Here is a 144179-nt window from a genome sequence, read left to right as displayed (position 1 = left end):
GTAATGTTGATTCTCAATTTTTTTTCAAACCAATTAAGTCCCTTGAATTTTCTTTGTTACTCTAAATTTTTGTAATTCAAATAAATTAAATTATCTTTTTCTTCATATCATTAACTAATACATCAAATTTTACTTAAAAATCATCTCAAAATTTTTCTCTTCAACCCTCACCTCTTAAATAATGAGTAATCTCGATACACGATGATGGAAAAAAACCTCCACTTATTTAAATAAGTTTTAAGCAAATAAAAAATAAATAAGTTATACTAAAAAATTTTATATTAAGCATAAAATTATAAATCAACTCAAAATATTATATATATATATAATCAATTATTTAAAATTAAAAATAAAAAGTGTATTTCCACTCTCTCGCTCGCTCCATTTTAGAGATTAGAGAGAACTCTTTTTCAGGCGTTTCCCATCATCACCACTCCTTTCTCTCCCTTCATGCAAACACACAAATCTCCCTTTCTTTATTCTTATTTTCCTTCTTCCAATTAAACAAAACCTTACAACCCTAATCTAAACATATACTAATCAGAAAGAGCCATATGAGTAGTTATAGGATGTTATTTATTAGAATCTTTAAAATATTAATTATAAATAACACATTTTTTTACTACAAGCATGTTAAAAATTACGATAAAAAATTTAATAGTAACATTATTTAATAAAATTATTTTTACATTTTTTAATCAACACTTATAAGATAATAATTAATGTCTATGTTGATCACATAGAAACATGCAACTATTCATATCAGAAGTGTCTGGAAATAATATATGATGAATAATGGACAATGGATGATGCACTTTGGGCAGAGTCTGTCCAATAAAAATTATGCAAAACCAGATAATAATTTGAGCCGTATTCGAAAGGCAACAAAAGATGATGAATTTATCAATAGGGTTTAGAAGCATGCAACAACTCACTCTTTGGACTTTATGAAAAGTTTGAATGAAGTTGCAAAAACACAAATGAAGATTTTCAGAATATTCTCTGCACCCCAAATACATAACTAATAGTTTATTGCTGTGAAGTTGTCTCTTTCAGATTGTTTGCTGAGTGATGCTTATGCAATACCAAAAAGTGGTTGTAGTCCACCATACCCACAATCACTAAATGAATTCAAATCTAGCCTACCAGGTTTTTACACTCAAAATACCATTAAGCCTGTATAATAATAATAATAATAATAATAACATTGGCAGTTTTTCATATGATATTTAAAAATAATATATATCAAAAAATAATTTTTTTTAAAATTTATGGAACTATAAAAACTCAAGAATAGTTATTAACAAATTTTTAATAAAATCAAAAAGTTATCAATAAAATTTTCAAAAGATATATATAAACCTTTTGGTAACAGTGATAGGACAAAACCCTGAGGCCTAAGGCACTTGAATGGGAATCAGAGGCATGTGGGAATATTGTCTTTGTATCACAGAAGATGGCGATGGATCTTTAAATTATAATCGAATTGAGGTTTGTGATTACCCTATAAACATTAATTATTTGCTTCCAACCACATGCTTATTCATATTTCATGCATTCTTTCTTTTTTTTCTTTCACTTTTTTAACCAATTGTCCACCTTATTTTTTGGTTGCTTGGTAAAATAACTAGTCGAAAAATTAAAAGATAACCGAGCTTACAAATTAGTTTAGTTAAAAATCCTTAGCCAAAAGTTAATAATTTAACTTCTTAAATTAAAAGCACTTGATAAAATTAATTATTAAATTAATTGATAAATATAGATGATATAAAAGCACGTTTTTACATGTTTTTATTGATAAAATTTTGTTTTTAATTTTAAGATAAAAATGTATTTTTGAATAATTATGCTCTTAAGTGTTTTAATTAATTTTGAAATACTTTTTCAAGTCAAATGTTTTATTAAACTTTAAAATAATTAGTGTAAAAAATATAATATTTAAAATAAATAGCATGATCAAATGGTGATAAATGAAGAATTTTATTAAAATATTAAAGAATAATAATAATAATATAAATTTTTTTATAAATTTAGATATTACCTTAAGTGAATTTTTAAAAATATGATTTCCATTGTTTTTTTTTCTCTTTGACACTATAGCAATATTTTTATTGTTATTTAATAAAATTAATGAATACTTGATTTTTTTTTATAGTTTTATCTTTAATAATTAATGTGTATTTGATAGATGATGATAAATAAGTGAGATATTATTTAGTATTGTGGATTAAAAAGTATAATAGTAAATTAAATAATAAATTTTAAAATATTAATCTTTAAAATTCATGTACAAGACCTTAAATATGAAAAAAAGAGAGGAAATATTAGTTTGTAAAATAAGTTTATTTATCAGATACCTCTGTTTTAGTCATACAAACTTATATCCTAGCTAGGCAAACAAATTATAAATTAATCAAATTTAATGATTTTCCAAATTCATACAATACCAGTACACAATAATTTAAGCAATATTTGTTCATAGTATTATTTATCATTATCTTATATTTTTCTCTCTTCTTTTCGTATCTCTTTTTTATTCATATAAATTGTTGTATATATTTATTATATGAATATAATTTCTGATATTTTATTGTCATTAATATATATGACCAATAACATTAGCATTCTATCAGCTAGCTAATACAGATTTGATCCTTAGTTCCTCAAGTAAACGTCAATGTCTGTCTCAAGTTGACGTTAGTAATGTATGCAATTGCAAATAGTAACCACAAAAATAATTGAGTCCAATATACTCTAAAAGGGCGTACATTTTGTCCATTCCTGACTAGTCATTTTCGTCTTTATTGTCATTTTTTTTACGTATATAAAAACTTGAATTTAAAATTTTACTTAAGCGATACTGAATTATTTACTACTCTAATTAATCTTTGTTAGTTTTAATATTTAATCTTTACTCTCTTATTTTTTATCATCAAGCATTTTGTTTAAGCAACTACCTATCTAGTTTATGAAATCACTATTTGATATGAGGCATAAGATTTAATTAACTTTAAATATATTGAGGTTTAATATAGTTTTGTATATAAGTAGAAGTCGTTAGATAATATATGTAATTTTGTGTTGAAAAATATTAACAGAAGAATGTATTAAGGGTAACCAAAAGTCCTATTTATTCAGATTGTATAAATTTTATAGAAGTCCTTTTAAGAGAAAAAGAATAATAATGTAAAAATAATTAATTTTAACTCACACAAAATGTTTTATTTATTTTTTTAAGACTTTTTTTTAGGAAAAATCTCTAAAAATTTACTCAAACTATAAAGTATCCTCTACACTTTCAGATAAGCTTAATAATAAACTCTCCTCCAAGTCCGCAATAATTAATTAGTATTTACATACAATAATCAATTAGAAATTAGATTACTTAATAATTCTAATTTTAAATACAATTCCTAGAATACCACTCTCAGAAGAGATTAGATATGAACCATTAAGCTAGAAATATGTTTGTGTGATTCATGTATATTTTTCAGTATATGCATGGGAATGAGACATTTTGCAACTATATAACTTTAGTGGGACCATTTTATTATTATTATTATTATTTATTTGAGATGCTTTTTAGTATTGTACTTAATTAAATGGATTATGGTCAATGATACATCAATGATGCCACCATTTTATGGAATTAGATGGAAACAGGTCACTTCATTAATGTCCTCATTAGCCTGATAAGAACAAATTATCACAAAGACGTTTTGGTTGTTGACTGCACTATTGGTCCCCAACCCTCAACCAGTGATCTTTCTTAACATAGAAAAATTATAAATTACAATTAGCCAAAGAATGAGTTTCGTATGTACTTTCAAAACATTTAATTAATTTAGCTTTGTAGGTAAGTGTCATCATGCACCTTCCTTACATTTGGGCATCATAAATTCTTCATTTTTAATTGCAGAAAGCTTAATTAAATTTTGGGTGAAACATTGAAAATAAAATAACATTCAGTCATAGTTTCTCCATTTCCTGGCCTATCAAATTGGCTCTTAGTTGTTGCTACTGGAGTTTTTTTTTTTATCTTCGTTTGTAATTTTTTTTATTTTCCTTAATTTATAAAAAAATGTAAGATTTTAAAATTAAATTAAGATTATAACAATGTTAAATTCCATTTCATCTAAACAAATCTTTAGTTTAACATAGTATGTCGAAATTTAAATTATAATTAAATTAAAATTAAAATTTAAGAAGTATAATTTAACAGAAATAAAAATTAACCAAAAAATGCTAAGATAAAAGAAAGCATGTAGCTTGATACAAATAAAAAATATTATTCTTAGCATGTGTTTGAAAGCACTCAATAAGAAATTAACAAATAACAAGCTTTTATTAAAAACTGTCATTTTAATATAATCAGTATATATTGAAACTTGCAAAGTTTCATAATTCTTAATAAAAATTACTACACATAAATTTTTATAGTATCTTTTTTCATATACATTAAAGAAACTGGTAATATAGGATTAATGAATTAATTTAGTTAGAATGGTAGTGTTTATTTAGAAATTGTTTATTTAGAGCTTGCAGCTTTGAAATGCAGTGTGCGGTTTCACACACAACCAGATCATTAGTTTCAAATTATGAAACCTAAACCCGTATCCTTATGAATCCATTTTTCTTATTCACAGTGAAATTGTTAATATTACTTAAACTAATTTTAAACATTTAAAAATAATACTTTTTTATTAAAAATAATAATTATACTTTTAATTCAATAAACATCTTTTAAGTTTTAATAAAGATGTAATGCTTTTAAATGTTTAAAACTAATTTTAATAATTGATATTAACAAAATTATTCATTATTAAATTAGTTTCACTAAATAATACCCCTAATTGTTATTCTTAATCACATCTATGTTGGTATGCGGTTTGACGTGATAACGCTAAGGTGGTACCTTTATTTTAATGTATAATAATCAAATTTATACTATAGACTAGATTAAAGATAAGAAACTATTACAGGAGCCAAATATAAAATTTACTTCAGGAATATTTTAAAGGATAAAACGTAAATAAGCATTGTTCTTTAGTCAAAATAAGTTATTCATTTATTTAATAATTACTTTCATCTTAACTATTAAAATTGGTAATAATTATTGAGATAAAATTTTCATTTGATTAAAAAAAGTAACACCCATAATACTTATAGTGCTATGTTTAATTTTATGTTATTTTGTTTTAGTCAAATTTCTTTACTCTCTATTTAATTTTATATTTTATTAGCATTATTTTCTTTCATGCACATAATTTTTCATAAGATAATAAATTCAAAAATTAAGCCATTTTTCAAAATATATTTAAATTTATTATTAAATACGTAAATTTCTTGCTAGAAAATTATTTAAACTTAAATTATGGTCTCAAATTTGAAATTTAATAAATATAATTGTATTAAATGCTTAGAAGGAAAATTTTATTATTTATATTAATTCTACTCAGATCGAATAAAATTGTTTTTTTTTCAGAAGATTCATATAATTTTTTAAAAAAAAATTAAATGTATATATGTAAAAAATATATATATAATAAATTATTGCATAAGAAAGAGAGAGTTATGTGGTTCAAATCCTCAACCTCATTCATATTCTTTCCAAATTTTTATCATTTTTGTAACCAAAATAATTATTTTTTCGGGAAAGATCACGATCATACAACATGAATCAAGTGAGACTAAAGTGAAATCATTTTTTGGTACATGAGAAGAAAAAAGAAAAAGAAGAAGAAAAAGAAAAAAACTGATTAAAATCCTTGAGAGAATGACATTCCCAGCTTATTGGGTAGAAGAAAAACAAGGGCAAACGGAAAAGAGTTTTCAGTCCAGCCAAACAAAACTCACTTTTAGCTGAAGTCACTTCAATCATAATGACTTCATGATAAGAACTACCAAATTAATGGGTAACCATTATTAAGAGTTTCTTTACATTAATAAATAAAATATAATATATCATTTTTTTTATAAATGGAATACAAGTTCTACTCTACCCAGCTGATAGAACATTAATTTACATCCTTTCAATTATTTTGTTGTGGTGCTTCACCACTTGTTGGCAAGTATATATCCAATCTACGTGTCATGAAAGGGAAAGAAATTAAGAAGAATATTCTGTTAAAAGTGTTGTATTTGAGTGTAATACTAATGAGATTAAGTCATCATACATACACCTTGTTTTTACAAAAAAGAATAAATTAATTAGCTATTAATCTAATAAATAAGACTTATAAGTCTGTTGTTAAATAAAATTAAGAAGTGATATGCTAACGAGGGCTTCTTAATTAATGGGATTATCATTATTAAATTGCAAGGATTGCAAATGTCCAAAGTAATTAGTTTCACACTCGAGATGTAGGAATACTTAGTGAATGGCACCACCCACCTGTCCCCGAGAAAAAGACGAATTAGTTTTGTTGAAACAATAAAATTTAATAATGAAAAAACCCACAATTTAATAAATAATTTATCCTCCATTTGGATGAAAAATAACATACAAAAGAAAGAAATTAAAAAAATAGAATAAAAGAGATATATTATTTAAATTTATAAAAATAAGAAAGAAATAAGCAAAACAATCTCTCTACCAATATGAAAGATAAAAAATAATAAAAATAAATAAATAAATAAATAATATAAAATAATTAATTTAACTTCAAAATTCTAAACTTTTTTATTATATAATTTTTTTATTAATATAAAATTATGATAGCCTTTTCATTTCTGTAAGGGTGTTTTCTTTCCTATGGGTTCCAACCTCTAAATTTTCTTGCTTATCTATCTAAGCAATATAAAAACTTGTATTTTCCTCTTCATGAGCAACTTTGTGCGAACTATTTGCCTCACATGAAAATAATGTTGATACATCACGTCCAAAATTAATTTGAATGTAATCACTAGACATGGGCGTCATTATGATCTTTCACTATGTACATAACATAATTAAAAATTCTATATATCGAGAGAAGGGCTAATGAATCTACAACTTGTAAATGAAGCTTCTGCCATGCTATATACAGTGAGTAAGGATTGGCAGTTTTATTATACACAATAATATATGGCTGTATCATGCCAGCCAGCTTAGGCCTGATCATAGATCAAAATCTAAAGTCAAGTAGACTTAATCATCATATTTACACGTAATTTCAAAACTAAGAACATATTCTTCTGGTTATCAAGGGAAAAAAAGTTCAAAGCTGTACATATGTTTTAAGGATTTAAAACATCAGCATGAATGCCATTTGGCAGAAGCATAAGTGTAGTATAATATATGTACTATATCTGTGGCTTACCACCTCGCATAAGCAACAAGTTCTTCATCTCTCTGTAACCTTGGAACTCTTCCAATGCATCAGCTGTTGTTTTCCTAGTGGCTATGATCCCAGAAGACATTAAGCTCACTGGCCTTGATGCCTCTAGGACATGATTTGGTTCTTGATTGTTATTGTTCCAGGTTTCGGGACCTGTTCCTTGTGACAGGTGTTCTGAAGTGGAGAAATCTTGACGGAGAGGTGGTGCTTTCTTCAGCATATGTACAAGTGCACCAACAGCAGCATCATGAGACTTCCTAATAGGAAAGAATCCTCCAGCTTCAAGTGTCTCAGCAATATGACCATGATCTAAAGATTCCGCTCTGGAAGCACAAAAAGCATATTAAACTTCCAAAATTAAAAACACAATCTAGCATATTTTATGTCATCTATAACTTAAGGGGAGAAAAAGTAGCAAAAGTAACAAGATTATGTATTTTATTTGGTCTCTGACTGAACATGGAAAAATTATTATATGTGAATTTGTGATTAGCACAAATAGTTTTTCACTGAGTGTCATACCTGAATGGACACCCTTATCTAGATGGATACCAACTATTCAAAATCAAAATTAATATGAAAATGTCTACCATTGTTCTGTGATTTGCCAGTTGAATTATTTTTTTTTTCTTTTATTCAATCAAAACTCAATTAAATATATTAGCACAAAAGGAAACAGTTGACAGATTTATTGGAGTGGCTAAATTTCATCAAATCAAAATATTCAACCAAAAATGCAACAGTGTCCTTCAGCCAGTAAATTGATTTTATATTCAATAATATAGTATATACCAGATCTACAAACTAATTCCTAGCATAAATAATAATGAAACCACTACACTATAGTCAGCAATCAAATTACTTCATCTATCCTGATGCAAATATACCACTTAATGTCTTTGCATTCAGTCATCTCTCAAATCACATTTAAACTACTTTTATCCGCCAATCTTTTCTCATAACAAAGAGCAAAAAAGTTCCAAATTATTGGATCTCCTAAATGTGTGCTAATCAACTGGTAGTAGCTATCCTGAACCATGATGAAAGTGCTCCTTCTAAATGAAGTCACAATCTGTAAGTACCTCAGAAAAACAGCCAGTACTATCACTAATAGAAAATCATGTATCACCAATATTAACTTTTTTTCCACCAAACTTATATAACAATCAGTTGACCTCATCTAGTGGGGTAAGACTTGATTGTTATTGTTACCTTGTATAACAGTAATGATGATAAGGTGGACCTCTCCTAAAACTACTAAAGGTGACCAGGTAAGATTTCACCATTGATCAGCCAGGGTCCTTCCTCATGAGAGGTCTAACTTCAACTCTGCAATTAGTGGTATCAAGCTTGTGGTTCAATATCAATAGTAAAGACATATATAACATCCTACTTCCAATGATGAGGATGATCCTCAAGTTCATGATCTCCAATCCTGTGCAGAATGCCCCCATCTTTAAGGGTTGTCTCTTTGCCTCTTAATTTGTCATGGTCTATATTTTGTCTGCGACCTCTTTTTGGTATTCCCCTTGGGTCTGTTTCAAAGGAATTTCCATTTCAAATATGCAAAGAGATTGGGCAGCATAGCAGCACTCTTCAATTTTTTTATTTTTTTCATATTCTATGATGTATTTTCTTTTTCTTTCTTGGAGGATATCTTATCCTCCCATTTTTCCTCTTTTCTCTTTGAATTTTGTTTCTTCTAGAAAAATAAAATAGCTTACCATATATTAATTGTAACAAAATCTAATCATGAATTAAGCACCCCCTCTCTCCAAATGACTACCTACCATCAACCTGGCAGGAACAGTTGAAATATCCTTGGGTTACAAGTCCATACATCCCCTCTCCCAAAAAGAAAATTTTTTAAGTAATTTTATACAATAGATTGATCTTGTATTTGAATCAACAGTATGGCAGCAATGAGGTGCACGAAGGAAACCTCACACCCCTCTCCATCAACAAAAAATTATGGATCCGTTTTTCCAACCAAATAACAGTAAGGAGGATACATATGATCCAGGTAATTCTGCTATTTTGTCTATTAAGCCCTCTCAAACATCTGACTGGGTTTTTAGATATAACTAGATGAACTAGATCAATTTTTTTTATCAGTCAGAGAATCAGTGAAAGGGAGACGTAAGAACATGATGGGCAGGCACAAGAGTGAATGCATTAACGTTGATTGTTTAAGCGCTATACTATAATACACCATTAAAGAAGAAAAAGGCAGAGCCGGAAAATTCATTAACTCAAAATATGCCACATCAATCACTTATTTTTCGAAAACATTAAATTAAATAGCAACTAAATACACTTCAAAGATGGTATAAAACAAAATAAGAAAATAATAGTGCATCCAAGTCATTTCAATATTATAGTCATTGGCGTACACATCATAAACATTTATACAATTTCAAGGAGCAATTTTACAGATTTGAAGAAGAATAAAAAACATGCAAAACTTTCACCAAAATATCAGTGAAGCCAAATATTTATGTGCATATCCAAAAGCAGATGTATATACCAATTAATGTCTAAACGTCAATCTCTAAAGCAGAAAAAGAGGAAGAGTGATAAAACAGTGTTCAGATATTACATATGAAAAACTATGCTGAAGAAAGAAACAATGAAATTAAAATAATAGAAATTATTCCCTACTTTTTGAACCAGTTAGTCAAAACGTGTTCCCATGATATAGTTAACATAATATGAAACACCCGGTCCACTAAAAACCCATAAGTCTATTTGCCCAGACTTTCCCAGACCAGAAGCATGACATTCCAGTGGGATGGCAGTGCTCCTATAACCAGTTCAACATGAATTAACTGCTTACCCTCTTTATGGATTTAGATCTATTTTTTAATAGCAAAATGTGGTCCTGCTAGAGAAAAAAAGACACAAACTTATCCAGCAATGCGAGGACCAACTACGATTGGTTGTATGGTCTGCTAGTCATATTCAAAAAGATTGTTTCTCTCTCTCCAACAAGACATTATTCGTTATTACCATGTCTAAGTTATATGCTAATAATTATGTACATGATTAGCCGATAAGCAAGCATAAATGCCATTGAATTTCAGTCACACGGTACCTGCTTCCAGGATCTGTCATATCATCATCATCCACATCAAATGGACAAGTAAAATCAGTATCATCAAAATCATCCTGATAAGACCTACTGGAGCTTCTGGAAATTGAAATCTGTGGTGAGCTGTTAGCTGATATCTTGACTCCAGAATGTCTTCGAAACTCATCTTTTCCAAGAGAAAACTGCACAAAGCAGAAGTTAACAAATCAAATATTTTGAACTATCGAAAAAGTTCAGTGGTAAGCACAAGACATACCTTCTCAACCGTTGCACCTGTTTGCATTGTGTTTGTAGTTCTATCAATCTTAAAAGTACACCTTGAACCTCTTAGAGGAGGAGAGGGAGGCAAATTATGCCTACTTGAGTATCCAGGGGAATTAGCAACTTCAGCAGTAGGTATGCTAACAGGGGCACTTTCAGATCGTAAAAGTGTTTTACATGGTAACGACCCAGAATTATTGGTTGAAGGTGATGGAGAGGGATAATACTCATCAAAACCTGTATTCTTCTTCTGAATCAAAGATATCTCAGTTGGATGAGGAGGCAAAATTGCAGGTGGAAAACGCCTAGAACTTGCATAAGACACCGATGAGAGTGATTCTGAATAAGTAGGAGATGGTAAACAAGAAGGAGGCGATGCTCTACAATAGTCAAAACTCCAACTGCGTTGCCTTGAAGACGGCAACGATGATGGAGAGCCATGCAATGGGAATCCTGCCACAGGAAGAGAAGGAAACCTCCTCAGTGGATCAGCCAAAGGACTCCCAACATAGTCAGTTATAACTTGTGGAGACATAGGAGTTGATGGTTCAGAGCTCACATCTGAGGCTGATGGGCAATACATCACTGTAAGACACAACCTACCAGAAGAAGTATCGACAGGGGTGAAGCCAAATTTCATCATTTCAGCATCTTCTTTTCGGGTGAAGGGCTCAACAAAAGAAGACACACGATGAGCAAGTGTAAAGGACCTAATCTGTCCAGATGAATTAAGGTCTCTGAAGATTTTATAAGCAGGTAAAAGCCTAACAGTGGCATACAAAGACCTCAAAAGTAAAGTTAATTTCTTATACAAGTTATGCAAAGCAACACTACTTGACCTCCTATTGCCAGAATTAGAATCCCTTGTTTTCTTGCTCTCATACTGCACCACCCACCTCTCCACAATCTTTTCACTCCTTGCCACAACCCCCAACTCTTCCTGATCATTGTTCCACCCAAAAGGGTATCTCGATTTAAGTGAATAACTCCTAGGAATAACCCTTTTGGGAGAAAAATTAACAGCCACAGGGTCCCATTCCAGTGGCCTCTGCACCAAAATCACATCAATCACCATGTACTCACGATTGCTCTGGCGCCATAGATCAATGTTCTCCAACGCCACGTGACACTCCCGCAGCGCCAAATTGAACCGCTTATCCCTCGGTCTCACACTCGACGAACCTGAAGACGATGAACATGGAGATGAAACAGCTTGATCGCCGTAGGAATTACGCGAAGACACATGAAGTGCCCTCGATTCAAGTATTATGTGAAGGCTCTTCGCGAAAAACTCGGTGATTATTTGTTCCATCTTCGCTGCCTCCAAGTGTGCATTACCATGAGATGATGCCATGGTTTCTAGGTGACAATTGTCAAACACAACCCTCAACAACAAAACCACAAAATAACACCAGCATCACACACAAGAACTTCAATATTCAAATGCACCCCCAACATCGACTCTGTTACTAGGTGGTTGAAAAAAAAAAAAAAAACACGACAACAACAAAATCAGTTCGATTCTTCCCTATAAAAAACTGCCAGCTATTAAAAAAATGAAAAAACAGAGTTGAGGATTGTTTTGGTTTGTCGTAGAATCAAAAAGAGAGATTGGAGACACAGAGAAGAGAGATAATGTTTACCTTCTTTGGCTTTGGAGGGAGAGTGAAAGAAGAGTGGTTCGTTAGTTGAAAGGGTTGATGATGGGGCCTTATCTCTGATTCTGTGAGTTTACATGAAAAGAGAAGAGTGAAGAGAGAAGCAAAGGAAAAGAGTGGAAGAGTGGGACCCGTTGACAGAGGCCGTTGTTGCCTTAAACGCTCTATTGACTTTGATTATCAGTTCCAATGATCTCTCACAATTTTTGTACCCTCCTTTCACTTCAATTCTCTCTCTTTTCGCTTTTTCACTTTTTCTGTTTCGAGTTTGACTCTGTTACATGTTAAATACTAAACCGCATCTGTTTATCCTCTAAAGTTAAATAAAAAATGAGGATCTATTTACTCTAATCTTAATGTCAATTTAAACTAACTCGAGTTTATTATACCAATTTAAACTAAATAAATAATCCTGCTTTTACATTTTTAGCCAAATTTCTCTGTAATATACAAATATTATAAAATTTCAAAATTAATTATGTATAATTTCAGTTTAAATTTTTGGTTTTCAAATAAGAGAAAATAATTGATATATTATTATTATTATTTTCTGATGGTCGGAAAACCGTGTTAATTTATATGTTACAAGAATCATCATGATCTTGTAAGAGTGGGGCTGATAGACGGTACACGTAGATATTCCAATTTTCTTTAACAAAATAAATGGATTTATTTTTTAATCTGTCTGACAAAAATTTATATTGACATTAGTCCATTTTTTATACTTTATTGTATGTTAGCTTTATTTTTTATTTTACTAATGGTATCACCATACAAAGGAAAGGATCCATACGCACTCCTTCTTACTCTCTGTTAATTTTCTTTCTACTTTTAATTTTTAAAATATCAGGAAAAAACTAACCATACAAAAATAATAATAAATTTGCCATACTTTAGAAGGACTGGTTTTTTCCTTTAGAATAATTTGTGATACTGGTATATTATTAATTTCATGGTTACACTTTTTTAATTGTTAAATGTCTCTTTACTTCAAATTAAAAATAATAATAAATTAGGAAAAACTATAACGATACAGATACGAGTATTACTATTTAAAGGAGATGATTATGAACTCATTATTTTTTTTCCCATTATTGAGTAAATTTCCGATAGTATATATTTCTTTATGGTTACATTTCTATATTTGTTAAGTTTTTCTCTAATTTTAAATTAAAAAATTTGTCACATAAAAAAATACGCGTTACATAAGTGATACTAAATGAATAAGATTATTTTAAATATATTTTTAAATAAAATAAATTTTATAAATATTATCAAACTATTGATAGAGATTGATTTTCTTTCGTCATGTATTTGTTCACATTGTATATTTATTTTAAAATTTAATATAATTTAAATTTAACTTTTTTTATAATTTTTTTTATTTTAAATAATTTATTTATTATTAATAATTATTATTTATTTTGAAATTTTATGAAATTTAAAAATATTTTTAATTAATTATTTAAAATTTAATTTAATTTAATATTACATATGCAACTTTTAGTTACTATCTAAAGAAAAATAACATGGACTCTAAGAGAACTTTTTATTTTTTTATTTTGTTTGTACTCTTACAGTATATGCATCTTTCTAGTTACATTTCCTTGTTTATTAACTTTTTCTTTTATTTTAATGTTAAATTGTAAAAAGAAACTAATGCAGGAATCGGTATAAAATAAATATATCATAATTTTAAATAATTGATTATTGAAACTTGTTACTCTATATTAAAAAAAATAAATATATCATCGATTTTTTTAATTACTAAACAAAAATTATAAGTGATCACATAAAAAAAGTGAAACACAATTTGATAACATTTAAGATTTAGTTCAAATAATAAATAGCGGCTTGAAAAATTCAATAGTATTATAATATATATTGATTACTCGGATCCAATTTTATCCATAGCAACTGATATATTATTATAATGTAAACAATTAATTATTATTTAATTATATATTTATGAATGCTAAAATTATGTAAATTATATAACATCATCATCACAAAAATATATAATTTAATAGTTAAATTGGTAAAGTGAATTTTTATATAAAAAAGATTTTCATTCTGTGATCCATCTTTATAAAAAATAATAATTACTCATTTAAAAATTTTAAAAGTAAAAAATGATAATTACATGTTACATCTCACCTAAATAATTCGAAGATATAGACCTACAGCTATTTTTAATATCTTTTTTTTATCACGCTTGACTTTGTATACATGTAATGCATAGATATGTATTTTTCTTATTCCTATGTCTATAATTGTTTAGAATTTATCATTATTAAGATTAATTGCCTTGATATTATTTTAATCATAGTGCAATGGGACAACATAAAAAAAATGAAAAAAAAATGTTTCTTATGACTTATGGGGAAGAGAAAAAGAAAAAAGCACGCAATATAAAGAGTTGGGCCATTACTCACAAGTTAGGATCTGAACCCAAATTTAAACGAAGGCTTGACAATAGTTTGTGGGTTTTAAACCCAGAAAGTTTCTGACGAAACAAACGGAAAGTGGACTATGAAATACTATAACCGTTTTCGGCCCAATATTTGGGCCCATTGGTTAAGTAAGAAAACGGTTTATAAAATTTTACAAACATATTTTGCCAAAACATAAAATAAAACTGCAAACTGTATAATCAATTATCTTAGATCTTATGGTAGTTCTAATATAATTTCATTAGTATTAAAGTTGTTTATTAATAAAATTTAAAGTCTTATATCGACAATTTACAATAATATTAAATATAAATCTTTCATTAAAATAAAATTTTAACTAATAAATGACACTAATAACAAATAAATTTTATCCTTCTTCATGATTGTTAAGTGTATGCAATAACAATTAAATTTGACACAAACGGTATGATCAATTCACTTAAATATTTGCAAGATATATTGAAAGATATAATAAATCTCGATATATTACTATCTAGTGAACTAGTCACCCACTCTAGCAGAGATGAAAAGTGCATTTAAGTTGAATATTCACAATTTAAATTTTTTGAATTATATTATTTATCTTATATTTGTTTTTCTCTGTTTTGCTTGTCTTTCTAATAATCGTAAAAAAAGAATTGTTAAGTTTTATCGTATGAATATGATTTGTCGAATTTGACAGCATGATGCTTAGAAACAAGAAAGATCTTGCAAGACAACATTTAAGAGATGCAAGAAATATCATGTATCAGGTTTTACGTCATACCCTCTTTTGAAAGAACAGTAGAAAAATTCGCTTGTTGAGGTTTAGCACTCACAACAGTTCTTGTGTCCCCCACTTTTACTATTTCCATTCCATAGGCTTCATGAAATCAACTCACCAAATTTTCATATTCATAGGATCTTTCTCCAAAAGAGTATCAATCACAAAATAATATTTTAAAATTATATGTATAAATTTAATCTATTTGAAGGCTTACGAACACTAAGTCCCTAAAACCATATTGATAGGTTTAAATTTAGGAAATAGATTAAATATTATAAAATATAACTTATTACACAAACACATAACCTAGCTTTTATAAAAGCTACGTTATATTAGACTTTATAAAACTTAACCTTGTAAGCTAGCACTAAATGTATTCTAAAATTTTAAGTATATATTATCACATCATCTATATCGATTTTTGGTTTAATGATAGATTTTAAAGTAAAACTATCTTTAAAAAAATTATTGAACAGTGTAAGATAAAAGTAATCATACCAGTATAATTAGTTGAACATTCTTTGCATGCGTGTGTGGACACTTAAAAAAGTATATATTTTGGATTGGGATTCTTGTTCACTGATTATACTCACAGAGAAGGCAATCAACGCCATGCCAATTGGCTTGCCATTGGAATCTGTCTAACGATATTACAAGTCCTTTTTGGTAAAAATATATCACACTACTTGCATTGAAAAAATAATATTGATGTCCACTGTACCCCAATTATATGGTAGCTCGATCGATGATTATGTATAGCTCATGTCATCTATTAAGTTTCGACAACACATTGAAAAAGTATATATAAATTGTCTGTCTTTTAAGATAAGAATGCAAAATGATAGGTTTGCTACAGCGAATGAAGTATCAACATGGCTTTACGGACTTCAAGTTCACTTAATGCGTAGGAAATGAGAATAAACAAGTGAAAATTTTCATCCATTTAGGTCTTAACCTACGTATGGTAAAGTAAAACCATATATTTAAGTTGGGGAACCTAATAAAGGGGCGAACACCAAACCAAAGAAACAAAAAGGAGAAAAGAAACCAAGCAAAGCCAAAAAGCGAAATATTCAATACTAAAAAGAATTCTAGAAAGATCAAACATAAGATCTTAGGACGAGATAATTTAATCCTGTTTGCACAAACCACAGGCATGAATATTATATATGGTTTTAACTGTCCTGTTAACATCACACACATATACTTTGCAATTGTAAAGTTATTATAGGCCTAAACACGAATGCACATAGCAAAATAATTTTTTAACTTAAAAAAGAGATCGATAATATAAAGCAAATGTAAGTAATAAATGCAACTAATTATATAGGAGATTCACTTACACTTTCTTTTTATTAATTTAATACTTATCTAATCACTCAAATTATTAAATATTTAAATATGAAAGTTGATAAAATTCGTTCATAAAAAATATAATACTGTTTACGTATTCCGGTTGTAATCTGACGGCTAGTCTCAGTAATGCCGTGTCAAGCACCACTTAAGTCTGAGAAAGATAAAGACGAATAGTAAGATGGGTAATGGTCCAGGAAATTTATGATATATGATTACGCAGTAGATGTAATTGAAAATCGATAATTGATTATCAATGCTTACACAAAGCAGCCTTCACTAATTGTTAAACATATCAACCACTTAGGTAATATTTGATCTAACTTTTTGAGGTCTTTCTTTTTTAAAGGTACAACTTATCTGATTATTATTTTTATGTAAAATTAATCTTTACTTTTAGGCTTTTGTTCATTAAGAAAAGCTACTCTAATTTTGTTTTTAATATTTACTTTTTCTAAAATTGTGTTCGGCTTGATTTCGATCCCTTCCTAAAGAGAAGGGAAGTCCATAAAAAAAAAAAAAAAAACTTAGTTAGGCATCAAATTCTCATAAATAATATTCTACATATATAATTTTTTAAGGCACTAATTGTATCTTTAGTTATCTTAAGTATCTAGCTCGATATGTTAAATAAAAATACAGTTTTTTATAATAAAAAAATTTCTCTAATAAATTAAAATTAGCTTATACATCTTAAATTAAAAAAAACAACTGAGAAAACTTCTAAAAGAAAGAAAAATATAAGTTAATATTATCTTAGAGGGAAATTTTGTTTTATTTTATTTCTTTAACTTTTTATAAAGATTTATTTAAATTAAGTATAAATCCCTTTATTTACTCTCCTTTAAAAAATAAGATTTATCTTGTCTTTTTAAAATTTAATTATTTTGAATAAATTGTGTAAATAATTTCCATAATTTTCAATATCTTTTTAGCTTATATTTTAAAAATATTATCCTAATTCATTACACACATTTTCCTTATAATTAATTTGAAATGTTTACGATACCGGTTTCAGCAAACTCACAAGGCACAAATCTACAAGTGAATCATTGATGAAGACATAGCATGTGCATGTTCATCTAATTGTTCATTATTATTGGACAACATGAACACAAAATAATTTAATATCTCCTTAATATGTTTTGCATAGTTGTAGTTATTTATGCCGCACAAAAGACCACTGTCTCTGTCGGTCTTTCTCTTATCTATTCTTCGATGTGGGCCCTCAGAAACAATAACAGTAGTGAGATCCAACCCATCAAGATACGGATCCAAGTAGTGGTACTTGTAGTACTGCCAGAGGGAAAAGCAAAAGGATGCCCCTTTTCTTTCGTATTAGCTTTTTCAAAATTTTAAAAATTAATAATTTCACAAACTTATTTTCGAAAGATAAAAAAGAAAGTGTTGTCAAAAAATTACGATATAAAAAATAACAATTAAAGCATCACCTTTAGCGACGGCCAAGCCCAATACCTTACTCATCCATGGTTAATTACTGTATAGGAATATAATAAATACAATCATACAAAGCTAAGCTAATAAACAAGTATAAAAGAAGCTCTCTCCACTTGTCTCCTCGTAAATTACCTCATTAAATTTATAATATCCGACCCTAATATAAAGCACTTTCCGTGTAAAAAGTACAGCTGTAGACAATTTGAATCCGATTGGAAATCAAATTTGGCTTAAACATTTTGCAAATTGGATCATTTGTGATATCATTAACGACGATGCTTTAATTAGGAGCCACAATTCATTAAATCCAAGAGATTGCGATCTATCTACTTGCATGGTGTGAAGATTGTATAACAAATTTATATATAGCAGCTAGGATTTGGGACCATTTTTGGATTCAAACATATATTTTGATATGACAGCCAAACAATAACATATTACAAACATAGTATCATGTACAAGGAATGGCGCATCTTATGGTGGACATATATAGAACTTCTTTTGGAATTTTAATACCCAACAAAAATAAACTTCCTAGCGAGTTGCTGGTTCAAAATTACAGAACTGTTGTCTTAATTCTAAATATAGTATGTTTGGGACACTGAAAGTACACGTTCGTTTTGATGCCACATGAGATAATTTCTGTATTAACGTGAGAATTTAACGTGCAATCAAACACACTCAGTTAATGATAAATATAATTGCTTGAATATCTTATAATGTCTGTATTATTTACCAAAACAATACACATGACTAACTATTTCACCTTTCAAACAAAAATACTCGTCATTGTAAAACAGAAGTTGATTAAACTGTATATCATTTATTTTTTTGGTAAAAAGCAAGTTAAGTTACTTCGGCTACTGCTAGTTTTACAGGTAGAATTAAATGTAACAATTTCTTTTGAGGTCTAAACGTAACAATTTTAAATCACAGAGAAAATATTGAACAGATAAATACTAGATATTTTATATGAAACCGTGTCACATTCAACGACAGGCATAAGCAATTAAGAGGCCATCGTTATGATTCAAAATGTTGGGGGAAAGTGGCATTATTCTGTAATAAAATGTAAATGCCGCTTGTAACATCAACATCTGTCGTATAAAGGGGTGTGAAAAAACAATATAACATCAATTTTCGGAACTCGTTTAAATTCTATACCAAATAGAATTCCTTTTTGAAGGAAAAAGTTTATAATAATTCAATTACAATTTTATTATATATAGTTTAAGCCTTTGAGATATTTTATTACTTGGACCATTAATTTGTTGAGTCTACTATAGGATTGAGGATTGGTACCATAACCCCATCTGAAACACATCAAAATTATTCCCACCATTTTGATTATAGTTGATAAGGTCTCATACTATTATCTCAAATAATATCATGTATGTCAAAATCAAATAATTTCTTTTTTCAATTAAGTTTTAAACCTTTGGTTTTTTGTTTAACAGTGAGTGTTGAACCTCAGCTTGTCGCATTGGAAGCATGTTGGGTTGGGTCTACCAAAAGGAAGTTGTGCATTGAAAATAAAAGAGTTATAAACTTTTTTACACAAATTTCTACAATAAATATTTTTTTTATGTCTGTCTATTACATCACTCATCTATATACCTGTTCTCTCTCTTTTCTTTTTATCTGTCACTAATTTATATATATATAAAACAACATTTATTGCAAAAATAACATTTCTAATACAGAAACCATTTCTTGAACTCTTTCATGTGGACCAGTACGGACAAGGCCACCTTTGCTCAACTTTTGATCATAGGGTCCCAAAATATGGGACACTGAATCAACCTGAAACTATATTATTCCAACTCATATCCTTCAAGAAGCTTCATAATTCCTTCATGGGCTTGTGGGGGGTTTTTATTTAGTAGTAACAGCAATCCGATATATAAGATTTGTGAAATCCAGCTGCCACGGTGCCACCAGGCACACCCTGCTTCGTGTAAAGTGGAACAGAAATGGACCCATCTTAGAAAGCTAAATATAATATACAAGAAAGGCTTGGTCAGTGGATGTTCCATATGCTTCTAAATCTATCTCTAACAAGCAAGATAAAAAGTTAAAATCCCCACCCTAGCCAAAACTCGATAGGAATATTCTAACAACCCACCAGTCGCAAAATAATTATAGTTTCATAGTCCAATCAAAGATATCTAGATTTCATAAATCCTATCATATCATACATCCTTCCATGTTATAAACTTCCCCTATATAATCCCCTAAGGTCTAAGGTAACCAACCCTCAAGCTCTAACTAACATATCATCAAGATCCCCAACAAACATGTATGCTTCTACTTCCTTTACTTCACAACTGTTCCATGACCTTCTGGAGGACTCTCACTCAAGAAAGCTACTCCTTCAAGATCCACTTCACCATTCACTTAACTCAGCCATTTCTCCAGCTTCCATAAACAACTACAATTCAACAGACTCATATTTCAGAGGACATAACTTCGATGCAAATGTTGTCATGATACTCTCAGTCCTACTGTGTGCTGTTGTTTGCTCGCTAGGGTTGAACTCCATCATGAGGTGTGTCTTAAGGTGTTCAAGCATAGTCATCCTTGACCCTCCAAGTGCAAGCAACAATAATAACCCTTCACCCCGACTGGCCAACAAAGGAATCAAGAAGAAAGCCCTTAAGACTTTCCCTACTGTGAGCTACTCAACAGAGTTAAAACTTCCAGGTTTGGACACAGAGTGTGTGATATGCCTCTCAGAGTTCACACATGGTGATAAGGTTCGCATTTTACCAAAGTGCAACCATGGTTTCCATGTTCGTTGCATTGACAAATGGCTAAGTTCACACTCTTCATGCCCCAAGTGCAGACAGTGCCTCATTGAGACTTGTAGAAAAATTGTTGGATCACAACAACCACCTGTGCCACAAACTATTATAAGGATCGAACCGCTAGAACATGAAGGTTTTGAGCGTAACTATAGGGAAGTATGCTAGCTAAATTATTTTACTACACTCTTCTTTCATAATGGTCCTTTGCCTCGAGTTAGTAAGTTAACTCTGAAATATGGCTACATAGCTAGCCAAACCAATCAACCATAATCAATGAGGTGGTTGTTGGTGAATCAATGTTTGTTTAGAGTTGGAATTTTCAGTTGTTTTGTTTTGACCTCAGATGTAAAATAAACTAGTTAAAATTATTTGTAACTGCATTCTTTTCAATAACTAATATTTTGAAGTTATTAATTGAACTGGGATTTTATCGTGTCTTTGTTAAATTTAATTTACACAGGTCACTAGATCAAGTGGGATATATATAATGCAAGTGAATGATTGTTAGTAATTTAACAAGAAGATAAGGTAATGCGATGTAGTACGTATATCTGCGCCACCTTATGCATATCATTGTTATTTCTGACTTTATCAATATTTTTAACATCATAACTGAGGTGACTGAAGCAAATAAGCCACTTTTTATTTGTCCACAGTTCGCCCCCAAGAGTTACTAAATTAGTTGCTTTTGGTTACTAATTATTACCAAGTTATTACACGCGTTACAGAAGAAAGAAATGTAAAGGAGCTAATACAAACACACACACACACACACTCCATCCAAGTAAGTTAATTCATATGAAATAGCCAATGAATATTGTAATAATATTTGCAGATTGAAAAACTTACATTACTCCTAAACCGCTTCACTTTTAGATAATGAAAAACTAAAGTACACATTTCATCGCATGTACCCCTCTCTAATTTTAAACAACAAAAGTGTAGAAAGTATATAAATAATTTTAAATAACGTTTGTGTTTAAAACTAATGTACTCTAAGCTTTCAAGAGAGTAACCCAAGCTAATTACTACTGTTTTACTATCTTTTCGATGTAAGCTACTGTTTTATGTATCTTGCGTACAGTAAGAGATAAAATACGTTTTTTTAGTTTTTTTTCCCCAGTATTTCGAGTGTCATTATTTTATCGAAGGGTTTTGAAGTTTATATAGAACCATGCCATGTTTGAACATCTAGAAAAATAATGAAGCAATAACCATTATTGTGTGTTAATCATTTAGGTTAATTCTCTATTGGTCTCCTCAGTATACCAATGCGTCGTCTTGCCTAATAAGATTAGAGGTATCGTCTCCTTCTCATCGTATTTTATATTATATATATAAATATTACAAGAAAATTATGACTGGTGGCATTGCTGCTCACATCTATGGTTATAAAATTAGTGAGATACTTGAATCATGGTTCGACAATCCATTTAACTGCAAATCCTAAATTAATTGAATTAAAGTGATCGAATTGAACAAAATAGTAAAGAGTAATCGAATAATGAACATAAAATCACTTCGATTCAGATTTTAAATAATTTGCTTTGCAACAAATGCCCCCACGTGAATAATTATATCCTTATGAACGGCCCCTAGATTGATACAGTAACTAGACTCAAATAATTAAAAAGTAACATGAAAATTACAAAGTGGCGCGTACTTTATCCAGTCAATGGAGCATATAATAAATGGAAGCTGAGGCAGAAATCACTAATCAACTTCCAATCAAATAAATGTACTAAAAGGGAAATGTTGTAACATAGAACTCGCACAAAATGTCTCATTTCCAACAGTGACTAACAACATTATCTTGGCTGACTGAAGAATTTGATTTGCCAAAGATCAATATATAATTATGACTCTAAAGAATTTATTATAATAAATTCATTTTAATTTAATTCAAGATATTTACTATTCAATATATAATATAAAGTCTTTGTATAATAAAAAAATATATTATATAAATACTTAATGAAGCTGTTTTCACAAGTGTAGTCTGGATGCAACATAATTTATGGTGTATGGCTAGGCAAAGCTAAGTGAGGTTATTATCATTGGTTGTTAGGAACTGAAAGAACGAATCAGAGGGAAAGAAAACCAGAAAACTGGGAAAGATATTAAAGATACACTATAAACTATAAATTCACGCATAATAGAAGAGAGAGAGATGGGGAAAAGCAAGTCAGATTGAATTCGCCAATAATTCACACTTGAAATATTTTTCCCCCTTCACATTATTAGATCACTAATATTCTGGAATTGAGTTATGGGTTAAAGGCTAGCTTAGCAGATTTAATTTTGAATAAATTATACTTAAATTAATATAGTTTCACTTTTTTTTTAATTTATGTCTCGTATATTTTATGTTATTAAAATTTTTTGTATATATTTTTTGTGTTATTTAACTCTTCTATAGTGCTGCCTTTTCTTTTTCTTTTGTATCGCTTAACTTTCGTAGAAGAATTTATTGAGAAAAATAAAACAAATTTAAAAAGTATAAAATCACAGGGAGATGACGTGTAACTTATTCTTTAATTGTTAACCTAAAGAAATCCTATAAAAAGAACATCACATCAAAGTCCACATTATATTTACATTTAATTAAAAATTTTAGTAAACAAATAATAAAAAATTTTACACACATGTATGTATCCAACTAGTTGTAGATAAGATTGTGTAAAGTAATCGCGGCTAGATGAAATTAATTGGTCAAAAGCACAATGCATTTAATTTAAATTAAATACAAGGTGTGAACATAGTTTAACTAAACCTTTAACTTTTAAAGTAGATATAATAGAATAAAAATTCTATTACATACATGATTAACCATCTACATATTATCTTCCTTATTTATTTATTTTTATCATCCTATAAATCTCCCTCTCTTTAGATCGTGAATCTCCCTCCTAAATATGAACATCTTTTGTCTTTTGGTCCACAAGTATGAACATTTTTTAAAACAGTGACCGGCCCACGAAATCTTTTCGATATCTATGCCACCCAAATTTGCTTTGGGCTCGTCCTGGGCTCCTGGGCCGTATTTTAAATCCCCACTTTCTAGACCAAAGAAAACCCCTTATTACTTTATATAGCTACTAGGAATCGACCAAAATTTGATGTATAAATAACATTATTCTAATATATATGTGTTATTAATACTATTTCACCCATTGCAAAAACGTAATAAGGTATAATAAAAATTTTATAAATAACAAGAGTTGAAAGAACAGAATAAAGACAGTACAGAATAAAGATAATGGATGCTTACAGAATTATATTGATGAAAATTTTGATATTCTTACAAGATAGGAGATATTAAAAGAAAAGATTACAAAGGCTAGTATTTTAAGGTTCAGAAAAAGTGTTTATCTATTCTCGCTCTCCTTCTTGATTTTTAGTCGCCTATTTATAGAGAATGTTTCCTCCTGTTGAAGATTCTTTCTTATCTGATGAGCTGTTATCATTTATACTATTCTTGTCTTGATTTTTTTTACTATTTTTGCCGACAATTTTTATTGGAGAGCTTGTCAGATCATCTTTATCTTTATGAGAAAGGAAGATAAATGCCAAAATAATCGTTTTCATTATTGTCAGCTAGATCTTGAAAATCTTCTAGTGGATTGGGACTTTCTAGACTCTTGGTTGATTCTTTCTCAGGTGGCTTAGGAGATAAAGCCAATAATAATTTATTAATTTATTCGTCATCCTTAGCTGTATGGAGACTTTGAAAAATTTTATTCTTTCTGAGTATAAATTCTTGATTAGCTTTTTCTGCAATAATCAAATTGACTGTTGGCTTTGATGATTTTTCTTGAAAGCTTAACCATCTATCAATACTCTGCTGATTTATTAAATCCATATTGAATTTAGTCCACTATTTTATTTTTAGGCTTCTAACATGTAGTTGTATAGCTGATTTTTCATAAAGCTTTGCTGAGTCATACTCCCACATATTGATCCAAGTAACACCAAAACTAGCCATAAAGGCTAATAATTGACATTCTTTGGTGAAATTGGTCTTCTTAACAAATTATTGAAAGTTTTCTTGGGCTTTTTCTGGAAAGATATCTAAAGTTGCTCTGAAATCATGCCACCAATAATGAAACCACTTTAGAAATTTAAGTGATATTCCTTTTCTAAGCCATATAAACCATGAGTGTGTTGTTGGTCTCAAAAAGAGCATATTTCTCCAGGCTTGTATATAGTCAAAATAATTATATTGTTTTTGCTGGTAATCTATTGTAAAACTTTTAGATTGGTACAAAGGTTGTCCCCAATTAGTAATAGACAAGAAATTTAATATTTTAAATTTAGAAAATATAATCTCTTGAGTACGTTGATCTTTATGATGAGTTAAATAGATTGAGTATCTACTAAGATTAACTCATAATATTTTCGCTTTGTTTCATAAGTTTTTGGGACATAATGGCAATCTTTTGGAAATACTCTCATAGCAATCTCATGTTTGGATAATGAAAACCATTCTGGTTCTATTGGCATGATAGGAATACAATCTAGTTTTTCATAATACTTGTTTTCTTGGTTTTTGATTAGTAGAAATAGACTTTGTTGGAGGAATTTCCAATATTGTATATTTATTAGATAACTCAACGGGAGTTATTAGTGGAGGGAAGGTAGGTCTAATAAGAGAGGATTGTAATGCTTGTAAAGAAGTCATTGGAGCTTTTTCTTTATTGGGTTTTGTTGGAGTCTTTGGTGGAGTAGGGTCTTTTTTAGGAGGCTCATAACTGGAGTTGGTCATTTTTTACATTTTTAGGAGGCCCATAACAGGATTTATGTGGGAGTATGACTCAACAAAGTTTTATGAAGAATCAGCTATATAACTACATGTCAGAAGCCTAAAAATAAAATGGTGGACTAAATTCAATATGGATTTAATAAATCAGCAGAGTATTGATAGATGGTTAAGCTTTTAAGGAAAATCATCAAAGCCAACTGTCAATTTGATTATTGCGAAAAAAGCTAATCAAGAATTTTTAGTCAGAAAGAATAAAATTCTTCAAAGTTTCCATACAGCTAAGGATGAGAAAGAAATTAATAAAATATTATTGGCTTTATCCCTTAAGCCATTTGATAAAGAATCAACCAAGAGTCCAGAAAATCCCAATCCACTAGAAGATTTTCAAGATCTAGCTGACAATAATGAAAACGATTGTTTTGGCATTTATCTTCCTTTCTCAGAAAGATAAGGATGATCTGACAAAATCTCCAACAAAAATTGTCGGTAAAAACAGTAAAAGAAGTCAAGACAAAAATAATATAAGTGATAACAGCTCATCAAATAAGAAAGAATCTTCAACAGGAAGAAACCTTCTATATAAATAGGCGACTAAAAATCAAGAAGAGGGAGAGCAAGAATAGATGAACACTTTCTCTAAACCTCAAAATACTACTCTTTGTAATTTTTTCTTTTAATCTCTCCTATCTTGTAAGAATATCAAGATTTTTATCAACATAATTATGTAAACATCTATTATCTTTATTCTGTATTGTTTTTATTCTATTCTTTAGACTCTTGTTATTTATAAAATTTTTATTATGCCATATTACGCTTTTGCAATGGGTGAAATAGTATTAATAACAAATTCAGTATATTTCAGAAAAATGTTAAAAGATATAAAAAAATTATTAATAAGAACAAATAATATTAACGAAAGGAACATGATGTTATTATTCAAAATACATTGATGGAACATTACTCAAAATTACATACTAGGAGCTATATGAAGCACAAGCCCTGATTTTTGAAGTGGGACGTAGAATAACACGAAAGAATCTGAAGTGTCCTAAAAAGAACACGTAGGAAAGATTTGCCAATAGGGAGTGAGGGAATCTCACCTTATCCACACTCCAACCACAACCTTTAATTACGCTACTTGTAGTTGTCGTATCACTCCTTATCACATATCCTAAGCCTCAAACAAAACAAAAGAAAATATAATCAAGAAAAAAAAATTAGAGCCAGTAGATTGCACCCCATTCTATTCTAGTTCTTTCAAATCAAGCTAGTTATTTTTCTTTGCATCCACCATGGCTGCCATGAACTCAAGTGTCTTGGCTTGTAGCTATGTCAGATCTTGCTCTGATCTCAATACCAAGCTCACTTCTATGCCTTCGGTTGCATCACCACCACCTGTCTCTGGGCACAAGTTACCTGTGATCAAGATAAAGGCTCAACATTCATCCAAAGAATCACAAGCAAACGAAGGAAGGAGAAGTGCCCTTGTTTACTTGGCAGCCACCCTTTTCACCGCTTCAGCTGCTGCTTCCAATTCTTCTGCCAATGCTGGGGTCATTGAAGAATACCTTGAAAAGAGCAAGGCCAACAAGGTCTATTCATTCTCTTGCCTTTGTTATACAATCACTCTTTAATTACCCTTTTTTCACTTCATTTATGTTGAGTAATAAAATAATTAAGACGTTATATTCAAAATATTTTGTTTAACTTTTATTATATAAAATCTCTTTAATCTAATTAATATGGACTTATTGTACATAATAATTTATAGAAACCCTTCATGTCATTATAATTTAACTAGTTTTAATTTGATCATTGCAATAGGAACTGAATGACAAGAAGAGGTTAGCTACAACAGGGGCAAATTTTGCAAGAGCATACACTGTGGAGTTTGGCACTTGCAAGTTCCCCGAGAACTTCACTGGTTGCCAAGATCTAGCCAAGCAAAAGGTATAATATATGTTAACATGTGTTTGATTCCATTTATTTTACAGAAATAATCCTATATTTTTATTAATTTATGTAGAAATTTTTTAAAAAGGAAATGACTATTTTCTTAAAGTCCGATCTTGACCAAACATGCTAGTTGCTTGCTGAAAGTTTTGGCTTAATTCTTTGTTTCTATTCAATTTATTTATTTTTTCATTCGTTTCATTTTGTTTGTGCAGAAAGTGCCATATATTTCTGATGATTTGGAGATTGAATGTGAAGGAAAGGACAAATACAAGTGTGGGTCTAATGTTTTCTGGAAATGGACAAAGCCTTGATAATAGTTCATAGTTTACTGTCGTACCTTTATTATTACTGCAGTTAATGATCTTTCTTGGTTGGCTGTAAAAAATGAAAATTAAATGGGACGAGCCTCTATTATTTACTTGAAAGAATCAATTACATGAAGCCTCTCCAAATGCAGTGCATTTAGGATCTTGTTTAACTCAACTCATTCAGACTTTTTTTTATTGGATTCAAGCCGATTTGATCATGTTAATTGTAAAATGTGAATTTAAATTGAGTTTAGAGCCAACCTAATAAGATTGAATAAAGTTGGATGAATGATTTATCACCTCTTAACTAAACACATTGTCTACTGTAACATTTACTAACAACAAGATTCATCTTTCAGCATCTATACTATCCCACATATACACATTAAGAATACTAGGGCCGTGCCAAATGCACAAGATAAACAACTCTTTCAAAATTTGGACGACTATGATTTAACTGAAAATATAAAACTGAAGTCTGAATTAATTTGAAAGGTTATGTAATTCAACCCATTCAAACTTCTTTTTTTTATTAAAATCTTATTGTTAATTAAGTGAGTTTGAATCGAATTTAGATTTTAGACCCAACTTTCGAATCGGGTTGGATAATGTTCTATCGCCTCTTTAAACACAATCATGATTTGTAGTTTAGTTAGCTACTATCGCCCACCCGTTCTCCAGGAAAAGAAAAACCTCTATTTTGGACTCAAGAGTCGTGAATTATAATGATTTTGGAAGCAATATGAGTACTTAATTAGGATTATTTAAAATTAATTTTAAATCATGATGATATTAACATGTTTATCATGATAAAAAATAATAATAATAATAGTCTGTGTCAACATACGAAGACTTATATGTTCTGTCTGATTTGTAATAACTATTAGGCCCACCTTTCAGGCCCAGGGTTTCATAATTTCTCAGCACGTATCCAGTTAACTGACGTTGACCCAAAGAAAAACAATCTAACCTATAGATAGATGAGAAAAATTAGCAATATAATTGATTAAAATTTATTAAAAATTATAAAATTATAAAAAAAATATTGATTTAAAAGTGATAAAAACTATAATTAATTTAAATTTTATATTTTTTAATAAATTTTAGCTAATAGTAGAAAGTGTGTTATAAATAGTATTTAACTGAAATTTTTTATAAACTAATTTAGTCTATAATGGTTCATTTAATAAGAAAAAAAAATTATTTAACATTGATGAGAACCAGTCGAACCAACATATTGCTAGCGACGAAGAACTTATTTAAATAAGTTGTTTTATTTTATTTTATTTTGTAATTATGTTGAATGTTTATTATATCAAAATATTTTTAATCAAATAAATACTCAATGTAAAATTACAAAACTTTATATATTAAATTAATTTATAAATTATAATTATTTTGATTTTTTTTACTGTTTTTTCTTGGAAGAAACCCAGCCGAATGCTCTGGGACGTCAAAAAGCTTTGGTAATTGTTTTCTAAAAAGTCCAAACTAAAAGTCACTGTTAGTTGTTATTTTTGCCAACTTTTTCAAATTATTGTCACAATATTAATTTTTGTATCACTTGGTTAAATGCCCTTTTATATTTGGGACATGTTTTTGAGATGCATATATATATAAATAAAAAGAAAAATTTTAAGTTAAAGATAAAAATAATATATAATAAGAACTTTTAATAGTTAAAAACACAACTGTTAACACTATCTTCTTAAAAGAACATTCTAAAAGAACTTTAAAATAATTAGTTGTGTATAATTCTAGAACATTAGCCAATTATAAACCTTTTTAAATGTTTGATTGTGAGATGAGATACCTTAGCATGGAATGCAACAAGAATCTATAAGCTCTGCGAAACTGCAGAGACTCCAATAGTCCTGACATGCAATGCAGCAAGATTAATGGCATTTTGAAAGGTAGTGGGGGGATTGGGATTCCCCAGGCTAATGGTCCCATGTGTGCATAATCATGAAGGGTGTCAAGCACAGTAGCAAGTTGCTAGAAACCCCAAAACTTGTCCTCACTCATCATCGTCCTTTTCATCACAAACATGTTGGATCCTTAGGTTGCTGGATTCTCATGCGTTATTGTTTACGGCTATCATTCCAAAACTTATAACCGTGAATATAATATGAAAATTATAACTAGTAACATTAAATAAATGATCGTTTAAACATAAATATAAACATTGACTTAATCACACGTTATGAAAATACTCACTTCATGAATCGTATCAAACACAAATCCACAGAACATCCCTAATTTTCTTCTAAAATATAAGGATGCTATTTTCATATCACTCATGCAAACAAACCAATTTGATGCAAAAATTCAGCGTACCTAGAATTCAACTGCAAACTTTAAAGTACAAATCCCTTTTATCTATACTTTTTTAAGTAATGATAAGTACAAAAAAATCGATATAAAAAAGATATTCGTGATTGCGTTAAGCTCATGATCCATCGTTCAGTGTCCCACTCATTAATTGGCGCTTTGCCGCTAAGTTATATAGGTGAAGAAGAGCACCAACCACCACTTCATGCAGCAACTACGCATGTAAGGTTCATGCAAAACTACTGAGAATGGATTGAGATAAAAGTATACATGCAAAAGTTTGGTGCATCATATCCTACTTATCTGCTACTAATAGTTTTTCTATTTTCGAAAACTTTTAAAGGGTACTAATGTTTAATGATTGACCAAACCACTAGATGTACCCACTAGCCACTAGGTACCATATATCCAATATCATACGCTAATAAAAACTTCACCTAACATGTACGATACTGTATGCGACGAGTTATACCCAAGCGACGAGTAATAATTAAATCTTTGCGTGTAATTCACTTGTTTTTCTCTCTAAGGCTCTAACGGTTCTTTGTTTATCTTCACATTTGTAATAAAACGCATATATGTAGCAAATCTCATTTTCCATTCTATTATGATTCCATTCTTCGAAAATAAACTTCACTGGAGGTGCCAGTTTAAGAATGGATTTAATGCAAAATTCCATGTTGTTGTCTCTAATTAACACCGTCGAAAGGATGGGGGTGAGAAGATAATGCTATTTACATATTATACAACTAATTGAACTACAAACTTCTAAAATGTAAATAATTTTTAATTATAATTGTTCATATAATATTTACAAAAAGTGTACCAATATTTTGTTATTGCTTAAAAATATTTATTATATTTTTTATTTTAAAATATATGATCACACAAATATAATTTCCCAACAAAAAATATATAAAATACTAGCTGTTGTGAGTGAGATATAAATAAAAATGATATTGAATTTCATTACTTTTTAAAAAAAATTATCTTCTCCGATATTGAAAAGATTTATAATTTAATTAATAAAATGTAATAATAAAAAATCTCTTTCGGGCACACTCGTAAAACCAGTCTACAAAAAGTTAGCATTTATTTTACTAAAGGTTGAAAATAACTTGTTTGAATGCACATATATTATTAACACTTTGATTAAATTAGAAAACAAGAGAAAGAAAAAAGAGAGAATATATCATTTTGAACTGTATCAAGACATAGATGTAAGGAGAAAACGTAGAAAAAAAAATAGCGTGGGTTTCCTGCAAATTGTCTTCTTATGAATGCAAAGAAAACTAGAGACAAAGGGGAACATTGAACTCCAACAACCCATGCCCCACTACATCCAACCACCGGCTAATAGTGAATTCCCCTCCCTTTTTTTTCAAATGCATATAAACGTATTCTTTTTAATATTTTAATAAACATTTTGTCAAATCTCATTAACTTTCACCACTATTATTTTAACCACTTATTTAGAAGAGAAAGAGAAACAAAATATAGAAAAAAAAAAGGTAAGAAAAAGAGGAAGCTAGAAAAAAAATAATTAACTGAGTTACACCCGCATATAATCAAGTATTTTGTCCAACAATCAATTTGTGACTCTGAATGATCGAAGAAAACTGTGCAACACAAAGAAGAACGATTACTTTGCGGATTGAAACAAAAAATCCGACTTTGTAGTCTTGAAAACCTACTATTAGTGCTAGTTACTTATCCACTCGTTGTGTGCGCAAATGCGACTAAATTATAAACCTTTGATTTTAAAAGATGATCCCTGTGTTCAGAAGAGATAAGCGTGTGATTATCTTTTGACATTAGATATTGTCTTTCTTCTCCTTTCTCTCCCAAATAAATAAGATTTTTTTTTTCTCTTTCTCGCAAGTCCATAACACTAAACTTTTGAGTATGTTTGAAACTTAGAAAACATAATGTGTTTGATAATCTCACCTTCATCCCATAGTGTGAAACTTCTTTGTGAACGTACACGGCATCAGCATTAATGACCTATGCCACCTTCATCTACCAACGCATCTTCAATTTCCCTATTTTGATCACCATATTCAACATTTCAACCCTATTGCTTCAAGTTTGAAGGTCTGAAATCAATTCGACGATGAAAGCATTACGTACGATAAGGATCGGTTTTGTCTGATTAAGATTTCTTTTATCAGCAATAAAATTTTAAGTACAAATACATTTTTTTGGTTATTTTATACTTAGTAATCTGTTCAATAACAAATTTTATCAAATATTAACTTTTAGTTTCTCAGAAAAATTTTAAAATTTTTAGTTAATTTATCTATTAATTTTGTCAAACATACAGAGTATTCAAAAATATGTTCTTCATCATACCCCTCCTCCGCCTCCTCCCCTTTACCCCTTCTTTAGAGAAACCAAAATTCCTAAAAGGAATTACATAAATAAAAAAACAAATGCCGCTTCGTACAAGCATGCTCTCTGAACCTCGATTGTTTTTAGCAGTTTTATATGTTCGCCTTCGTTCTCATATATTACTAAAAATAATAATAAGCCAACGAAACGAGCTACTCTTTGAATGTGTACACAGTTCGAGCATCGACGTCTTGGCTGTACCTAGCACGTGTAAGCACATGCAAACTTTTAAAGTTGAGGAAAAGCTACACGTGAATATGAGGATCATTTTGCGCTGAACAAGTACATCTCTAGAACTTGAATAACGCAAATTATAGTTGGGATTCCTTTTAAGAAGTTCATAGATATGTATTTCCATTTATATTATAATTGCAAGCATGCATGACACCCAAAGAGTGAATTCAGAACATTAATTATAATGGATTTACAATTATTCATTTTGCTGTCACAGTGTGGCCAAAAAACTTGAGAGAATAAAGGAATGATTGTAGTGTATCTTGAAAAGAATAAATATTACAACGATGGAGACAAAGTAATGACCGTAATATACCTTAATATATCTCGTGAACCTTTTTTTATGTTTCCTGTAAAAATGAGAAAAGGGAACAAAACGACAGTCAAACAAGGCAGAGAAATGAGGAATAATATTTTAATATTAACCAGTAAATGATTGTGAGATAAGAAATCCCTAGTATATATGAAATGACAAATAATCGAGTCATTGGTTTAAAGCTAAATTCTTAAAAAAAACATTTACCCACAAATGGAATTCAAAATTAATCGTATCTTCTCTGAACTTTAAAGTCAATTGAAGGACGACGAGTAGTTTTCATAAATCACTAATATGTGTATTTGAATGCTGCCTAAAAGCATTTTGCTTAATGCTTATATATTATGATATTGAAAGGTGATTAATAGCCTGAACTTTGAACTTTCTTGGTGCGAAACTGGTTGTTGCTATGGCTGCAGTGAAAAATATGAGACGAAGGTGTGAGGCAAGAAAGGCTGTCAGACAGGTCACCTATGTTGCTCCTCTCGTGAATGAAATGATTCTGCCTCTTGTCCTTCAAATTCCTCCCGATCTACTCTAATTACATTACATGCCTACTGTTGTTGTCATTAGTATGTTGTCTTTTACATATATATATATAATAGATATTGGACATTGTCAATTTTTTTAGTTAGAACTAATTACTAGTTAATATATATTTTAAAATAAAATTAAAAAACATAAAAAGTGTGACAACATTTTGTCGTCTCTTTTGATTAATTTAAAGAATTTTTTGAAATATATACATATTAAAAAACTCAAAATAAATAAATAAAAATACTCATATAATATCAAATGTATTTATTTATTGTTGAACTATTAAAGATAAAAAAAAATATATCATATCAATAAAGTTCGGTTGATTATAATCAACTTGGCCGTTTTTTTTTTTTACTTTTTTAACAAATTGAAATGATATTATTATTATTTTGATGATAAATGATATTATTTTTATATGTTTAAAACTAATTCATGTACATAGCTTTTTTTTAAAATATTCTAAAATTTTAAAAGACGTATAAACTCCGGTTATTGTTAATCTAATCGTGTAAATTTATTTAAAGGGATGGAATCTTTATAATACTTGTTTTCTTTTTATTATGAGGCTCAAACTTAACACTTTAGTCAAAGATAATATAATTTCTTACTGAATGAACTAACAAGAAAAAATAAGAATAAAACTAAATCTTAAAACAAACTCGTTTAATAAATAAGATAAAATAATAAATAGGATAATTTTTTTATTTCACTTTCTGAGTTTATTATGTTTAACTTTTGAACGTAAACTTTATCTTGTAAACAAAATTGTGTCGTAAATAAATAAAATGAGATTATATAATATTATTTAATTTATTATCTTAATGGCATTAAACATGAAATATAATAAGAGTTTATTTTATTTTATTACTTTTATTCAATTTTTGTATTTTTTTTTTATCATATCTTATTTACTAAACATGTTATAAGTTCAGACAATAAAATACAAAAAGGGAATTATATAATTTTGTATATAATTCATTAAATTTCTTTCCAATCATATATTCTGGTTTTTTGTTTTTCTCTCACTCGAATGGGACAATCATTCGCAAAAGATGCGTGTAATGTAGAGTAAAAATAGAAGTTGTTTATTCAATATTTTCATTTAACTATTCACAAGATTTATGTATGCAAACTATTGAGAGATCATATTAAAAATATTTAAGCAAGGTATTATTATAAGGAAAATATCAATCAATATTTAAAAAGTATTAGTCAATGAATAAAAAATACATTGTTTTGTTCAAAACTTGAAAAGTAAACCTATTATTATATATTTTAGTATAGTTTTAATAATTATTTATTAATTAATATTCTAAGAGCACTAGTTAGCAACACCTTTGTCATAATTCCTATATTCAAACTCATATTTTAACAACTTATATCCTAATTCATATTTTCGTGGGCAATAGCTTAAAGATATCATCATCCTCAGTCGTTGAATATTTTTACATTAGTATTCGAACTGAGTGCTCATATTTTCTTTATCTTGAATATAATATTTTATTGTGTATTTATATAATAAAAAATATAAATATAGATTCTCATTATAGAATATTGTAGTTTTTAAATTTAATTGAAAAGTCATCTAAATCATTTTAATTATAAATGAAAACAAATATATCATACAGTCATACAAACATAGAAACAATTAGATGATATGATGTCTATGTTCACAAATTTATGTGAGTATTACTTAAACCCAAATTTAAACTATTTTATACATTAAAAATACTTATTTAATTTAGATTTCAATCTTAATCCGACACCCCCGTGACACGAACCTTATCCCTCGATAAAGTAAAAAAAATAAAATTGACTGTAGCGAATTACCATTGACCCCCTGAGTTTACTAGGTTTGATGAGCCCTGTACAGAGCTAGAAAAGACCGTTACTATTACACCCTCACAAACACACAGTGACACCCACACCCACCCCCTTCTCTCTCTGTATATATACCCTTCGTTTCTGTTCTAACACTACCAGCTCTCATTCCCTTTCTCAACTGCGTAGTGAGTGCAAAGCCATCTTCTTATCTTCTCTCTCTAATTCAAGGTACTTCCCTTTTTAATCTCTTAGATCGTAATTCTTTTCAATTTTAAGCCACGTTTCTCTCGCATTTTAGTACCAAATCATTCAGCCCTGCAACTTGCGTTTCTTTTTACCGATTCTTTGAGTGAGCTTTTCCGTTTCGGATAAATGTATCCCTAAAACCTCAGATTTGTTTATTGATCAGATTGCCTCCTATCTTAGCTGAACCCTGTCTTCGTGTTGTTTTATTACTCATAATTTTGGTTCTTATGGCTTTATTGCTCAAATGGAGTTAGATTAGGGATTATATGTAGTTGATCTGTGGTTTGATGATTTGTATAGCACGATACTCACTCTATCTGGTTCTGATCTACTAGAAATGAGATCTTGGATCTTGTCATAACTAAGACGATTAACCATTGTTAGGTTTTTTGCTTTGTTCACTGGTTTTATGGTCTGATCTGGATTTTATGGGAGAATCTCTGATATTTTTTGTTTTAAAATTATTAGGTAGTTAAGGTATTGACAGTTGATACTGATATTCTTGAGTCGGGGTAACATGAGGTTGTTGTATATTCCTTGTTAAGAAACTTAAATTTCAAGTTCCGTGTGCTATAATCATGTGTCTATAGTGTGGAACCATTATTCTGTGATAGTGGGAATGTTAATTTATAAATATTGGCTGTGTAACATAAAAAATCTAAAAGATGACTTCCTTTGTTTATTAATTTTATGTACCCTGTGCTGTTCCTTTGTCTCAACCTGCAAGTACTAAATTGTTTAATTTCCCTGCTCTCTTCCTGTTCCCGTGTGTGTTTGTTTTGTGCTATGTTTTTTTTTTAAACAATATAGTCTTTGAATTAAATCTTAGTCTTCAACAGATGTAAATGTCTTGGCTTCACTGGTTATCCTTACAATGCTGTTAGCACTGACACCACACATTTCATGACACCCTGTGATTTCTGCAGGTTGGTAAGAGATGGCTGATGCTGAGGATATTCAACCCCTTGTCTGTGACAATGGAACTGGAATGGTCAAGGTTAGTGCTAAGTTTTATTTTTGTTTCTCGTGCCTGTGAATCTGTCAGTCTTGATTTCATAAACTAAACCATTGATTTCAATATGATACAGGCAGGGTTTGCTGGTGATGATGCTCCCAGGGCTGTGTTTCCCAGTATTGTTGGCCGACCACGACATACTGGTGTTATGGTTGGGATGGGTCAAAAGGATGCCTATGTGGGTGATGAAGCTCAATCAAAAAGAGGTATTCTGACTCTGAAGTACCCCATTGAACATGGTATAGTCAGCAACTGGGATGACATGGAAAAGATCTGGCATCACACATTTTATAATGAACTTCGTGTTGCTCCTGAGGAGCACCCGGTGCTTCTCACGGAGGCTCCTCTCAACCCAAAGGCCAACAGAGAAAAGATGACCCAAATCATGTTTGAGACCTTCAATGTGCCTGCCATGTATGTGGCCATCCAGGCTGTTCTCTCCCTGTATGCAAGTGGTCGCACAACTGGTTTGTATACTACCTTCTGTCACAATTTGTTCTTTTATCATCACAACATTCATCCCTGAATCAATTCCTTTATTACAGGTATTGTTTTGGACTCTGGTGATGGTGTGAGTCACACTGTACCAATCTATGAGGGGTATGCACTACCCCATGCCATCCTTCGTTTGGACCTTGCTGGTCGTGATCTAACTGATCATTTGATGAAGATCCTCACCGAGAGAGGGTACATGTTCACTACCTCTGCTGAGCGAGAAATTGTTCGTGACATGAAGGAGAAGCTTGCTTATGTTGCCTTAGATTATGAGCAAGAACTAGAGACTGGAAAGAGCAGTTCTTCAGTTGAGAAAAGCTATGAGCTTCCTGATGGACAAGTTATCACAATTGGAGCAGAGAGATTCCGTTGCCCAGAAGTCCTTTTCCAGCCATCTATGATTGGAATGGAAGCTGCTGGAATTCACGAGACTACCTACAACTCTATCATGAAGTGTGATGTGGATATCAGAAAGGATCTGTATGGCAACATTGTTCTTAGTGGTGGCTCTACTATGTTCCCTGGTATTGCAGACAGGATGAGCAAGGAGATCACTGCTCTTGCTCCTAGCAGCATGAAGATTAAGGTTGTGGCTCCACCAGAGAGAAAGTATAGTGTCTGGATTGGAGGATCAATCCTTGCATCACTCAGCACCTTCCAGCAGGTGATTGTTTTATCATTAATTAGCTCTTCCATGTGTGGTGCAACTTTCATTGATTGCTAAAAAATGTTTGGGTTTTTTGCAGATGTGGATATCTAAGGGTGAATACGATGAGTCTGGCCCATCCATTGTCCACAGGAAGTGCTTCTAATTTCTAAGTGCCACATATGCTTAAATGGTGAGATATTTTTTGCTTCCGTTGTTTTTTTGGTCTGTGTCAGTGTCATGTCGTGTTGCCGAGGATCAGAGGCGAGGAAGTATCATTAAAGGAGAATCTATTCTTAGTTTGATGCATCATATTCTGTGTGGTGCTGTGGATGTCGCAGGCAGAGAGTTAGAGAGAGGCATTTCTTATGTTGAGCTATCTGTGGTTCATCCATTCCCTTAGTAGGTTGTAGCAAAGGAGTGATTGTGATGATCTCTTTTTCCCCCTTTTCTTTTTTGTAATTTTTTAAGTTTACATTTGAAGGATTTATTCCCCTTGGAACATTAATGTTAATAGTTATATGTATCGAGAAATTATATATTATTGTTTTTTTTCATGCTCATAAATTCATACTGCAGTTTTATGTATGATACTATGATGAATGTCTGGCCCCAAAGAAATTTAGGTTGCTTATGATCAACAGCATAAGTTGATTTAGTTACTGCTTATGATGATGTTATTTTGCCGTTGCTGTGTTAATTGTTAATTTCTTTCTAAACTTTGGCCGGTCAAAGTTATTAAGTGACAAAGGTGATTCGTTATTACTATAGAAATAGACGCATGCCATATCTTTCTACAACATTATTTTAATTACCCTCCTTTTACTTCATAAAGAAAGTATAAAATAAAAAATAAATGCATTTATTATCTTAAAAATATGAAAACATTTAATTTTATACCTTCTCTATTTAATAAGTAACAAGATTTTTAAGAGTGTTTTGAGACTATAAAGAATTATTCTAAAAGGTATTGCAATGATAAATCTTAATTTGATTTTTTTTAACAATGATACATAATAAAAAAAAAACAAATAGTAAATTTTTAAAAATTATATTATTTGATGTTAATAATGTATTATATTTTAAGATTTTTGATAAAGTTCTTATTTAGTGTTCTTGAGTATATATGAAAAAAATAATCTTAATTTTACATTGAAAATATACACTGTTGAATCTTCTACACCTTTCATACAAGAACCATAATTCCTTCATGATTTACGGGTACTTGGTGTTGCGGCATAATTTGAATGAAACAAGTGTCCCTTGATAATAAAACGCATATATATTCTCTTTAAAACTCATCGACGACTTCGAGGAAAAGGACACATGGTACCCGTTCTCCACGTCTGGCCATTTTTATGTAACTAAATGGATATGTGACTATACAATATCTTATCTCATTTTTTTATTGGAGAGCAATTTTTTCAGGACGTGTAGAATTCTCTTAAAGAAAATATTCACTATGAAATATTACTCGCTAAATTTATTAAAGGTTAAATTTTAACAAATTTTTTTTATAAATTTTATTTCTTTTAAATATTATCACATAACGCTGATTAATTCTATTTTAAATTTGATTTAGCTTTTAAAATTTGAATCTTGATGCATTATCATATTAAACATATATTAATAGATAAATTATTTTTTAAGATTATTGTAATATTAGTTTATCCCACCTCAATTTTAAATTTGATGCATCTTATCAACAAAAATGATGTATCTTAATTCAAATAATTTAATTTTATAATTTTAGAAAAATGATTTTTTTAATAAGTAAAGTATTTATTATCAATAATAAAAATACTTATTATTTTTAATTTATTTATATTCATACTTTTTACCCAGCACACGAAAAAATTCATAATAATTTTACAGATTACAAATCCTTCTTCCAAGTACCAAATCAACGTATAGAGGCCCGGGTCCCGTACTCCCGGCAAACTGAAAAGCAAAATTGAGAAATACCAAACTCTGCTGGCGCCAAACTAAAAAGCTTTAAAAACCTAAAAATAAAATAAAATAAAAAGAAGAATCCGTGTGATATCTTACGGAGAAATTATAACCGTCCGATTAACCTCATCGCGGATCGCTCCAAATCCAAAGAAACCCTCCGAAACGCAAAACTTCCCTCCAAAATTTCAAACCCTCATCTATAAACTCCCCCTTTCGTACCGTCTCATTCCACCAAACTAATTGCACGCTTCAATTCAATACTCTAGGAATTTCTAGATCCTCTTTCAGATGGCTCGTACGAAGCAAACAGCTCGGAAATCCACTGGCGGGAAGGCTCCGCGGAAGCAGCTGGCGACCAAGGCGGCTCGGAAGTCAGCTCCGGCGACTGGCGGAGTGAAGAAACCACACAGGTTCAGGCCGGGAACCGTGGCTCTGAGGGAGATTCGGAAGTATCAGAAGAGCACCGAGCTTCTGATCCGAAAGCTCCCGTTTCAGCGTTTGGTTCGCGAAATCGCTCAAGATTTCAAGACGGATCTGAGGTTCCAGAGCAGTGCTGTTTCGGCTCTTCAGGAAGCCGCTGAGGCTTACTTGGTTGGCCTCTTCGAAGACACTAACCTCTGCGCCATTCACGCCAAGAGAGTCACCATCATGCCCAAGGATATTCAACTCGCTCGAAGGATTAGAGGCGAGAGGGCTTAGTTTCATATTTCATTACTTCTCTCTTTTGTTTCTTTAGGGTTTACGTTTGTAAATCTCTCTAATCGTTTAGCTTCAATGCGATCTTCTGAGATAGTAGTGATTTGCCTTTAATTAGTCTTTTATATTATCAATCATTTCGTTAAATTGATAGCTTAAAGTTGGTTTTATCCATTAAACGCTTTAGTTGTATTGTTAAAAAATTCAAAAGATTAGGGCCATTATTTTCAAGAGCTAAATTTGTATATTTTTCAAGTCAAGAATTAGGCGACGATGGGTTGTTTCCTGTTGACTATCATGCAGTACGCCTTTTTGAAAGCTTTCTCTATAACTTGGCAAAATGAATCAATTATTTTACTGGGTTGACCAAATATTGGGCAACATAACAAATTGTACTACTCAATTCTCTCAATACAAGTACGTAGATTCTTCAATTCAATTGAAAGGTAATCACAAGTTTGGGTATGCTAGATGTGAAGGAAACAACTTGGACAACCCTGTGAGGCAAGGTCATCGGGCTAGACTTCGCAAGCACCTGAAGTTTTTGCTACGTTGTTTTCATCCCGGTGGGTATTGGTTTCCAGCATTGTCTTGCCAACAAGCTTCGTTTCAAAGAGTAATTATATATATTCTGTATAATAGAAGGTATTTTCATTCAATCTCATTTTAATGAGTTTAATTTTATTATTATGTGTTTGTAAAATATTGATATTGTTAGTCAAAATTGATGGTTAGTCAAAATTAATGGCTCAATTTTTCATTTGATAGGCACCGTCATTTTTTGTCAAAATGTTATAGTAAGTTACTCTAGTAATATTGAAAAATTAACAAATTACTGTAGCAAATTTTGCCTATAAAAAGCAATGAAGCAATAGAGGATAACACACAATCACTAACAGATCAATTAACACAGAGAAAATTGAAAATGTTATTTTGTAATTTTTATTCTATTTTGAGAGAGTATTTATTGAGAGAAAAAAATAGAGAGATTTATTATTCTTTGTTCTCATAATTTTAGAAGATTTCTTGTACTCTCCCTTCTACATAGTGAAATTATTTTTCTCATCGTTGTCTGTGTGTTTTTTTTTTATTTGGAGTTTTTTTCCACGTTAAAATTCTGTCTACATTATTCTCTTTCTTCTCTTTATTTCTAATTAAATTCGATCCAGTCTTCTGTATTGCATTGATTTTCAACAAGTGGTATCAGAGCTGTTATTTAATTGGAAATGTCTACTGTTACAAAATTTGACATTAAAAAGTTTGATGGTAAGATTAGTTTTTTTATTTGGAATGTCCAAATGAGAGCTGTTCTCACTCAGAACAGATTAAAGAAAGCTTTAGATGAAAAGTTGAAAAAACTGGCTTCCATGACCGATGAGCAATGTGATGAGTTGGATGAAAAGGCGCTTTCAGCAATCCAACTTTGTTTGTCCAAGGAGGTTCTACGTGAAGTGGCAGACGTAACCACCACTGCGGAATTGTGGTTAAGGTTGGAAACTTTGTATATGACTAAAAGTCTCGCCAACAAGCTTCGTCTTAAGGAGCGATTATATAAGTTCTGTATGATAGAAGGTACTCCCATTCAATTTCATCTTGATGAGTTTAATTCTTTTATTATGGATCTGTAAAATATCGATATTAAAATCGATGATGAAGATAAAGCTGTTTTGTTGGTTGTCTCTTTACCTTTTACCTACAAACATTTCAAAGAAATTATATTGTATGGTAATAATGACACATTATCCTTTGAAGATGTTAAATCTAATTTATTGTCCAAAGAAAAATTTGATCTTAAAATCCATTCTGAGGACAAGGATGAGAGTCTAAGTGTTAGAGATAGAACTCAAGTAAAAGGGAGTACTAATCACAAAAAGAGTAGATCCAAATCTAGGGGACGAAAATCCAATTCTACCTGTCGTTATTGCAAAAAATATGGGCATGATATTTCTAATTGTTTTATCTTAAAGAAAAAAGAAGAAAATAAACAAAAGAAAGAAAAAGGTAAACAACCTGTTGAAGCTGCTAATATTAAGACTGATTCTGATGGAGATGTTATGACATCTGTTGTCTCTTCTGACAAGAGAAGCAAAAATAAGTGGCTTCTTGACTCTGCATGCACATACCACATGTGTGCTTATAGGTATCTATTTACCACTTTTGAACCAGTTAAAGGTGGTATTGTCTTGATGGCTAATGATACCCAATGCAAAGTTGAAGGAATAGGTACTATTCAGATCAAGGCTCATGATGGTGTTATTAAGACTCTGACTAATGTTCACTTTATTCCTGAATTAAAGCGGAATCTCATCTCTCTTGGCACCCTTGCATCTCTTGGGTGCAAGTATTCATCTGAAGGTGGAGTCTTAAAGGTATCAAAAGGTGCCTTTGTTTTGTTGAAAGGTAATCGAGTTGGTACTTTATATTTCTTGCAAAGTTCTGTTGTGACAGGTTCAGCAGCTGTATCTTCTTTTATGCTTGATAATGATGTCATCAAATTATGGCACATGCGCCTGGGCCATATGAGTGAAAAAGGCATGCATTTTTTGAGCAAGCAAGGTCTTCTTGGTAATCAAGGTATCGGTAAGTTGGAGTTTTGTGAACATTGTGTCTTTGAGAAACAGAAAAAAGTAAGTTTCTTTACTGCAACTCATCGTACAAAGGGTATTCTTAATTATATTCATTCTGACCTCTGGGGGCCTTCTAAAGTTCCCTCTTATGGAGGACGCCGTTATATGATGACTATTATTGATGATTTTTCTCGCAAAGTTTGGGTTTATTTTCTTAGGTATAAAAATGAGACCTTCCCCACTTTTAAGAAGTGGAAAACTCTTGTTGAAACCCAGATAGGGAGAAAAGTCAAGAAGCTCAGAATGGATAATGGATTGGAGTTCTGTGACAGTAACTTTATCGAGTTCTGCGCAAATCATGGAATTGCTAGACATAAAACTATTCCAAGAACACCCTAGCAAAATGGTGTTGCAGAACGAATGAACAGGACTCTACTTGAGAGAGCTCGTTGTATGCTCTCAAATGCTGGGTTATGGCATCGACGTGAATTTTGGGCTGAAGCAGTATTAACTGCTTGTTACTTGGTTAATCGTTCTCCACAATCGTCACTTAATTTCAAAATTTCAGAAGAAATTTGGTCAGGTAATCCTGTTGATTATTCCAATTTGAGAATCTTTGGATGTCTTGCTTATGCACATGTCAATGATGGTAAATTAGCTTCAATAGCTGTTAAGTGCATATTTCTTAGTGATGCAACTGAATCTAAAGGATATCGTTTATGGAATCTTAAGTCACAAAAATTAATTCTCAGTAGAGATGTGACATTTAACGAGGATGCTTTATTATCTTGTGGAAAACAATCTTCTGTAATTTATTCTATTAGTACTAATAATCTGCAGGGTACTAGCGAGAAGGTGGAGTTGGAGTTGAAATCTGCAACTCCTAATGTTGATGTCCCATCTTCTTCTATCAATGAGTCTAGCACTGATATTTGTGGTGATGATGATGTTGATGAGATTACCACTTCTCCAATTCAGCCTCAGGAAGAGGAGTATTCCATTGCCCAAAACAGATCAAGAATGACAATTACTAAGCCAGCTAGATATGCAAATTATGCTTGTGATGATAATTTAATTGCATATGCATTATCTGTTGCACAAGAAATAAATGATGACATTGAATCAACCAGCTATACTGAGGTTGTTTCTTGTGCTGATTCTTCAAAATGGCTAGTGGCTATAAATGAAGAAATTGAAAGTCTTCATAAGAATGGTACTTGGAGTTTAACAGAGCTTCCCAAAGGCAAACGACCTTTGAAATGCAAATGGGTCTATAAGAAGAAAGACGGCATTCCCGGGGTTGAAGATCCTAGATGCAAGGCATGATTGGTTGTTAAAGGCTTCAGCCAAAAGGAAGGTGTTGACTTTAATGAAATTTTCTCACCTGTTGTTCGTCATACCTCCATACGTGTTTTGCTTGCTTTTGTTGCTTTATTTGACTTGGAATTGAAGCAACTTGATGTTAAAATAGCTTTTCTGCATGAAGAACTGGAAGAGGAAATTTATATGGAGCAACCTGAGGGATTTATTGTTCCTGGTAAGGAGCATCTTGTCTGCCGATTGAAGAAATCTTTATATGGACTCAAACAAGCTCCGAGACAATTGTACAAAAGGTTTGATTCCTTTATAATTGGGCAATGTTATTGCAGAAGTCAATATGACGACTGTATTTATTTTCAAATACTTCCTGATGGATCTTACATATACTTGTTACTATATGTTGATGATATATTGATTGCATCACGTGACAAGTCTCTGATCAGAGAATTGAAAACTCAACTCAATAATGAGTTTGAGATGAAAGAATTGGGTGCAGCTAAGAAGATTCTTGGTATGGAGATTTGCAGGGATCGTCAAACTGGTAAATTGTTCCTATCTCAACAAAAATACGTTGAGAAGGTGCTTGACAGGTTTAATATGTCTAATTGCAAACCTGTTTCCACTCTACTTGCTGCACATTTTAAGTTATCATTTGACCTTTGTCCTAAGACAGAGGAAGACATGGAGCGTATGTCACGCGTTCCTTATGCTAGTGCTGTTGGCAGTCTTATGTATGCTATGGTATGCACTAGACCTGATTTAGCATATGCCGTTAGCAAAGTGAGTTGGTATATGCATAATCCTGGAAAGGATCATTGGAGTGCTGTAAAATGGATTTTTCGATATCTAAAAAGTACTTCTGATATTGGCTTGATATTTGATAGAAATCATGCAACAACTGAAGTTACAGGTTTTGTTGATTCGGATAATGGTAGCGATATTGACAAAAGAAGATATCTTTCTGGTTATATATTTACTCTCTGTAACTGTGCTATTAGTTGGAAAGCTCAGCTTCAGTCTCTTCCATCATTGTCTACGACTGAAGCTGAATATGTTGCAGCAACAGAAGGTGTGAAAGAGGCTCTTTGGCTTACATGTCTGATTAATGAACTTGGTCTTACACAGGATATTCTTACTGTGTTTTGTGATAGTCAGAGTACTATTTACTTGACCAAGAATAATCGCTACCATGAAAGGACAAAACATATTGATGTGAGACATCATTTTATCCGAGAAATTGTTGCTAAGAGTGAAGTCGTGGTTCAGAAGATTCATACATCTGAGAATCCAGCTGATATGCTTATTAAGCCTCTTCCAAAGGCCAAGTTCCAGCATTGCTTGAACTTGGTTGGTCTCTACAACACTTGAACGCCCTTTGGGGTTTAAACGACGTCAAGCAATTTATCAAAATTGATCTAAGGTGGAGATTGTTAGTCAAAATTGATGGTTAGTCAAAATTGATGGCTCAATTTTTCATTTGGTAGGCACCGCTTGGTAGGCACCGTCATTTTTTGTCAAAATGCTACAGTAAGTTACTACTGTAGCAACATTGAAAAATTAACAAATTACTGTAGCAAATTTTGCCTATAAAAGGCAATGAAGTAACAGAGGATAACACACAATCATTCACAGATCAATTAACACTGAGAGAAAATTAAAAGTGTTATTTTGTAGTTCTTATTCCATTTTGAGAGAGTATTTATTGAGAGAAAAAAATAGAGAGATTTATTACTCTTTATCCTCATAATTTTAGAGGACTTCTTGTACTCTCCCTTTTACATAGTAAAATTATTTTGCTCGTCGTTGTCTGTGAATTTTTTTTTGATTTGTAGTTTTTTCCCAGGTTAAAATTCTGTCTACATTATTCTCTTCATTCTCTTTATTTTCAATTAAATTCGATCCAGTCTTTTGCATTGCATTGATTCCCAACAATGCATTCAAACCAGGCACTGCTGATATTTGGGGTGAGTTTTTTGCTTTTATCCTGCTACGATAATTCTACAAACACCCTAAAAGCTGCTTTATGAATTAATCATTTTCTTTTGAGGTTAATTGAAATAAATATTATTATTTAAGCTAGACCTGCACAACTTCCTTCGTTGGGATTGATAAGTAGCTTGCACTCCTTTTGGCAGCGTGGCATATTCAATTCATGGTTGTGGTTCTGTCAACTTGTAGGCAATACCAATCAAGCGTTGTATCCCTATTTATAAGGATTGAATCTTTTATGTTACATCTACTTCATCACAAGACTAAAGATCCATGACTTGATGTATTAATACAGACCATCTTTTAGGAACAGTGGATGGATGTCCAGGGCTTTTGCATATAAGCACCCCATCTGGCTTCATCCTTAAGGTTTCTGATGCTGGCCACGTAGATGGCACAACAGTGATTTTACAGCCATACGATGCCAAGAGCCTAAGTATATAATGCTTCATTCCAAAAACATAAGCAACAACCTACTATTCAATCACCACATTAAGTGTAAATTAGTGTGTGCAGGAGTGAAGCGCAATGAAGGAGGAATACTAACAGAATGCTACAAATACCTGCACAGAGTCTCCCCATGCTCCTCAGAGCTAACTTTCCATTCTTGCTTTGTTTTATCATGCCATTCATGCTAATACTTGCATGATACTCTATTTTGTAGAAACAACAGTCATGCTTTTCCACTTTTAACGTCTCTCCATAGTCTCAGACTCATCCTTACCGACAATGTCCCAAGAATGGGACATCTCTTCAAGTAGCTGTCTGCTTTAGAATTGTCAGTACTTAACACCCCAAGTTAAAGGCAATACCTAAAGTTATAGAGTATATTTCCTCAAAGTAACACTTGCAGAATTATATATTTGTATGAAAGGGGTTCTCAACTGTGTCTATGGGCCCTTGGATATACGATGTGAAAGCATTACACCTTAATAAATGGGATCCTGATTCCCTCCTTTTCTGGCGCGAACATGAAGTTCATGTTGCCGCATTTTTACATTTTTGCTTAAAAATGCAAAAACTTAGAACATAAGTGTCATGTAACAGGAGGAAATCATTTTTCTAATAAATGTTTTAAATTACTTAAAAAGGAAAATATTGAACAGACTTTTGTATTTTTAACATAATGAATACTTTTTTCTTCAGTGAAAACTTTTATAGTTTCTACTTCTTATCGGATGTGGTACACACATCAAACAACCCCATACATAATTACTTATCCTTTCTGCTACTTAGCTTCTTAGAGTTTCTGGACATCTCTAGCTTGAGGCGCTGCATAAATTTATTGCAAGGAGAAAGGGAAAGGAAACACATCCTAAGTAAAGCTCAATCATTCAATGAAAACATTTGTGAGCATGTGAATAAAACCGGATACTCAAACTTCTAATTACTAAACCGGCAAGGAAGCACAAATGACTTAGCTCTCCAGATGGATCCACCTTCTAGCACGGTTCTAACATCCCGTGTTTTTCAAGCCCAATAAAAACACTGCATCAGTTTATTAGAGTTCTATGAACAACTTCTTTGCATGAAAAAGAGCAGCTTTTATGACCCAAGCAGGGTCTATAAGTCTGCTTCCGAGTATGAATCAACAGCATGAGAAAAAAATACTCAATCCCGTTGCAAATTCATTTAAGAATTTATTGATGACAGGATCAGAACAAACCTCAAAATTTAAATAAACCAGAAGTTCATGTGAGTTAAGAAGACATTAATAAGTCAATAAAATAATTCAAATGCTTAAAACAGCCATTAAGTTATTATTGCTGTTTCGCAGATTAGTTGATAAAAAAATCAATTTCCAAATTCCTTCAAACAAATGTGTTATCTTTCTGTCAGTTCTGAGAAAAAGTGTATTAACTCACCCTCGTTCATCACTTCCCCATTATTATTAATATTATTATGGAATTTTCAAGAGTTTTATTTTGAGGTTCATGATTCCTCCAGTTCTCTAAAGGATCCGTTTAAAGGATTGCATGAAATATTGTATGAAATTTCATTATGGCACACTTTTAAAATAGACATCACAAATCATAAAAAATAAAAAGTATAGATAGAGAACGATTTAAATTTTGCGGAAAACTATAAAAAGAGAGTGAACAAATTAAATTAGAAAGAGGAGGGCTAAAAGCAAAACACGAAAGGCTTCAGAAAGAATTTGTAAAAGAAAAAAATCCTGCAGATAAAAAAGATATGAAAAAAAGAGAGAAGAAAGTTCATGTTTTTTAAATCCCTTTTTAATATATTTTTTTCTCTATAACTTTTTCCATTTCATCACATTATACACAAACGTGTATATATATATATATATATATATATATATATATATATATATGAAAATTAGAGGATATTACGGGATTTTACCCTTTCGTTTTTCGGCAAGTAAATTAATAGAGGTCCAACGTTTTCTTTTTATCAGCGTGTGGACAACGCAAAATCAAAACGCTAATATATTCTGTTGTTAACCAAAAAGCGAAGGAACAGAAATTGAATTGAAACTTGCGATTGGAGAGACAGAGTAGTGGAAGCGAAGAGAGATGGGCGTGACGAAGGAACAAGTTGAATCATCCTTGAAAGCCAAACTAAACCCTTCTCATATCGTAAGTCTATCCTTCCGCGTTTTCTTGATTTTTAGTTCTGCACTTCGCTCAAACCCAATAATCAACTGCAGATTAAATTGTTTTGTGAGTAGTAACTTGTGGTTCCTCTGCAAATCAATTGTGTGAGAATACATACATGCTTTATGGTGCTTCTGCTTGTTTTTGGAGCTTGCCTTTTTAGATTTTGTGTTGGAGTTTTACTCAATCTGAAAATCTCATGTGTTATATGCTACTTATTATGATCTATGAAGAGTAGAAATTCGGGTAACAATTTTCGACTCTCCTTTCACAGATTGAGTGAATTATGTAGTAGTACTAGTGACCTTGAATTTAGTGTTGTATCTTTATGTTTTCACAATAGTCCAATCTTATTGTCAACATTTTCAGTATTTATATTTTTTTCAACATTGTGGTTTGCTTCCTTATAAAAACTTTTTATAGTAAGGAAGAGATTGTATATGTGGACAGATTGGGATAACCCTTATTGAGCAGAAGATCACAGAAAATCGAATAAGATGATCTAGACATGTGTAAACAGGTCATCAAAATGGATTTCATAATGAATAATATTTATGGAAATTTGGTTTATGACCAAGTATAATGACTTCTTATGATTCATATAGTTGACTCCACCTAGCAAAATAAGACTTTGTTACTTTTGTTGTAGTAAGGATGAGCTTCCACTTGCAGGTTACATGGGTGTATGTTATGTTAAAAACACAACTTTATGTTTATTAAACTTGAAAATTTGTTAAACTTCTGGGTGGTTATTTATAAGTGTCTGGGGTTTGTCTGTTAATTATAATCCACCATTTAACAGTTTGGCAGTTTACCCAACTTCATGGGAGTTACATAAGAAAACAAATTTTACTCACCATTCACCAAACATGAAAATGGATAAACTTCAAGGGTGTAATCTGCATTTGACAGCCCCCCTTCACCCCTCTTTTTTTTTTCAAGTTCCCCTGTTCTTATTTTTTCGTATTTGTGTTTCAGGAAGTAATTGATACGTCTGGAGGGTAAGTTTTTTGCCGCAAAACAGACCTTGTATTCTCTTGTTTATAGAACTGACTACTGCCTCCTTTTGTTTCTTACAATCTTATAATTTTCATGTGGCTATTAGGTGCGGTGCAAGTTTTGTGGTTGAGATTGTATCTGAACAATTTGAAGGCAAAAGGATATTGGAGAGGCATCGTATGGTGAATGCTGCCTTAGAGGAGGAAATGAAACAGATTCATGCCCTGTCTATAAAGAAAGCTGTAACCCCAGAACAGTGGAAACAGCAGCAAGAATCCAACCAATCAAATTCTGCCGCCTAGAGCATAATTTTCAGTTACAATAATAGTTACAAATAAGAAATCCATACATTGTGTTGCTGACAAATGACAATGTTTGTGGATTCTGGTTCTATGTATTTTTATCAATACTTAAATTTATGATTGTACTAAATTTTAGTTTACAGAACTTCTGGCTTTTCGTGAGGTAAGTAAGATATGTGATCCTCTTGAGGGAGGAGCATTTTTAGATAATCTATTCTTTGTTGTGCGACCCACTTTAGGCCAAAACTTTTAAATCAGATTGGTGACCCCTCTTTAGTTAGGAACTTTCAAATCATCTATGATTTTTTAGGTTATTTTTTACTTTTTGTTTTTAACGTGACAATTGTTAAGATGTCCAACGTAAGCTAAGTTATAACACACAGGGTTCAAAGCTGTCTTGCAATTCTGCTCAATCAATTCATAAACGTTCTGAACATACCCCTGATGTTCTACGCGGAGTGAAAGGCTTAAAGGCCGAAAAGCCAATTGTGTGCGATCCTATTGAAAACGAAGACTCTCAGTTGCATGATGATTTTTATAATCGTAACTTCACAAAATAATTGTTAAAACCATTTCACGTGCAACAAAGAATATTCCGGGTAAAAAAAGGCATTTTATTTTGATTTATTTGTACTCAAAATTTGTGCTAACTGATATTGAACCTATTGGAATGTGGGCCTTCTTGATGGTGTCATACACATCTTATATTTCTGAGGAGTGAGGTCAGCAAATAGAAGACCAACGCATAAGGCATCGAGCTCCTGGATCTCGTGAACTTGGGACGGTGGTTTCTAAACCACATGTCTCGATAGACCTATCCACAACCATGATATAAAAAGCATAAAATTAAAAACAAACATGTCACAGTTTCCCTTCAGCCCAAAATTTTAGCCGAACAATCACACACAATATAGAGCAACGATCCTCTGCAGTGCTCATCCTTCTCTCTCTCATAGTTTATAGTCCCATCCAACCTTATTTAATCTTGAAGGTTTCATGGTCACTAAGCTAGTTCACCCATCAATGACGGATTCCCATGTGAGTCCTCTGATTTGTAGAACCATGAATGTCATGAAACTTCAAGGATTTGTCTCAACTAGAAATCATTCAAGGATAAACACCTCAAGATTTGGTGAAAGAGCATTATGGTTTAGACCCATTACCATCATTAGAGTTGCAGCAGAACACAACTCTGGCTCAGGCTTAGTTGAGTATGAAACACTTGCTCAGAGGAAAAGAGAACTTTACCATGCGGTGGAAGGTACACTATTCAATTATTTCATATCCCTTTATTATTGTGAACCTATAACTAGTAAACTTTTAAATTAGTCATCCATATTATATAGATTTAGTTTATGAAAACTCTGTTAACTTTATAAAACGACATTCACTTTATACATTTTTAATGAAAAACAATAATAAATAAAATAAATAAATAAATAAGTCTACAAATTCAATGATTAATAAAAGAATTTTTTTTAAATCTCAAGAATCAAAATATTTAACCCATACAATTTGGAGAACTAACTTATTACTCCTTGTATTACACTTCAAAAAGAGTAATATCATTGAAACGGGTTGCAAACAAACATGTTTCAAGGAATCAACCGGGGGATTTTTGGAATCCCATCTGCCAAGAAATCTGAAATTGAAAGTTTGGTGAAGCAGCTTGAATCTCAGAATCCAACTCCACACCCAACTCTGGAACTGGAGAAGGTAACTTCAATGTGTTCAATACATGTCATTGCTATTTAGGAGCTTTTCCTTTATGTTTCTACTATTGGAAGGTGGCTGGGTGCTGGAAGCTTGTGTACAGTACAATCTCAATCCTGGGATCAAAGAGGACCAAACTAGGCCTCAGAGACTTTATCTCATTGGATGATTTTTTTCAGACTATTGATGTATCAAAGGTACAAATACAATGCAGTTCTCAATTTTGTATGATGCGGTTGTTTTTCTTAGACTTGATATTTTACTTGATAGCACTAATTAGACCTTAGAAGATGCAAAGTATGCACAATTTCCAATACTTTAAAGTTTTTATTTTTATTTACTGAATTTATACATTGATAATGTGATATCACAATGAAGAGCAAAGCAGTTAACGTGATCAAGTTCAGTGCAAGGGGGTTGAGTTTGTTGTCTGGACAGCTTAGTATTGAGGCTTCTTTCAAGATTGCTTCCACAACAGTTATAACTCCACTTCTTGTTTGGTCACTTTATTTATCTGTAAAGTATTAATATGGCTGCCTAATTTAGCTACTGCTTGAAATTTACAGAGGGTTGACATTAACTTCGAAAACTCCATGATCACTCCTGATCAGGTATGCTTGTCTTCAAATTTTTAGCTTAATTATACTTCTAATCTTTATATTTTAGTTTATGTTATTTTAATTTCTCTAATTTTAATTATTTTATTTAAATAAAAAAAACACTAAAGTTGCTTTCATTATATTTCATTCAATTTGGTTTTATGTAAATGTTATATATATTCTGCTATATCAGTTTATATATATTAATATTATGTTACACTTTCGGTATATTCTCATTAAATAATAAATGAAATTTAGTGCGAAAGACTTAGAACTTGTTTGTTTTTGTTTTGGTTTTAATTTTTAAAAATTATATTTTAAAATAATTTTAAAAGGAAAATAAAAATAAAATTGATGTTAACAAACAAGTTTTATTTATTTTTACTTTTAAAAAAAATATTTTTTTAAAAAAACAAGCTCTTATGTTAAAAACTAAAAGATTATAACTAAATATGGATACTTAAAACAAGGAAGAGCAAAACCACATGTAAACAAAAGTTTAGAGACTAAAATTGTAAGAGTCTTCTTAGCCAATATCCTAATCAAGAAATTTTTTAAAACATTATTGAAAATTCTGTTAGTACACTAAAAATATGAGAGTGATATATAAATAATACTTTTAATTATTTAACTAGAGTTCTTAAAACTCTAGTTAGTATTTGTCAAATTGTAATTTAGCGTATTTTTCTATGCTAATGAGAATTTTGACCCATACTTGAAACTATTTTTCCTTCTTACACGTGCAGTTGATGAAAGTATTTCGGAAAAATTATGATCTTTTGTTGGGCATCTTCAATCCAAAGGGATGGCTGGAAATCACGTATCCTAATGTTTAGAATTTTCTTTTTCTATATTTCTAATGTTCTAGTTTTGAGTCCTCACCCATATCTTTTTCTTTTTTCCTGACGAGCCTAAAACACATATCTTAGACCACCGTTAGAAATATTGTCTGTCTTTGTTTTGATGCTATTAACTTTGATGAAAATTGTTGTTTCTTATTCTCCTAATTCATAGATATGTTGATGACACCATGAGAATAGGAAGGGACGACAAAGGCAATATCTTTGTCCTTCAAAGATTTGAAGATAATAATGACTCGTAGCCAATTTGCTTCCACTTTAATCTTCCAATTTGCTTTTGTTTTAAGAATTTTGTTGGCCATGGTTCATTCTAGGAAATATGTCAGAAATGTTTTCTTATAGGAATTATATTTGCCAGAAAGAAACATGTTATGTTGCTTAAACAAAGCCAATAAACATGTTATGGAAGGGAGAGGAATCAGGAATGGCTTCCATTCCCTACTTTTACATACAAATGGAGTGTGAATTCATGGTGCATAAGAGACTTCTCCACACCAATTATTTTCCTAAGAGCCACATAATCTTTTCTGTTGTTTCTAATTGCTATGCTTATTTATTGGCAAAGCAGGTGTAAGTAACAATTATATCATTTTTCTTGACATAAAAAAGGCTCAATTTAAAAATTTATTATATCAATTTTGTTTTTGTTAAAAGCCCAATTTAAAATTTTTGTTGTCAAATAATTTTATGAGAATAAAGAGGCCCAAATCCAATTATACTTTGTTGGGCACATAGCTACATCATCGCAAAGTTTTTCTTTTCCAATATAACATTATTTATTTGTTTATCATATTCTAGCATATTATGTATCAATGTAGATGTTTATGTTTCAATATTTGATATATTTATAATTCTATAAACTTATCGCCAAAGTTGTGACCGTTAAACCTTTTTAGTTATTATTTTTAATATAAGAATCTAACCTAATATAATAAACAAAGTAAAATTAAATAAGGATCTAAAGATTATTTAAAATGACTGGCCGAACCTGCTGCGAACTCGAACCACTTAAATTCTAAGGTGATCTAGATTAAATAAAATTAAGATAAAGTCTAGTTTTTAGAGCTCAACCTAGACTATATATTAGGGTATTTGGCTACCGTATTAACCTTGGCCAATTTTGACACCCTTTGAATTAATTGCTTAGGCTTTATGTTGGTGAATGGACTACTTTGTTGAGAATTTTGAGAAGTAAAATTTCTTTTTGAGTAAAAAAAGTCATGTGTTTTATGTTTTAATACTCTAGCTATATAAAGTGGAAGTATAGTGTTCTCAAATCACAGTTGAATAATATTTTTATGATGTCTTATGTGAATACAACTGATAATGTTGCTTATCATCTTCTGAAAATTCTCCCCGGAAAAGAAATTGTAAAAACATCGAAAGATATAGGAATGATGCCTAAAAAATCGAAACTAGCCATGAGAATACCTGGCCTAGATGTTTAAAATCCTAAGAACTAGGGTCAATAGGAATAATGAAAGTGGAATGGTTTGGATATAAGATACACCATCATCCATATAAATTAGGTGTATCTATCCTTCAATGGTGAAAAATAATTAGTTTTCAAAGGACAGTTAATAAAATATGTGTCTCTATAATTAGACTAGAATGTCTAAAATTGCAAGAACATGTATCTTTGACCGAATTTACCCACACAAAGTATAAGAGTAAGACCACTCCTATCAAACTTATTGTTTTGAATTGCTCTTGAATCCAAGATGTATCACAAAGGCCAAATAATTAAGAGTGACAGGGAATTATTTTAAATTTGCCCATTATACAACCAAGTTTTGTAGAATTATCAAATGAAATTATATAAGTTCACACCAATACTTCTTTTATAACACCCAGTAATTCTTCAACAAAAATAAAAATTATTATTATTAATGCATCTCCGTTAATGATTTTAATGCATTTAACATGATTTTTAATTAAAAAAACTATTTTTATTCCTTAACAAGTGATTTAATGACACTAATTAAGGAGTAGTTAACAAAACTCTTATTTAAATAAATTGACATGTTAAGTATCTTTTTAAAACGAATGATTCAAAATAAGTGTCAAAAAGGACAATTTAACCTGATTTTATTGATGGAGAGAGAATCAGAAAATGAAATACTTAAAAGTGTTTAGAAACGTAATGATAAGGAAGTGTATGGAGTGAATAAAGAAAAGGGCTCAAATTGTTTGAGAATTAAGAAAGAGAGTGATGAATGATGGGCAACACGATGTAATTATAAGTGCACAACAACTACTACCTTCCCTCAAACCTCACACCTCTACCTCTAATCTCTCATATCACGTATATGTTTTTTAATTTAATTTAAATATATTTATAGTGAAATTTTTAATATTATTGTATCAGTAAAAAAATATTAATTTATGTAATAGTTAATATAAAAAATATATATTCACTATATTTTAATCGATAATATAATCAAGGTTGGTTTTAAAAAAGACAAAAAAAAAACATAGGCTATTTTAAAGTATTTTTAATATTTAAATTAAAATTAAGAATATATTTTTACTACAATCTCTCAAGTTGTAAAAGTAAAATTCTAATTTATAAAAAATGTAAAACAATTTAGTAAAAAAAATGATTATTGAGATATAATGATGAATTAATTTAATTTAATTTAATTTTGAAAATAGAGATATGCAGAGCACCGTGGCATTTAATTAAGAAATTGTTACGTTGAGGGAACAGCAGCTAAAGTTTGCGATTGGGTATGTCGAAGAAGTGGCAGTTAGTTCTTTAACTGACTTATTGAATCTGGTTAGCGGAGTCAAATGACTTGACATCCCAACTTCTCCTAATACAAAACCAATCTTCCAAATTATCATATTCACTTGTCCCACGCTCAGCTAAATCTTTTAGTTTTCATATATATTTTTAATATAAAAATTATTTATATAATTCAATTGATTTTCAAAAATCTGTTTTTATTTTTTTCTTTACTCCAAATTAACATGTCTCATAGCAGTGGTGACATAGGGTGGGTGTTTTTTTAAATATGGCAATTTTTACCATGAAAATACCAAAATATGAATTCTTAATCAATATTACCTATATATGGAATTTCAAAAAATCGCAGGTCATGACTAAAATCCTTCAATTGAGCTGTATTTTTTTTAAATAAATTATAATTGATGCACATGCGAGTGTCGTTTTTAATAGAAATGTCGAATGAGAATAAAACAACGCTAAAAGTGATGATGATGACTTTGAAAGAGATTATGAAAGTGGTAAGGATAGTGATGATGATAATTTGGATGATGATACAGATGATGAAGACTCTCATTTATCAAATTTAGTGATTGGCTAACATATGTCTGCAGTTCCATCATTCATGCATGATTTAGATCTTAATGCTATGCAAGTTCCTAAATTAACTAATACCTCATGAAGTCTCATTTTATCTAATGTCACTCTAACATTTCCAAGGTCTCTATATGGAATGTTGGTTGGATATCAAATATGTCGTCATCTAAGTAAAAGTGGAAATATTATTGGTTCACTAGGTATTGGAGCAAACCACGGGAGCTGGTACCATGCTCATACCTAAGTATAAGTGAAATATTATTGGTTCACTAGATATTGGAACAAACCACGGGAGTCGGTGCCATGCCCATACCTGCACCAGTATTAGGCATCAACAAATTTCTTTAGTGTTTTTTTGTGAACCACTATCTAGACCTCTATACAAAAAGGCAAGTCATGCTGAATTCCACCTATATATTCCAATTACATCAACATTCGTCAACAATTGTAAAAATTTTCTATGGACTACTAAATTACTTTTATTTGACATTAGAACATGTCTCAATAAAGAAAGTACGTATCCACGAGCATGTTGTGTTATCCTACGATCAAAATTAGTAGGAAGCCAACCAAAATATTGCGTGATCAACTTCAATCTTATTTCTGAACCTTCAACATCGTTAGATCTATGCCAATTACCTAGTAACTGTTCACACATATCCTACAATGCTATAGTATTCAAATTAGTAGAACTACTAACAGGTAGACCATTGATTCGCAATCCAAGAAATATAGCAACATCTTTTAATGTTATTGTACATTCCCTACAAGGAAGATAGAATGTATGTATTCCTAGTCTCCAACATTCAACAAGCGCGTTTACAAACTTACCACTTATATGCATTTGACATATTTGTGCAAAACGATAAAGTCCAGCATTCTATAAAATGTCATATATCTCATGTCTAAGCGGTATTATCGCTAAGTGACAAGGTCATAGTATTTTTATTACCTAACATAAAAAAAATAATTAATCATTAAATACATTATTTAAATTATCGTCATTTTAAAATATTATTTTATCATATTAGATATTTAATCACTAAATACTAATATTTAATAACTAGCCATAATTATAAAATTATATTTTTAATAACATAAATCATAAAAATTACTTACATTTTGAGCTTGTACTAATTTCAAAATATACTTTTGCGAATCCATAGTTGTATCACGAACTATATTGAAGAAATTTGTTAATCAATATATTTTTAAAAAATTTAAACTAAATATTTTTATGAATTTTTCTATTTTTTTACTCTTTTTTGTTCCTTTTATTTTCACTCTTCTTCTTCTTCTTCTTAGCAAGTTTCCTCTTCTTTCTTCCACCTTAGTTTCTCTCTTCTACGTTCTCTCTGCTCATGAGTTTATGGTTGAAAGGGTCATTATATAGCTCCAAAAATTACCAATGGCAAGTTTTTCACTCTAAAAGAACTTCTTCCTCACTCTACTGCAGAACGACAGAGATTCCTCCAAAAATTGTCACTATTATTTTTCATTCTGCAAGGTTCCTATTTAACATTCTCACTTCACTGCTCATAGCAAATAGCTAGGCTGACAATTTTTCAGAAGATTACATTCTCATAAAAGCTTCAACTCTTTCTATTCATTCTGCAAAATTCCTATTTAACATTCTCACTTCACTGCTCATAGTAAATAGCTAGGCTAAACATGGTAGATATCTCAAAACTCGCTACTAACAATTTTTCAGAAGATCGCATTTTCGTAAAAGCTTCAACTCTTTCTATTCATGACAAATAGCATAATAAAATATTGTACTCTTCAAAAATTGCCACCAACGATTTTTCAAAACTCATATTTCTGTAAAATTATGACAACTGACATATTAACATAATTATAACTTTTATATTTCATATTTAAATTAATAAACCACATAGGATTAGATGACCAAATATTTGTTAATATGATGTTATATTTATTAAAATAGTTATTATACGCACTTATAAGGTGTCTACTTATACAAAAGGAAAACTTAAAAAATATGATGAATAATATGACGTGCAAAAAGAGATGAAAAAATATATAAAATAAAAACACATATTAGAATTAAAATAAGTTATTTTTTATTTTATAAAAGTTTTATTGATTTATTTTTTTAATAACAAAAGTTACTAAGTTCGTTAATGTGAATATTTTTAAAAATTTTCTCTCGTTAAAGTAAAAATTAGACTTTTAATTTTATTTTTATTTAATAAATTTTTGCTTAAATTTTTTTACTAAATATGTTTAATTATTTACATGGACATTTGGTTTTAAAACTATTTTATGCTTTTTTATTTTCAATTTTAATTAAAAAATATTTTTAATATTTATATAGAAAATAGTGAAAACATTATTTTTAAGCAAAAAATAAAATAAAATAATATTTTCAATAAAACAAAATAGAATGAAACTATACAATTATTTTTTATTTTCTTTCCCTCTCTTCTGGGTCTTGCATTTTGTATTCCTTAATTAACGCAAAGATGAACGTTTGAAACAACATAAAGGATAAAAGCGACAACTCTGGAGTGTAGGGTTGTCCGGTTGTGTGTACTTTTTTGTTTTGTGTGTCTTACAAGTGTATTTGTGTATTTGCATTTTACGAAAAATTATAGAGTAGTTCAAAATTATCTAATTTGCGTAACTCGTATTGTATTATAAAAAATATATATACATATCATTATATAAATTGTGGGAGGCCTCAGAAATCAGAATATAGGAGCGGAAGCTACCCTTCCTGTCCCATTATACTTTGGTTTATTTGCTCTATGTTACATTATTCTCTTTTGGTTCTTTCTATTTTGCATTACACTCAGTAAAAATAATAGTTTAAAAAAGTTTTAAGAATGTAATATACGTAAACATAAAAGAAACAAACGAGAAATATTTTGACAGTTGATATGGTTTGGTTACAATTGTGGGGCAAAGTCACAAGTGTATCCATAAAAATGTCCGCATATGAGCTTGTGAAATAACAATGAAAACAATACAATACGTGACTCCAACTAGTGACTACTATGTTGTTGTCTAATGAAAATACCTAATATCTACCAAAGGGACCACTAAATTCCTGCCCTGTTGTCCATCCATGCCTCCAACTCCCATCCAGCTGGAATTCGAATTCCCACTTCTATGTCTACACTGCACAATAAATAAATAAATATATATATATATATATATGAAAATAATAGTTTTCCATGCTCATTAGAAAAGATTAAAAATATTTCCAAGATATAAAAGATTCTTAGAAATGTTAATTTGTGAATAAATGAAAATAAAACTTTCTTACAGTAGTTGTTAACCTCTAATATTAAATTGTATTGTGTTGGTTATCAAATCATATTTTTATTTCAATTGAAGAAAAAAAATATAACATGGTACTAATTTTTTGTAAAAAATATATAGGGATTTGCCGATTCGGTAACTCTGGTTTCTTCGTGCATAACAGAGAAAGGAACTCCATACAAAGTGTCGTTTTAAATTGCTTTACCTTTTGGTGTCGAAGTCGAGACAGACACCGCATGCTCTCTCTCTCTCTCTCTCTCTCTCTCTCTCTCTCCCATTGATTTCCACGCACGTTCTTCTCCTTCGTTCCTTCTCTTTCTTTGTTTTGGGGTGAAAACAAGAACCGTACGGAAAGAAATTAAGTAAGAGAACTTGAGGGACCAAAAATGGGAGGTTGTGCCACCAAGCCTAAGGTCTCCAAGGAGGATGCCCAAGCCCAAGCCAAAGCCAAGGCACCCGAACCCGAACCCGAACCTCAAAACCCCAACAAAGACACCGTTGAAATCAAACTCTCAGCACAAGAACAAGGCGGCGACAACCTTAATCTCAACGAAATTGTTGACGACGACCAAGCTATCAAACGACGCTCTCTCAGCTTCTTGTTCAAGGAGGTACTATCTCATATTCCACCATATTTTCTTTCTTCAAATTTTTTTTATTCTACGATAACAATTTTCTAAATATATCTCATCCTGGTCAAACTTCCCTAAACTCATTCAATGAAGCCATTCTCCAGAATTTTCTAATTTGGTTGTTTACACGTTTTGCTGGCTCGCTGGATCAACAAAATTTTCTCGTGTAATTCCGTTCCACATAAACAAAAGTAAATATTTGCATTTTTAATTTACCCGAGTCCTTGTCAACTTTGCACAACAAAATCACTCCTGTCCCGATCTAATGGCCAAATTTTTACGCAAGATATTATCTGACTGTAAAAATAAGTTAACTTAAAGCTTTGAAAATAGAAAATTGGAAAAATTGTATATAATATCGGTTAATTTTGGTTGTAATAATGAAATTGAATTTTTATTTGCTCCGAGAGCTGGCATGTATCCAAATCATACGAATTTTTAAAATGATATAACCATATGTTACAAACTATTTCTTTTTGTTACAGTTTGTATTAATTATTTTTTTTTATCACCTGATCACTGCACTTGTGGATTTCTAATTGTGTGTTCACCTCCTAGTTTCATTTATTGTTATGTTAGAACGCAGTTGAAACATAATGCAGCTGCATTTAATTGCTTTGGCAAGCTTCTCTTTGTTTTCGAAGATTCAATCAAAATTTTCACAAACATTACATCGGACACTAAATAAATGACAAACAAACGTGCGACTTTGGATCCAATCGATTACGTTTACCGCTATCATCGTTCTCATACTTCCATTATAATTAATTAGTGTGTCCATTCACTCAGAAACATCAATGATTGCAAAGTAAGGGCTTAGGACCGATTTTAATTCTGGTTCACATTCTAGTATGAGGGGTGTTTTATTGCTGTGCTAAAGTTTTGGAAGTATATAGTAGTAATTTTCTTTTCAACTTTTCTTCTCCCTTTTTTACAAGGAAAAAAAAATTCCACCTTTCCTAATTCACTCTCCAAAAAATGTGTTACCTTTACTCAATTAAAATTCTGTATAAAAAATAGATAAGTGTTTTGTTAATATAAATATTACAATAAAATAAGATTAGAATATTTTAAATAATTAATGTATCTAAAACAGATTTATGATTTTTATAACTAGAGAAATGATGTTTCCTATTATTTCTTATATAAAGAAAGATTGGAAGAAATAATCTTCAATTTCCATATTTAGTTAGTTATTGAAAAGTCAAAACCAAGAGTTTGACCATCATGGAATTGGGACCTCAAGAAAGAAATGGAGCTAGACATTGTTATCATGACATGCGTGGTGTTTATTTGGTTTGTATCTAGAAGGAATTTTTTCATATTTTTTTAATAAAAATATATTCCAATAAAAAATTGATTTAAATTAATTTTAGAACATATTTTAATTATGTTTGATAATTTTAAAATTAATTTTATTTAACTTCAAAGCAAACAAAAATTGGTGGTGGGTCTCAGATATAATAGTCTACCAAGAATTCTAAAAATGTTTTTAGTAATAATTGTAGTGACAGTTTTTTTCGCATCCAATTATTACCTTCACTTTATTTTCTTCTTTATTTCTTTTTTTTTTATCACATGATTTTTGTTATTTTCTCCCCCCCCCCCCCCCTTAAATCTCTGTCTCCTAAAATACAACTACTGAATCTGATTTTTATTTATTATATTTTTTTCTCTCATTTTTATGTGACATAGTCTAACTTGAATTTTTTTTAACTAAGTCAATGCAGGCTATATGGCCTGTTTGAATAATTATAGAGCCGTTTTTACACTTGCACGAGTCACGTTACGTGAGATGTCAATATATTTTTATCTTAGCACAGTGGAATTAACATTGTAATACAAATAGGGTCTTAGTCCGTAAGGCTGGTTTAACTTTTTTTATTTATTTATAATAATTCAAGTTGCATTTAATTTTAAACTTGATCTATTAAGTTTGTAGCTAGGGTTGGATTTTTTGGGCTTTGAATTCAATAAAATATTGGCTAGACCATTATTCATTAAATTTTAATATGGGCTAGGACAATTTTTTTGTTGCATTTGCAGATGATAAAATATTAAGCATACATATTATCTAAGAGAAAATTTTTAAAAAAAACTTTGCACCAAATTTTTACATCGCACAAAAAAATAAGCTTATGTGTGTTTTCTATTTTCGCTAAATATTGGTGTTGATCTCTCTTTAATTTGCATTGAGTTTTTGGTTGTATTGATTAAGAGTTGTTTGATTAATAAACTTTTATTTTTAATTTTTTATTTAATAAATGTTTAATTAAGCTTGTTATCGGCACAAAAATCTTTATCGATTTGTTTTTGAAAAAAATGGAAACTAAACATAATGTGATTTACAATAAATGTTTCTTTATGAACAAATTTTGCTTTATCTCTATGTTACATTATCATCTATCAAATCATTTTCTTCTCTTTCCATTTTTTAAAACACAGCAAAGTTACTGTGTAAATAACATAATGGGATATCTTCTGTTTTGTAACTTTGGGTGTGCGTTGTCTTAGAACGAAGATACAAAGGTCACAGAAACTGAAAAAACCGCAGGAGAGGAGACTGTGAAACAAGAAACAGAACCCGAGAAACCTTCGGAGGGTACTAAAAGCAACGACCCAACAGTGAAACAGGAATCTCCAAAGACAGAGGTGAAACCAACCGTGGAAAGCATGAGCAGCGAATCAGAAAAGCAAAAATCTCCGGTGGTTAACGTTACTGAGTCTGAGAATGCGAAGACAGATACATCACAAATTGAGAAACCTTCAGAGGAATCTCATATCAATGAACCAGCGGAGGAAACACTGACGCCAGAATCAGAAGCTGAGAAAACTTCAGAGGAAAACAACCGAAGTAACGAGCCACTCAAAGAAGAACATGTAGAGACCAAGGAGACATCTTCAGAGGAAACACAAAGCAATGAACCAATCAAACAAGAGCCCGTTGAGCCATCAGCAAAGAATGATTCAAAAGCAGAAAAATCTGAGACTCCAATTGAAGAGAACATAAACACAGAAGCGGTTCCTCTGCCTGAAGAGAAGGTAATTGAAGTTGTTTTAACTGATGCAGAGTCTGTGGAGAAGGTAACAGATGAAGCAAAACTCACCATAGAAGAGAAAAGCCATATTGGGGCGGAGGATGCACCCAAGGCTGAAATATGAATGGAGCAGGAACAATTTGAAACATTGTTTGCTTAGTCCCGCATTGTTCTCTGGTTCATAACTTCATGGGGCATACCAACCAAATCTTTGTGTGAAATTTCCCAACTTCATTTTCTTTATGTGTTAATTCTTTTTTTATATATATGTAATTTGAAGAACTGATTTTTGTTGTGGAGTCACTTTTCATTCCTGTTATTATTGCTTGTCTGTATTGGTAGATCAAAATCACCATTGTAAAATGTAATTTTGTTGTGAATTGCAAGTGGGAATTCCCTAGAACTCAGTCTCTTGATTAAAATGTTTCCTACATTCTTAAGAACTAAGTCAAATAATTCGTACACAACTACGAGTAGTGCAAGAATGCTTCTTGCATGAATCAAGTGGAACCAACCATTGATTTTAGAAGGTATTATTTTCTGTTCTTTTGACAAAGAGAGACTTTATAGTACGATTGGATTTGGCTTTGAATGTTTTAACGGCGTGGCTGAACATTTCAAACATGATTTTGTTAAAAAGATATTTTTGTTTGGTCTTTCATTTAAGTCAAATTTACCTCTAAATGTTCAACTAAAAGGGAAAAAAAATGTAACTTGATTTGAGAATTTTATATTAAATGTTTAAATAAAATGTATTTCGTTTTAATTCACTTTTGCTGAAATTAATATTGTAAATATATATATATATATATATATATATATATATATATATATATATATATAAACTCACTCAAACACAAACTAAATAAAGTTCATATGGAACTACAGTACATTTTCGTTGTAACCAACTATGAGCTAAATTAAAAGTTTGTTTAAGATTTCAAAAATATAATTATACAAATGGCTTAAATATTATAATCTTGTTATTATACTACCAAATCAGCTATGCTTTGTACGGTAATAACAAATTTAAAATAGAGAATATGTTAAATCATATTATTTAATTTAATAGAAAATATTATTTAAAAATATATTTATAGTTAAAAACAATTTTTACATAAATAAATATAATATATTAAGGTATAATATAAATGTGTTTTTAATTATAATATAATTAGTTAGGATAAAATCTGTAAGCCTAAGCTAAAGGGCCTGGGTTTTAAAAAGACTCACCTTGTGAATCAAGCTTATATTATGAAATTATGTTGGAGGCCCATAACTTCCTCTAATGATTCGTGGGCTCAGGTTCTGTGCAGTAAGTATAAGTTTTTCTTAGAAAAGGTTCCCTCTGTTGACAGTTTTCATAATTACTCTCATTTGTGGCAGAACATTCTCTCAGTTTGGCAGACTTTTTATAAAGGTCTTGGTTGGATCCTTGGTAATAGAATGACCATCATATTTTAGGAGGACAATTGAGTCCATAATCATCAACCCCTATTTAACTCAACTTTGCACCTATCCCTGAGCTTGAGTTAGATAATCATGTGACATTGTTTTCTCATAATGGTCAGTGAGACTGATCTAAAATAAAACTTTTACTTTCTGAGTCTATATGCGCCTCTATTGCTCAAGTTAACTCCTTTGCCTTTGCAGGGGAGTGAGATCTATTTTTCTAGAGGATAACTGGTAATGGTAATTTCTCAATTAAGTCTGCTTATAACTTCATTTCTTCTGTTGTACAGGACCAGTCCTTGCACCCTGACTTTTTCAAGCTTGTTTGGAGCTGGGATGGTCCCCCAAAGATCAATATCTTCCTGTGAAAAATAGCCCATGGAAGACTCCTTAATAATGTTGAAAGATTCAACCAGAATATGTCAAATTCTTCTTCGTATTGCAGGTGTTATGAAATTGATGACTCTGTTATCCATGTTCTCAGAGACTGCTGGGCTGCTAGGTAGATCTGGAATGAATTGTTCTCCCTTGATTGTTGGGTGCCTTTTTTTAGTAGAGGACTAACTAGTTGGATTACCTTTAATCTAAGTAAATCTAGTTTTTCCCTTTTTCTTGACTGGAAGCTCCTGTTTGGAATTGTAGTGTGGAATTTGTGGAATAACAAAAATAAAGAGATTTTTCAAAACTCTCCCTTATCCAATGAGTCTCTCCTTAATAAAATCAAAGCTGACTTTGATTTTCTTTTCTTTTGTGACTGATCTGGTCAGAGTGGAAAGGGATTGGCTGGGGCTTGCGAACTTGGAGAGGGGTTCAACACAGAACTGCTCTCTAGAATATGGGTGTAAACTGTGAATTTTAAATTTATTTCTTGGTGAGTTTTCTAGATATGTTGCAAACTAAAATTAATTTATTATTATGTTTAAATTTTAATTTATATGTCTGACATTCAAATTTTTTTCATTTTTATCACAAATCAAATTTGAATTTTGAGTTTATACAGTATATTAACCAAACAATCTATAAAGAGAACAAGAAAAAAATAATGGATAGAACTATAAAAAAAGGTATTTGTAGATGTGAAAAAAAAAACAATTTATTAGTGCAGAAGAGAGCGTAGAAGACGAAGAAAACCTACTTACGTAAAAGAGACTAACATGTAGATGTAAAAAAAGAACAATTTATTAGCACAGAGGATATGAATAGAGCATAGAAGACGAAAAGAACCTACATACGTAAAAGAGACAAACCTGTAGATGTGAAAAAAGAACAATTTATTAGTGCAAAGGAGATGAAGAGAGCATAGAAGACAAAGAAAACCTACATAAGTAAAAGAGACGAAAAAACTTACAAAAGTAAAAGAAACTAACTTGCAAGGCGAAGAACTAATAGATTCATAAGTTGAGCCAATTTTATTTATAAAAATTAAAGATTTTGGAGAGTAGTTCTCTGTTAACTGCTCTTCAAGAGTTACTTTAGAGAGCGGTTAACAGAGAACTCTCTTAAAAATATAAATCTGAGAATTATTCAACGCTAACCGCTCTCTAAAGTATAACTTTGAAGAGCAGTTAAATAGATCTGAGAGTAGTTGGTGTTGAGCTGCTCTCACAGACCAGTTTTTACTAACCGTTATTTAAGTTAGCGCTTCAAAAATTCAGTTCTAGCGTAATGAATCACTTTTGAGTTAGGAATCAGGTATATTTTTTTTCAACATGACTCAATTATTTATATGCAAAATTAAAATATTATGTAATATTTGTATCTTAATTTTATGTCCTTTTATCCTGAAAATTTAACACTTAATAACCTAAAAGGAAAAAAAGGATCCCAAATCCAGTCCCACAAGTCGTTTGTTTCTCAGTCTCCTTAGAAAAGTCCCAACTTGATCCTTAGCCTTCTGAGCCATTCCACCCTCCACGCAATGCATTGCACCAAATCCAGTGTCCTCCCACAACGACAGATTCGCAGTATCCTTCGTGGATCTTACTACCATCTTTGTCATTACTTACTATTACTCTTGCATGTGTATTCATTATCTTAAAAATATTTATAAAAAAAAACCATATTTTCTTCTTTTAAGAATTTAAAATATTCTTCCTATTATCTACCAAACACCATATAATGCAAATTGTTCTATATGTATGATGTATGAACCCCACCAAAGAAACGTAACAAAATAAGTGTTGTGACTCAATTAGCTATGTTGTACTGTTTATGTATACTGTCATCAATGTATATCAAATGCGCTCTTAATTTCTTGTTTAAGTTAAACGTGTGTGAAAATGTCTATCTTCACTATTATATAGTTTTTTCTTAAATATTTTTATATAAAATATTTTTGTAATGATCAAATGAATAATTAAAAAACAAAATGTAAGCTATTTCATAAAATAAACAATCTCATCGATATCTTAAATAAATTAATATAATTATGTCTATAAAAATTAAATAAAAAGTGAGATTATTTATCATGCATATCCGGTAAATTAGACAAACCCTTTATATAAAAAATCATAACAAAGAGATTTCCAGCCTATTTGTATAAGATCCAGCAATCCATTTATACGAATCACAATGCAAGTGTTGTGAGGAATATTAGAAATGTGTATCAATTATGTGAAAGGTGAGTTAGCATGTCTACACAAACCCTTAAAAGACCTTCCTAGCTAGTTCCTGGAATACGATATGTGCCATTAATTACAGACTCAACATTACAAGAAAGATGTAGCTGAAGTACAATGACCCGTGTTTCCCTGGTCGTCGAAGTCGATGCTTCTGCATTTGAATCTGCACTTTGGAACATCTACTCAGGCTTAAATGGCGTGTATTAACTATTAACTACAGAATTTTGGCACTTTCTAATTAATCTTTTATAGTATATTGCCCTTTTCACAATGATACATTTTCTCCCAATTTAAAACTCTGAAAAATAAATGACATATGATATCAGTTGTGAATCACTCTAATTAACGGATGGCTGCTCCAAGTCTAACGAGGCTTTTGGCCTTTGCTCTCTGCTCTTTCCCCACAGCACGCAGTACAGTCCAAAAACCAAAGCGCCTCCTCCTAAAAGGCTGGTTAAACATCGAAACCAACCACGCAATTGTTCTTAGTTATTGACTTAAAAATTATTAAAATATAAAAAAAATAATTTAAGAGTAAAAAAAATAAACTCACTTGACTTTTATGATTTTTAATAAATTTTAATGATAATTAAAAGTGTATTAAAAGAATTTTTAATAATAATTTTTTCTTAAGATATTGTAGTTAAAGAAAATACAAATAAAAAGTTTTTAATGAAATATAAAATGTTTATTATATAAAATTTTTAATTTTTAAAAATATATTCTATATTTTTTAAGAGTATCCTTACACACTTATTATTGACACTCATAATCGAATATGAAAAATAACATTTTAACATTCTAGAAAGTGTATACGTTTCCTTTTGTTACATTCTTTTTTTGGCCATTTCTAACGCTGGAAGTTTGTAGTTAGCAACTATACAAGTATCCTTAAAAGCAATTAGTAATCATTGAAGAGTTGTATCGTGTGAGAACAACGATTGCTAGCTATATGTAGCAACTCTTTAACTTTTTTGCTTTTGGCATGTCTCATGTTTTGAATTTAAACGTGTATAACAAGAACCTAATAAAAAACAATTTTAATAAAAAAAAAATATGATATTTAATGTTATTAACATTATATTTTCTGATATTTAACAAAATGAGATGGAAGATATGAAAATTAATGGAAATGAGAGACACAAAGGGACATAGGATGACATAAAAATAAGGATTATTATTGAATTACCTTCCCAAACTTATTATCTCGCCCAAGAGAATTGCAGAGGAGAAGATGGTCATGATCAGTGCCAGTGGTGTTGACATGGCAAGAAACACCGGTCCTTTCTTGTGTATAACCCATGTTTGCAAGTAATAAGTGAAACCAGTCACCACAATTCCCTAACATGATAAATTAATTAATTGCCATCAGCCACGAGTTCAGAGATTACAAATTATATACACAAGTCATAGACACTTTACTTTTTATAAAGAAAAATTATATATAACCAATAGTTTATCATCAATTAATCATGCATGAAGATGGAGAGGATTACACAGTATACTACGGCGAGAAGTCTAACATTCCAACCCAACTTCCATTGCTCAATGTCCCTTTCTACAGCCAAGGCAACGACGAAAGACTGAATTGAGCTTAAGAAACACTGAAGATTTGTAAGCAGCAGCTTTGAAGGGTAACTTTTTACGACAAATGTCTGCTCAATTAACAAGAAGTGACATGATAAGAAGAATAATACATCAAATAACTATTTAATTAAGGACGTGGATTATGAGTTGGTAACAAAGAGGAAAAAAATTTACCTGTAGCACAAGCCAAATTCCCCAACAGGTGTTGGAGAGGAGCAAAAGGAAGCAACCCTTTATCCATGATCCAGATTGAACACGACCCAAATTTTGTTGTCTTTTATGGTTCCCCAAAATGTGACTATGGCTTAAAAGTTCGAAATGAGGTCCTTTATAGAAAGCAAGGGTTGCTACTCCAGCCAAGCATGCCACTACGCCAACCAACTTAGCAACCCCAGCGGCTGTCTTTACTTTCAAAGATTCAATCCTGAAACAAAACAAATTCTGATTATGTGAAATATAATAATAGATTTAGTGAATGCTAATTAAGTGTCACATTTCAATTTGATTCATATTTTGTTTTGGCTGACGCTAAACTACTTTATGAAATGTTTGGTATTGCATGGATAATGGAGTGATGAAAACGCCCGTGAAACATGTGGTTTTTATCTTTCTAAAAAGAGTTCTAATTTTTATGCACTTAAATACTTTCACTTCATTTTTTTTTATTGGTATATTATGGCACTCATATCTTTTCTTCTCCTATCTTCCCTTCCTACATTTTACTAGATGTATACACTTCATAAATGTTATTACAATAGTTTTGGTTTCAGAAATAGTCGTTTCCCGTGAAAACAAAACAGGCATATAATTGGACAATTATTCATCATATATTGGAACTGTACTTGGCTGCAAAACCTGAGCACAAACATGGCCCATGTTAGCTGCTACTATCTGTCGAAACGATAAGCTACCTAATACATGCACAAGACATTCCGAAAGCTGAACAGAGAAAATAAATGTATTCACTTCCCGACTTGGAAACACCAAAACACCTGGTCAGAGCAACTCACAAACTATTGTCACAAAATTAGCACGAAACTAAATTTTATTATGTTAAATTTACGTTTAAATAATTATGTATTCGCATTTATTTTAATACTATTAATTATAATTTTTGTGTAAAATTTATATTGAGATATAACAAAAGAAAAGAAACAACATAGATATGATATTACGTGATAAAAAGAGAGAAATAAAAACGAATAAAAAATGTTCAATAGTGTTGACATTATTAGTGTTTAATAATCAAAACTGTACTTCATGTTTTGAAATAAAAGGTAACCCCATTCGATGAAAAAAAAGACTTGGAAGGGTAGTTTGTCCTTGAAGGTTCTATCATCCGACATGAGGGTACCGTCAAAAAGCCTAATTTAGATCCGTGTCTATAGCCCCTACCCCCTACCTGTCTCTTCTGTTTTCTTGCCTGAAAAATTCAAGTATTTTGCTTCGCAATTCTGAGAAGAAAGAAACATAATAATCCAGTTTGCCAGGAAAAATCTCCTAATACAAGGGCAGTTTGTTTTTTCGTTTGCTTTTTGTTTTTTATTTTTACAGTAACAAGAAAGTATTAACGTAGGGAGAACAGTGGACTCCCTACGCTTGGCATTTTCTAAACCTATCCTTCTCGCCAGAATATGTTAGCTACTTGCCACACCATATCTCACGTCAATTTTAATCACCTGTATAGGAAGATGGTTTAAAATCAGATGGAAACTCTACTTAAATATCTCTTCTCTTTAGTTAATTGTTATAATATTTTAGTTTATTTTTTTGGTGTCATGATACTTTTCTATATGTAATTCAGTTCTGACTCTTATGTACCTATACATTACTTCTATTTCCCTTCCAGTTCATTTTCCTCTCTATCCCTCTTTGCCATGTTGAATCTCTCATCATATCTTTAGTTTTTTTCTTCTTCTTTTCCTATCGCTTACTACATGTGTTTAAGTTAAGAAATATAATTATTTGATGTCCTTTTATGTGTATACACCTCACTAAAAACGAAAGATCACATTAAAAGAGGAAAAACAAAAAACAAAAATATAACGAATTAACGCACAGTTTTGTTCTGTGATATGAAACATTTTTGCGTGAATTCACTACGAACATAGGTTTTTATTATTTTTCAGTGGTTAAATAATAAGTTAAAAATAAAACAAGAAAAGACGTCGAAACAACAATAAGAAGGTGGCTGTTGTGAATCAGTTTTCGTCCATAAAATATTCATACATACCATGTGTATCGGATTTTGGGTAATATAGTGAGAAAGAAACAGAGATATCGAAAAAGTAATAAAATATAAAAAAGACATAAGGAAAAGAAGTGTAAGAATATTAAGAGTTTTAAAAATATATAATCTGTTCAATTTTATGCCTTAAACTATCCAAACAAGAGAGAAAATAAGAGGACAGAAATGAACACAGAAAATATGAGCAACGTGTGTGTTGCTCACAGAGGATATATGTGAATCTTAATCACGGGCAACCACTACAGATCAAACAATTAAATTTTGATTTGACATTCAAAGAAATAAACCGGGGCTTTTGAAAAGTTGCGATTTTCAGATGGGCTTAAAGTCTAAATTTTAGGTCTAATTGATCAAGCTCACTAAAATTGAATATTAGAAAGAAGTTAATCATATATATGTGAGCTAGCTCCTAGCTAGAGTTCTATATTCTACCTTAGTAGGAGCGCCAAGAAGAAGGTAATGACTGGAAGGGAGTTTGTGGTGGCAGCAGCCAAAGTAGCAGAAGTGTAAATAAGAGCAATACCATATATGTCCAAGCTCGCAGTGATCCTGAAATTTGAAACACACCGACACAGTTTTAATTAATTAAAATTAAAAGATCAAACAATAACAACATGTGAATCACGTTTGAATTGAATATATGACGTAAAGTTTAAACCTAGGTATACACTTTCAACCTTTGTATATTAGGAGGATCTCATCATCATAATAACCATAAATACATATTAATTCAATTAAATATTTAGGCATACCCAATGAAAGAAATGAAGAAGATCTTGCAGAAGGTGATGAAGGACAAGGGCGGTGCAGTTTTCCTGTAACCAAAATGGTTTGATAGTGGTAGTTTTCAGTAGCCAAAACTCGCATGATTATAGTGGGAAAAAGAAGTTGAATATAGATATAGATGAAATATATGTATATATATGTTGATGACATGTGAATTGTGCATACCATTCAAAGAAGAAAGAAAAAGGGAGAAGGAAAATAGTGGCAAAGGCTTGTCTATAGAAGACAAAGATGAAATTGTTCATGCCATGGTCGAATGCGGCTTTTGAGAGAAGAAACATGGCAGCATAGATGGATTGTACGAGGATCACAGCTAGATAAGGTTTGTTTCCTTCCATGGTTTGATTGTGGGAAATAGAAGAAAGGGTTGAGAGTTGATGACACACAAGTTCCGCTTTTTATGGGCAATGAAGAGATTGCTCAAAGTGAGTGTGATGAGTGAGCAGCACAGTGGCATTGGCTCCTCTCTATCATGGGGATGTGTGTGGTGAAGGTTATGAGCTGCTTTATGTCTTAGGGGACCACCTCTCTCTCTCTCTCTCTCTCTCTCTCTCCTCTACGTGTTAGACGGTGCCACCCTTCCATGCATTTAATTTCGTAGTGCATTGCGTATAGTATCAATGCTTCACCAATAAGATCAATGTCACGTTATTTTTTTTTCAATCACGTGCCTTTTTTTGTTTTTGCCTAATAATACTACTTTTCTCTTATAGAACTATCCCTCTTTTAAAAGAATATGTAAATTTTAAGAAAAATATTAATTATACAAATTATAATGATAATTTTTCTTTTGACAAATTGTTGTTCTTTAAAAAGTTAAAATATAATTTTTGTATTATATGTTCAGCGATGAATAATAATATTTATATATGATCATTTTTATTTAAAATTATATAATATTATATAATATAATTTATAAAAATATTAAATATTTTAATTTTTAACTTATACAATCTTTATTTTAATATTTTTTATTTATAATTTTAAAATTTAATATAATCCAATGTATTTGTTATTATTGATTTCAAGGATAGACATACAAAAATAAATATAATTATAAATTATTTAAATATTTAAGTGAGATATTATCAAATTAATTTTGGTAATATGAATATTTAAAAATAATATTTATAGGGTTTTTATATAATATTTATATCTAGAATAAGTCTTGAATTTTATTTGATAAATATAGTTAGATACTAATTTTTTTAATTAGATTTTTGAATTAAGAGTTGACAATAAATAAATCAAATTTATTAAATTTTATATCATATACAAAATTTTTAATTTATGAAAGATTTTTATTTTAATGTGTAAAATAATTTTTAACATAAATAAATATTGATGATAAAATTATATATTGATTAAAAATGTAATATATTTAAAATTTAACACATACAATCATAAGATTAAATTTCATAAAAAATTAAACAATATTTAAAAAATAATTGTAAAAAATTTTAATTACTTACTCAATGATTTTTCCTAACTATTAAGCTACAAACTTTTTGATGAATACTGTAATCTATTTTCCTTCTTAGACGAAGAGATTACAACTTATTCACACTTTCATTAATTTATTTTTCATTTTCTTTCAAATAATTATAATTATAATTTTTGTTATCACCTTTATTTAAATATATTTTTTAAAAAAATTTACTTAAATGTGAATAAATTTTTGTTATCACCTTTATTTATTAATTTTTGTTATTACATTTATTTAAAGATATTATCAATAATTTTAATTATAGTTTCTTACAAGTCTAGTTAACATCAACTTTTATTATTAAATTTAAGTAATTAACAGTATTTTTAATTTAAAATTTATTTATTATAATCTTATATTTTTAAATGATAAATTATTTATAATAAAATATTTCATTTTTAGATATTTAAAAGTGAACTAACGATAATTTTTTTCTTAAATTAAATCTATTTAAATAACTTTCATTCATTACAATGTTTCATTTAAGTATATTATTATCAAAATTATTTGTTTTTCGGCCAAGTGCCTTTTTTACGAAGGAGTGTGAGATAATCGTTATTTTTCTTAAAATATGTGATAAAACATCATTAATACGAAAAAGAAAATAAAAAAAGATATCATAAAAAAAATTAACGCGAAATGTGCAGGTTTTATCATCCAATTGGGTTCGACAATCATATAATGTAATGCATGTTGTGGGTATAAATTAAAATTATAAAGTGATAGATCTGATTTAATAAAATTAAACCATGTAAAGCAACGATAATAAGTAAAAAAATAATCACTAAAATTGAACGTGAAAAATCCTTAAATAATAAAAAAATAACAAAATAAATTTTTAAAAATATTTCAATATATTTTATACATAGCAAATTTTTTCAACAATTTCAAGTGAATGATTCTCGCACATTTTAGTTTTTTTATTATATTATTTTTCATAATAATTTTTTATAATAATTTTTTCTATTTTTTTATGAGATTTTTTATGTAATTATTTTTTTATCTCTTTAATATATATGAGCTAACTGTTATATGTAAATTAAATAAAAGACTGACATTACATTACATGTAAGAGTCTTTAAATTTATAATAATATAAAAAAATCTTACTCTAATATATATGGCATTTTAAGAGAGAGGCATTAATAATGTTTTTTTTTCTCTTTCTAATTATTTAATTCAATGACCATTATTAATGGTTTTTACTTTTCATGATACAAATTTTTTTTACTTGAAATATTTCGTGTATATATATATACTTACTGAATTGGATAATTCAATGACTATTATTAATACTTCTTATCTTTCATAATACAAATTTTTCTTACTTTAAATGTTTTGTGTATATATATATATATATATAATTTTTAACTGTAGGATTAGCAGTTTTCTTTCAATTCGTACAAGTTTTCAATTTTTAACCCTAAGGAGCATGTCTGTATACTTCCACCTCCCCCTATGTTTTAATAGAAATATTATTTGTATAAAAAATTATAATTTTTTTTATAAATTAAAGCAATAAAAATAAAAGAGGTATAAAATATGTGATGCGATGAAAAAAAATCGTTATTACAAAAATTTATTGTAAAAATATTATAACTCGCGTTTTAATGGATAGTGAAATTTTGAAACTCTGCATTCAATACACCTTGGAGTGTTAATATTTGTGGTCCATTCATTTTTTTGTCGTAGAATTCTTCATTTTCTCTTTCAATTTGGTGCAAGTTTTCAACTTACCCTAACGTGCACGTCTAACTTGCACCCCTCCCTCTAAATTTTCACAGAACTACTATTTGTATAAAAAAAATTGTATAGTTTTTATTATAATTTCAAAAAATAAGAATAAAAAAATTATAAACCATATGATGTGTTGAAGGAAAAAAAAAATTGGTGCAAGTTTTTAACTTTTATCTTGAGGCGCATGTCTATATATCCTTTTAGCTCCCTCTATATTTTAACAGAAATGTTATTTATATAAAAAAATTGTGTATTATTTGTTATAACTTAAAGAAAAAAAAACTGTAAAATAAATTGTGATCAAGAAAAATAAAAAATGTTATTATAATTATTATTTTTTTGTAAAATTATTATAGCCCATCTTTTAATAGATGGTGAAAAATTCAAAATTTAGATTGAACACATCTAGGAGTAAATGTCCATCTGTTCCCCATGCAATTTGGCTATTGGCCTACTACCTAGGAAAGATAATCTTCGATGATTCATATGTGTTATTCATGGGATCAACTCAGCAAAACTTTTATGTGATACTGTTTTGGTCATCACGTCACAGATTTTTTTAATCTTTTAAAATATCTAAACACATAAAACTCTGACTAAGTTCAAATGACTATTGAGTTAGATTGATATCATGCAGAAATCATTAAAATGAGCAGTTACATCAACCCGAAAATCGATGAGTGGGTTGAATGTCCTATTCATTTCTCTTTTCTAAAATAAAAACCCTATTTTTAAATTGATGAGAATCATTGTATGACCAGTGAAGCCAGTTCCAAACAATTATTAAACTTGTCTGAATATTCAGTTTTTTTATTTTTATAATTTTGTTCAATCAAACGAATTTAAATAAATAAAGATTCAACATTTATTTCAAAAATGAATAAAAAATTTACCATGAGAGTTATCTTCATTATTATAATATGTATTTAATAAAATTAGCTGTTAATATAAACATTATAAATATATTAATAATACAACATTTTTAAATATATATATATATATATATATATACAATTTTAACTAAATAAATATTAAGTTAAAAAATTATTGTGGGTACAACTAAAGTGGGTTAACTTCTTATTGGTCGTTTTGAATTTAGGGGAAAACATCTGAAAAGTGTGGGAATTAAGTTATTAAAGAGTATTTATCGTTATTGTTACTCTTTTAAATAATTTTTTTATCAACATTAAGTTTTATCGATCAAAATATTAAACTGAAAGGTTTTATTAAATATATCAAGTTTTTAAAAATTATATAAAATAATATTTTAATATAGAATATGTTTTAAATATAAATAAATATTAAATATAATAACATTTCACATATATATATTTTTTTTTAAATATTAATATGCCTAATAAACATGTATATAATATATTATTTTATAGTTAAATTGATGAAAATTTAATATTTATAAAAAATAGTAAATATAATAACCTTAAGAAGATTTACTCAAAATAACTCGACCTGTACCTTTTTGAGAAACATATATATCTGAAAAAAAAATAAACAAAATATATAGATAATTACATTTTATATATAATGTGAATTACTTGTCATTTGAATAATGAAATTATAAATTAAATAACATTAAAAATAATCAAACTAGAATAAGATTCATTTATTTTCATCTGCTTGTTTTTTTCTTTTTTTTATAAAAGTAAACAAGTTTCAACCATTGATTAAGAGTGCGTTTTGTAAATAAAGTTTATAATTTATTATTTTATCAATAAACTAATAAATTTGTTTAGTGAAAATGAGAATTTATAATTTTTGAAAGCTAACTCATAAAAACATTATTTTAAATAACATTTAGCTCGATCATTAGAAGTTAATTTTTAATATTTTTATTTTTATTATTTACCTTATAAAAATTGTTATAGTTATGCAAAATATTTTTACACATTTATTTTAATATTTAATACATTTCCACTAATTATATTGTAATTTTATTAAAGCTTGAATTTAATTAATTAGTTATAATTTTTTAACGAACTTGTTAACTATTAGCTGCACATTATAATTTGAAGTTATAATTTTAAATCATAACGAAGCTTGGTCATCTGTATCTAATTAAGTATCACTTTTCTTCCACTAAGATTTTAAGATAATTAAACTGGAAAAAATAAAACCTTTTATTCACTTCAAATCGCTTTATGAGAATAAGTGTAGTTTATATCTTGTTATATTGTCTCAACGCTTTTAATCACAGAACTAGCTAGATGCAGCTTTTACTTTAGGACAAGTAGCTTTTCACTTTATAAACATACGGTGTTCCATGATAATGATAATTAATCGTTAATGGTGATCAATCACAACTAAATTTTTTATTATAAGTGTATAAATTGATTTATTATAATGTTACTATTTATCTCTTCAACTTTCATGTATTCCTTTTTAATTAAAATGGGATTTAGTGGAAAGCTAATTAAAAGAAAAGATTACTTTCTTATATTTTGTTTACTCAAATTTAAAAAAAATAAAAATCTCTCACACCCTCCATCCATCTACGGTTTAATGTAACACTTGCCAAAAATTTTATCTAAATAAATTTTTATTTTTTGATTAACTCACACACCAAACTTAATTTATTCTCATTAAATTATAGTATACATTTTTTAAAGTGACTCAATCTCTTTCGTTATTCTTATTTTTTATATTTTAATTTAATTTAATTTAATTAATTATACATATATATATATATATATATATAACTAGTTTTTATATTTTACAAATTACTTGTTTTGAAAATGGTCTTTGAAATTCCCTCCATTCTTGTCAATTATATATTGTTGGCAATAAACTAGCAATTGTTTAATAGGTAGTTCAAGTGCTAAATTTTACTGTACATCAAAGTTTTTATTTTAATTTTAAGTACTTATCAATTTCAATTTCAAACTTCATTCATGACATTGGTAGAGCTTTATCTCTTTACATCAATCCATTTAACTCAAGTCGAAATAATCGAATCCAATGCAACATTTTAATACGAAGGATTTGATCATATTAAAAACTCCAGGCATGGCAATAATTATAGGTGAAATATTCAGAACAGTTTTAAGAAGAAAGGGTTTCATACTATGTACTGGAAGATTCTATTGTTTACAACTCCATCGATCAGTCAAGTATAGCATATCGTATACTTTTCATAATTTTGTATGTAAAATAAGTCATTACTTACCTAAAATAGCTTAAATAACTTATCTCATTTCTCATGCTATAATTAGTGACAAACAAACAAATAACTCCAAAGTTTGTCTTGACACTAAATATGACAATGTATTGACCTAGCTAGGTCTTACGTCAAGGTAATCTGCCTGGATATGTAGATTTTTTTTTATTCTTAAAATTTTTATTTCATAAGAATAATAATCTTTAAGAGTGTTATAGACATATTCAGTATGTTTAAATTATTTTTATGGATATATTTGATTTTTCTATCTTTTTAAGAATTTTAGGGAATATTTAGTTTTAAAAATATTTTATTTATTTCTATTTGTAACAACAAAACTGTCATATTATGTTTTTTTTTAAAGATTTACACAAGAAACATTAAAGTAAGAAAATTTATTTGTACTATTTTTATTACAATACTATTTCAAATCGAACGAACTCTTAAATTAACACGTACCCATCTCATGAGAATATTTATTGTTAATATAGGGTGCAAGACATACGACGATGATGCAGTGATTAATTAAAGCATTTGTCTGATAACATGACTTTAAACTATAGAATTGGCCACGTGAATTATAATTCATTCTAACAATTTAAGAGTTTGAAAAGGTTGTGAACCCCACAAAGGCACTGCCTCAAAATCGGAATGTGGTGTGATTTAATTTTAATTATTTTGTGTAGTTGTCTTTGGGTTAACATTAGCTAACACGAGAGGAGAAGAAAAAGAAAGATAAAAAGATGGAACCTACTTTCTTGAATATTCAGCAATGAGTCTAAATTGGGGTGCTTTTCACACGTTTGTGAAGTAGCTATGGACGTCGAAGTAAAGCAAAGAGATGGCGATACGTCATAAATGCCTAGTTGTTTTCCATGCAGATATCGATCCATCAGATTCATTTATAAATTAATCTTTCAAATATACTCAGAAAATTTAAACAGAGAAATTAAAAAGCTTCAAAGACGTGCACAGAGGACCATATTTCTGTGGAAGGAAGATATTCTACATTTACTTGCAATTTTTAATAGTTTTGTTAACCTTAATTTTAGAGTTAAGTTTAAACATTCATAAATAATTTTTTAAAAGAAATATAATATATATTTATTGTATTAAAAAATCCTTTTAACTATCATACCTACTATGTCATAGTTTATTAAACCATGGTTAAATCTAATGCCATATTCTCCTACCAACCAAATTAATAAGCACTCAAGCATATGTATTTTGTGCGAGTATTTTGTAGGTACATATACTCAAAATCTAACTATCGATTATATTATATAAAAAATTTGACCATAAAAAATTATTTTATAAAATATTTTAATAAATGATACTAATAAATTTATTAAAATAAATTTTCAAAAATCATAATAATTCTTAGTTATTTTTTTAAGTCGTGATCAATTCTTATAATTTTTGAGTTTATCTTGACAGCAACTTTTTCGTTTTCCCCACGTTCCGGGCTACTTCCAAGAAAAGGAATATTCACAAAAAAGCTAAACATTCATGTTTAAGGTGAGTTCTACAACGAAAAACAACAAAAAATTGAACGATAGTTGTAATGCATCAATTAATAAAGTGAATATTTAATTTTAATTAAAGAATAACATAATTTTAAATATTTTTATTTTAATCTGTTTTATGAAGAAGATAATTTTTCTTTGAGTTCAGAAAAAGATGGAGTTGCCTCCTCCAACCCCATCTTTCCAAAAAGAAAAAAACACTTGTTTGATACCTCAGTGTGTCTCTTTGATGCAAAATGATTAGACTTAGACTTAATTGAAGAAGAAAAGAAAACTTAGGATTCCAAGGTGCCTCTCTTTATTCATATCACACTTACTTTTAGCAAAATTTGATACATATGAAAAACCTTTTCAATTTTTTAGATAATTATGGAAAACCTTTTTTCAGTGTTAAACAAACTTAAAAATTGCGAGATTAAAGCTAAGTCAAGACTCATCAACATCTGTTGTTGATTACAAAGCAATTCGCGTTCTTAAAAAATAACGAAACGACAGATATGTATGGCACATTTAGCATATGACCCATCACAGTTCTCGCTAAAATTAAGCTCGGTTGTTGGTCGGAAAGAGTCCAGTTAAATTAAATAATCAAAATTTAAATTTATAAAAAAATTAATTTTGATTATTTTTAAATAATTTATATTTAAATTATAAACTAAACTAAATAACAAATTTTGAAAATTAATTTTAATTTATTACTCTGTTTATAATTTTTTTAAAAAAAATTAAATATTTTTATTAATTTAATACTTATACATTATTTTATATTTATTCTATAAAATTATAATTACTTATTTAAAATACGACTCCTAAAAGTTAAAATATATAATAATAATCAAAATGATCATTATCTAAGTATATGTGTATCATTTAAGCATATATACGTGTGTGAGCCATTTATTAATTATTATTAAATGTGTAAAATTTAAATTTTGTTTATTTAAATGATTAAACATAAATATAAATATAAATTTATTTATTTATAAGTTAGTCAAATATTTAATAAATTAAACTCAAATTATTCATGTGTAACTCAACTTATTTAAACCTTTAATCAAGAATATATATATATAAGCCTAAACCACTTAGTTTATATTCGACATAGACTAGATCATATTTAATGAGCTAGATTAATACTTTTTAATAAATTAAACTATTAAAATAATAACGATGGTGATAATATCATGTTTTAATATTAGATATTTATGTGTTTAAATATTTAAATTGTTACTTTACACGTAAGTTTAGGTGTATTAACTTATTCATAGGTAAGTTTTTTTGTACTTATTTGAATGACTTTATTATAAAAATATTTATTAAGGGATATACAACGTTTATTCATAGTTCAAATGAAGATATACCACATGCCCTCTTTCTTCTTTTCTACGCAAGTGGCTTCTCTAAACTGTTTATGTAGTCTGTTTATTTTTATTGGTCCCACGTACTGTCGATTCAACCTATATTAAGGGTGGAAGCAAAGCCACATGCAAGAAAGAGAACACCAATTATTAAGTTGGCTTGTCGCCTGTTAACATCAATGAATAAAATTTCACAATGATAGCAACTACTGCGACACATGATTTAAAAAGGGATTAGTTAATTCAATTAGCCACTTCAATAGACAAATGCCACTAACCAATTGTTTAATGCAAAGTTTGCCCACTTCCACACAAATCATCTTTTTCAAATTATCATTCAATATAATCAACAACTTCAATTGATATGGTAGGTTTCTTGATTGGATCGCTACGATTTCGTTTACTTCCTATATGGGTTAATGAGTGCTTTTGTTTACTTTGTGTTACCTTATTTCGGTTCATGTTTAAATATTTTAAAACATTTTATTTTAATGCTATTTACTGTAATTTTTATATTAGATTCAAAATTGCAAAAGAAAAAATTGACATAAATTCAAACACATACGCATGTGTGTGCAAAGATGACGCACCCTAATTACGTGGTTTTGATCTAAGCAAAAGTATTTACATGGACTAAGAATAGCCCGGTCTTTGTATTGAATCATTGATATAGGATATGAAAACAATTAAATTCATTCCCAATATAATGAAACATTCCCAATTGGTGAAACAAGACTATCTGATAATGTCAATGATTGAAGGCAACTATTAATAATGCTGCGGCAAAGAGCAAGTATCCCAGTTGCATTTGATTATTTGCTTAGCTTGGCACAACTTTTAACGTGTTTGTTATCTTTAGATATTTAATGGTATAATTGAAAACAATCAAGGTAATTGATTGAAAGCAGATCGATGTAAATCGAATAAAACTATTATATTATCGTTTACATATTAATTTTATGATAAAATGAATAAACATTACTGTTTTATTATTTGGAAAATGAATAAAATGATTGTATAGAAGATCATTAAGAAAATTGACTCCATCGTTCGATATTTTCAATTTGAGGGGGAGAAAAACAGGCTAAAAAGGATCAAATACGTTTTATATATTTCACATAATCTAAATAATGACAACCTTAATTACCTGTTAGGATTGAATTAAGGTCCACTGTTGTTCCATTTTGTTTCATATAAATGAATGTCCAACCCTTTGAGCTTAGGCTACGATTAATTTAGATTTTGTTAAAATTAATTAATCTTACTAGAAACTGATTTTATTGGACTGGAAAAACAAAATCAGTTTTAAGAAATTAATACAGGTTCATGCATTTTTCTAAAAAAATGGGGTTCCACACTTCAAATTATTACCCTCGAAAGAAGTTAAAATATTTCACTTTAATTTATCAATCCCAAAAATTACCCAAACACAATTTCTATTTGTGAAACAAACTGTTGTGGCCATAAACGAGCTTTCTAAAGAGAAAGTTAAGTTTGTTACTTAATTAGTAATTATGTTAGTTACAGTTCAATTATGAGTTAATTATGTAGCGTTTATAAATTGCTCTTACTCCTTCATCGTTTATCGTAGTGTTGAGATAGCTTAATTTATATATGATATCAAAGTATGATGCACAAGACTCTAGTTCTACGGTGACTTTTACACTACATTCAGGGCTAGTAGTCATCAAGTTAAATGAGGACAATTTTCTTACATGAAAATAATAAACTTTGGGTACGGTGTCGGTGGAATACTAAAAAACATTCCCTTTACACTCAGCAAAACAAACATACTGCATTTATATGTTATAAAAGCAAATAGAAAATTTATCTCTCTTAAATCTTCTCTTTTACTTTCGCTGTCAAGTACAAGCATTGATTTGTAAGGAACTCACGTTACAATTAACAAAAACTTAGACACCGTATTTGATCAAAGTAGAGAAACTGACAAGAAAATTATTTTAAGTCCATGAAACTAAATGAGTTTTTAGATTTTCTTCAAAAGTAGTCAAAAAATAAGAATTAACAAGAAAATTATTTTAAGTCCACAGGACTGAATGAGCTTACAAATTTATTTTAGAACTGGTCAAAAACTTATGATGACAAGAAAATTATTCTAAATTCATGAAAATTTTTAACAGGTTTCTTCGAAATTGTCAAAACATAATAAGAAATTTATTCTAAGGCCAAAATATAAGATAGAGTGCTAAAAAGGAGGAAACATAACAAAAAATCATAAAGTCAGAAGTCACCATCGAAAGAGCAGTTACCAATAGTTAATACCAATTAAAGGTTAGAAATTGTGAGTACAAAAAAATGATCGTGGGCGATACCAGTTATAGAGAAGGCACGATCAATGAGCAGTTATGGATAGTGGACAATAACGATTAAGAAAAAACACGCACAGAAGGTAGTTACAAAGAAATACCCGTAAAAAGAGGAGAGCGTTTGTAGTTCACCTATTTATAAATAATATGAAGCTTCACATTTCTAGGGAATGACTTTTTGCATCCTAGACACTGAACCTAACATTATCTGCATACTGAAATTCTACACTGAGTCAAACACCAGCTACCAAGAGACACAGCTGTTGTTGTTCATTGCTGAAGTCGCGCATTTATTTTTTCTGCAATTTGTTTTCAGTTTCTATGTTCATTTTATGTTTTTTTTCCTGCAATTACATCTCTATTTAGTATATTTTTGTAATTATGTTTAGTTTGATACTATTTTTATTTCACCATTCTACTATTTCTACTCAAGTTTATCCTTTACGACGTGAATATGAATTGTTACGTAAAAAACACACTTAAAAAGAATTCAAAAGGGTCCAAAACTCAATTATAAATTTGAATTTATTTACTTATAATATGCAATTTTCATCGTAAAGACTTTCCCCATGGAGTTATGAGATTTGTTTCCAGGGCAGCTTCCAAACGCAGTCTCATAAACTTTTCAATTTCCCACTTCTTTTATGATAAATTAACTTTTATATCGATTGGTATGCTTTTTGAGATAATCAAACATGTCACCATGTTTTAAAAAATTATTGCTCATGAATTTCAATAGTTTTAAAATATTTTGATCAAATATCCACCGTTGGAGTGCCGTTGAATTTAGAGACCTAATTGAAAATTTAAAATTATAAGGATTTAAAACTTTATAATTAAGCCTTCAGAATTTGCTTTCTTATTAGATCCCTACAATTTTATTTTAGTTCATAAATTCAGCCTGTAAATGTAAAAATAGTTCATTGCTAGACATTGGACTGTTGACGTAATTCACGTGAAGAGGGAAGGAAATTTTGGAAATTTTTACGCTGAATTCCTAACTAAACTATATGCTCTTCAAAGGGTGATAGTTTAATACTAATTTTTCCTCTAATGACTATTAATGTCCCCAATTGTGGGGTTTTATTTTAAAAATTTGGGCCTTTGAGGTAAATCACTGTTAAAGATCACACTATAATAATATTAGGGATTTATATATTAAAAAAAAGAAGCGAGCCTTTAAATTTTAATAGCAATTTTTAAGAGAAACCAAAAATCACCCGGCTATAGCAATTTTAGTATGAATATATTTTTTTGAAAAAAAAAAAGTTAAAAATATATTGGTTCCAGTTCAAACTTCATATGATATGTTGAGTTTAAGTTCTCAAATTTTGATTGAAAAAAAAAGATATATAGAAACAATTATTTGGTCAAATTATAGTTTAGGTTTTTTCAAACTCAAAATTAAATACAAACAGTGATTCGCTATTTTAATTTTAATTTTTTTACACTTTCAGAGTTCAGTATCTAATAGTTACATTAAGCATCAACGAATCTAAACTTAGTTAAGTAAGTTCATTTTAAAAGAAAAAAAAAACTCATAACACGTTTAGCATTGACAAGATTTCATAGCACACCTCTAAAGTAAAATATTTAAAAGATTAGTAAAACATCCCAATTTAACCCTAAAAATTATTTACCCATTTAAGGCATGGTTTAGAGGTAACATAAGGAAATTATTCCCGTTAATTCACCACGAACTTGAGCATTATTCGTCGATTCCAAAACTTACAATACTATTGAAGGATATTACTTGATGGTACAAACATAAATTGATTTGAATGAGTCATTATTATTATTATAACTATCTCCTCGCACTTTTGTTTTCATCTTGATATCTGTTTTCATTAATTAATTTAAATATAATCTTGCCAATTCGTATAAAAAAAAATTCAAACTGAATAACGATGCTCTGCGACCAAAGCTAGTCTGATGCGGAAGTACACCAAATGATTTAGTTTACTAATCATGAAATCGTAGAAAATTACTGAATGTTTTAATGCAGAAGGATACCATGAGTTAATGAAAAGCACAGTCTAATTAATTAAGAAACTAGAAAGGAATGCGTATATTGAATTAATTTGCAGTTGCAACATAGATAGTCGAATATTGTAGTTTATGAATTGAGTGACCAAACACCACTGACCATGCATGCATATGTGGTTTTCTCTAGACCTAGTGTCCAAACTTTTTGGACTAATGGTCCCTTAAAACTCAAAAGAAAAAGAGATGCAACTAATGAACAAACTCCTATGTACATTTGTGATCCAAAAGATGACAAACATACTCTCACCGACCAAATTTCATTGGCATGACAAATTATACTTTTTTTCTTCTTCTTTTTTCTCAACTTGCTTTTAAAATTAAGATTAAAATGGGAAATTCCATAACAATATATAATTTCAATTTTAATTAATAAACATAAAATAATAAATAAAACAACCAAAGATAACAAAATCTAACATTTGGGGTATTTAGTGATTAAAAAAATTAAAAGGTACAAATATATAAAGAAGAAACATTTAATTTGCCCAATTTTCTAATATGAATGCTCTCATCATCGTATCATCACCACCATTCTTGCTTTTTTAATTATTATTATTATTATAGAAAAATAATTTATTGTAAGCAACTGCTGGGAAAAATATTAGTTAAGAAAACTAAAGTACAATTATTTACTAAAAATAAAAATATTTGATAAAATATATTAAATATTAATTAATTAATATCTGAAAGGAATTCATTAATTTCATGGTATTATTTTTTATTAAACATTAATTTAATTTTTGACCCAAAATAGAATAAAAAATATAACATAAATTTAAAATAAAACTAGTATTTTTGAAAAAAATATTTTAATTAGAAAATATTATATGCAGATTTAAAATTTTTCAATAATTAATTAATTTAAACATTTACTTTGAAATGAAAACATCGTTATCGTTGATTTATACTATCATAATAAACATCATAAGAAAATGAGCATTCATTTCGATCCCCAAATGTACTCGTGATATTGATTTGATCCCAAGAAAGGTTTACATCAATTTAATTCGTCAATAATAAAAAAGTAAGATGAGTTAGTTCGTTAATACCTATTTTATTAATGTATAATGTATTATTTTAAATATATAAATAACAAATTATTAAAAGTTTTTGTCTATCAATGTTAAAATTATCATAATTGAATTGATAAAATTCATGTTTAATAAAAAAAAATAAAGTATTCTTTTATATGTAAAATTATGGCTTTTTTTATTAAAAAAAATTAATATACTAAAATATGAAATTTTAGAAAAAAAAAATTACAAGTATATGAGAAATTTTCAAAATTGTGATTTTAGTGTTTAAATTTTTTATTTTTTTTAAAAATTATTATTGACCATTTTTTATACTTTATAATTTTTAAATTGTTCAATTTCTGATGCCAATTTTGAATTTCGTTTTTTTATAATCTTTTTAAAAATATCACATTTTAGTGAATATTTTAAAAACATGTAAAAATATCCAAAAAAAATTCATGTCTGGCTTTTGAAATGACGACCGTAGCTTAAATTTAGGATGAAGCTTTGAATCACTTCCATTTCTTAGTTTTGAATTTAACAGTGTCCGGCAATTAACATCAATAAGGTGAGATAGTAGTTTCCCAGCAGAAGTCAGCGAAGCCCTCTAAAGATTCTCCAAAACATAACTACTTATCTTTCCATACTCTGATCATAGTCTTCCCATTTCTGAGAAGGAAGTCTCTTCCCCGTGCCAGAGTTGTCCATTACCAGTATGAACTCCTCTATCTACCTGCCTCCCAAAAATTTTACTGCGGCAAGTAAATTCCTTTCAATTAATATATTTTGCGCCTCCCTTGTAAAGGGTATATAAAATAGAGATAAAAAGAAGAAGAAAAAGAAAGATATGATAAATAATATATTAACAAAATAGATACTACTATAAGAGATTAGAGATTGTTTTTTGGTCAACAAGAAAGTATAAAAATTTAATTAATTTTACGAATGTAGCCAGACTGAAAACCAGCTCTTTTACAAGTCTTTTTAATTTGCTTAATCTACTAAGCCCAACTCATGTTAGGACTGAACCTAGACAAGCCCAACCAACCTATTAAATGGACTGAGATATTAATATTTGCATAATAAAGGCTATATAAACTGACGAAAGTTCTAGGCTATATGCTAATAATTTACAGATATTTTGAAATGACATTGACATAAAGATTTCGATTTATATTTCTAACATATAATGTAGCTTAAAATTTGTGCTTTTACCATCCACCACAGCTGTTTATTTGTGTACGTGGCAGTAATCTTTTTAAATCATGATATGCAAAGAATGTATGGCAAAGATGTTAAAAAACATTATTTTTCATCAAACTCTTTGGTGTATTCGATAGCAAGAATTAAATCTTTGAAAAAGGATGTTTCAATCAACTTTTAATTTTTTTCAAAATTATCAATGGTACCATTTTTATCAAGAATCCAGTAATCAGAAGAAATGCGTTTATAGGAATTCATCCAAAAATTATCATTATAATTTGCTTTATCACAACATAATATATACATATATGTAAAATATAATATAACTTTATTAAGTTGTTAGAGCGTAAATGTCATCTTTACTCAATTTTTCCTCAATTATCAACTTATACATGTTCAACGAAAACCGCCCCCGCCCCCTTTTCCCAGTTCTACCAGGCCAAAAAGTCGGTAGTTTTAATCTTACGCAAATATTACACTAGAAAATTTTAATAATATAAAATATATTTTACAAGATAATTTAAAATGTATTATTCTTGCTTTCACAACACAAAATCAACTATTAAATTCATATAACCAAGTTTAACACAAAAAAAATGAAGTTTATTAAATATAATAAACTATTAAGGATTAGCAGAAATTGTAGCAAGAAGTAATCTAAAATTATAAAATATTATATTTAAAAAAACATTTTATGATAATATTAACTTAGTATAAATTTTTAACCAATAATATTTTTAAAATTGTATATACACATTGTTAAATTTTCTCCTGGACGGACCCGCATAAAAACTAATCAAGTCTAAGTGTAAGCCTAAAGCCGGCCCTGTTAAACGGCTGAAATACACTAAAAATTCGGCACACAAAACTAATGTGGGCAACCGAATGAGAAACCTCAAAAACGAATTTTTGGACGCAATGGGACATGGTGTGCAATGCTGACATGCACAATGAAGTGTAATGCGCTCCGCTTCATGTGTCGAGATCAGAAAGATCAGCTCACTACTTTCTACACAAATTATGTCTCAGGCCAGACAAGAATTGATTATAGCACCAGCTAAACTACCCCACGACCGGACCCGCGCTCGTGCAAATGGATAAGAGTAGGAAGTAGTCAACTCTTCACTCGCCTAGTTGGCTGGAATTGTTGGATGTGCCATTAAGATAAGAACAAAAACAAAAATCATGCTAAACAGTCTTTACTGGAGCACCAAATGGACCATTTACCCATACTCTACATGCTCCAACCAAAAAAGATCAATGTATTCGATCCCCTCCCCCTCCCCCCTCAAACCGCATTTTCATCTTCATTCTGATCCTGAAATCATCATGTGCTCCGTACCTAGCCCACATTTCATAAAAAACATAGTTTGGTCAATAATATGGAATTTTGGGGTTGATATTAAGTAAACAAAAAACCACAAGGGGTTTTTTATGTTGGGGAGGAAAAATATAAAGGGATCAAATGGGTCTTAGGATTATCCGGCATCACCCTCCCACAAAAAGCCTTTTTACACGCAACTCGCCACGTACATGGGTGATGATGGGTCACCAATGCCTTCCCTGACCGCTGCCGCCTTTGTTTTTTCCAAAGAAGGCATTCTTGGGTTTTGGTAATTCATGGAGGTCCATCACCTGAATAGTTCTTTGTTTTTTGGCTACACCCCCCACCACAGCACAGACAAAATAGCAGTCAGTGTATATATATATGTATCGAACTAACCAAAGAAACAATACTAAGCTAGTACGAAAATGAAATAAAATTTTACCATTTGCAGCCTCTTTGTAATTCTCTTGAAGCCGTTTTCTTGCCGAGGCAAGTCTCTCCGAATCAAAATTGCTCTCTCTCTGTCTCTGCAATCATTAAACAACGACTAAGACCATTCATACCGATGTTCCTGCATAAGCGCTACCCAACGGAGCTAAACTCCACACTTGCTGAATTATGGTTTTAAACTTATGTGATTTTTAGGACACAACCTTCAAATTTTAGCAGCCACATTTAGATGTCAGAGTCAGAGACTCCAAAAGGTTATAAATTCAAATCCGTACGTTTTGAGGAGGAGCTGGAGCAGGGACTGATGGTGATGGCGCGGATTTTGGGGGAGCTTCTTTGCGAGGAATTGCTTTTGGCTTTTGTTGCGCTTCAGTATTGATGCGCTCTGACCCAAAAATCCCATCTGTGAGAGCAGGAAACATGTTATTATATCAAACAAATCCAAACGGGACACGGAGGAAGATTGGAATCGGATGCTACACTCACTGTGTGGGTTTGGTGAGTACCCAAAATCAGGAATCTGCAAAAGGAATAGGAATATTAGAAAGCCAATTTGCCAAACAAAGCCTCATCTTACCATGGAAAAGCACTGAATGGTAAAAAAAAATTCCTTAACCTGACGATGCTCATTTTGTGGAGTTTTCTGCTGGGGCCAGTCTTCATCAGCTACAACACCAACATTTTCAATTCATCAAGAACTTAACTCTTTCAACAACAAGAATAAATTTTCCCAAGAGAAGATTAAGTCAAGATTACCCATTACAGCAGTACCCGGTGCTCCCGGTGTCTTCAACTTCACCACCCATTCATCTACAATTTCCTTCCACTTCCTGCAAACCCGAAAAATAAAAAAAAAACAAGTCAACGAAAGAAAAACAAATTTCATCAGCTGAACACTGAACTCATGCAATGCATTGCACACAAATATCAATCAACATTCATACTTCATATATTCGAAAACAAAAATAAATAAAAGCTCTTTCCAAAACCTGACAAGTAGCTTCACCAATCTCTTAACATCATTAGACGTATGCTTCCGTAACCGATTCACGTGCCTTCCAATGTCAGTCTCCTAGGGAATTAAATTGACATTAAATTAAAACAAAAAAAATTAACAATTTGAATGAAACTAAACAAAAAGATGTTACTTCTAACGCTTGGAATGTAATATCCATATCTGCCAGATTCTGTAACAGCTCCACCAACGAATCTTCAGACTGATAAAGGACAAATAAAAGCATTAAATCAATTAAACCACAAAAACAAATTCATGAAAAAAACACGTTAACTGAGAAATTAAACAAAGAAGACCTGGTGAGGGTCTTCGAGTTGCTCTTTAATCTCTAGAATCCTCTTCTGCTCGTCATCGAACAAGCCTCCATAAGGATCCTTTTCCTCATCTTCTTCCTCCTCGTCCTCCGTTGATGGACTGTTCCGCTTCTTGATTTCTCCATCGCCGGCATCGCAGTTCTGGCACCGAGGCGGCGCCGAAGCCGCAGTGTATAGACGCTCCACGATTCCATCTCTCCGGCGTTTCAATTCGTCGGCGTAATCGGCGGAAGCCACGGCGATTGCCGCGTCCATCAACACCCAAACGTCGACGCCTGCACTCTCCAATATGGATCGGAAATCCTCCGAATCCATATTCGAACCGAAACCAATGAATCTAACAAATGATTAGCGTATGCAAGAGCACGGATCCACCAGAGAAACAAACAAAGCCGATATCTATTCCCTTTTTTTTCGGAAACAGAAAAAAAAAATGAAGTGTGAGTTTTTTCGGATTGATCCACGCCCAAGTTGTGGATAATGGAAACTCAACGGAACAGAGAAAAAAGGAAATATATACTAGTATATTCCACCAAACTCCATTCTCTCTCTCTTATTTAGGGCTTATTCATATTTGGATGCATGTGTTTACAGTGTGGTGAGCAATAGCATGAGCATGACCATTTCTTTGGCGCGTGTCTCTCTCTCAGAAGCTGTTTTCTATTGTTGCTAATGCTGTGGGGAAATGGAGATGAACGGACAAAGGAAAAAGGGAATCTGTGAATTCAGATCAGGTCACCTCACGTAATAATAATATAATACTCATTTATAATTATTAGTATATCGTGTTTTTTTATTTATATCTTTGTAGTATTTTTTTAAAATTTAAATTTTGATACACTATTTCAAGTTAAAGATATTTCTAAAATTAACCGAGTCTTAAGATTCTTAATTGATTCTAATTTAAATTTTTAAATTTAAACATTAACATATCATATTGTACTAATAAAATTAATTAGTTTCTTTTCAATTTAATTTCTTTATAATTTTTAAATGGATTTGGGTTGGGGGGGTGAACATAGTTGGAAGAATATGGAGATGTGTGTAGTGGAGTTTTCGGCCACTCCGACATATCCAGGTAGGATTTGCTTCGTCCAATAATATAAGCAGTGAAACGGGGAATATATTTATAAAACAAAACAGGATAAAGAGAAATACGACACCAAAAGATACAACCAGTAGTGCTTTTTTCATTCTTTCCGTTGACACTCCCCGTGTCAATTTCTGACTCCCTTCCATCAGGCCCAGTTTTGTTTAAGGAGGAAAAGGCCCAAGTATTTTCTATTGTAAGCCATCTTTTTTCACATGTGTGGGCCTTCTTCGGACTTTAAATTGGGCTTACCCATTCAAGTGAAAGGGAAACCAAGAGGATGGGTGAGGTATGGACCATCCCGCATGTATTGGCCCAGGTTTTTAAATTATTGTAACTGCGATTGATTCGTTATAAACGTTAAGATCAACAAGTGAAGTTGAACAAAAAATAAAAGTGTAAATTTTAAGTTTGGATATGAAGAATGTAAAAAGCCTTCAATTTTTTTTGTTATCATATCATGGACATCAAGCAAGACCTAAAATTTAATAAAATGATATATTGTAAAAGAAAATAGTCGTTATAATAATTAACAATTTTCAGTAAATTCGTGATTAAATGATGCAGATAATATATGTATTATATATTGTAAATTCACTTTAATTGATTTTTCATGCATAAAAATTAAATTTTTTAAATGCTTAAAATCATCTCTGAATGTCTTTTGAAATATGTTGAAGAAAAAATAATCCTTGTGACTGAATTAATGGCTCTACCTGACTTTGCTTGCGTAGCTATGGCGAAGTGATGGGATTGGGTGGTCCGCGGCGCCCTAACTAACTAACAAGCTATTGAAAACAACATTTATAATTCCAACTACTTATTTCAGTAGTTATTTCTAATTCGTTCGGATATTTCAATGCATTCATTAGTGGATAAATATTAGGACTAGCTCTTATTAGTGCCTACTGTGAGATGCCCCAGTCACAGTTATACGTTTGTCAAAATATTTATTTAAAATAATAAGAAAATAAAATATGTTACGTTATGATTATGTGATAACAGATAAAAAAAAATAAAAATTATTCTCACTCTTTTGCGCGCAATACTGTTTTTATTTTTAAGAGATTTTTTTATTATCTTTTATTAACTTTATTATACAAAATAGACAAAAAAATACTTAAATAGAAAAAAAAATCATTTATGAATAATGAATAAACCCTAAACCATAAAATTCAAATAAGTACATTGTTTTAAGAGAGCATGCAGTAATCAGTCATCCATTGATAAAATAAAATAAAATAAACCAAAAAGCATTCATAAAAAATGTTTATTAATTAAATGATTAATGGGATTAGTTAATATATTGATTAATTATAATTATAATTATAATTATAATCAATGAGCATAACATTTAATAATTTTTAAATATTTTTTATTAATATAAGATGTCATTACTTTTTTTTAGTAAAGACTCTCAATCTTTTTATAATTATTTAATTGCGCAACAATTTAAATAAATATATAAATATTAATATTTTTTAATGTTTATCATTTATATACAGTTATCTAATCAACACTTGTCCTGTCACCTCTTATATTAAACATATTTTTACTCGAAAAATTCTATAATAGTACGGTGAGATGGCACTAATTCTTCTCATATATGTATACATATACACACTCAATAAAACGAAGACATAAAATATAATAAAAAAAAGTATTGAGTCAAGGATAGTGAATTAGTTTACTATAATTAATATAACATGATAATGTAACATTTAGTTACATAATTATTATTTAATATAACCCTTTTTCATTGATTTAATTACATATCATAGTTGATAAATATGTGCATTTAGTTTTTCGTTTGTATAATAATAAATTTTTTTTTTTTTACTATTACGAAAGTTAATCATATTTTTAGGATGCATCCCGGCTATCTTTCGTGAAAGCATCCGAATAAAAGAAAAAAAAATCAACCATCCATTGATAAAAGAAAAAAAATCAACAAAAAATAACTAAATGTATGCTCAACATTTAATAAAAAACCATTAAATTAATTACAACTACAAATAATAAGCATAACATTTAATTGCATTGTTGATATTTAATAAATTCTTAAATAACTTTTTTAGTATGATAAGTCATTCATTTTTTGGTAAAGATCATTTATCTATTCCTAAATTGTTTAAATTAAAAATATAATAATGTGATATTTTAAAATGATCATATAACTATTAAATAAAAATTAATATTCATTATTTGTGTAGTCAATTTTTATCCTTTCACCCCTCACGTGAAAAATAATTTCACTAAATAAATCTTCTGATTATGTGTATCAGTCATGGGAGCATAAGCATTGATAGTATGATGGAGGTTAGCTCTTTTAGCATTCCCCCCCCGCCATGTATACAGAGCTTGAATTAGTGACCTTAAAATCAAGCATGCACTTATTAATAAAAAAAAAGTTCTACAAATTTAAACAAAATATCGTTAACTATAACATTTATTAAAAAATCCTGCATAACATTATAAAAGTTTTTTCATTTTGATTCATTCATAATTTATATTATCGGTGAAAATTACCATTTTCTATAATAATTAATTTTTAAATAAAATAATCAACATAATTTGATTATTTTATAGTATATACTTTATATTTTAATAATGTATTAAATTAAATTATATACCTTTAACACACAAAAATTTGAATTGATATCCACATTAATTATATTTATTGATATTGAGATATTGGTAGGTTGATATTTTAGTCACTAAATCAGTCAAAAAATAAATAGCATTCATCTGTGTCTTTGAATACAAAAATCTGTGCATTGATTATGTTTATTAATTGTGTTGTTTGTTGATATTGAGATGTTGGTAGGTCGATATTTTAATCTTGAAAATATCATAAAATTAAACAGCATTTACTTGTCATTATCAACGAAAATTGTATTCAAACGAGTGGACCAATTTTCGTTTAGTAGGATTCTGTCGTTTTGAAAGGTGAAGTGAATTCGATTGTTAGCTCAAAACATACCAGTCTTATTAACTAGTGTATATAAAAAAATTATCATAATCTTTATTAAAACAATATTAAGATTTTTTTTATAAATCATTATTTATGACTAAAAGATTGAGAAATACTAATAACACACTCTTTAATATATTTTTATAAATCAGTATTTATAATAAGTAGTTTATAATAAAAAATATTTTTTATATTTAAATTTTTTTAACAATTATAATTAACATTTTAATAAAAAATATAATATAATTTTAATTATTTAAGGTACAAAATAAAAATGTTAAATTTTTATTAAACCGTTTCTTAATTACTTGAACAACGCTCCTAACTCTAACGGCACTAATTAGTGTGTTATAAGAAAAAGAGAAAAGGACTAATAACAAAGTAAAAGATAAATTGTTTTATTAAACCCCTTTTTGGGCCCCTATGTAATATTATACTTCCAAAAGTAGCAAATTCTTTCACTATATAAACCGACCATGCCATTGTCCACTACAACATCACCGCCAAAGCAGAACAGAGCAACAAGAGAAGAAGACATGGCAAAATCTCCACAAACTGAACTCCCTCTCAAAGCTTTTGGTTGGGCTGCTTCAGACACTTCTGGCATCCTTTCCCCTTTTCATTTCTCCAGAAGGTTTATTATTATTATTATTATTATTATTATTATTATTATTTATCTCTCATTATAATGCAATAGAAATGAACTCACTCTCCTTCCACGGGCCCCTATTCGCAGGGAAAATGGCGACGATGACGTCACTCTCAAGATTCTTTTTTGTGGGGTTTGTCATTCTGATCTCCACACTGTCAAAAACGATTGGGGTTTCACCACTTACCCTGTTGTTCCTGGGTACAATCTTCTTTCTTTTGTGTTCTACACCCATCGTACAACTGCATCTTATTCTCATGCAATTTCATTTAATCCAACTCTTAATTTTTTTAAACCCTGTTTTTAATTATTTAATATTTCTTAAAGTTACCACCTTTTTCCCTATATGCCCATACGTGATCCGGTTCTTTTGTTTTTGATTATTTGTTCATTGACGTTTCTTTTGCTTAATCATTTTGCGTACCCTGAAAATAGAGATGGGGTTGTAATATAAATATGCCATCTTACATCATTGAGTTTGAATGTGGTGGGACAGACTCATATTCTTTGCTGTTCATGAAAATCACGTTTTTCTTGATCGTTTAACCGTCCACAGTTTTGTTTTGGGATTTGGATCTCAATTGTTAATCCACTTAATTTGTCTTTGGAATTTGGTGTAGTAAATGTAACAGGGAAGGAGAAAGGCAAATGTTTACTAGTACAGTGAGTTAGGAATTAAAAGTGAGATTGTTATTGAAAAATATTATTATTGCACTACTTTCTATTGTTTTTTGATGTATTTTAATGTAATTTTTAAGTATTTTTTTCGTTTTTGTTTTTTTACTTTAAGGGTACTTTGTCGCGAGATCAAAAGAAAAAAGAATAAAAAACTAAACCCTTTATAAAATAATCTGAGCGCACGTTTTGTTTTACATCATCTCACATACACTGTGTGTATATTATATTTATCTCACGTTACTTTAGATATGTGTCGTACAATTAAGATTTGGTGGATGCCTAAAATAATGAGACCATATGCAGAAACAATGGAAGCAAACATGGGGTTATGATTCTTTAATTCTCGGGAGCAAAAACTTAAATCTTTTAGTGCTGTTTTTTGTTTGTGGTGTTAATGATGCAATTTTTTTTTGTTAAATTCATATAAGTAAATTAATTGACTTTATTTTAAGTTTCTAATCCTTGAGTCATATGTAATAGTTTAATGCTTACATGCGTTTGCGCAATAGTCAATCCTGAGATCAGGACAATTTTGTGTTTAACATGAATTAACTTTTGTGATTGTGTTTTTTAGGCATGAAATTGTTGGTGTTGTGACAAAAACTGGAAATAATGTGACAAAATTCAAAGTAGGTGATAAAGTTGGAGTTGGTGTAATAGTAGATTCTTGCAAGGCATGTGACAGTTGCCAACAGGATCTTGAGAATTACTGTCCCCGACCTGTGTTTACCTATAACTCTCCTTATAATGGTACACGAACTCAAGGTGGTTATTCTGATTTTGTGGTTGTTCACCAGCGTTATGTGCTCCAATTTCCTGAAAACTTACCCCTTGATGCTGGTGCTCCATTGCTGTGTGCTGGCATTACTGTGTATAGTCCAATGAAATATTATGGGATGACTGAGCCTGGCAAACACTTGGGAGTGGCAGGGCTTGGTGGGTTAGGCCATGTTGCAATCAAATTTGGTAAGGCATTTGGGCTGAAAGTTACTGTCATTAGTACCTCCCCAAACAAGGAAGCTGAGGCCATTCACAGACTTGGGGCTGATTCTTTCCTTGTTTCCTCAGACCCTGCAAAAATGAAGGTAAATGAGGTTTCAAGACTAAAAAGCGTTTGAAGGAACTTGTTTTTATCTGTTCTGGTTTTGACATAGTTAGGATAATGATATTTTTATGCTACTGTTGGGCGTATCTGGCAGCAAATAATTTGTGCTTTGCTTGTTATAAATTAAGATTACTATTTTGCAATGGTGGTCTTCTATTTACTGTTTAAAAATTAGTTTGTTGACGTATTTCTCAAGTTATTAATAAATAGTGACTCAGTAGCTGTAGTCTTTTATAGATTACTATTTTGCAATGGTAGTCTTTTATTTTGCAATGCTCCGAGTGATTTAGCAGCTGTAGTCAATATTAGCCATGAAATATCTCAACACAAGAAAATCTCTCTTCCTCAGCTGAATCAATTAGATGGGCAGCTCTATTTGAGCTCTTTAAAATACAAGAAATGAACTTTGGTCTGCTTCTCCATGATAATGAATAGTATAATAATGGATTGATTGGTCATGCAATTGCTCATAATGTCCTTGTAATTTTTTATAAATTTTATTTATGCAGGAAGCTATGGGAACCATGGACTATATCATAGATACAATTTCTGCTGTTCATTCTCTGATTCCACTGCTAGGCCTTCTGAAGCTGAATGGGAAGCTAGTCACTGTTGGGTTGCCTAGCAAGCCGCTTGAGCTGCCCATCTTTCCATTAGTTGCAGGTAAGCTATCAACTATCTCCAATATGGTAAAATGTAGTTTAATTTCTCACTAGCAATTAACCACACAAGGCAAAAATAACCTGATTTTAGCACAAGGTGTCCCTCATAACACCCAAAGGTGGAAGATACATGGAGTGTTATGTCCACAAAAGGAGTGCTAGAAATACACTTTCTACCATACTCTTTTTAGCACATTTTCGTAGTCAAATAACACTGTAATATGGAATGAAACATTTCTTGTGGCATAACATGTATACTTGAAACATTGAGCAGGTGCTGTTTCATTGTAAATATAATATGTGGATTTGGTCAATAAAATGTCTAAATTTTGTGTGCAGGACGGAAGCTGATAGGGGGAAGCAACTTTGGAGGGCTAAAGGAGACTCAAGAAATGCTTGATTTCTGCGGAAAGCACAACATAACTGCAGATATTGAGCTTATTAAGATGGACCAAATAAACACTGCCATGGAAAGGCTTAGCAAAGCTGATGTCAAGTATCGCTTTGTCATTGATGTGGCTAACTCATTCTCAAGTTTGTAGAAAGCCAAAGCCACCTTTATTCTCCAACTCTTGGCATGCCATGCGAGGCCTTAAATGTCTCGGTATTTTGGGATTATTTTAAATTGCTATTAGATGCGCAACTTTATATACGAGAACATCCTCTCGTCGATTAAATTACTTTGGGTTTTGAATTTTATTTTATTTTCCCTCTTATCATTTTGAAGTCCTAGACTACGTACGCCTTTTCCATTTTGGGAGTGAATCTAAGTCGGCCATTCAAAGTTTTTAATGCTACCGACATTTTACCATCAAATTAATTTTTCAAATATTTAAATATTATATTTATTCTTATAGAGATAGTAATTCAGAGTAATATTTTAATATTATTTATTATATTTTAATCTGGTAACAATGTTAACCATTGTATAATTATTTAAGAAATAATTCATTTTTTCGGCTATTTTCATTTTTTTTAACAGTTTTATTTTATCTTTTTGGTTCATGCTGCGCGACATAATGGCACGTCCCAGTCCAACCGGCTATTGTCGGAGATTCTTACTCCGTTGGACTGTGGACCAAGTAAGTTCTTCTAAATGCAAATGATTTGTTAGCTAATGCATTTTAGTGTATGTGAATATTGTCTGTGTAATGTTAATGGTATATTGCTTTCTGACACGATATTTTATAGAGAACTTTGGTCAATTGTGTATTCTTAAACATAAAATAAGTGGAAATTATTTGAAACAGTTTAACTTCACATTTGCCATTTTAAGTAAGGAGTTTTTATTTGGAGTAAGCAAAAGTTTTAGGATCTAAATCCAAACCAAACTATTTTTGGCAAAAATTTATGATAGATTTATAAATCACTTAGTAACCAATTGTCATGAGTAGTAGAAGATGGATAAAGAAAGTAAACTGTATTCTGCACACATAACTTAAAACCAATAGCATAGAGACTATTACCTTTTCATATTACATTTTTTTTATAATTTTAAAGGGCTAATCGCCATTGTAAATTAGCAAATCTACAATTGCCGAAGTTATACGTTGCTAGGAGTTTGTATTTTACCACATACTGAGAGGTGTTAAAATGGAAGAAACTGAAATTATCTAAACAAGCTACACAGATAATTTAATATCATTATTCGACTTACATGGGAAAGCATGATTTACTCTTTTAAGAGAAAGCAAATAGATGCCAAAGCAGAAAATCAAAGCTTTGTTCGATAAGACATTGAATATTTTTATTTAATTTTAATCCTTCTAGATTGGTTTACCTATATTGGAAATGGCGTCTCCTCTCCATCAGCAGCAGGGGCTGGAGCTGGAGCTGGGCTTGAAGTAGCCGCATCACAATAGGCACGTAAATAATGAGCTTCATGGGCCGTGATGCCCAAGGAAATGAGTATTGCGGGCCAGCATTTATGGGTTATCACTGTAATGGCACAGCAACAGTTGGGCCCAATATCAGCTTGACCATTGGTGAAGAAATGCAAAATCTCATTAGAACAAGATTTTAACTCAATGAGGTGGCTCCAGCAGTCCACTAGGTCTTGTTTTGGATTATTAATCAAGAAGTCCCTTGTTGCTGTTCCATGTGCAACAAAGCATGAAAGGGTCAACAAGAAGAATAATCCATGTTTGAGAGCCATGAAATTGATGCCTTATTTTGTGACTTCAGAAATGACAGTGACAATGACAAGGAAAAGCAAAATTACACAACGATGAAAACCTCTTCTTGTCTAACTACTTATACTTGTTACAAGTTATCATTATTATTTATTCCCATTTAGTGTAATTGAATAGTGCTTTTCAATCAAAGCAGTGGCATGGCTGATTAAAGGAAATAATAATGGTTAATAGGTCCTTGCAAAACCGTAACTGCTTGTGCCAGGGCTTAGCATTGGTCCATGGGAATATGGAAAGCAATTAGTTTGCTTCACTTTCCATTATAACGCGACCTTTCATAATCACTTTCACGTACTTGTTTTTCCTTTTGTTGTTCTTTCGCCAGCGGTGGCTTTTCTTTAAAGAGAAAATTATGATTATTCGTTCGCTTTTCTATAAAGTTGAAATGCATTTTGTTTTTTTAAATATCGCCCATTAGCATGTTATTTGTCTGTTCATTTGAATAGTTGTTTGGTGCTATTTCATTTTTCTCATTTTCATAATTTTTTGCACCTATTTTTTGTATTGATAAAGATATTGTATGCATATGAAATATTAGTAAATCACCAAAAATATGAAATACAAGTACTTACACTGAGGTGTATAAATCATGGACAAGTCTTTATTAAAGCTAGTTTATTTGTAAAATAAGAAAATAAAAAGTTATTTATCATTGATTTAATTTAAAATACACAATAATACTAATCCATGAAGATTTAAGAGTGAATAAACTCTTCTTTTTTTCATTTTACAAAGTAATTCACTTTAGAGGAGATTTTCCAATAAATATTTAGTCAATATTATTTGTTTGAAGAATTTTTTTACAGATATTTTTTATATTTTATGATAATAATTCTTCGTGAAACAAAATAATAATTAAATCATCCGTAGTATGAAAATTTAAATTGTAACAGCAATAAAAAGACGAAGAAGAAGAAACGACAGAAGTAATAGGATGGAGTAATGGCTATGGTATCTTTTGCTGCTGTGCGTTTAGCAATGTATTCGGTCTTCCACGAATTTATATGTATTTTAAAAAATACAAGATTTACCTTCTCACAATTATTTTTCCTATATTTAGTTTTTTGAAATAAAAAAAATCCATATAAATTAAAAAAACTTAACTACATAGAAATAGATACTACAGGACTAAAAATTTACCCGCCGTTTAGATGGTTAAACGGATGAGATAACGTTATTTTCTGAATTTTGGATTGGACTCGAGTTCTTGAGGACTGATCTGGATATTGCATTTGTTCGACCCGCTACTTTTCCTCTCAAGCCCAGGCCTACATCGGTTTGAAAATGGGCTTGCAGATTGGGCCGTGGCGCGGAGGAGTATGAGTGAAGAATGCATGGTGGCGAAGGGAGGGTTTGGCTCCCTTTGCAGTGAGGAAGAAAAAGAGATGAGCGTGGAAGATCTTCCGCGGAAGGAGGCCAACGTGCTTAAGGGTCACGAGGGTGCGGTGTTGGCGGCGAGGTTCAACTCCGACGGCAATTATTGTCTCAGTTGCGGCAAAGACCGTACCATACGCCTCTGGAATCCCCACCGTGGAATCCACATCAAGACCTATAAATCCCATGGTCGCGAGGTTCGCGATGTCCACGTCACGCCGTACTCTTTCTCTCTCTCTCTCTCTCTCTCATCACTACATTCATTCATCATATCTCTATTTTCGTAATGTCATTCGATTACTTAGTGAATCGTGAAATTTATGCATATTCAGAATGCAGCAAACATGTCTTAGATTGTAGAATTTCGTACTTCAATTGTGGTTGTGAACTGTGATGAACTCTAAGTGCCATAATACGCTGTTTTGCATGTTATTATAGTGACAACTCCAAGTTGTGTTCGTGCGGTGGAGATCGACAGATATTTTATTGGGATGTCGCAACTGCACGTGTAATTAGAAAATTTCGTGGCCATGATGGTGAGGTGAGTTATCCTTTCTTTGCATGATAACGTGTTCATTTTTAAGTCATTTTCTCTTTGGATGGTGATATTGATTATTTCTTTTGCAGGTAAATGGTGTAAAGTTCAATGAGTATTCATCTGTTGTAGTCTCAGCCGGATATGATCAATCGTTGCGTGCTTGGGACTGCAGATCCCACAGCACTGAGCCAATTCAGGTGTATTTCATAAACTCAACCCCCCCCCCCAACCACCCATACACACTTTTGTTTCTCTAACAATTATTTATTACATGCCATGCATTCACCGGGTTATTAATCAAAAGTTGCAATTGACGTGCAGATTATTGATACATTTGCAGATAGTGTGATGTCTGTCTGTTTAACAAAAACTGAAATTATCGGAGGAAGTGTTGATGGAACTGTTCGAACATTTGACATTCGTATTGGCAGGTTTTATGCAACATATTTGGAAAATTTTGATGACCATTTTTCATTTTTTTGTAACTCATGAATTTATGTCTATAATAACTTATCAACAAATGTGTTGGGTGATATTTCATGATGAAAGAGATACCCTACTGTTGGACAATTTATTGTTGCCCTGAAATTTATTTACATTATGAAATTCTGCTAATATTCTCTTTTCTGTTCACCAGAGAAATATCTGATAACTTAGGGCAACCTGTCAACTGTGTATCAATGTCAAATGATGGTAATTGCATTCTAGCTGGTTGCTTGGACTCTACTTTGCGCCTCTTGGACAGGTATGTTATGAAACATTTTGGGAAAGTATACTGTGGGTCTATATCCCTTTGAGCTTCACCATCCTTTGTTGTGGCAGATCCACGGGTGAACTACTACAAGAATATAAAGGACACACTAGTAAGGTTAGTCTTCAGATGCCTAAATCTGGTTTTAGCACTTTCTAATGTTCTACATATAGCATTATTTAATTATACTGGAAGATACCAGGTGCATGCTCGCTAGAAATTGTGGGATACAAACTGAAATTCAGTTTCATTTATATATCTGTATTTCAGGATTACTATTTATTGATTCCTGCAATTATTCATTCCTAAAGCATGTTTTTTGTGTTTGAAGTAACTCTAGGGTGTGCTTGGGAACACGGCTTGTTAAAAAGCATTTATTTAATAAGTTCTTTTTATACAAGGGCTTGTTGTATAAATTTGACTGTAAATCTTCTTGTAATAAACTTAAAAGTACTTATTCTGATAAATTATATAAATAGGTTTAGTTTGGATGAACTTCTAGGGAAGTCGTGTAAGAGAAAATTAGTATAAAAAATGAACAAAATTTCTCTTTTAAGTTAAAAACAACTTTTACTTCTCTATCTTTTGAGAAATGTTTTCATTTAATTTCTCTAAAATTTGAGTTGTTTCTCATAAACTCTTCTAAATGCTTCCTGGCTATGTTACAAACTTTTTTACTATTCATTTTTATGAAATTTGAATCATTTTATATTGAACTATTCTCAGTCTTACAAATTGGATTCCTGCCTTACCAATACGGATGCTCATGTAACTGGTGGCTCAGAGGATGGCTTTATTTATTTCTGGGATCTTGTAGATGCATCTGTTGTTTCGAGATTCAGGGCTCATACGTCAGTGGTAAATATCTTTTACTAGTTTATTCTTTCTGGAAGAAAATTGTGCAAAACATGAATTAATGATTTTATGGCTTCTTCAAATTTTCAATTCTTACACAAAAAATGAAAAAATTGTTCCTCGTGGTACTAGCTTGATACCCTTTCACATATAATGTTGTTTGATAATTATGCTCATTCATTTAAATCATGTATGATTTCTTATGGTGTGGTTTATGTTTGAGTGAGGCGCTCTTATTTAGGCATTGTATTAAAAGCCCAGTTAGAAAATTGTTATTAAATACTTAATAGTCCAAATAGTTTGGTAATTTTACAGGAATTTTGTTGTTGCTTTAATTAATGTTCCGTATGTGGCATCTTAGTGTTATCAATTTGAAGTCTGATGATAATGTCGTCATTACCTTCATCTATGGGATTGAATTCTTCATTTGGTTCCAAGATAGTCTGCGTACTGCAGCTGGGACAGATGGCATTTTGGGTTTTATAATGTAATCATCATTCTACTTTTAGAGATGCAAAGTTTTGTGCATAATTTGCTTCTAAATAACAACTGTTGGAAGGATGTGAAAATTATATAAATGCATGGGTTTTCTGTCAGGTAACAAGTGTTAGTTATCACCCAAAGGAAAACTGCATGGTTACTGCTTCTGTGGATGGCACCATTCGAGTATGGAAGACATAAGAACAAAATGCAAGCACCAAGCTTATCTGGTGTGTCGGCGCGGCCCATACCAATGCCAAATAGCGTAACGATTATTACATGTCCAATTTGCAATTGGAATCCACAGACACGATGTTCCTTCAAGTTATTTATATGTATATTCTTCGGCAGGTTTGACCTACATGTGCTTCTCATGTGGAAGATGGTAAACGAGGTGCGAGTCTGTTCGGTGCTGCATCTCTGATATACGGTCAAATCACAAACAGTTTTTGTCACCCAAGAGGGGTTGCGTACTGTGTAACACTTGTAGGGAAAATGAGTTTTCTTCTATCCATTACGTTGTGAAATATACACAGTTCATCCTATCCATATTTCATCTGTTCGTTAATTATGTGGTTTTCAATCTTGGTTTTACTAATGTAGTTGGTGAACAAATAGCTGTGATGCTGTTATGTAGCTACAAATCTATGCTTTTATCCTTGGCTGGTGTTTTTCCAGTGATCTAACCAGTGTTCCAATGATGAAAGCAGACAGCGAAGACTTGCAGCAAGTTTCGGGATTGTTCATTTCATTAATCCTTTCTCTACTTGACTTGATAATTTTTTAAAAGTTGATTAGCGTTTTTCATTTATATAATTATAAAGGCTTTATTAGTTAAATCAGTGTTGTTAATAGACGATTGAATTAAAACATGTTGAACAAAGTTGTCTTTTTCGCTTGTCAAATTACTTCGTCATGTCTATGACCTTTTTCCTTTTGGTGATATAACGTTTTTAACAATATAAAACATTTCCCACATTATAATCATTGTCACGATAGAATCTAAACTAATAGTAATCACTTCACTTTACAATATAACTAAGCACGAAAATTTTGATCAATATTTTTTCTTTCGCTACAATAATTTTGTGTATAGATCAACCGACACATCGGCGATGAGACACCAGGTGTGGTTCGTGTTCGTGTTTGGAAGCAAAGTAACTTAATCACTCATACCTTTTTTGGTGAGTAAAACTGCGTCCAGCCAAGCAAGTTATAAGCTTCTATAGTTGTTTTGATTATTTTTTTAGTCTCGCTATCACACTTTTCCGGCAAGAAGGATTCTCCTGTACATGTGGCTTGCAATTATAACAACAATTATAAAAGTGGCAGTTATTGTCATTATCGTGGTCATGATTGTATCTTGTAAATGTACATTTTAGCAATTTTTATATTGAATATAAAAATATTTCATAATAAACATGTCAAATGAACGCGGTTTAAACACCATTTTATCTTGGTAAAGTTTATTTATCTCATGGACGTGATTAGCTAAGGAAATACTAGTTAGACACAATTTGTGGATCTGGTATGGGCAACTTTACCCCATTAGGCTATTTATATTCGCCTTGAGGAACCATTCCCCTTTGATTGTAAGGGTGATAGAATTGTTTATTGCGTATAATTACGTATCTCGCAAATACATGTTTGATGGCTAATTGATATTTCAGTATCAAAAGTACGATATTTAATTTACGTATGTCGTGCGTTGTATGCGTATTTATAAATGTAAATAAAAATAAGAATATCGAAATATGTAAAATTTTAATTTTAAAAGCCTAAAAATAATTTTATTCATAGAAGGTTATTTATAAACATCCTATTAATGTTAATGTTGATTAGACAAAGGTGTATAGTAATTAAGAAATTAAAAAATAGAACCGTCTTTAAAATTAAATACCAATTATAGAAAAAACTCTCAATATAATTCAATATGAAAACTATATATTAAAAAAGACGTTTGATACATCTAAACATGTGAAAAAGAAAATACATACAAAAATTGTTTTACACGGATAAATTAGAAGATGCTCATAAATTTTAATGACGTATGTGAAATGCAGAAAAGTAATAGGATCTTGATTTCAATGCATGTTATATTCCTCCTAGTCAACACAGATAAAATATTGTTTGATGGACATGCTATACCAATCCATCTTATGTATATTGATTTTAGTATTAATAACTCTAAAGGTAGGTGGTCTGTCAAAATTAATATTTCAATGAACTAGCTGGGGAGAAAGACTTGTATTTGGGGTTGTCCAATTATAATAATGAATACCCTTTACTTGTTGTGGTGTAGAACCTTTGTATTTTTATTAAAAGCAACTCGAAGAAAAATATATCCTATAAAATAAACAAAGGACAGAGAGAGAGTGGCACCGACAGTTTTGATAGGCAATAGCGAATGATCTATATGTCTGAAATGACGGGTCCATAATGCAATGAATAATATTTTTCGAAAAACAGAGAAAGAAATGAACAAGTTAGAAGGGCCAATTTAGTGTGTTGAATGAGTTGCAGAATAAGAAAGAAAGCATGAGCATTTGAAGCAATGGCATTGATGCAAAAATCCGTACCAAAGAGAAATTGCAGTGGAAATGAAAGGTTGGTAGTGCTAGGCTGGAACCATTGATTCAACATGTCAAATATCTACGCCCGATAAAGTGCCCCAATTTTTCTCTTTAGATTTTGTAATTGGTATGGTTAGTGTTTAGTGTTAGAGCATCGTGTGGTTCACAGTTCACTTTCCACCCAACACATTGCCAGCTGTGGCCTCTTGTTCATGGCCCCATCTAAATTATGATATTGGAACTTGCTTTGTTGTTTTTGGCCCCACCTCACTCACATGCTTTTTAACGTGCCATGTTGTTATTATAAAGTTCCATCACTAATCCAATCATCAATTATGAGCTTTGTAATTAGCTTAACTTGGCGTTTCCACAAATACCCTTTTTTTCCCTTAAATAATATTTTGTTATCACGTGTAAGATTGAAAACTTGTTTAGTCTTGTGTATGTTGCTTAAAAAGTAAAAACCACTTGATAATTAAAATTCAATTAATACTATTAGTCAATGTTTCTTCGTCTTCTTTTTCTTAACTCTCGTTTAGTCGTTTTATGGAAAAAGGAAAACTGTTTCTTTCCGAAGGAAATGACTGTTACCTTATTTTGGAAGCCCTTTGCGTTACCACTCACGTTGGAGAAAAGACAAACGATAAAATTAACGTTTCATTAAAGGAAATGTTGCATTGACAATCGTATAACGATTTATTTGAGGTGGGATTAATGTATTAATCATGCCGTTTTAAGAACCAAAATCTTTGTTTTTTTTCAGAAAATTACATTTTTTTGCTCTTATAAAATGTTATGTATAAAGTAATTAAATTTTTATTTTGTCGCTTTGAAAAATGTCATGCATTAACATTAAGAATTGTGTTTTTTTTTTCTTTACATATTTATTTAATAAATGTTGCATGTTTACAGAAACAACATGATGGATCACATTGAAAGACAATCAATTAGATTGATATGTTTGTGCATGTTGTAGAATACCTCGCTGTATTTTTGTACCATATGCTTTAGAATACTTCAATGAAACTTAAAGGAATGCTCTCTTTTTTTTGCCGTACAAAGATATAATGAAATTGCATTAGACCTTTCTTTTTTAATTGACGTCAAGAAAATAATAGCTAATGCCACTTTTTTTAATTTAGAAATGGTGACAAATACAACTAACCGAATAATTTAATGTGTCGATCAACAGAAAATAATAGATATGGTTGGGTATGTTTGGAGCGAGGTACTATGCATTTACTTGGGTTTCAAATTAAGACAGTATTAGTGAGAAATTCATTCAGTGTGTCACTATCATTATTTTAATAAATTTTAAATTTATATATTTGAAAAAATACGATATAAAAGCATACCATTTTTTTTTAAATAAACAATATAATTATTTTATTTAGAGAATATGGTAAGTTTAAATGATTAAAGTATTCTCTTTAAAGTGTGTCAAGGTTAATTTTTATAACAAAAATAATATTAAACTCTTGTATCATAAGCGTAAGTTCTCATTTTTAACATAATAATGTATTTTTTATGTTTGACATGTGACTTCACCATTATTTACTGGTTGTTTTTCATATTTTAAAGCCTTTTATATAACTAGTTTTAAAATTCATTTTTACGTTAAGATGTTTTTCCAATTTGCAAATTTAATTATGTTTAATTGTTATGTCAATTTAATTAATCTTTTATTTTTTGAAAACCTCGACTAATTTATTTGAATTAAGTATATATATTTACATTGTCATTTTAGCTTTATCATTTTTAATTTTGCTTAAATTATAAAATTACTCATATAACAGACTTCTGGTTTTAATATTAAAATAAATATTGAAACCAATTGAACTTATTACTTGAAGAGATAAAATTTTTATAAAATAAATTTAAAAACAAGTAAGAAATTTAGTTTTTAAAAAACTAATAATCATAAAGTCACATATTATATAACGTAGAATAAATTAAATTAAAATTATTTTCATATTTAAGAATAAAAATTAAGTTTATTATTTAACAAAGAAAAAAATCAACTAACATTTTTTAAAAATATTTTAGTAAATCTTCAGTTTTATAAGCGTGAGATAATCTTTTATTGGTTGCTTGGAAAGAAAAGTTTTGGTAAAAAATGGAAGACAATTTTTTATTTAAATAAATATATTTAAATTTTTAAAAAAATATAAATTATTATATTAGTATAAAGTCAGTGTATTAATTATAGTTTGATTATTATAAATGATATATAATTATTTTAATTTGAATAATGTGTTATTTTTTCTCTTTTTTATTTTTTTCAAACGTATTCTTGAAATACAGTCAAATATTAAAGTCAAAATTTTTTAATAAAATTTTTCATTCATATAAACATTAGAATTTAACCTAAAACACATGTTTGGGGGGCTTGTTTACATACCGTATATGTTCTCAGTTTTAAAATCTTAAGTGCAGATTTAAAATAAAAGCATATTTAATATCATAGACTGAATATTTTGTAATCCGATTTTGAAAGACATAAACAAAATATTATATTTTTAGTTGTAAAATCATATGATTAAATTCTCTCAATTTTTAATGGAAGATCAACATATGGCATATCATCGGCATTAGTGTTATTTTTATTGCATAGTATTATTATTATAGTCACTTTTACCATTCTCCCAAGTTATTGTCCTATTATCGTTACCATAATCACTACATAATTCAAATTTTAAAATTTAATAATTATAATATTATTTTTATTTTTAATTCATAAAAATTTTAAATTCATGAAATAAATAAACAAAAAAACATGAGTATATATTTTTTGCACTACAAGCACCTTCCATTAAAATTATCTTATTTGAGCTTATTAAAATTATTATTAGAAAAAATATTTTTATTCTGAATATTTAATATCATTATATTTACTAAAATTTAAATTTGGAACTATAGGTTAAACTAAAATAAGAGATATTAATTTTATTGTTACGTTGAAGTTAGTTAAGCAATTGCTTTCGTGCAAATATTAATTTCTTTGCAATTTGTATTAAATTATTCTATGCCCAGCAGCGCTATTCAAAATTGATATAATTTTTTGTTAAATTATTAAACTTATGAAGAAAAAATAAAAAAGCTGTATTTTATATTACAACTTTATTTAATTTAGTGTTTAATCAAACTAAATTTACAATAAATTTGTATTATTAATATTATGTTTGTATATAAAAATTAAATTTTCACTCAAATTTTGTCATAAATTATTTACATATGTAATATATCACTTTTATTTACTTTAGATAATTATTTGTTTTATTGAATATATATATATATATATTTTTATAAATTTATCCCTAAGCTTCTCTTGCCAATTCTCTGATGTCTTCCCTCGTAGTGTGAAGTCATGTAGTGCATCTGGCTGGAATGGGGCACGAGGTATATGTTGGGACATACCAAATTGACGCATTACTCGATCTGGTTGGTGCCACTCACACACCTGAAAACATATCAAAGGGACTACGACCCTCCACTGTTCCATCCCCTCACAACATATAGGTGGTAACGAATTAATCAAATCAACCGAATATGGTTGCCAAATTATCTGTAAAAAAGGATAAAATATTAATGTTAGTTTTCATAAATGATAAAAAAAAATCACAATTTAACTATACTTTCATATCAAAATCAATCAGAAAGGTTTACCTCTTCACGACTAAGCATGTCAAATTTATATCTATAATAACATATGTCCTTCCTCCCTTTTCTATTTCTTTGGTTTGCCAACCACCTGCACAAAAAATTAAGCTAATGTTAGTACCAAATTTATGTTAATAAAAGTAATTCAAAATGAGTCTTACTATTACCTGCTAGCATATGGAAGATGGAGTCGTGTGTGGGGGGGATTATCATGAGCTAGAAATGGAAACCTATCCCATGCCCACATGACAAGTAAAGCAGCTAATCCACCTAAACCATGCCGATCAATGTTGGTGGCCATACATAACTCTCTATACAATACGGCCAATACTGCAGATCCCCAACTATATTCACCAGTAACAGCAAAGTCCTCTACTAGAGGTAAGTACCGCACTGACACTCTACTACTGGAGTGATCGCTCAACATAAAACCCCCAATCAACCGCAACATGTAAGCCCTAGCAAACCGGGTGATCTGTAAAGGATTCTGTGCATACATCGCGACATGGGTAAAATGTTGGTCTAACCAACTCATCTTCAGGAAGCTACCAACAAAAGCATCACGTGATGGTCTAATCCCTAGACTGTCCTCAACAATATCAACATAATTACCTCCAATAGGTGCTATCACAGGTCTTCCATCAATTCGTAACCCTAACAACACGGATATATCTTGCAAAGTGATCGTACACTCACCTTGAGGCAAGTGAAAAGTGTGTGTCTCTGGCCTCCATCTCTCTACTAATGCAGTGATCAACGGCAGGTCTAATGGAAATTGACATACATGAGCAATCCCAGTAAATCCCGCAAGCTCCAAATGTGGAAGGATCTCCTGTGGAACACCATCCAAACCAGCTGGAATAAACTGACTCTTCCTAACCTTCAAAATGAGATGTTCACGACCATCCCAAATATGTTCAGACACGTGAATATTCTGTAAGCGTAATAATAAAGGATTCTCTGGTCCTGGATGAATAATCCTATTCTGTCCTGAAGATGAAGCCATCTTCAGGAAAACAACATGGTCAAAAAGTAAAATTTAAACATTAATTATACAACAAAATTAATAACATTGTCTCCTAAAGAATATCAATTTTAATTATTCACACTTAATTTTAAAAAAATTTGTAAATAAAGTTTCTATTTGCATATATTTTAACATTTCTTAATTAATTGTATTTTTTTACATTAAATATCTAAATCAAATCTTAGTCCTAAATATATGAATGACCTTTATAAATGAGATTTATTTTTTTCTTTTATTTTTTCATAACTAATTACTTTAAGTTTACTATATATTTTTTCAACTAATGACATAATTTAAGATTACTAACTTTTTTATTTTATTGAAAATTATATTATATGACAACATTTTTTATTCTCAAATAATTAATATCAATCTAAAAATTTTATTTCACTAACTAAAATTGTTATTTTATCATAAATTAAATTATATATTTAAATTTATTTTTGTTAAACATTTTATTTACATAAGTAAATAAAACAATTTCATCATAATTAATTAATAGTCATTACATTATTTATTTTTATATTATTTCTAATCTTAAATATTTAATAGTAGAATTTAAATATAATTTAATATATAGTCAATTATAATACATTTATTTTTTTACTTTTATCATTTTTTTTAATTATCTATTACTGTTTTTTATTCATAAATTGAGTTATCATTTTACATTTTTTCATATTATTTAATATTAAAAAACGAAATTTTTATGGATTCTAAACATCATTTATTATATTATTAATTAACCAATTTTATACAACTATTTTTATTTTTCTATTCTAAATATTATTCAACAATTTAATCTAATTTATTTATTTTATTTTTATTTATTTTTCAATTTACACCTCAAATTATTATGATAATTTTACATGTAAAATTTTATTTTATTTACAAATTAAGATTGTTTTTATGTTTCTACAGAATTACTAAATTAAATTAAAATCAATCTTTAATCTAAACTACTGTATCTATATTTTTCTAATCAAATAAATTTGAATTATAAAAAATTAAATTACTTACAAAAAAATAAAACTAACCTGCTGCCGATTTTCCCAGCCAACCACACTTTTTCCGCAGACGAGAACCCCAAAAATGCTGGCAGTTTGTGCAATGGCGTCTCTCCACTACCCAGACCTTTCTTCTCTGGCAAACGTTTGCAGTTTTCCCAAATTTCTCAGACTTCCGGTCCAAGAATAGTCCAAATCAACAATCAAAATGGATGAAATCACAGATTTGTAATGGATTAAGAAAATAACCACTTCCTCTCTCAAAAATTGCTCAAACAAATGGTAATGGCTTCCACATCAAACCAGACGGGCGGAAGAAGGAGAAGACGATTTGCGGTGCCTGTTCACTCCGCCGACACGTGGACTAATGGTATAATTTGCGGTGCCTGAATCAGAGACGAAATTATACCATTGGTCCACGTGTCAGCGAGCGCCAAAATTAAATTCAAAACTTTTTGTTTATTTATTTTTAAATACGGGACACATGTCATTATTTTGATAATTTCGCCTCACTCTTAGACGAAATGCTTAAATAAAAAAAATAAAAATTAGTTTTGTCTGACTTTTATACGAAATTAATGCTGAGTTGGCAAAAATTTACCCCAGACAGAAAAATTGTTTGAATTTTAATTTATTTTGATAATTTATTTTTAAAAATATATTATTTTAACCTTTTAGCCTAAAGTGTTGGATCGAAAAGAAAAAAGAAAAAAAGAAGAAAAAGTGTTAAAATACGGTGTATAGTCTGATGCATATAATTGGCGATAAAATAAAAGTAGATAATAGAAGTTAATGGGGCAAATAGGAAGGCAATCAATCATATGGAAATGAAGATCACAGTTGTTTAGGGTGACGTGGACTAGCTTTCATAAATTGACGAAAACGACTTTTTATTTTAATATTCAATTAAAATATAGGCACCGACAGGGGACGCTGCTCATGTGGCATCAAAGTCGTAAATATTATTCTAATAAAACAAAACGTTCATTATTTATTCTATTAATTTTATTTGTTCATGTGAAAGTAAATACACTGCTCCACAGTCAAAGCATGTTGTTATACTAAACTAAATCCATATGATTATTTTTGTTTAAATTTCTAACTCTCTCCTTGCCATTATAATAATGTGACAAAAAAATCCATAGTCAACATGCACAGCTGGAAATTATTTACCCAACAATCTTATTGGTTTTATGGACATGAGAACAGAGAACAGAGAACAGTTAAGAATTAAGTGAGTGGACCCAAAGTCAATTGAATATACGGATCTAACCCTTCTCGCACACACAGCTCTGAATAGGGCCTTATGATTTTACTGCCTTATGGATTACTCAATTTGCTTATCAAAGTTCTTGTACCATTCTTTTTTGTTTTTTTAAACATCTTCCTAAATCTTTAGTTTTCGGGTCTTTTTCTTTTTATTTTTTTTTGTCAAGTTGCAGTGAGTAAGTTTTGTTCTGACCCGCCCCACCAGCAGATACCATTTATCTACCGCATTATGTTTAAAAGTAACGTGTTCTTCTTGTCGTGATGGCATATTAATATTAGGGCTAATAAACTATTGGCATGCTTCATTTTATTAGAATTTCTAGCATTCTATGACTTGCTGTGATGTAATATTTATTCTTGGTCAATGATTTATACTTTATATGTCTCATGCTCATCGTCTCAAAAGTATTAATCAGCAGTAAATGTAAGTTAGTCAGGTTGACGAAGCACAGATTAAGTAGATGAAGCACGATCCATTGCCCAAGCAAGAACAAAATAAATAGTAATATTCTGATAGAATTAGTCAATAGTTGAAGTTAAACTTGATCGAAATGAGTTGAGACTACGTATTCAGAACATGATTTTATTAATGTTGTTTGGCGTGGAAATATTTTCTACATTTTTTTTTCATGTGCATACTTGGTGATTTGATGTTATACTAGTCATATCAGAAAATAAATAACAAGAATAATTTCTAGTATTATTTAATTGGACGGTTGTGATTCTCGTAGATTTTGGCCTGTTTAATAACAACAATAAGATAGAAAATATATACTTTAGTCTATTCTATATTTAATGCATATTAAAACGATAGATTAAATATATTTTTATTATCTTATCTCATTTATTTTAGCTTAAATCTCTTATATAATAAAATTTATATAAGAAGAAAGTGTGATAATAGGTCTATAGGGTAAGTTTACTATATTTATTAGTTAAATAAATACTAAAAAACAACATAAAAAATTCATATTTATTATAAACTCCCGCTGCCGTTCTTCAGTGTCATCCTCGGATTTTTCAAAGCTGTGATGAATTTGTTGAGGGGATTGAATGAAAACCCAATAACATTTGTGAAATTTCCTGCATTACAGAAGCATATATGATCATCTCCAATAAATCAGCACCTGACAATTTTCTGTTTCTCAAAAAATGTCTCAATGTTGCACCGAAATAGTTCAATACTTCAATTAATGCAAGTCGTTCCTACCTTCTCTCTTATGTTGTTTTTCTTTAATTATTGAAGCACCAAAACAAAGCAAATTAAAACTACTAGCAGAAAATGTCAACAATAAAGATGTACCATAAATACCCCAATAAGCTATCAGCAATTTCTGATTTCATGTGCATAACAATGTGTTAGGATTTGGAAAATGATCGTAAACCATAACAATGTGAATATTTTTTTTATCATATTAATTAATATCTTATTAATCTTATTTTAAAACATACGATATAATTAAAAAGTAAACATTTTAATCTTAATTTTCAATGAATATCATAAAAAAACAAAAAGAAGAGCGTAAATACACTAGCGAGTATAAGCGTAGAGAGAGAGAAATTGACGTTTTAAAGACAATATAGGCCGCGTGAGCTGATCCTACTTGCCAGTTCTTAGCTTTTTCTCTCTTTCTTTGTAGTTTCTCTTCCAATCTCACAAGTGCCACTGAATCCTAACCCTGCTGTTGCTGGACCCCACTCACAAATAATACTAATAATTAATCAGATTCCGTTAACTAATATACCAAAAATGCTAATTAAAAATCCATTAAATTTATTATAAATTGTATAGAGCACATTAATAATATTTCTTTATTTAAATTTTTAGTACACTGATTAACTTTTAGATAATAACAACAGGAAAGTGTAGAAGTGTGGCAAGATTTTCCAATTTTAAGACAGCAACAGGATCCTAAAACAAAACCCCCTCTGCCGACGGAAATTTATCCCTTTTCTCTCTCACATTTTCCATTTTGAATACAAAATAGATTAATAATAATAATAGAAATATACCGGAAAAAGAAAAAAGAGGTATTGAATTTGCTTTATCATTATTCACCAAACTCCGGTGGGTCACAGCCATCGCCACCACCGCAAGCTGGGTCCCACCTCCCACCTCACTCTTTACTAACTCTCACTCCTAACTCCTAACTTGTTCATTTCTTATATATTTTAAAATTTTATAATTTTGATGTTTGGTTTTATTAGTTTTTTCCCCCTTTTTAATAATCTCAGTTTTCGTTGCTTTTTCCCTCGATCTCTCTGTCTCTCTGTCCCCCCAACCCTTATTGTATTGTATCTCCTTCTCTCTTACGCGTCTTAGCTTCTTCTCTCTCTCTCTCTCTCTCTCCTTCTTATTTGTGTTGTACCACTTTCTCTCTCAAAGCATTGCCATAGATTAGGACCAGCCGTCGGTGGCTACCTTCTAAAGGAATCAAAGTCTCTTTCTAAAAAAAATTGTATTTTTATTTATATTTATTTTGGCCCGCAATTGCAAATTACGTGTATTGAGGAAAGTTGTGATTTTGGATCCGTTTTTGGTTTTAGCTTTTATGTGGGTGTGGTGTGGTGCTGTTGGGCAATGCAAGAGTGGATCTTCTTCTTCTTGTGAAAGGAAGAAGAAGAAGAGTTGCAACTCTTAGAACAAGTTATTTTTTTGTGAGTGTCAGTTTCAGTGATGCACACCGGAGGTCGACTTGTTGCTGGTTCCCACAACAGGAACGAGTTTGTGCTCATCAATGCCGATGAGAATGGAAGGGTAACTTCTCTTTCTCTCTCCAAAATCTATGTTTTTTTTTTCCTGTTGATCTCTTCTTCTCCGCCAAAAGTGTTCTTTTTTAGTTTTGGGGTTTTCACTTTATTATCTGTCGGTGGTTTCTTAAATTTAACAGTTTTGCATTTTGTTTCAGCTTCTGTGGTTGCCTTTTTTCGTTATTAGTTTGGGAGGGGTTATGTTATGTTGTGAACAAAAATGGGTTGTGAGCTTTTGCTCTTCTAAATTGGAGTTTTGGTTTTTGGTTTCTCCGGGAGATAGGCTTCTGAAGTTCAGATTTAATTGATTGTGGTATGGATGTTTGAGGTTTAACCCTTCTGGAGTGTGTTCAATTGTCTACAATGCATTAACGTATGTGCTTGTAATGTGTGGTTTAGCTAGTGATATTAGTAGAAGAATAGTTGACTAGTGAGGCTGGAACAATTGCTGGTTATTTTGTCTCATATTGGACGATTTGATGTTGATGTGTGTTATGGTTTGCTTGCGATTAGCCTTGAGAAGATCGACGAGGAGTGTGTGAGTGAATTTGTCACTTTCCTTGCCTGTGGAACTTTGATTTGTAATTTTTTTATAGGGTATGATTTGATTAGTGTGGAACCTTGTGGGGAAGTTGAATCGTTTAGTTTCTTAAAAGAATTGTGAATCAGGTGCTAATAACGCTTCAATCTTGGTTTTCTTGCTTTGGTTTTTCTCAGATTAAGTCTGTCCGAGAACTGAGTGGGCAGATATGTCAGATTTGTGGGGATGAGATTGAGGTTACTGTGGATGGGGAACCCTTTGTTGCCTGCAATGAGTGTGCTTTCCCCGTTTGCCGGCCTTGCTATGAGTATGAACGGCGAGAGGGGAATCAGGCCTGCCCTCAGTGTAAGACCAGATACAAACGCATCAAAGGTGAGATTGATTGTGGATTCATTTGTTTTTTACTGTTTTAGCTTGCTTGTGTTGTAGACATTTTCTTATGGTTTTATCAATGAATGAATTGCAGGTAGTCCAAGGGTTGAAGGCGACGAAGAGGAAGATGATACCGATGATTTGGACAATGAGTTTGATTATGGGGATGCCGATGGTTTGGGCCCACAGCCAATGTCAGAATCACTGTTTTATGGACGCCTTAACACCGGGCGTGGCTCTAATGCTAACGTATCTGGCATCCCTGCAAACTTGGAACATGGCTCACCTCCTCTTAATTCTGAAATCCCACTCCTGACTTATGGGGAGGAGGTAGTGTATCTTCAAATTTCCCTTTTTGACAAGTCTGATTTTGCGTCAATATGTGCGTTACTTCATCCTAGTGAGATAAGACTTGGCTGTTGTTGTTCGTATGTGCGTTGCTTCGTGCTGACAACTCTTGTCCTAACATAATACTTTTATATTATTCATAGGATCCCGAGATATCATCCGATAGACATGCTCTAATAATTCCACCACATACGAATCATGGGAACAGAGTCCATCCCATGCCTTATAGTGATCCATCAATTCCATGTAAGTTCTGCACAGTTGTGTATTTCTACAATCTGCGTTTTTACATCTCTTATTATCTGTACCGTATATATTGTCACCTTGGTATTTCTCTTGTCACAGTGCAACCCAGACCAATGGTACCCAAGAAAGACATTGCAGTGTACGGGTATGGAAGTGTGGCTTGGAAAGACCGGATGGAGGAATGGAAGAAAAGGCAGGGTGACAAACTTCAGGTGGTGAAGCATGAAGGCAATAATGATGGAAATTTTGGTGATGATTTTGAGGACGCTGATTTACCCATGTAAATTTCCTACTCCATTTTCCGTATTTTTCCCCTTTAAGTTATTTTTTATTCTCCATGATTGGAGTGGATATGGGAGCGTCACACTATAACATCAGGGCAAAACCATTTTGCATAAGGACTACATTTAAGACCTGATCGCTTGAAATCAACTTAATTGTATATAGATAGTTGCCGGTGCATCATGCATGCACACATATTAGCCAACCAAATGTGTTTTATTCTTTATATTTCTCTAATTGTCTGCCGTATATTTTTGGTTAGTTTATCAACATTTTTTTATCAATATATTATATCAGGATGGACGAAGGCAGGCAGCCACTCTCTCGGAAACTACCCATCCCTTCGAGCAAGATAAATCCTTATAGAATGATTATAGTACTCCGGCTCGTAATCCTTGGGCTTTTTTTCCATTATAGAATTCTCCACCCGGTTAATGATGCATATGGCTTGTGGTTGACGTCAGTCATCTGTGAAATATGGTTTGCTGTATCATGGATAATGGATCAGTTTCCAAAATGGTACCCAATACAGCGAGAAACATACCTTGATCGTCTATCACTTAGGTAACATATCTGGTGTTTTTTGTTTCTTGACTTGCATTTGTTCTGCACCCAATTATATGTCCAGTATATCTCATTGTACTTTTCATGCCCAAAATCCTAGTATGTTGCTCAACATTGGCTTTTTACATGGCTGCAGATATGAAAAAGAAGGGAAGCCATCTGAATTGTCCAGTGTAGACATATTTGTCAGTACTGTTGATCCCATGAAGGAACCTCCACTGATTACAGCAAACACTGTTCTATCAATCCTTGCTGTTGATTATCCAGTTGATAAGGTTGCATGCTATGTCTCAGACGATGGTGCTGCTATGCTTACTTTTGAAGCACTTTCCGAGACATCTGAATTTGCTAGGAGATGGGTTCCATTTTGTAAGAAATACAATATTGAGCCCCGAGCCCCAGAATGGTATTTTGGTCAGAAGATGGACTATCTGAAAAATAAAGTACATCCGGCATTTGTCAGGGAAAGGAGAGCAATGAAGGTTTCAACTTTCTCTGCTTGCAGTTTTTCTTTTTATGTAATTTGGTACTTGTGCACTATGCTAATGGTTTTCTTTTTGGCTTCACAGAGGGATTACGAAGAATTTAAGGTGAGGATTAACAGTTTGGTGGCAACAGCACAAAAAGTTCCTGAAGATGGATGGACCATGCAAGATGGAACTCCTTGGCCTGGAAACAATGTGAGGGATCATCCTGGCATGATTCAGGTGAGAGGATATGTCAGTTTCACAGATACCAAAATTAGTTTTTGCAGATGGTGATGGGCTTCTCGTGAGATGATTTTATTTAGTGTTTTCTGCTCAATGAACAATATTTTAGTTTCTTTTAAAGCTTTTAAAAAGTTGTCTGGTGGTGTTTTACTCCCCCTGTACACTTGTAAACAAATTCCTTTGCCTGATGTTCAAACTAATTTGCATTATGTAACGCAAGCTATCTCACTTTGCAAATACACTTGCTTTTGCTTCCCACCTGCTTTTGGCTAGATGATTTTTATCCTAGTTGTCACATTTAACTGTCGAAGTTAGAAACAATGACATTCTTTTTGTACTTTACAGGTCTTCCTTGGACAGGATGGTGTTCGTGATGTTGAAGGAAATGAACTACCTCGCTTGGTCTATGTCTCTCGAGAAAAGAGACCAGGCTTTGATCACCACAAAAAGGCTGGGGCAATGAATGCTCTGGTAAGTATCAAATCTCTTTTATCTTGGTTCAGGTTCAACTGATTATCTGGTGACCTTAAATAACTTGTGTTTGTAATGATAATAAATATCTGAAGGTACGGGCCTCAGCAATTATCACAAACGCACCGTATCTTCTGAATGTTGATTGTGATCACTACATTAACAATAGCAAGGCTCTTAGAGAAGCCATGTGTTTTATGATGGACCCTCAACTTGGGAAAAAGGTTTGCTATGTGCAATTTCCTCAAAGATTTGATGGAATCGATCGACATGATAGATACTCAAACAGAAATGTTGTGTTTTTCGATGTAAGTTTTTTGCTTTGCCGTTCTTCACGTGTTTTTGTGTTTTTCTTTCTGTTCTTTATTATGACGAATACTAACTCCCCAATTGAAAACAGATCAACATGAAAGGATTGGATGGTATTCAAGGTCCAATATACGTCGGAACTGGATGTGTTTTCAGAAGGCATGCTCTTTATGGATATGATGCACCTGCAAAGAAGAAGCCGCCAAGCAAAACTTGTAACTGTTGGCCAAAGTGGTGCTGCCTGTGTTGTGGCTCTAGAAAGAAAAAGAATGGCAACACTAAGAAGGAGAAAAAGAGGAAGGTGAAGCACAGTGAAGCATCAAAGCAGATACATGCACTTGAGAATATTGAGGCAGGGAATGAAGGTTAGAATATTGGGCCAAGTGGCTGTCTTTACAAATCAAAGCACTTTCTCTGAGAAATTTCCTTGTTAACAGTACTTAATATTGTTTTCAGTATCCAACAATGAGAAGTCATCCATTTTGACCCAAACGAAGTTGGAGAAGAGGTTTGGACAGTCTCCAGTGTTTGTAGCCTCCTCACTTTTGGAAAATGGTGGAGTTCCACAGGGCGTGAGTCCTGCATCACTTTTAAAAGAAGCCATCCAAGTCATCAGTTGTGGTTATGAAGACAAAACTGAATGGGGAAAAGAAGTAAGCATCAAAGGAAGCAATTTCTTTTTGTCAATTCTTTTTGAAAACTTGGTATTCTTGTTCTTGCATTTCTTTCTTCTGCTCATAATTTTTGGCTTATTACCAGGTGGGGTGGATATATGGTTCTGTGACAGAGGATATCTTGACTGGATTTAAAATGCATTGCCATGGTTGGCGGTCTGTGTATTGCATCCCAAAGCGGCCTGCATTCAAGGGGTCGGCACCTATCAACCTTTCAGATCGTCTGCACCAAGTTCTCCGGTGGGCCCTTGGGTCTGTCGAGATTTTTTTCAGCAGACATTGTCCAATCTGGTATGGCTATGGTGGCGGTTTGAAGTTGTTGGAACGGTTTTCCTACATAAACTCAGTCGTATATCCCTGGACTTCCCTCCCATTGCTTGTCTACTGTACTCTTCCAGCCATATGCCTGCTGACCGGAAAATTTATTGTACCTGAGGTACGCTTATTTGCATTATGCTTTAGGTCTCAGTGAAAAGAAATTCCTTTTATACTTTCCCTTCAACTAAGGAATTTAAAAACAAGTAAATGTTGTATTTGAGTTGTCAAGAATCATTTTTGACCGGTCAGATGGATTTTTGGTAAATGGTGAATTTAATATTTTATTTACCATCTTAGGAGTAGTAATTTTTGGAAAGAATTATTCCAAGGTTTGATTTTTCTAGAGTGATAGGGTGCACTTTAGAGGTAATAATGAGGAGTTATGACAGTTTACTTGAAAATCAGGTCAATAGATTTTAGTAATTTGTTATATATATATGCATGGATTTTATCATGATCTTTGCCTTTGATTTTCTATTTACTGGTTACGACACATTTTCCCCCTCCTAAATCCATATAATGCTATGTGTGGAAAAGCTAGAATGAAAATGGTTTCGAGCAATTAGATACTCATTGCAGTGGATTTTACCATCTTGAATCTATTTTGAAGGTTATTGGGATTGCATGTTACTGCATCATTTGTGTCCCTTTAATCATCTGGATTTTACTTGAAATAATAAAAGCAAAAGGTGTAGACTTTGGTACTAACATCCAATTTTCTATCTTAAACGCAGATTAGCAACTATGCAAGTCTTGTGTTCATGGCCCTCTTCATATCCATTGCAGCAACCGGCATTCTTGAGATGCAATGGGGCGGTGTTACCATAGACGATTGGTGGAGGAATGAACAATTTTGGGTGATTGGAGGAGTTTCTTCACATCTTTTTGCCCTTTTCCAGGGTCTGCTGAAGGTGTTGGCTGGTGTGAATACAAATTTCACTGTTACCTCAAAAGCAGCAGACGATGGAGAATTCTCGGAGCTGTATATCTTCAAGTGGACGTCACTCTTAGTACCTCCAACTACTTTACTAATCATAAATATTGTTGGGGTGGTTGTTGGGGTCTCAGATGCCATCAACAATGGTTATGATTCATGGGGACCTCTCTTTGGTAGATTATTCTTTGCCTTGTGGGTCATCATTCATCTCTACCCCTTCCTTAAGGGGTTGCTTGGGAAACAAGATAGGATGCCAACCATTATATTGGTTTGGTCAATCCTTCTGGCCTCCATCTTGACTCTCATGTGGGTCAGAATCAACCCTTTTGTGTCAAGAGATGGACCTGTGTTAGAAATTTGTGGATTGAATTGTGATGAGTCTTGAATAAAGAAAGCTGAAGGTGCTTTTCAGCTACACCGCATGTCGAAGAAGCAACGTGTTCAACACGGCGCGCTTCACCAAGTTGCATGAATTTTTGGATGGAAAGTTGTATTTTTCGGGTGTAGATACAGAGGAAGGGGAAGGGGTGGGGGAAGCTGACACATTGTGTTACCTTGTAATAGGGGTTTTTCATTTATTCTTTGATTATATTTCTGTGGGTTTTAGTGTTCTATTCTTTTTCCAGTTTCATGTATTCTTATAAGAAAGGCATTGAATGATAAATTATTCCCTCTTCAAAATGAGGGGATCTGCAGTCTCAAGCATTAGTTGTCATATTTGAAGGTATGGTTCTTGTTCTTGTGGACATTCGCTATCTTCCTCATTTGTAATACCATCAGCTGTGGATATTCATGTTCCCCCTATGTTTCTTTTTATGTTTATTATTTACACTCGCCATCTTTTGGATGGATTCAATGTTTTGCACTAATTTTCCTGGTTTGCATTTCATTCGAAAGTAGAAACATGATTAGCAATATCGTTAGCTGATTTAGGCTGTCAGATATATACTGGCTAAATAATCAAATGTTTTCGTTGGTGCAACATAGACATGCTTGTACTATACTGTGCTATTGTGTCACCTACAAGTTGTTTTGCTTTCTCAAACACTGCTTCAGATATCATGATAACCTTGTCATAAAAGTAATATTCAAGAAATGTCTACTTTCGTTAAGCACTAATAAGGAAGAACAATGTCAGTACTCCTTACATAACACTAACAGAGTAGAAACATGAAACGAAAAAAACGAAAAATGAAAAGGAGCACACAAACCATGAAATAAGTTTTTACTTTAACTCCATATTTGAAGTAAAATTCTTTGTTGGGAGAAAGCTATGCTATCGATAATTATAAGGTTCTCACTTCTCAATTTTGTTGGAAGTGTACCCACAACAATTGCACATGTTGATGTAAAAATTTTTTGGAAATTTGATTTTCTGTGGCTTAGGATCTAGTCTTTAGGAGTTTTGATTTTATTTTTTATAAGATTAGAAATTGTTTTAGTCATACATAAAATTAAAAAATATTCTATTTTCTATGTTTGACTTTATCTCTATTTAAAAAGCAAATGAATAATAATTATGTATTCTTTGAAAAATATATTTATTCTTTTCTAGTTTTTTATGTTTTCATATTAACATTAGGACTTTCATTTTGAGAGATCTGAGAGTTAAAGAAGCTATTATGATAGTGGACATATAACACATAAAATCTGAAAATCTTTTATAGTGCAAATTACAGTCTACAATATATTTTTATTTAAGCAAAATTTTTAAATTTCACTTAAGCTAGAAGTGGACGAAATAGAAAGCAAGAGAGGAGAGAGAGAGCAAAGGAAGTGGGGTGGAGTGGGGTTGGAAAAGAGAGAAGGAAGGGGTAGTTAGAGGAGAGGGAAAGAAAGAGAGGGAGAGAAGCGGGAAGGAGATTGGGGGAAAGAGGGAGGGAGAGGGTGGTTAGGTTAGAAAGAGAGAAGAGAGAGGCTGGGTGGGAAAAAGGGAGAGGCTAAGAGAACAGGAGGAAGAACAGAAAGGAGAAGGGTGGTTGAGAAGGAGAAGGGGGCTGGATGGAACGGGCTATGAAAATGGGAGGGAGCGGAAGAGAAAGAGAGAGAAATTGGGTAGGAAGGAGAGGAGGAGAGACTGAGTGATTGGCTGGTTGGATGGAGAGAAGAGAGAGCTAAGAGAATGGGGAGGACGAAGGAAGAAGAACAATATGCTACAATGCATTTTTGCTCAGTTGGAGCCAAAACTACATGAATCCGTATCCATGATACATAATACCATTCCTAATTTTTTATAGTGAGGAGTATAACTTATGAGTTGCAAGGATGACCACTCCACTTAAAGTACGAGATCTTCAGGAACTTCTAGAGCAAGACTATGAAGTTTTTTTGCTACCTAGAAATCCTACAATGGCTTAGCTGAAAAATCACAAAGAGAAAAAGATCAAGGCAAAAGTTTGTCTTTTCTCTTCAGTTTTAAAAATCATATTTACAAGAATTATAAATTTGAAATATGCAAAAGATATTTAGGACAACCTCAAATCAAAGTATAAGGGTAATGAACAAACTGAAGATATGCAGGGGCTTAACGTGGCCAAACAATTCAAGATGCAGAGCATGAAGGGGACAAAAAGTATCAAAAGTTATGCTGACAAACTGTTGAGCATTACAAACAAGGTGCGTCTCCTTGGTAAATATTTCTCTGACGAAAGAATAGTGCAAAAAATACTTGTTATTGTACTTGAAAAGTACAAATCCAAAATATCAAAATTAGAAGAGTTAAAAGACTTGTCAAATAATATCCTTAAAGAACTGGTATGTGCTTTATAGGCTTAAGAATAAAGGAGAATGATGAGACGTGAGGAGATAGTACAAGGTGTTTTCATATTATAGTACAAAACTTAGGAGGAAGCAAAGATAAGAAAAATAATAAATGGAAGGATAAGAAAGCAGAGAGCTCTAACAAGCAACAGAATGAAACCTTTCTACATTGTCCATACTATATAAAGACAAACCACTCTCAGAAAATATTGGTGGAGGCTTGACATCAAGTGTAAAAAATGTGTCAAATAATTCGCAAGTCACTAAAGGAGGCAAATGTATCTACATAGCAACAAAAAGATAAGCAACTCTTTGTTGCAACATATTTTGCTACAAGCAATTGTTGTAGTGACTCATAACTAATAAATTGTGGATATATAAATCAGATGATTATGATCAAACACTTTTCAAAGAGCTTGATAAAATCATAATTTCCAAAGAAAATTGGAAATGGTAAGTTCATTTCAGCTAAAGAAAAAGGGACAATTGTTATAGAAAACTTGACATGTTTGAAATGGATAATTCTACGGTCCTTCCATTTGTTGCAAGAAGTAACAAAAAATACTTTTCAATAAGTAAAATGTAAACCATATCAAACTATTGATTTTTTATGTAGTAAATGGATGGCTAGGATTTGAATAGATTTCAACATAAAAAGAAAAAATTTGAATGATTAACCTATATATGAAACGTTACTATTAAAGGGTAGAAAAGTAAAATACTCCATTTCTATATCTGCACCGTTGACTGAGTATTATGACTTCTTATTTTCATTGTTAGTGGTTCTTTTGACGCATAGGAGTTACATTGTTAATTAATTAATTATATTGTTGTAAGTATTATGTTAACCCTTTAGTGATTCTGTAATATTTAATTTATAATAGTGAGACTTTGTACATCAATTATGGGAAATAATTGATGTAGAAGAATATATTTTATTAAGAATCTACTATCATAGAATTGTAGTAGAAAGTAAATATAATATAAATCATAGAAAGTGAAATTTCAAAAAAGAAAACGCTAAATCTATATCGGTTTGATCATATTAACAAACAAACTATGTACATCGGTCATGTGACCTAATAATGTAGAAAGCTTAAATTTAAAAAAGAAAATAATGCAAGTTGTATCAGATAACCAATGTAGAAATATTGACAAATTGTAATGAAGGTATCGTAAACCTAAATGCACATAACTTTGACCTAGAAAGTTGATTTATGCAAATGTAGAATAGGTCAAAGAAAGAAAGCTATGTCGAAGATTAACATAATTTTCAGCGAAAGAGGAAGGAGAATAGGACAACGAGAAAAAGTAAAATGGATTTCGGTGGAAATGATGAACGAAATGAAGAGATTTGTGTAGACTTTGTGCGTTTAATTTAATGACCATTGTTGTTATATTTGATTTGTACGAAGTAAGATCGATATTTTTAAAAATTATGACAGGTTTTTTTGAGGAATGCAATGTTGAACAAGAATTGACAAGTTCAAATGAAGTCGATAAGTAAAATGATGGGTAAGAAAATTTGTTTGATTTATATACTAGTCAGATTAAGAACGTGAACTTTTTTACTCTCGACAAAGGTTATAAATTTTATAATGAATACACCAAAATGAATGAGTTTAGCGTGAGGAAAAACAAACATGGTAAAAATAAGAATAGAGATGTTGTGTGGCAGCAATTTGTTTGTTCAAGCTAAGGTTTTCGACGATAAATGTACTAATGTTTGTCGAATCGTTTTAGGGATCACAAAGCTATTACCAAATTTGGTTATAAGACTGAGTTGAAGATATAAAAAGATGTAGATAGAAGATGCTGGGTAGTTTCATGATTTTTTTTATGACTATAATCGTCATTTAGTTTATGACAATTATTATGAAATGTTAAGGTCACATCAGAAAATGGATGATGCTAATGTTGAATAAATGTGGAGAATGAGGAAGAGTGGTATTTTAACATCTAAAATATATAATTCATTTGTTAACTAAAGAGGAAGTTATGATATGGTTGGGTTTTGTAAAAAGATATGTACAATGAAATTGAGAAAGATAGAAGACGACAGGATAGGGATACAAGAAAGGCAAAAAAAGTTCTTATTAGGTTTGCGCTTTAAGGATCCAAAGTTGTATTGGGGTCATAAGATTGATTCTAATAGGATGTTGTTGCATCTTTTTTGGTGTGATGGTATGAGTCAAATGGATTATGTGATTTTTGAAGATGTTGCATTTGGTGCTACTTATAGGAGGAATAAATACAAATGTCCTATGGTAATTTTTTCTGGTGTTAATAATCACAATCAAACTTAGGTATTTGACTGTGCTATTGTTTCGTGAAAAGAATGAAAAAAAAAAAAGAGACGTACTAGAACATTCTATTTAGGTGTGAAAAATTTAAAAACTTTAGTTGGCACATAAGAACATATAAAACTTCAACTAAAACAGTAGGGGGTACACTATTACAATATTCAATTTCAACGCTTTGAGCATTGGTGATTGTTATATCAAAAACATTATCACCGACGTAAGTAAATGTCATAAAATATACACACAATCAACCTCATACATTCCCCCTATTAACCTTCTTCCATTTCTCATGTACCTCATGACATCTCTTTCATATACTTTGACAGTGATTACATACCCCAATGGATCTTTCAGCTTAATCTCTGTCCAATAGATGATAACACCATTTCTTATAAAACTCACCGTTGATAATTATATCATTCTAAAAAGATAGAATATCGTTTTAAACATAATACATGCGTTTACAAATTTGATAATGCATAAACCCACAACAGTATCATTTGTAAATGTCATTATAAATGAAAATAAATAACATTTTCAACAATTTCACAAATGACAGAAATTGTATAAATGGGTAGTATGTTTGTTTCTCACATATCCATTAGTTGAAGAAACTCTTACATGCTCGATAAGACTTTAGTTAATACCGGAATACATTCTTCTTAATATTAGTTCCTTCCTAGATGTACGCATAATATTGCATGGTGATGCTAGTGTAATACTTCACTCAGGTACAATGAAAATAATTTGAAAATATCTACTAGATAGATTAACCCTGTAAATTAATGCTTCATATGTAGGTATACATATTTTATGCATAACGTAATAAAGTTAAGAAAACTATCATTAATGGACTTTACCTAATATTATTTTTTAATTGAGTTATTGACATGTATGAAAAGACACTTGGTTTAAACACTTAAATGTCCAATGTACAGTTTTCACAATTTTTCCTAACTCATCGTTACGTTCTTTGTGTATGACGATCAAGTTTATTTAATGTCAATCATCATGACTTATCTAATCAGGCGCACACATAATCAGTGAATAAGTTTATTATTTGTCTATTTCCAAAGAAAGTCCTGTCATTCCAATGAGCCATAAAATTAAATGCAATAAAGACAAGCTCAATTTACTAAAAGATGCTATCTAACCTATTCGAATGTTTTTTGACTCATATGAATACATCATCCCACGTTATTACTTGGGCTCCTAAGTGAGGCCCATTGCTTGACATGCACACAATTATTTTTCACATTTATAGGTATATAACTTAGCAGCTATTATGAAAAATATGTGCTATTGTTACTTAAATTTATCTATAGATACAGTATCCAACAAATTTCTACCAATAGAAAAGAAACATGTGGCAAGTTATAAAAAATATATATTATTATATATAAATTATTTAAATTTATGTTATATATATATATATATGGTATATTGAATTTGCAAATTGATTTTGGTATCATTTTTTATTAAGTTTTTAGTTTCTAGTAGAATATAATTTTTATTTAAGCAATCTCTAATTATTATAAATAAAAATATTTATAAGATAATATATTAATATAATATTAAATAATTAAATATTTATAATAATAGAACATGCCATTAGGGGTCAAGTAGTGTTATAGAAATTAATTTTCATCAACACAAATCCTAAACAATTTCGTATTAAGGTAAAAGAATACAACTCTTGCATATAAATAAATTAACAAACTTGTCATATAGGGATCAACAAATTCAAAACAGTAGAAAGAAAATATCATTCCAATAAAAAATTCCTTTCATGCCTATGAAGAATGTTACACAATCATCAGTGCAATATTCTCTAACTAACAAAAAATTTCAATATGCATAATTCTATTTTTATTCTTCTTCAAGCCAAATCTTAGAATATCTCCAGCATTGATGCCAACCAGTATACAAAAATGACATCATCCATACTTCAGATAGGAAGATCGCTTTAACCTTCCAGTCCAATATACCTAAGCTTTAAAGAAAACCCGCATCTTCATGTTGAAGTGAGACCTTTTGTGGCTTATCAAGAAAAGCTTTAGAACAAAATTTTGTATACAAAACCTGTACAAATTAAATTTAGCCATCAGTCATTATAACAACATTAACACTGACATCTACTCATGCTAAAACATATTTTTATAACATTAATAACGTACAAATCATTATGCACTTGTTCACACTTAACATTCACCACCCTTATTTCTCTAAGATTTCTCAAATTTTCTCCGAACTCTATACTCTCAGTTGTATCTCTGTAGCTATCTAAACTCACCACTACCATTTCTCAATCCTTTCCACACCCTTTTATAGGGCATGTGTCATGATACGTGAGTATTGACTAAATAACTTGGTGTATTACAATACATATATTATGATTACACCCTTTGAGTCGTACAATAATACTCGTATTGCAATCACATCCATTCATCTATTTTGACTCCCATATTATAATCACTTTTATCCAGCATTTCCTTTAATTCATTCACACATGCACTCACCGCACTTAACCACGCTCACTGTGGCATAATGATCACTTTACATAGAAAACCTTTTCTTTATTTAAAAATAGTCAAACACTCATATCAATAACATAGTTTCACTTATTTGGCATACCCAATTATTAAACAACATAGATATATCATGCTTCAAATATCACAACATTCGGCAATTCACAAAACCACCAACCAACTTGTTCGTTCACAATACTCTAACACTTTCCATTACAACCTAGTTCAACCAATACCAATATACCTCAATCATCTTTAAATATTCATCCAACACAAAAAATCATCACACAATCAATACAATGTGCCAGAGGTCGGACATTTCCATACTCAGTCTAGTCGTACAATCCATCACTTACATTTCTTAATAACAACCGTAGAGTCATCTATTCTAAGGTTTGGTATCATTCCAACTACCCCCAAACAATGTTTGCTTACTGAAAATGTAGTGTTCCTTCAAAACAATTTTTATTACAAATTACATTTAAATAATTATCAAAATAGTTACGAATTTCCCATTTTAACTACCCAAGAGAGGTTAGGGTTTAGGATTTACTCCTTTTTACCTTAGAATGAAGACCCACCACGAAATCAAAGGTAGAAACACCTTTCACACGGGTTCTTGCCCAAAATACATGGAATAATCCATAAGAAATCAAGAAAGATGGGGAAAGAGTAAAAATAAAAAATCCTAACGCAAAATACTCACCTCCAAACATTCCAAACACAATTCCAATCTTCAATCTAGGGCACCAACGGCTTAAGGGGTGATTTAATCGGTGAAAAGGCTAGGGATTGAGAGAACTGACGAGAGAAAACGAAGAGAAAATGGAAAAATGCTTTTTCCCCAACCCTAAACTCCTTAAATATACAAGGTGTTGTGACATTCTCGCTAAAGCGAGGCCCTCTCGCTACAGCGAGACTGCATCCCAAACTGTCGCTCTCTCGCTACAGCGAGAATGACCTAGTATCTCGCTCTGCACTTAGGCACTTAGCCTATTTCAGCCCAACCAGTCATGCATACACCCATCTACATATATATATATATATATATATATATATATATATATATATATATAGTAGCAGGACTACTAAATGATATACAGAAATTAAAAGTGCAGTATGTAAAACAGTTAATTCATAAAGAAACTAGAACGGTGGTATAACCAACACAGATCTAGTAAAGAGAGAAGAGAAGAAAGCCGGAGCGACGGTAGTCCGAACAGGACCGGCTAAGAGGGAGAAGAGAGGAAAGTAATTTGAAACAGCAAATTTTATTGAAAGATCTCAAAGAAGAAGAAGGCTTACAAGAAGTTTTTCTCTCAGAGCTTCTCTCTCTTAAATCTCTCTTATGTTGCTAAATGAAAGGGTACCTCACAATATAGACGAGGCCTCCTTATATAGAAATTTTTAAAGTACTATTTCTACAGTTCCGGTTGGTGACTGGAACTATTCACTATAGTACCGGTTACTAAAGATCTTGGATATCAATACCGAAACAATCATCTTCATTCTGATTATCTTCAATATTGGCATCTTGGTTAGAAGTTTCTCCTTCTTCTTGGCTTTGCAATAACAGGAGAACATCTTGAAGATTTTTCTTCATTTTTTCTTTGGTGTCGCATCCTGATAAGAATGCTGCAATTTTGGATTTCTGATTAAGGAATTGAAATGTTGCTGGGTCAGCAAGATTTAATAATTTGGGATTTTTCCCAAAATATTCAGCAACTCCTTCTGGTCCGGCATGATCTGCATTGAATTGATTCCACCACTTTACAAAGGAATACCTATGCAATAGAGGGAGAGTGTCTTCATTCTCTGTCTTGCCATATCTGTATTGCCATGAGAATACCCATGCCAGGGCAAAGTCAGAGAAGTATTTAAGATCTGCTGGAATTCTTGATTCTCGCAGATATCTGCCTTTGTAGATCTTGTATCCTTCCTTGACAGGGGTGGGAAGGATTTCTTCTATTGGCCCAAAATAATCCCACCATTGGAGGAACCAATTTGGAAAGTCATAATTCTGATTCTTTTTAAAATATATTAACCAGGAATGTCGGTTAAGTTTATTCTGGAACCAGAAAGTTCTTGTCCAAGCGTCAATGTAATCCCAATAATTGTATCCTGCTGGATCAAATGGTTGGGAAAACTTTTTATAAGAATTTAAATTTTTTCCAAAAGCCTTTGGAGTTAAGACTTTCAGGATCTGGATTGTCGAATGGGTTGTGACTGATGGGTCTTTGTGGTCTTTATAGTGTTTGATGGAAACAGAATCTGAATCTACTAAGATAAACTCATAAAACTGTCTAGTTTTATTAGCCTGATATGGCCTGAAATGAAACCCTGGTGGGAAAACTTTGGTAATTGCCTTGTATGGGTTTTTGTCCCAAAATTCAGGTTCCATTTGTATAACTGAGGAGAATTTTCCTTTGGCTATATAATGGCTTGGACTTGAAGTTTTTTGTTTTCCTTTTTGAAGGTCAAGGGTCCCTTCTGGTCTATTGGTTATTGTTTTCTGGGTTTGGTTGAAGGACTGTATTATAGTGTTTAGGCTGGCTAAATCTAATTCCATTTCTTCTTCAGAGGCAATGTCTGCCCAAGATTTATTTGGTAGGCTATTCAAGCTTCCTTGTTGGACAGCTAAAAGCGTACTAATTGGGAGAGCATAGTCTGCTTTGGTTTGTTTGGTGGTTTTTACAACAGAATCAGTCTTTTTAGAGGATTCTTTTGGAGTTCCAGATTGCTGAGTTGATGACTCAACAATTTGGATTGCCTTTTGAGTCGATGACTCAATGGGGGTAGATGACCCAGAAGAAGAGGTATTTGGGTCTGCCGAAGCAGATTGTGATTTTGATTTGTTTAAAGTCAGAGCTAATCTGACTTTGCCGCCTTTAGTGGTTCCTCCCCTAGAAGGGGTAACTGCCTTTCTAGGCATCTTACTTATCCTGTAAATATTCACGGGTAAGATAATCAGGAAGGGAGTTTGAAGTGCCTTTGAGATATTCTATATCAAAATCAAAAACACTTAAAATTGCTTGCCATCTCGCAAAGATTTGTTTTGAGGCAAGATTTTTAACATCCTTTTGTAAAATTTCTTTGGCAGACTTGCAGTCTACCCTAATTAAAAATTTTTGATTTAATAAATCAGATTGAAATTTTGAGACGCATAAAACAATTGCCAAAACTTCTTTTTTTACAGTAGAATAATTCTGTTGTGCAGAATTCCAATGTTTTGAAGTATATGCAATGATATGCTCATGAGACTCAATTTTTTGTTTAAGAATGCCTCCATAACCTATGTCTGAAGCATCAGTTTCAACGATTTTGAAGGCTTGAGGGATGGGAAGATATAGGCAATTAATCTTCCTGACTTTGGTTTTGATTTCTTTAACGACATTAGTGTGGACGTCAGTCCAAGAGGGAGGATTCTTTTTAAGCCTATCATGTAAAGGCTTGATAATGTTATTTAGGTGGGGGATGAAATCTCCTACATAATTGAGGCAACCTAAAAACCTTTGCAATTGGGTTTTATCAAGAATCCTGTCAGGAAATTTATCAGCAAATTCAATGGATCTGCTGATAGGAATAATAGTACCTTGGTGAATATTATGTCCAAGGAATCTGATATTAGTTTGAAAAAGACTAATTTTTGATTTTGAAACGGCGAGACCGTTTTGTTTAATAACATTGATAAAAACATTTATATGTTTAAAATGCTGATCAATGGATTGGGAAAAAATTAAAACATCGTCAATGTAAACGATGACAAATTTTGAATAAGGATTAAAAATGTCATTCATGATTTTTTGAAATTCAGAAGGGGCGTTTTTTAGGCCAAAGGGCATAACATTCCATTCGTAATGCCCAAAGGGAACAGTAAAGGCAGTTTTGTACCTATCATTTTCGCAAATTTGGATTTGCCAAAATCCAGATTTCATATCAAATTTCGAAAATATCTTAGCAGAATTAAGTCTGTTAAGAAGATCTTTCTTATTGGGGATAGGATGCCTAATCCATTGAAGGGCTTGATTGAGAGGTTTGTAATTGATGACAAGTCTGGGAGTACCTCTCTCAATCTCAGCAGGTTTATTGACATAAAATGCTAAGCAAGACCAAGGACTCTTACTTTTCCTAATAAGGTTTTTGTCTAAGAGATCAGTAATCTCTTTCTGACAATAATGAAGAAGTTCTTCATTCATCTGAATTGGTCTGGCTTTAGTGGGAATCTGGGTATCTTTGAATCCCGATTCATAAGGGAGACTGACAATATGTTTTTTCCTATTCCAGAAAGCGCTGGGTAGGTCAGAACATATAGAAGCTTGGATTTTGTTTAAAAGAGCTTGGATCTTCTTCTGAAGTGAAGAATTACATAAATATTTTTCAATATTAGCAAAAGAAACTTCTTCTTTTAAAAAATTGATTTGATTAATTTTGTTCTGGATGGAATTAATATTTTTTGTAAAAGGCTTATTAGAAAATTTGAAGGTTACTTGTTTTCCTAAATAACGAGTGGATATGCCATCTTTCGAAATTTGCAAAGGGAAAAGAGCCTTTATGAACGGTGTTCCCAAAATAACTTCATTTTTTAAATTTTTAACAAGAAGAAAATTTGTTTCAACCTTAAGCCCTTGATTTTCAATCACGGCTTTAGAAAGTTTGTAATTAATTTTCAGCTTTGAACCACTAGCAGTGCTGAGTTTTTCAGAGGTTTTTTCAAAATATTTTGTAGGAATTAGACCTTCTAAGATACAATTTGAATCAGCACCTGTATCAAAAAGGGCCAAAGTATCAAGAACAAAATCATCAATAACGATTCTGATATTAATATAAAATTTTTGTATTTTGACCTTGTTGATCAAGCACATAAAAGTTTCTTCTGGATAATCAGAATCATCTTTCACTGAATCATTTTTTTCAGGAAATTCAACTTTCTCATTGTCAGAATCATCATCTAATTGAGAAAGGATAATTTGATGAATTTGTTGTTGCTCTTTGATTTCTCTGATCTCTTTCTTGAGATTATTTATCTCAATCTGGAGATCTTGAATGGTGGTTGGCTTAATACTAGAATTCTTTTCTAATCTTTTGAAAATGTTTGTAATATCAAATTTGTTTGAAGTGAAATATTCTTTAGGTTTAGTTTTGTTTTCTAAAACCTCTTTAAACTTGTTTAAAAAATCTTTTCTTTCTTGAAGATCCGAAATAGAGCTTATAGCTTCAAAAAGAAGGTCTTGTTCTTTTGTCAAAACATTGATTTCTGGAGTTTCATCACTGTCAGAAGAAGAGGCTCGGTCATCATTTTGAATTTGGTTGACCTCTTCTTCGGATTCTTTTATAGAATCCTCATCAGAAGTATCAGCCAGGAGATTGTTGATTTGGTCTTCTAAGGAAGGCTCTAAATTGAGACTACTAATCTTTTTCTTTAACCTGCAATATTTACTAATATGGCCAGGTTTACCACAATTGTAACAAGTTATGCCTGTTCTGGGTTTTTTGGGAATATTGGTGGGGATGACATTATCCCCTTGTTTCTTAGGACTGGGTTTTCTATTGTACCGGCGCTTATAGGGCTTTTTGTACGGTTCTACAGCCTCTTTCTTAGGGGCATGTTTCTTCCTTTTGGGAGAGCAGGATGGAAGACCAAACTGTTCGCAGAATGAACCTAATTCTTTCTTGCTCAAAGCCTTTTCTTTGGCAAGCTCTTTTTGGAGTTTATCTTTCTGGCAGGCTTTAATACCGCTATGGATGATAATAGCAGTAAGCTGACCATAATCATAATTATCATAATTAATTTCTCCAGTGGGAGAACGACTTCGGAGTTTACTTCTAATAAGATCTCCGAAGGCTTTAGGAAGACCATCAAGATATTTTTCTTTCCAATAGGCCTGGTTGCAATCTTCCCTAGTAAGGACCCTAGACATGAAGGTATCTTTATACCATTTGAAATGCTCTAGGGAATCACATTTGAGTTTTGAAAGTAACTCACCGGATCTCTCTCTCCAAAGAGAAGGATCACCAAGGAAATGTTGAGATATTGTGTATAATAACGTATACACAGCATCGGGGAGACGCTCATTATCACTGACAATGGTTTTCCCTTTATCATCAATTTTGACTGCAGAGAGAATGTTATCTCTGTCGGCTTCAGTGAGATAATTATCCCACCAGCCTTTGAGTTGGCCCGTAAAGCCAGCGACTAGAATATAGACAATGGTGTCTTCAGGCATATTTTGATTAGTAAAATATCCCATAGCAACAACCGACATATTTTGAAGTTTGGCAATGATATTATATTCAGATAATCCATCGATATTCCAAATATAAATATCATTAGAATTAAAACTTTGAATAAAATCTTGTTTTTCTTCTAAAACAAGATCAGGAGCAGTAGCCCTATTATAATAAAGCTTGGAAGAATTTTTCCAATTATTGATAGGATTAATAGCTAAGACAGAGTCTGTTTCAGAACAATGTTCTGAATCAGTCTTAGAGATGGCATTGATAGTTTTGGCAAGAGACCTAGTCCTGGGTTTAGCACTAGATTCTTCAGAAGGTTGAGGAGTGTCTGGGATGGTAGTGAGGAGACTAGTAATTTTACTAAGCAACTCATTTTGATTTTCCTCATTTATTTTGGTTTTCTCTTTTTGCCTAAGTTCTAAGATTTTCTGCTTAGCTTTGGCGCTGATCTTAAAAGGTTTAAAAAGAGGTTTTTCTAGTTGTGGTTGGGAGGATGAAGAAGCAGTTTCTTCAATTTTCGTTTTGACAGGATTAACAGAGATTTTCTCCCCTAAAACCTGAAGGTATTTATTGGTATAATTGGCCTGTTCCATAAGGCCTTGGATGTCATGAGGAGTGATAGACTCATCAGCACTCTTAGACTTGAAAGGAGTGGCAGTAACAGGGTTACCGCCTTTGTCTTTCAAATTAGGCAATTGGTATTGAGATGTGGGCGGTAAATCACTTTGGACTATTTGTCCATCTTTGATTTGCCAGGTTATAACATTAGCAGAGGAGGTGCTAATAACATCTTCTTGCCAGGGATAATTAATATTATTTCGAATGGTATAAGCATGATACCAATCAAAGAATGGAATATTTTGTTTGACCTTTTCGAGAAATTGATAGAATTTCTCTTGGATAGCAGACCTGTCTTTTCCCCTATAATTTTGAAAGAACCACTCTCTTTGAGGTTTCCATTCCTCAGAGTAAAAATCTTTCCTAAGGGTTTCCTTATCTATAATGAATTTATGAGATAACATCATAAGACTCATTAAGGGAAGAGTAAGTTGGAGATTGGATACTCTGATTTTCGTCTTCTTTTTCAGAAGTCTGATAAACATTTCTAGGAATCCTAGAAGAAGTGTCTAAACCTTGAAGATTTAGAGAGGGGTCATGATTAACAGACCTAGGAATATCAGGTCTAACATAAGATCTAGAAGAAAAAGATCTCCTAGCAGAGACAAAATCAGATCGATTACTATAAGCATCGATCCTAGAGGAGAAAGAGTTTCTCCTATCAAAGGTTATTTCAACCTTTCCAGAATTGTCCTGTGAGATGTCCTGTATTTGAGGAGCAGGACGAGGAACACTAGGTGAGGCTTTATCCATCACCCATTTTTCTGGGAGAGTAACCTCATCCCATTTAATAATTCTAGGTAGAGAAACATTAGCCTTTGTCATATCAGTGATAAACAAAGTAGTTTCTCCCTTTTGAGGCTTGAGAAGGACTCTAGAGGCACAAGAATTCATGACCTTATACTGAATCCTATAGATTAATGCGGCGGGAATAGATCCCTCTTTCATGTCTAGCCCATGAAAGCAAATATTAAGAAATAAGGAGTCTAGGATGTGTTCATCCATAAGACTCACAGTTTTGTTGGGAAAACAGTTAAAATAAATCGGTCCTTGACCGAGACTGGTTTCAACTGTTCCTATGAGAGAATCATCAAATTTATTATGACGAGTATCTCTTAGACAAATTAAGACAGCAGCATCTATGCCTATGTCTATCAAAGGTTTAATTGCTACCTGAACACATCCTATGTGAAGGTATTTGTACTTTCTTTTATGGTCATTGAGGGAGGATTTGGACAGGAGATGAAATTCTTCTCCTATGCCTTTCCCTAAAGGGATATTATTTTCAACAGTCTTGATAATATAATCAGAACTGTTTTTCTTGGGTTGGTCTTCAGGAACATATAATGTATCCTGAGGAATGACTGGAATAGTCCAGTCATCCATACTTTGATTGATCTCTTCAAAACGAACTTCTTCGTCGAAGAGGTTGTGTTTGGGTGTAATTTCAGGAGAATGATTCTCCTGGTCATTAAAGAGATTGGTTTTAGTAGGAGAGGAGGAGGAGGAACTGGAGCCAGAACGAAAAGAAATACGAGAGAAAGAGCGTAAGAGTCTAGACATGATATATAAAACATCTGGCTCATTACCCTCATTTGGTTCCGTAACAATACATCTGTTAATTATTTATAACTTATTCAACTGGATCTGGTTATTTTTGGACTTTTTTTTTTTTTTTTTTTTTTTTTTTTTTAATTTGATTTGTTTACAAAATTCTGAAAATTCTTTTACTATAGCCACCAGCTTCTTATGTTCTTTTTGTTTCTTTTGAATACAGCATCGTCAAATTAGCCTTACTGCCCTTTCAACCATACGGGACTTACTGCTACAGCCCTATTCAAAAGAACGAAGAACTGCTGTACTTCCAGTAAAGGATTTTCAGATATGCAGAACTGTACAAAAGCAATATTTCAGTACCATTAGTTCGTGGCGTTGTTACAGACAGGGACGATCATTACTGATCTCACCCGAAGGGCCTGTCAGCTGTCCAGCCTATAAACCATGGTTACAGAAATTTCATAAAGGAATTTAAAGTCCAGATCCAGAAGAACATAGTTACAGACAATTAACAGTTATATTCCTACTTCCCCATCAGGCTCTGATACCAGATAACCCTTAGTGGATCAAGGAAAACAAAAATATGTAGAATAAAAGACTGAAAGGAAAGTAGGCAGTAGCAGGACTACTAAATGATTTACAGAAATTAAAAGTGCAGTATGTAAAACAGTTAATTCATAAAGAAACTAGAACGGTGGTATAACCAACACAGATCTAGTAAAGAGAGAAGAGAAGAAAGCCGGAGCGACGGTAGTCCGAACAGGACCGGCTAAGAGGGAGAAGAGAGGAAAGTAATTTGAAACAGCAAATTTTATTGAAAGATCTCAAAGAAGAAGAAGGCTTACAAGAAGTTTTTCTCTCAGAGCTTCTCTCTCTTAAATCTCTCTTATGTTGCTAAATGAAAGGGTACCTCACAATATAGACGAGGCCTCCTTATATAGAAATTTTTAAAGTACTATTTCTACAGTTCCGGTTGGTGACTGGAACTATTCACTATAGTACCGGTTACTAAAGATCTTGGATATCAATACCGAAACAATCATCTTCATTCTGATTATCTTCAATATTGGCATCTTGGTTAGAAGTTTCTCCTTCTTCTTGGCTTTGCAATAACAGGAGAACATCTTGAAGATTTTTCTTCATTTTTTCTTTGGTGTCGCATCCTGATAAGAATGCTGCAATTTTGGATTTCTGATTAAGGAATTGAAATGTTTCTGGGTCAGCAAGATTTAATAATTTGGGATTTTTCCCAAAATATTCAGCAACTCCTTCTGGTCCGGCATGATCTGCATTGAATTGATTCCACCACTTTACAAAGGAATACCTATGCAATAGAGGGAGAGTGTCTTCATTCTCTGTCTTGCCATATCTGTATTGCCATGAGAATACCCATGCCAGGGCAAAGTCAGAGAAGTATTTAAGATCTGCTGGAATTCTTGATTCTCGCAGATATCTGCCTTTGTAGATCTTGTATCCTTCCTTGACAGGGGTGGGAAGGATTTCTTCTATTGGCCCAAAATAATCCCACCATTGGAGGAACCAATTTGGAAAGTCATAATTCTGATTCTTTTTAAAATATATTAACCAGGAATGTCGGTTAAGTTTATTCTGGAACCAGAAAGTTCTTGTCCAAGCGTCAATGTAATCCCAATAATTGTATCCTGCTGGATCAAATGGTTGGGAAAACTTTTTATAAGAATTTAAATTTTTTCCAAAAGCCTTTGGAGTTAAGACTTTCAGGATCTGGATTGTCGAATGGGTTGTGACTGATGGGTCTTTGTGGTCTTTGTAGTGTTTGATGGAAACAGAATCTGAATCTACTAAGATAAACTCATAAAACTGTCTAGTTTTATTAGCCTGATATGGCCTGAAATGAAACCCTGGTGGGAAAACTTTGGTAATTGCCTTGTATGGGTTTTTGTCCCAAAATTCAGGTTCCATTTGTATAACTGAGGAGAATTTTCCTTTGGCTATATAATGGCTTGGACTTGAAGTTTTTTGTTTTCCGAGCGAAAAACTAGACAAAAATTGCACTTTGCGGTCTGTCATTCTCGCTACAGCGAGAGAGCATCAGAATGCCTAATTCTGGATACTGATTTCTCGCTACAACAAGACACATCTTGCAACAGCGAAAAATTCTACAACTCACACATCTAAAACTCTCATAATTTCAAGAAACATACATTAACAATCCACACAAAATACAAAGTTAATAAATAAAAAAATAGGGATGTTATAATGAATCTCTTTTTCTTCATCTTCTCTACTCTTTACTAACAAAGCTAATCTCTTTCACATGATTGTAAATACATTTTTCACTATCTCATTTCATTCTCTCTCTTCCTTTCTTTTTCTCTCTCTATTAACAATGAAATATCTCATTATTTTGATGCTTTTTTGTTTTATTTATTTAGATATGAACTATTTGGTTAACATAAAATACAAATTTGAGTTTCAATGAGACAAAGAATCATTTTTAGTTTATGATAAAAAAGTTCACAAATGAAGAAATTTTAAATGTCAGACATACAAATTCAAATTTAAACATAACAATAATTTAATATTAGTTTATAATATGAACTCACGAGGGAAGAAATTTTAAATTTTAAATTCACGATTTATACCTTAAAAATTCATTCTCCAAGTATATTCACTTTGTGTAGTTGTGTTTGTTAGAGCATTTTGAATCACTTTTTAAAATGATGCAGAATTATTCTCTAACTCATTTCTGTTGAAGTATTAAATTAATTATTTAGTACTCAAAAATTATTTCATATTAATTTAATTATTAAAAATAATATAAATTATTTAAATTATTTATTGTACTTATAAATTTAATTGATATTTATTTAACTATAAAAAATATAAAATAATCATTAATAAAAGATAAACTAAAAGGTTAAGAACAGATAAAATAAGTAAAAAATTATTAAAATTAAAAAAAATAACATATTTTTAAGAATATAAATTGAGAGAACTTCATATGTAATTTTTAGTTAAAAAATGTTTAAAATAAAAAAATTGTCGTATTTCTCTTTTAGTGGAAGAAATTTAGTAACATATATAAATATCATCTATTACAATTTACTAAATACTTGTACACTTGATATTTAAAAAAGTAAAAAGAATAATTTTTTTATCAAATAATTTCATATAATACCTTACACTCTTAATTTGAGACACACAATATTTACTCTTTATCCAAGAAAGAGAAATAAGAAAATCTTAAACTTATAAAAGTGATAATTAGTAGGTTATTTTAATATTTGGATAATCGAATTCATCTTTCCAAAATTTTAATTATTGTTATATTAATTTTGTAAAAAACTTACTAAGTTAATCTTTTTATCATCATTTTAAAGATAATTTTTTTAAAAAATTTAAAATTTAATTTATCATTGAGAAATTTTTTTCACTACTTTAATATTTTAAAAAATCAAACAATATCATTATCAAGAATTTAAATTTTAAAGTAGTAACAATTTAATTTTAAGAAACTAATTTCATTGCCTTAAATAACTTACACAATGGCAAAGGTAATGGTCAGAGGTCTAGTCAGAAAGAGAGTGTGTGGCCCGTTATACACCCGTTTCACAGTCAGTGTCACCACCACTCTCTCTTTCCCAAGGTATTTCTACCGTCCTCATCCCCACACCCCAGTGTATGCTGAACCATTCACAGCACATTATAATAGCGCTAACACGCCCATTCATACATATTTCATTCACGCATGCAATAGTCATGCTTACACATGGCACACAGCCCACATGGCACTTAAATACACGGCACTAGGCCCACATTCATTTTACATTACACAGCACATAGCCCACATTTATTCACAATATCATTAATTCACCAATCAATGACATTCTATCACACACAATCACCCTCACAGGGTCTAATTATTCTATCACACATCACATTTCATATCAATTTCCATCAAACACACAAGAATTACCATACATTGAGATATGGTAGAATCTCCCTTTACCTTGGATTGAAAACTCACACTCGAATTCAACCATGGACGTGCTTCCTACACAGATTTTGGCCTAAACACATGGAAGAATTCCATGAGAACCCAGAAAACCACAAATACAAAGAATGAGGTTGAAAAATGGAAACTCTAATCATTAAAACTCACCTCCAAGAGTTCTCCATGCGGATTCAACCTTCAATCAAGCTCCCGAACGGCTTTGAAGGCAATTAATCGGTGGAATAGGGCTTTGGGTATGAGAGGATCCAAGGGATTTCGAAGGAAGAGGGAGAAATAACTCTCCCCGAACCCTAACTCCCTTTAAATCCTTTTCTAGTTGCGACATTCTCGCTACAGCAAGATCTTCTCGTTACAGCGACTCCCTCTGTCACCACAGTGAAAATCTGAGATGAAATTGTACTCTGGTTTCTACAGATTCTCACTACAGCGAGACCCTCGCTACAGCGAGACTGCACCCAAAAATGCACCCCAAATTGTTACTCTCTCGCTACAGCGAGAAAGTGACAGTTCTGGTCTTTCCTCCCAGGCCCTCTCGCTACAGCGAGAATAGCCCAGTATCATGCGCATTTAGCCCATTTTCAGCCCAACCAGTCATGCATACACACACAAATATATACACATATTCACAACATATATCTAAAAATACACACACACACATATATATACATTTAGATTTATATAATTAAGAATAATTAATATTACAAAATTAGGGTCGTTACATAGTATGACTTAGTAGACGTTGTATTATCAATTTACAAGCACACATGTTCATTAATAGTGTTAATAAATTGTATATTAAACACGTCTTTTTCCATAATTTTTAATAAAATGGTGCTTTATTTCTATGTGTTCTGCTCTAGAATGTTGAATTAGTTTTTTATACAGATTTATGGCACTAATATTATCACATAAAATAGGTATATTATGTTTATTCAAGGCATATGTTCTCAAGTTGATATTTTACCCATAGTAGTTA

General features: G+C 30.9%; 14 protein-coding genes and 1 long non-coding RNA gene across 24 annotated transcripts; 9 read left to right on the top strand and 6 right to left on the bottom strand.

Annotated features, from left to right (window-relative positions):
• Positions 1-6941: 6941 nt before the first annotated feature.
• LOC113854815 (autophagy-related protein 13b) lies at positions 6942-12473 on the bottom strand. Of its 4 annotated transcripts, none has more exons than XM_027486057.1 (4): positions 12315-12473; positions 10667-12056; positions 10414-10592; positions 6942-7642 (listed from the first exon to the last, which is right to left on the bottom strand). In XM_027486057.1, the coding sequence occupies exons 2-4, from the start codon at positions 12023-12025 to the stop codon at positions 7285-7287; spliced, it is 1896 nt and encodes a 631-aa protein (XP_027341858.1). In that variant the 5' UTR covers positions 12026-12056; positions 12315-12473; the 3' UTR covers positions 6942-7284. The 4 variants fall into 4 exon arrangements, with proteins under 4 accessions (XP_027341858.1, XP_027341857.1, XP_027341856.1 ...); XM_027486056.1 differs by having other exon boundaries at positions 6943-7642; positions 10667-12140; XM_027486055.1 differs by having other exon boundaries at positions 6944-7642; positions 10667-12473.
• An 8183-nt stretch (positions 12474-20656) lies between these two features.
• LOC113856264 (RING-H2 finger protein ATL78-like) lies at positions 20657-21331 on the top strand. The gene has a single exon (XM_027488012.1). It carries the CDS (start codon positions 20657-20659, stop codon positions 21329-21331), a length of 675 nt encoding a protein of 224 aa, XP_027343813.1.
• A 5209-nt stretch (positions 21332-26540) lies between these two features.
• LOC113854841 (photosystem I reaction center subunit N, chloroplastic-like) lies at positions 26541-28500 on the top strand. The gene is made up of 3 exons (XM_027486099.1): positions 26541-27520; positions 27753-27878; positions 28097-28500. Exons 1-3 carry the CDS (start codon positions 27221-27223, stop codon positions 28193-28195), a joined length of 525 nt encoding a protein of 174 aa, XP_027341900.1. The 5' UTR covers positions 26541-27220; the 3' UTR covers positions 28196-28500.
• Positions 28501-35923: 7423 nt separating this feature from the next.
• Positions 35924-40882, top strand: LOC113856632 (actin-7-like). 2 transcript variants are annotated; one of them, XM_027488549.1, is made up of 5 exons: positions 35924-36056; positions 37001-37071; positions 37163-37556; positions 37635-38170; positions 40472-40882. In XM_027488549.1, the coding sequence occupies exons 2-5, from the start codon at positions 37012-37014 to the stop codon at positions 40880-40882; spliced, it is 1401 nt and encodes a 466-aa protein (XP_027344350.1). In that variant the 5' UTR covers positions 35924-36056; positions 37001-37011. The 2 variants fall into 2 exon arrangements, with proteins under 2 accessions (XP_027344350.1, XP_027344351.1); XM_027488550.1 differs by lacking the exon at positions 40472-40882 and adding an exon at positions 38331-38775 and having other exon boundaries at positions 37635-38248.
• An 8270-nt stretch (positions 40883-49152) lies between these two features.
• LOC113854426 (protein BOLA2) lies at positions 49153-50882 on the top strand. The gene is made up of 3 exons (XM_027485392.1): positions 49153-49355; positions 50352-50374; positions 50479-50882. Exons 1-3 carry the CDS (start codon positions 49293-49295, stop codon positions 50672-50674), a joined length of 282 nt encoding a protein of 93 aa, XP_027341193.1. The 5' UTR covers positions 49153-49292; the 3' UTR covers positions 50675-50882.
• Positions 50883-51534: 652 nt separating this feature from the next.
• Positions 51535-54383, top strand: LOC113854424 (probable plastid-lipid-associated protein 7, chloroplastic). Of its 2 annotated transcripts, XM_027485390.1 has the most exons (7): positions 51535-51935; positions 52275-52390; positions 52462-52584; positions 52766-52864; positions 52954-52998; positions 53733-53806; positions 54001-54383. In XM_027485390.1, exons 1-7 carry the CDS (start codon positions 51671-51673, stop codon positions 54086-54088), a joined length of 810 nt encoding a protein of 269 aa, XP_027341191.1. In that variant the 5' UTR covers positions 51535-51670; the 3' UTR covers positions 54089-54383. The 2 variants fall into 2 exon arrangements, with proteins under 2 accessions (XP_027341191.1, XP_027341192.1); XM_027485391.1 differs by lacking the exon at positions 53733-53806 and having other exon boundaries at positions 51559-51935; positions 54016-54119.
• Positions 53897-54318, bottom strand: LOC113854427. The gene is made up of 2 exons (XR_003502760.1): positions 54231-54318; positions 53897-54120 (listed from the first exon to the last, which is right to left on the bottom strand). It is a non-coding gene; the product is annotated as an uncharacterized LOC113854427 (long non-coding RNA).
• A 6217-nt stretch (positions 54384-60600) lies between the features above and the next one.
• On the top strand, positions 60601-64528 carry LOC113856450 (variable charge X-linked protein 1-like). Its single transcript, XM_027488267.1, has 2 exons — positions 60601-61070; positions 63606-64528. The coding sequence occupies exons 1-2, from the start codon at positions 60846-60848 to the stop codon at positions 64251-64253; spliced, it is 873 nt and encodes a 290-aa protein (XP_027344068.1). The 5' UTR covers positions 60601-60845; the 3' UTR covers positions 64254-64528.
• Positions 64529-68390: 3862 nt separating this feature from the next.
• LOC113856293 (WAT1-related protein At5g64700-like) lies at positions 68391-73164 on the bottom strand. Of its 3 annotated transcripts, none has more exons than XM_027488049.1 (7): positions 72989-73164; positions 72790-72852; positions 72470-72586; positions 69964-70213; positions 69699-69857; positions 69392-69543; positions 68391-68652 (listed from the first exon to the last, which is right to left on the bottom strand). In XM_027488049.1, the coding sequence occupies exons 1-7, from the start codon at positions 73159-73161 to the stop codon at positions 68541-68543; spliced, it is 1026 nt and encodes a 341-aa protein (XP_027343850.1). In that variant the 5' UTR covers positions 73162-73164; the 3' UTR covers positions 68391-68540. The 3 variants fall into 3 exon arrangements, with proteins under 3 accessions (XP_027343850.1, XP_027343851.1, XP_027343852.1); XM_027488050.1 differs by having other exon boundaries at positions 69726-69857; XM_027488051.1 differs by lacking the exon at positions 72790-72852.
• A 16211-nt stretch (positions 73165-89375) lies between these two features.
• Positions 89376-92541, bottom strand: LOC113855300 (probable mediator of RNA polymerase II transcription subunit 26c). The gene is made up of 9 exons (XM_027486885.1): positions 91782-92541; positions 91619-91687; positions 91460-91542; positions 91227-91300; positions 91087-91136; positions 90957-90990; positions 90746-90873; positions 90463-90547; positions 89376-90351 (listed from the first exon to the last, which is right to left on the bottom strand). Exons 1-9 carry the CDS (start codon positions 92112-92114, stop codon positions 90242-90244), a joined length of 966 nt encoding a protein of 321 aa, XP_027342686.1. The 5' UTR covers positions 92115-92541; the 3' UTR covers positions 89376-90241.
• Positions 92542-96360: 3819 nt separating this feature from the next.
• On the top strand, positions 96361-99795 carry LOC113854592 (probable mannitol dehydrogenase). The gene is made up of 5 exons (XM_027485685.1): positions 96361-96497; positions 96600-96713; positions 97765-98275; positions 98805-98958; positions 99297-99795. Exons 1-5 carry the CDS (start codon positions 96400-96402, stop codon positions 99497-99499), a joined length of 1080 nt encoding a protein of 359 aa, XP_027341486.1. The 5' UTR covers positions 96361-96399; the 3' UTR covers positions 99500-99795.
• A 942-nt stretch (positions 99796-100737) lies between these two features.
• Positions 100738-101112, bottom strand: LOC113855689 (egg cell-secreted protein 1.4-like). Its single transcript, XM_027487319.1, has one exon. The coding sequence runs from the start codon at positions 101110-101112 to the stop codon at positions 100738-100740; it is 375 nt and encodes a 124-aa protein (XP_027343120.1).
• A 1390-nt stretch (positions 101113-102502) lies between these two features.
• Positions 102503-105874, top strand: LOC113855124 (WD repeat domain-containing protein 83-like). Of its 3 annotated transcripts, none has more exons than XR_003502825.1 (9): positions 102503-102743; positions 102962-103064; positions 103151-103258; positions 103383-103492; positions 103699-103806; positions 103884-103929; positions 104539-104670; positions 105265-105412; positions 105499-105702. XR_003502825.1 is itself a non-coding variant. In XM_027486614.1 (9 exons), the coding sequence occupies exons 1-9, from the start codon at positions 102535-102537 to the stop codon at positions 105346-105348; spliced, it is 945 nt and encodes a 314-aa protein (XP_027342415.1). In that variant the 5' UTR covers positions 102503-102534; the 3' UTR covers positions 105349-105643. The 3 variants fall into 3 exon arrangements, 2 of the variants coding, with proteins under 2 accessions (XP_027342415.1, XP_027342416.1); XM_027486614.1 differs by adding an exon at positions 105110-105154 and having other exon boundaries at positions 105265-105643; XM_027486615.1 differs by having other exon boundaries at positions 105265-105874.
• Positions 105875-111368: 5494 nt separating this feature from the next.
• On the bottom strand, positions 111369-112386 carry LOC113855688 (protein MAIN-LIKE 2-like). The gene is made up of 2 exons (XM_027487318.1): positions 111548-112386; positions 111369-111471 (listed from the first exon to the last, which is right to left on the bottom strand). The coding sequence occupies exons 1-2, from the start codon at positions 112384-112386 to the stop codon at positions 111369-111371; spliced, it is 942 nt and encodes a 313-aa protein (XP_027343119.1).
• A 4553-nt stretch (positions 112387-116939) lies between these two features.
• On the top strand, positions 116940-124058 carry LOC113853594 (cellulose synthase A catalytic subunit 2 [UDP-forming]). The gene is made up of 14 exons (XM_027484044.1): positions 116940-117441; positions 118152-118347; positions 118442-118677; positions 118839-118941; positions 119041-119221; positions 119521-119787; positions 119924-120269; positions 120357-120494; positions 120843-120968; positions 121064-121276; positions 121369-121642; positions 121734-121930; positions 122037-122387; positions 123004-124058. Exons 1-14 carry the CDS (start codon positions 117361-117363, stop codon positions 123589-123591), a joined length of 3297 nt encoding a protein of 1098 aa, XP_027339845.1. The 5' UTR covers positions 116940-117360; the 3' UTR covers positions 123592-124058.
• Positions 124059-144179: the final 20121 nt, after the last annotated feature.

The sequence above is a fragment of the Abrus precatorius genome, unplaced genomic scaffold, assembly GCF_003935025.1.
Source record: "Abrus precatorius isolate BTA unplaced genomic scaffold, Abrus_2018 Scaffold11, whole genome shotgun sequence".
Lineage (NCBI taxonomy): Eukaryota > Viridiplantae > Streptophyta > Magnoliopsida > Fabales > Fabaceae > Abrus > Abrus precatorius.
Note: the sequence above shows the minus strand (reverse complement) of the source record. Positions and strands in the feature narration are given on the sequence as shown.

What these genes read in the sequence shown, in the direction of transcription:
- LOC113854815 (XM_027486058.1), bottom strand. Translation starts at nt 12,025, where the DNA reads ATGGCATCATCTCATGGTAATGCACACTTGGAGGCAGCGAAGATGGAA. An exon ending in CGGTTGAGAAGGTATGTCTT is followed by an intron (nt 10,593 to 10,657) that starts GTGCTTACCACT and finishes TGCTTTGTGCAG; the next exon opens with TTTTCTCTTGGAAAAGATGA. An exon ending in ATGACAGATCCTGGAAGCAG is followed by an intron (nt 7,643 to 10,413) that starts GTACCGTGTGAC and finishes TTGTGCTTCCAG; the next exon opens with AGCGGAATCTTTAGATCATG.
- LOC113856264 (XM_027488012.1), top strand. Translation starts at nt 20,657, where the DNA reads ATGTATGCTTCTACTTCCTTTACTTCACAACTGTTCCATGACCTTCTG.
- LOC113854841 (XM_027486099.1), top strand. Translation starts at nt 27,221, where the DNA reads ATGGCTGCCATGAACTCAAGTGTCTTGGCTTGTAGCTATGTCAGATCT. An exon ending in AAAAGAGCAAGGCCAACAAG is followed by an intron (nt 27,521 to 27,752) that starts GTCTATTCATTC and finishes TCATTGCAATAG; the next exon opens with GAACTGAATGACAAGAAGAG. An exon ending in AAGATCTAGCCAAGCAAAAG is followed by an intron (nt 27,879 to 28,096) that starts GTATAATATATG and finishes TTGTTTGTGCAG; the next exon opens with AAAGTGCCATATATTTCTGA.
- LOC113856632 (XM_027488549.1), top strand. Translation starts at nt 37,012, where the DNA reads ATGGCTGATGCTGAGGATATTCAACCCCTTGTCTGTGACAATGGAACT. An exon ending in ATGGAACTGGAATGGTCAAG is followed by an intron (nt 37,072 to 37,162) that starts GTTAGTGCTAAG and finishes AATATGATACAG; the next exon opens with GCAGGGTTTGCTGGTGATGA. An exon ending in CTAGCAGCATGAAGATTAAG is followed by an intron (nt 38,171 to 40,471) that starts GTTGTGGCTCCA and finishes ATCCTCTTTCAG; the next exon opens with ATGGCTCGTACGAAGCAAAC.
- LOC113854426 (XM_027485392.1), top strand. Translation starts at nt 49,293, where the DNA reads ATGGGCGTGACGAAGGAACAAGTTGAATCATCCTTGAAAGCCAAACTA. An exon ending in AACTAAACCCTTCTCATATC is followed by an intron (nt 49,356 to 50,351) that starts GTAAGTCTATCC and finishes TTTGTGTTTCAG; the next exon opens with GAAGTAATTGATACGTCTGG. An exon ending in GTAATTGATACGTCTGGAGG is followed by an intron (nt 50,375 to 50,478) that starts GTAAGTTTTTTG and finishes TGTGGCTATTAG; the next exon opens with GTGCGGTGCAAGTTTTGTGG.
- LOC113854424 (XM_027485390.1), top strand. Translation starts at nt 51,671, where the DNA reads ATGGTCACTAAGCTAGTTCACCCATCAATGACGGATTCCCATGTGAGT. An exon ending in ACTTTACCATGCGGTGGAAG is followed by an intron (nt 51,936 to 52,274) that starts GTACACTATTCA and finishes ACATGTTTCAAG; the next exon opens with GAATCAACCGGGGGATTTTT. An exon ending in CCATGATCACTCCTGATCAG is followed by an intron (nt 52,999 to 53,732) that starts GTATGCTTGTCT and finishes TTACACGTGCAG; the next exon opens with TTGATGAAAGTATTTCGGAA.
- LOC113856450 (XM_027488267.1), top strand. Translation starts at nt 60,846, where the DNA reads ATGGGAGGTTGTGCCACCAAGCCTAAGGTCTCCAAGGAGGATGCCCAA. An exon ending in TCAGCTTCTTGTTCAAGGAG is followed by an intron (nt 61,071 to 63,605) that starts GTACTATCTCAT and finishes GCGTTGTCTTAG; the next exon opens with AACGAAGATACAAAGGTCAC.
- LOC113856293 (XM_027488049.1), bottom strand. Translation starts at nt 73,161, where the DNA reads ATGGAAGGAAACAAACCTTATCTAGCTGTGATCCTCGTACAATCCATC. An exon ending in TTCTTCATTTCTTTCATTGG is followed by an intron (nt 72,587 to 72,789) that starts GTATGCCTAAAT and finishes TTCAAATTTCAG; the next exon opens with GATCACTGCGAGCTTGGACA. An exon ending in TTCTTGGCGCTCCTACTAAG is followed by an intron (nt 70,214 to 72,469) that starts GTAGAATATAGA and finishes GTTTTGTTTCAG; the next exon opens with GATTGAATCTTTGAAAGTAA.
- LOC113855300 (XM_027486885.1), bottom strand. Translation starts at nt 92,114, where the DNA reads ATGGATTCGGAGGATTTCCGATCCATATTGGAGAGTGCAGGCGTCGAC. An exon ending in ACCGGGTACTGCTGTAATGG is followed by an intron (nt 91,137 to 91,226) that starts GTAATCTTGACT and finishes TTGGTGTTGTAG; the next exon opens with CTGATGAAGACTGGCCCCAG. An exon ending in CACAAAATGAGCATCGTCAG is followed by an intron (nt 90,991 to 91,086) that starts GTTAAGGAATTT and finishes TTCCTTTTGCAG; the next exon opens with ATTCCTGATTTTGGGTACTC.
- LOC113854592 (XM_027485685.1), top strand. Translation starts at nt 96,400, where the DNA reads ATGGCAAAATCTCCACAAACTGAACTCCCTCTCAAAGCTTTTGGTTGG. An exon ending in CCTTTTCATTTCTCCAGAAG is followed by an intron (nt 96,498 to 96,599) that starts GTTTATTATTAT and finishes CCCTATTCGCAG; the next exon opens with GGAAAATGGCGACGATGACG. An exon ending in CATCTTTCCATTAGTTGCAG is followed by an intron (nt 98,959 to 99,296) that starts GTAAGCTATCAA and finishes TTTTGTGTGCAG; the next exon opens with GACGGAAGCTGATAGGGGGA.
- LOC113855689 (XM_027487319.1), bottom strand. Translation starts at nt 101,112, where the DNA reads ATGGCTCTCAAACATGGATTATTCTTCTTGTTGACCCTTTCATGCTTT.
- LOC113855124 (XM_027486614.1), top strand. Translation starts at nt 102,535, where the DNA reads ATGAGCGTGGAAGATCTTCCGCGGAAGGAGGCCAACGTGCTTAAGGGT. An exon ending in ATAAAGGACACACTAGTAAG is followed by an intron (nt 103,930 to 104,538) that starts GTTAGTCTTCAG and finishes AACTATTCTCAG; the next exon opens with TCTTACAAATTGGATTCCTG. An exon ending in TCAGGGCTCATACGTCAGTG is followed by an intron (nt 104,671 to 105,109) that starts GTAAATATCTTT and finishes GTTCCAAGATAG; the next exon opens with TCTGCGTACTGCAGCTGGGA.
- LOC113855688 (XM_027487318.1), bottom strand. Translation starts at nt 112,386, where the DNA reads ATGGCTTCATCTTCAGGACAGAATAGGATTATTCATCCAGGACCAGAG. An exon ending in CATCTTCCATATGCTAGCAG is followed by an intron (nt 111,472 to 111,547) that starts GTAATAGTAAGA and finishes TTTTTTGTGCAG; the next exon opens with GTGGTTGGCAAACCAAAGAA.
- LOC113853594 (XM_027484044.1), top strand. Translation starts at nt 117,361, where the DNA reads ATGCACACCGGAGGTCGACTTGTTGCTGGTTCCCACAACAGGAACGAG. An exon ending in GAGGACGCTGATTTACCCAT is followed by an intron (nt 119,222 to 119,520) that starts GTAAATTTCCTA and finishes ATATTATATCAG; the next exon opens with GATGGACGAAGGCAGGCAGC. An exon ending in GAAATGTTGTGTTTTTCGAT is followed by an intron (nt 121,277 to 121,368) that starts GTAAGTTTTTTG and finishes AATTGAAAACAG; the next exon opens with ATCAACATGAAAGGATTGGA.